At 44.1% G+C, this 138013-nt stretch overlaps 1 protein-coding gene across 1 annotated transcript; it reads right to left on the bottom strand.

The window, feature by feature from the left end:
• Positions 1 to 35203: 35203 nt before the first annotated feature.
• metrn (meteorin, glial cell differentiation regulator) lies at positions 35204 to 86399 on the bottom strand. The gene is made up of 4 exons (XM_041206544.1): positions 86062 to 86399; positions 83623 to 84080; positions 52094 to 52153; positions 35204 to 37299 (listed from the first exon to the last, which is right to left on the bottom strand). Exons 1-4 carry the CDS (start codon positions 86160 to 86162, stop codon positions 36983 to 36985), a joined length of 936 nt encoding a protein of 311 aa, XP_041062478.1. The 5' UTR covers positions 86163 to 86399; the 3' UTR covers positions 35204 to 36982.
• Between the last annotated feature and the right edge of the window lie 51614 nt (positions 86400 to 138013).

The raw sequence follows: 138013 nt of genomic DNA, 5'->3' as shown, positions 1-138013 counted from the left end.
CAGGTGCATGCCCGACCCGATCGGGTGTAGAATTGCACGAGAAAATCTGGGGCGAGCATCCCGACATCATAGCGCTCTCGTGCAGTATTTCACTCGCCGCGCACGCACAGAAGTTGGAATCATGCCCGCCGACAATTCAGAGGGCAATGAGGCCCGTTAACATCGCAATTGTTTCCGATTATTTGTAGCCCGTCCAACCTTACAGTCGGCGAACCAGCCAGGCAGAATTCGCATTTTTCATCAAACTTCATCCAAGGGCGGGATGAAACCTCCGGTATGGAATAAAGTAAAAATAAATATCTGTGGACAGCATTTTGTTTGTCGGCTATAGTTTCAGGCGGTTGATTATGATGCGTGGGATATTTCTGTTTCAGTTTCTGAAACATTTATTTTCGCACTGTCTGCCTTCAGGGATCCCCCTCGCAGCGCTCACCCACGCCCGCGGGAATGTCAGCGTGGCATCATTGCCGGGGACCCATTGTGCTCAAAGGGGCCCCTTTGCCGGCCGCTCCCAGGCCCACCGATCGCGCCGAAGGTGAAGTTCAGGCTGAGGGTGGGTCAGGTTTCCCGCTGACCCGGTGTCGGGAACGCCATTTGTCTGCAACACCATGTCAGGAACGCTTGTTAAAAACACTCACCGGAATCGCATTCCTCCCCCCCCACCCCCCCACCCCCCCCCAACCCCCCCACCGGTCTTGCGCTGCGCCGGTGGGAAATGAGTCGGGTCTGAACCACGCTGGGAAATGTGTAGCGTGCAGCCGTCCGCTCTCACTTTGCTCCTGACTTTGAGAGAAGGGCAACGTTCAGAGCCGACCCGCAACAGAGCCTGCTCCGGCCTCTCACCAATACCTGTCAGACACCTCGCTGGTGGGGTTGTTCTGCTCACTGGCTTCCTCCGTACTCCGGGAGGGTGTGTTCTGTGCTTCTCAGGCAAGGGTGCACTCTGAAACAGGGACCGACATTGCAACTGGGTTGGGGGGAGGGGGAAGGAGGACGGAGAGGCAGGAGACAATAGGCTATGGTGGGTTTGGAGTGCAGGGAACGACGGCAGGCGGACAGGCAGAGGAGAGGCCTGAGGGTGGGGAGGCCGGAGCCCAACATGGAAGACTAGAACGCAGACACAGAAGTGAGTGAATGAATGGGAAGAGGCAGATGCAGATTCTGGAATATGAGGTTGGTGGGGTGGGTTTATATTAGTGTGGCACAAGAAGGATGGGTTGCACAGAAACTCATGGGGGTACAAGGAAGAGGGACTGTGTTGTCATCAGTAGAGAAGGAATGGGAGAGTTCACTGAAAGACAGTCATGATCCCTGGTCTGGGGCCAAGAGGCCAGGGTGAGGGATTAAAGACAGTCCTGGGGCTTTATGAGCCATGCTACAGGCCAAGCACATTAAAGTCCTCTGGGGAGGTTCAAGGCCTGTGTGCTCAAATGGGATAAGGTACATCTTGGTGTGGGGGGCATGTTCATTATTTTACAGTCGATGGCCACAGGGTTGTCTGGCTCGGTACTGGGCTGTGGACGGGATGATCACAGCTAGGGGAGCAAATGCAGCCTATAAATGGGGAAATTGTAAGAAAGAGGCAGGTAGTCGAAGCTCTCCCGGGGGGGGGTGGTGGGGGTGTGCTGTGGGGTCTCCTCTGTAGGTGACCATGCACACAGCCTTGAGATGGGAAGGGGTGGGGTCCACATGGGGCATGGGGACATCAGCAGTGGTGGGTTCAGGGGAGAGGGCTGGAATCTCTGCCATATTTACAATGGGACCAAGGGTTGCTAGGGAGGCTGGAGAATAAACCGAGGGAGCTTTACCTGTGCATCGTGAGGCTTCAGGGAGATTGGGGGCACCCAAGCACTTGCAGCGGCAGGGTCGAAGCTGGTCTCAAAATAAAAATGCTGCACCACCATCTTGAAAGCCGGAAGTTGTTGCGTGGTTTAAAATCAAAACTGGAAAAGAATCTGCCCGGGAGGGGTCAGAGGCAGTGTGGGGGTCAGAGGCAGTGCGAGGGGTCAGAGGCAGTGTGGGGGTCAGAGGTAGTGTGTGGGGGTCAGAGGCAGTGGGGGAGTCAGAGGCAGTGCGAGGGGTCAGAGGTAGTGTGTGGGGGTCAGAGGCAGTGGGGGAGTCAGAGGCAGTGCGAGGGGTCAGAGGTAGTGCGTGGGGGTCAGAGGCAGTGTGTGTGTGTCTGAGGCAGTGTGGGGGGGGGTCTGAGGCAGTGTGGGGGGGTCTGAGGCAGTGTGGGGGGGTCAGAGGCAGTGTGTGTGTGTCTGAGGCAGTGTGGGGGGGGGGTCTGAGGCAGTGTGGGGGGGTCAGAGGCAGTGTGGGGGGGGTCAGAGGCAGTGTGGGGGGGTGTCTGAGGCAGTGTGGGGGTGTCTGAGGCAGTGTGGGGGGGTCAGAGGTAGTGTGGGGGGGGTCTGAGGCAGTGTTGGGGGGGGGTCTGAGGCAGTGTGGGGGTGTCTGAGGCAGTGTGGGGGGGTCAGAGGTAGTGTGGGGGGGTCAGAGGTAGTGTGGGGGGGGTCAGAGGCAGTGTGGGGGTGTCTGAGGCAGTGTGGGGGGGGTGTCAGGCAGTGTGGGGGGGGGGTCTGAGGCAGTGTGTGTGTGTGTGTCTGAGGCAGTGTGGGGGGGTCAGAGGTAGTGTGGGGGGGTCAGAGGTAGTGTGGGGGGGGTCAGAGGCAGTGTGGGGGTGTCTGAGGCAGTGTGGGGGGGGGTCTGAGGCAGTGTGGGGGGGGTGTCAGGCAGTGTGGTGGGGGGTCTGAGGCAGTGTGTGTGTGTGTGTCTGAGGCAGTGTGGGGGGGTCAGAGGTAGTGTGGGGGGGTCTGAGGTAGTGTGGGGGGGGTCTGAGGCAGTGTGGGGGGGTCAGAGGCAGTGTGGGGGGGGGTCTGAGGCAGTGTGGGGGGGGGGGTCTGAGGCAGTGTGGGGGGGGTCTGAGGTAGTGTGGGGGGGGGTCTGAGGCAGTGTGGGGGGGGGTCTGAGGCAGTGTGGGGGGGGTCTGAGGCAGTGTGGGGGGGTCTGAGGCAGTGTGGGGGGGTCAGAGGTAGTGTGGGGGGGGTCTGAGGCAGTGTGGGGGGGTCAGAGGCAGTGTGGGGGGGGTCAGAGGCAGTGTGGGGGGGGGTCTGAGGCAGTGTGGGGGGGTCAGAGGCAGTGTGGGGGGGGGGTCTGAGGCAGTGTGGGGGGGGTGTCTGAGGCAGTGTGGGGGGGGTCTGAGGCAGTGTGGGGGGGTCTGAGGCAGTGTGGGGGGGTCAGAGGCAGTGTGGGGGGGGTCAGAGGCAGTGTGGGGGGGGTCAGAGGCAGTGTGGGAGGGGTCAGAGGCAGAGTGGGAGCGGTCAGAGGCAGTGTGGGAGGAGAGCTATGGACATTTCTTTAATGCAGCAACTCACACGCACTAACACAGTAACTCACACATTAACCCAGCAACTCACCAAGACTCCTTCGACTGCAGCTTGCCATCTCACCACCACCACCATCTAGAAGGACAAGGGCAGCAGATAGCTGGGAACACCACCACGTGGAAGATCCTCCCCAAGTCACTCACTATCCTGACTTGGAAATATATCGCCAATCCTTCACTGTCGCTGGGACAAAATCCTGGAACTCCCTCCCTAACAGCACTGTGGGTGTACCTATGCCACATGGACTGCAGCGAGTCAAGAAGGCAGCTCACCACCACCTTCTCAAGGGCAACTAGGGATGAGCAATAAATGCTGGCCTAACCAGCAGCAGCCCCATTCCGTGAACAAATAAAAATAAAATCCAGCTGCTTTTGAAAGGAAATTGGATGAGTATATGAGAGAAAAGGGAATAGAAAGATAAACTGAAAGGCAGTGATGAGTTGGATGGAATGGGAAGAGACTCATCTGGAGGATAAACACTAGCACAAGCTCGTGGGCTGAATGGCCCCTTTCTGTGCTGTATTCTGTGCTGTGTAATTCTATGTCATTTTACATAACTTCCTTTCACATGAAGGCTGGATTTGCAGGGAGCCGAACACTGAGCAGCAATTTGTGAGTCAAATTTTAAGCTTGGGGAACACGTTCCCCTCCAAATCACTCACCATCCTGACTGGGAACTATATCGCCGTTCCTTCACTGTCGCTGGGTCAAAATCCTGGAACTCCCTCCCCCACAGCACTGTGGGTGTACCTACACCACATGAACTGCAGTGGTTCAAGAAGGCAGCTCACCACCACCTTCTCAAGGGCATTTAGGGATAGGCAATAAATGCTGGCCTAGCCAGCGAAGCCCAGATCCCATGAATAAATTATAAAAAACAAACTCACACAAATTGTTGGTCCAAACATGGACAAAAGAGCTGAACTCCAGAGATGAGACCAGAGTGATTGCCCCGACCTCAAGGCAGCATTTGACCTAGTGTGGAATCAAGGGGCCCTCACAAAACTGGAGTCAATGGGAATCAGAGGAAAACTCTGCTGGTTGGAGTCATACCTAGCACAAAGGAAGATAATTGTGGTTGTTGGAAGTCAGTCATCTCAGCTCCAGGACATCACTGCAGGAGTTCCTCAGGACAGTGTCCTCAGCCCAACCATCTTCAGCTGCTTCATCAATGACCTTCCCTCCATCATAAGGTCAGAAGTAGAGATGTTCGCTGATGATTGCACAATGTTCAGCACCATTCACAACTCCTTAGATACTGAAGCAGTCCATGTCCATGTGCAACAAGACCTGGACAATATCATGGTTTAGGCTGACAAGTGGCAAGTAACATTCCACACAAGTGCCAGGCAATGACCATCTCCAACAAGTGAGAATCTAACCATCTCCCCTTGACATTCAATGGCATTACCATCACTGAAACCCCCATGATCAACATCCTGGGGTTACCATTGACCAGAAACTGAACTGACCAGCCATATAAAAACTATGGCTATAAGATCAGGTCAGAGGCTGGGAATTCTGCATAGAGTAACTCACTTCTTGACATCCCAAAGCCTGTCCACCATCTACAAGACACAAGTCAGGAGTGTGATGGAATTCTCTCCACTTGCCTGGATGAGTGCAGCTCCAGCAACACTCAAGAAGCTTGACACTATCCAGGACAAAGCAGCCCACTTGACTGGCACCACATCCACAAACCTTCACTCCCTCCACCACCGACGCATAGTAGCAGCACTGTGTACCATTTACAAGATGCACTGCAGCAACTCACTAAGACTCCGTCAATAGCACCTTCCAAACCCACAACCATGACCATCTAGAAAAGCAAAGGCAGCAGATACTTGGGAACATCACCATCTGCAAATTCCCCTCCAAGTCACACACCATCCTGACTTGGAAATATATCGCCGTTCCTTCACTGGATCAAAATCCTGGAACTCCCCCCCTAATAGCACTATGAGTGTACCTACACCACATGGACTGCAGCGGTTCAAGAAGGCAGCTCACCACCACCTTCTCAATGTCAATTAGGGATAGGCAGTAAATAGTGCCCTAGCCAGCAACATCCACATTCCATGAATGAATTTAAAAAAACACACATACACACGGTCATGCATAAACACATATACACACACATAAACACATACAAACCCACACACATAAACACATACATACACATGCACGCAAAACACATTCACACACACACCCACTCACACACACCCACACACATACACACCCACACACATACAACACACATACACACTCATAAACACAGATTACCCCCAATAACTGGAGAATCTCACTACCCAAGAGAGAGGATGGGAGGGAGGTGAGGAGTGGCAGAGTGGAGGAGGAGAAGAATGGTGAGAGGAGAATCAGGAGGATAAGGGAATAGGCAAGGTAGCTGCATGGTGAAAAGAAAGAGGATAGGAAGAGGGAAAAGAGGGAGGGGAAGAGGAAAGGGAATGCATAATGAGGCATGGCTGACAGACCAAACATCTATTAGACTGTTGGAACAGGTGCACCTCAGGAAAAACATTGTTTGGTTGACAGCTCCTGCTTTCTGATCTCTCATGTCAATTTTACAATGTTTATTTACACAAGATAAAGAGGTTTCTACTATTAATACTTTAAAAGGTCTGGATGATTGACACTTTTATTGGTCTATAATAAAAGCAACTTGACTGAATGAATGATATTTTTAAAAAGCTTTTTTAACACATCCTATTGTCACTATAGGGATGTTTCTATAGAGAGTGTGTATAGTGGGTGAATTGGCATGGAAATGCAAAAGCTTGTCATGGAACATATGAGGGCCCATGGAGGTGGATAGAGAGGCATAGCTTGGCATGGGGACATGGGGAAGACCTTTTGCACTTACTTTTCAAAAGTATCCCTCATGCAGACTATGGTTCATGACACATCTGAGGTGCCAAGAGCTGTGACTCTTTGAAAAGCTGGCCCGACTCAGTGGAGGGCAGGAATGTCCAAATACAGGGGGTTAAAATTCAACAGAGTTAGGGGGACAAAATGGGCAGAAATGATTGGCACTCATGTAATTGTGCATATTGTCCCATGAGAAATGATTTGTGTCAGGAGCACTGATTCATGCCTGACTATATTTAATGGTCCAGGCAACGAGACCATTGTACTGAACCATCTACTGGTGCAGTACTGATGTTATACAGTGATTTTCCTTTCCCTTTTAGATGTTTGAATTACTTTACAGGAATCCAGGTTCTCTGCCTAATACGTGGTTTGTGATTCACCGGGTCGGTGTTTACTTCTGAATATATCTCACAACCAGAGGTGAATAATGTTCCAAAACAATATAGATTACTTGTTTAAAACCAGGCCAGCTCATTTCCAGGCTTGGAGAGATGGATGGAAACAAGTGCATGTCAAATTCAAACCCTTTCCAATTTTGTACTCAAGTCACTTTATAATTTGGGACATCCTGTTGACAGGACTCTAGACTCAGCCTTTGACTCAGCCATGTACCTGCTGTGCAGTGTGTTTATTTTAGATGCAAGGTATTTAAAGATGCAGAAGATTAAGCCCCCACATTTGAAATGCAAAGTGTAACATGTTCATCCGACAGCTCAGCAAATAATTTAGTTTTTTATATTTGTTCATGGCAAGGCCAGCGTTTGTTGCCCATTCCTAATTGCCCTTTAACTGAGGCCAGATTGCTCGGTCATTTCAGAGGGCTGTTAAGAGTCAACCACCTTGCTGTGGATCTGGAGTCATATGTAGGCCAGACCAGGTAAGGATGGCAGATTTCCTTTCCTAAATGACATTAATGAACCAGATGGGTTTTTTTATGATTGTTGTCATGGTCACCATTACTGAGACTGCTTTTACATTCCAGATTTTTTATTCATTGAATTTAAATTCCACTAGCTGCCGTGGTGGGATTTGAACCTGTGTCCCCAGATCATTAAGATAAAAGCAAAATAGTGCAGATGCTGGAAATCTGAAATAAAAACAGAAAATGCTTGAAAAACTCAGCAGGTCTGGCAGCATCTGTGAAGAGAGGAACAGAGTTAACGTTTCAAGCCCATATGACCTTTCTCCAGAGCTAAAGAGAAGTAGAAATGTGATAATGTTATACTGTTTAAGAAGGAGGTGGAGCAATGGAAACTCAGAATCATGTCATGCAAGGTCAGCTCATGTAAACTCAGACGGCATTCCACGGCTACAGATACCAGTGTTTAAGGGGCTTGAGGAAACAGACTGTCATGAGGTGCAGCCACAGGGGAGTAGCAGTGGCTCCATGGTGTATGAAGTGATTTGGTGGCTCATTTGTGCTATTGTCTTGGAGAACCTTTCACTGGTTATCAAAAGTGATTGAATGATGAGAGAAATCTGCTCTTTTAATAATTATTCTTCGTTACCCAAACCATAATTTTTACTGGAAGATGTTGCATAGACTATTGAGGCCCATACCAAGTCAACCGGGCTTAGAAATTATTTTGAGTGGTTCTGGGTTTCTTTTTCATGCCCAATTGTAACCATTCTCATTTTCAGTACATTTTGCTTTAGCTTGGGACAATAAAGAGAAACTCACACTCCTGATTAGACATCATCCTCGACCTGAGGGACAGCCAAAGACGAATGAGGTCTGCCCCAAAAATTTAGATTCGTAGTTTATTGCTTTCTAATTTGTGCTCGTGGATTGTACAGAAAGTTTGCAGAATGCAACATTAAGTATATACTAAACTACAAAACTAGCAAAAGATTGCTGTTGCAAGTTTTAGGTCTGCGTTACTTTGGGGTACAGCAGTCCTGGCCACTCCTTTAAACAGTCTTGAGTGTCTTACATTTAGAAGTGCACCTGTTCTATCCAAAATAAAATTATATGATAGCATAACCCAGGGATATAACAATAGGACTCTCTCATGATCTGAAATGGGTTTTGTGTCTCCCACAAGTATCCTCATGGGCAGATCCGCAGACATTTTTAAGGAATACCTGGGAAAGGCTTGCTGAAGTGAATCCTAATATTAATAATTAGCTACTAATTTCACAGACGGCAATTGGTATACTGAGTACCAGCAAAGCAAATTCCTCTTACTTAACTCAATCTCACTTCTAAAGAACGATAAAAATAACAACCCATACTATGAGACAATTTGACAAACCAAACATTGTTGCAATGTTATCCTTTTATTATGTTCAAGCAAGTCTAGACACAGCAATATCTTTAAGCACTAGCTACACAGAAAAATAAATCTAATTACACCATTTTTTCCTGGGTGGAAACATAATCTTCATTGATCCTTTCGATCTAGCCTCTGTTTACAAATTGTTAAGGGAAAACTCAAAATCTTTATGGGCCACGGATGGTGTACACCATCCTTGATGATTCATTATGGCACGACATGTGTTTTGGGAACAAGACACACACAAATTACAGAGTTCCTACAAAATACCAGATGCCAAGGTGTTTACCATCCTGACCTATTATCCTATTTTCTACCTTAAAAGTATCTCAGTTACCTTGTTTCATAATGTGACAACAAAAAGAGGCCAACTGATGAAAATCGTGCACCCTGCGCTTTCAGCAGAAGCTAAACAATACACTCGGCTAAATCATATATTGACACATTAAACCTAAAGTGTTCAGGGAATGAAAAATTGTAACCATTTCATCCAAGGGCAGAATTTTTCCCTTGTTGGGTGGGCGCGCGTCTGACTGAACGGTAATAAAATAGTACATGATGACATCGGGCAAGTGTCCTGAAGTCATTGCATACTCTCGTGATATTTCACTCGGCAGGTACGCACAAGAGGTGGCAACACGACCCCCAACAATTAAGAGGCCTATTAAGGCCCTTAATCAATTAATTAAATGGAATTTTTCATTGCCCATCCTACCATTCGGTTGGTGGACGGGTGAATAGGCCAAGTGGCCTTTGCATTTTTTGCGAAGCTTCATTATTGGGCGGGCTGAGGTTTCGACCAGTGATTAAAAAACTCATTTTTAACCTGTCCCTGCTCATGTGACTCTGTCAACTGAGGGGACGTGTTTCCCTTATTTTTCCATTCTTTATTTTTGATGTTAAAAATCTTCAGCTCCCTGAGACAGCTCTGTGCTTTCAGGGAGCTTTCACTGAGCGCACCCACATGCATGCGCTGACCTCCGCCCCCCCCCACCCTGGCAGCGCTGAGTGTTTCAGTGGCCCATTAATTGGCCAGTCGGTGTGAAATCGCGGTCAGGGCCTGATCACGGGCAGGGGACCGTTCCGCAGCCGCTCCCGGGTTTGCCCGCTGCACCAACCAACGAGGGGAAAATCCTCCCCCGAGCCATGTATGCGCAAAAAGAAAGTAAAAGCCATAATCTTATGAGATAAAAGAAACTGCTATCCCTAAATGTATATGTCATGACTGGAGTATTTTACAGAACCCTCTTCTTATTGTGGGTTAACTTACCTTTGTTAGGATCTCCTCTCTACTAGGTTACTCATAATTGCTAAAGCCTCAAGCCTCAGGTCTACACCTCAGTGTCTTGTTTAAAACTCTTCTGCCCATGTGTCCCTAAGCTTTCTTCTCTCTCTGTTCCCAGCCAGCTGAAGGGCTGTAATGAGGGTCTGGATTCCCTGCTCCCGGTCACAGCGGGCATCATGGTGGGCGGGAGCAGAAAACATTGCGAGAAGGCCAAAAATCTGTTTTACGACGTCATAAAACCAGTTCAGGATTGTGGGCTGCAGCCTTCAACGGCAGGCCCTGTTTGCTGCCGTGACACGTCAAGAACAGAATTTCAATACGTTTACATCTCGTTACAGGAACCGCACTCCGGGAGTATCCCTCCACGCTGGATCGCCCGGGCATGTCGGTGTGCAATTAGAACGACGTGCTTCACAACAACAAGCGACCTGCACCCGGCGACCTGCACTTCGCTTGTGACTTCGAGGTTCATTAGCCTATCTTTCATCGCACAGCGCTCACAGAAATCAGCACCAGGCTTCGCAGGCAGCACCACATCGCCTTTAAGGGGGGTGCCAGAGGCAAGTCTCTACCCACCAGACCAGCAGTAAGGAAGGCTTTTAATGGGCTGCAGGGTCAGGGCTGCACTGGGGAAGGGGGAAACTGGCCTGAGGTATGGGAAGGGGCTGCCGGGTTAGGGCTGCACTGGAGGAGGTAAGAGTGGGGACGTTTGCACTCAGACACATGACTGGGAGGGGCAGTGCAGAGGGTTAATGCCCTTGGCGCCAAGGTGGGAAGAGAGTGTGTTACCCAATGACTTAAGCCACTTGGGGCCAGAATGGAAGGATCGCTAAGTGAAGAAGTGCTTCAATGTTGAGCTTACAAAGTCTGTCCTTGTCCTAGTCCAGGGAGGGGGAGGGAATGTCAGTCCAGTCTCAATCATGCCCATCATGTTGTGCGCAGGGTATTTTTGTCACATATGGGTCTCAGTCGGTGGGGTTTCTTGTATCACACTGGGCCACAGATGGCACACTCAGTCAGGGGAGGCATCTGCAGCCTACAGATGGGGAAAAGGCATCGTGGGAGTATCCGAGGGTGGTGGGCGGTGGGGCGGTATATGTTTAACTGTGCAAGTGGCCTTAAGATGGGGAGGGGTGAGGTCCACAAGGGACAAAGACACATCCACCTCAAAATGTTTATGGGCTAACAAACGGATATCCACCACAATCAAGGTGGGATCAAGGAATACAGCGGGAGGATTGAGACGCCCTGGAGAGAGGGAAACCTGAGCATGGAGCTGCTCTGGGATGATGGGAGTGGTTCCTACACTCACACAGGGAGGGTCCAAGCTGGTCTGGCAGTGAGAGCTCAGCACCACCATCTTCCAACCTGCAGCGATGGCGCAGTGCAAAGTTAAAATGAGGAGAAGCTCTCCCAGTGAGGGCTCTGAGGGCCGATTGGAGTGCAGGGCCTTGCACTTGGGGGCCAATAAAGGGGCACCCAACTGAACTGGGCATTCCCGAGCGAGGGGAGGGGCAGAGCTGAGACACATTAGGAGCCTTTCAATGACAATGCAGGGAATCAGGAAAGTGAAGCAATGATGTGTGTTCATGTGAGACTAATCCCCCAGAATGGCACTAATTGATCTCCTTGTATTAACCCCTTGTTTGTTGTGTGGAAATTCCCCAGAATGATAACAAAACCCAGAGCAATTGGGTGACTGGACGAGTTTCAAACACGTGTTGGAATTCTGGTGCTGGCAGCTTCACTGAAAAGAAGCCTCAGGCCCCCCTCAAATAATCTCAGTTCCTTTCATGTTTATTCCAAAGAGTGCAGCATTAGCGGGCAGTGAGTGAGGCTACCAGCATCCGGGATAAAGCAGCACATCCAAGCACCTGGCCAAAGCAATGTCGTAGCATTCAGTCATGAAAAGGGGGGTGTTGGGGGTGTGTGGGGAGATGCACCTTGAAATGCAACCCACGCTGGCCAGGATTTCAGGAGCGAGTAGTTGCCAACGCTGGAACAAAGTCCTTGGGCCCACACTCACTGATAAGTCATTGACAGAAAAAGGACCTTTGGAGGCTGATGCTGACTCATGTCTGTTTCTCACTGATCCGCAGAGAGGAGACCATCAGGAAGATGGAGGCTGGATTTATCGCTGCTGCATAATTGCTTACAGGCAGGGGAGAAGAAGGATAAGATTGCAGCAGAGATGCCAGGCTCGTCCAAGGAAGGAGCAAGGCCAAGGACTGGCAGGACCCCCTCTGGACACAAGAATGAGGCTCACAGAAATGTCATATGTAGGTGGTTCACAAAGCCAAGGGTGTACACAACTCGTATGTCTTATCTGCAGATGAGCGAGAATCAGTATCGCTGACGTCTCTGCATGTCCGGGGATCTGATCACTCACATTCACCACATTCTCCAGAAATTGGCATTATGAGGACTACAGGTGGGGGCATCCATTGCCAGTGGCTCTGAAAGTAACAGCCACACTCAACTTCTACGCTAGTGGCTCCTCCCGGAGCCCCACTGGGGATCTCTGCGGATCTCCCAAGAGTCCACGCACAAACGCATTCAAGAGGTCACAGACACCCTTTTTGCCAAGGCCCACAATTACACAACCCGACAGTGATCAAGAGAGCCGGGACGCCAGAGCACTGGGCTTTGCTGAGATTTCCAGATTCCCGCAGCTGCAGGGAGCCATCGACTGCACTCATGTGACTATAAAAGCTCCAAAGCTCCCTGGAAACAGGCACTGCAAAAATGTCCAGGAAAGGCTACCACTCGCTCAATGTACAGCTGGTCTGTGACCACAAGAAACTGATCATGCAGGTTTGTGCCAGTTACCCAGGAAGCTGATGATGCCCATGCAGCAGCCTCAAACTCCTGCAGAGACAAGGTACAATGAGGCTCATGGTGCTACCCGAGCATTGGTGAAGCACACCATAGGGATCCTAAAGATGCAATTTCGATGCTTGGGCAGATCTGGGAAGTGCTCCAGAGAATTTCACAGATCGGTGTGTTTTGCTACGCGCTGCACAACCTGGTGCTGCAGAGGGGGGAGGACCTGCCAGATGCCAACATGAGGGAGCTGCACATCTCCTCCATTGAGGAGAACATCAAAGGGGATGAAGGCGTTGAGTTGGAGGAACCTGAGACTGCAGGGGGAGAGGCGATAGCTTGGACAGGATAATGCAGGCATTGCGAGGACATCATAGCCACCAGATTCCACCAGGAGGATGAGGTGCAGTGAGTACCCTCTTGGACAAGTGCCCTCCATCATGGGCCCACATGAACACCAGTGTTACTATTCCTCTCATTTCACTCAGGCACTTCAATGTAAGAGTGAATAGTTACATCAGGCTCACATTGTCCTGATCCTTTGAAGGATGAGGAAGCCTCGGGGGCCTGTGTCCTCACCGAGATGAGGTCTTAACTGGAGGAGGGAGACCCGGCATCAGATGTCAGAAGGTGCTGCCTCCTCAAGCATCTCTCCAGCATCCCAGTCACAGCTGCAGCCAAGAGCCAGGAGCTGTTCCACTATCCTCAGGGGGAGGGAGCGGCATAGTGGTATTGCTGCCTGTCTAGTAATCCAGAGCTCCAGGGTAATGCTTTGGGGATGCGGGTTTGAATCCCTCCAGGGCAGATGGTGAAATATGAATTCAATAAAATTCTGGAATTGAAAGTCTGATGATGACCATGAAACCATTGTCATAAAAACCCATCTGGTTCACTAAAGCCCTTTAGGGAAGGAAATCTGCCATCCTGGCTTACATGTGACACTAGACTCACAGTTGCGTGGTTGACTTTTAACTGCTCTCTGAAATGACCTAACAAACCGATGTGTCAAACCAGTAGAAAGCATATAAGGAATGAAACCGGGCTGACCTAGCATCAACCTAGACACTGGAAACAACAATGGCAAACACAGCCTTGTCGACCCTGCAAAATCCTCCTTACTAACATCTGGAGGCTAGTTCCAAAATTGGGAGAGCTGTCTCACAGACTAGTCAAGCAACAGCCTGACAGAGTCATCCTCACAGAATCATACCTTACAGATAATATCCCAGACACCACCATCACCATCCTTGGCATGTCCTATCCCACTGACAGGACAGACCCAGCAGCGGTGGTGGCACAGTGGTATACAATCAGGAGAGATTTGCCCTGGGAGTCCTCAACTTCAACTCTGAACCCCATGAAGTCTCATGGCATCAGGTCAAAGATGGGCAACTATCACATACCACACCCCACCCCTCAGCTGATGAATCAGTGCTCCTCCATGTTGAACACCACTTGGAGGAAGCACTGAGGGTGGCCAGGGCACAGAATGTACACTGGGTGGGGGACTTCAATGTCCATCACCAAGAATGGCTCAGTAGCACCTGTACAGACCGAGCTGGCCGAGTCCTAAAGGACATAGCTGCTAGACAGGGTCTGCGGCAGGTGGTGAAGGAACCAACAAGAGGGAAAAATATACTTGACCTCATCCTCACCAACCTGCCTGCTGCAGATGCATCTGTCCATGACAGCATTGGTAGGAGTGACCACCGCACAGTAGTTGTAGAGGTAAAGTCGCACCTTCACGTTGAGGATACACTCCATCATATCGTGTGGCACTACCACCATGCCAAATGGGACAGATTTCGAACACATCTAGCAACTCAAGACTGGGCACCCATGAGGCGCTGTGGCCATCAGCAGCAGCAGAATTGTATTCCAACACAATCTGTAACCTCATGGCCCAGCATATCCCCCACTCCACCATTACCATCAAGCCAGAGGATCAACCTTGGTTCAATGAAGAGTGCAGGAGGGGATGCCAGCAGCAGCACCAGGCATACCTAAGAATGAGGTGTCACCTGGTGAAGCTACATCACAGGACTACCTGTGTGCCAAACAGTATAAGCAACAAGTGACAGACAGCTAAGCGATCCCACAACCAACGGATCAGATCTAAGCCCTCTGCAGTCCTGCCTCATCCAGTTGTGAATGGTGGTAGACAATTAAAGAACTCACTGGAGGAGGAGTCTCCACAAATATCCACAAACTCAATGATGGAGGAGCCCAGCACATCAGTGCAAAAGATAAGGCTGAAGCATTCACATAATTTTTAGCCAGAAGTACCAAGTGAATAATCCACCTTGGCTTCCTCCAGAGGTCCCCAGCATCACAGATGCCAGTCTTCAGCCAATTCAATTCACTCCATGTGATATCAAGAAACGGCTAAAGGCACTGGATACTGCAAAGCCTATGGGCCCTGACAATATTCTGGCAATGGTACTGAAGACTTGTGCTTTAGAACTTGCCACACCCCTAGCCAAGCTGTTCCAGTACAGCTACAACACTGGCATCCACCTGGCTATGTGGAAAATTGCCCAGGTATGTCCTATACACAAAAAGCAGGACAAATCCAATCCAGCCAATTACTGCTCCGAGAGTCTACTCTCGAATCTGTAAAGTAATGGAAGGGGTCATCAACAGTGCTATCAAATGGCAATTGCTTAGCACTAACCTGCTCACTGATGCCCAGTTTGGGTTCCACCTGGGCCACTCAGCTCCTGACCTCAGTACAGCCTTGGTTCAAACATGGACAAAAGAGCTGAACTCCCGAGGTAAGGTGAGAGTGACTGCCCTTGACATGAAGGCCGCATTTGACCGAATGTGGCATCAAGGAGGCCTCGCAAAACTGGAGTCCATGGGAATCGGGGGAGAACTCTCCGCTGGTTGGAGTCAAACCTAGCACAAAGGAAGATGGTTGTGGTTGTTGGAGGCCAATCATCTCAGTCCCAGGACATCATGGTAGGAGTTCCTCAGGGTAGGAATCCTGCAGCGAGTAACTCACCGCGTAACACCCCAAAGCCTGTCCACCATCTCCAAGACACAAGTCAAGCGTGTATAGGAATGCTCGCCACTTGCCTGGATGAGTGCAACTCCAGCAACACTCAAGAAGCTTAACACCAACTAGGTCAAGGCAGCTCGTTTGATTGGCACCTAATCCACAAATATTCACTCCCTCCACCATCGACAGTAGCAGCAGTGTGTTCCACCTACAAGATGCACTGCAGGAACTCACCAAGCCTCCATAAACAGCAGCCCCCAAACCTATGACCACCACCATCTAGAAGGATAAGGGCAGTCGGTCAATGGAAACATCACCATCTGAAAGTTCCCCTCTGAGCCAGTCACCATCCTGACTTGGAAATACATTGCCGTTCCTTCGCTGTTGTGGGTCAAAATCCTGGAACTCCCTCCCTAACAGCACTGTGGGTATACCTACACCACAGGGACGACAGCAGTTCAAGAAGGCAGCTCACCACCACCTTCTCAAGGGCAATTAGGGATGGGCAATAAATGCTGTTCTAGCCAGCGACGCCCACATCCCATGAATGAATTGAAAAAAAAATCCTCAGTGGGCTCATAGCTGTATGCCTTCAATCTGGCAAAGCTCCTCAAGAGATCCATCTCCAGCAATGGGACAATGCAATCTGTGTAACATTGATGGTGAAACTGATTGTACCTAAGAACATAAGAAATAGGAGCAGGAGTAGACCACTCGGCCCCTCGAGCCTGCTCCACCATTCAATAAGATCATGGCTGATCCTCTTGTGTTTCGATTTCCACATTCCTATCTAAACCCAATAACCTGTGATTCCCTTGCCTAACAAGAATCTATCTCCCTGTGCCTTAAAAATATTTAATGACACCTCTTCCACCACCTACTGAAGCAGAGAATTCCAAAGTCGCACAACCCTCTGAGGAAAAAAGTTCTCATCTCTGTCCTAAAAGGGCGACACTTAATTTTAAAATAGTGCCCCTTAGTTCTGGACTCACCCACAAGAGGAAATATCCTTTCGATGTCCACCTTGTCAAGGCCGATCAGGATCTTGTATACTTCAATCAAATCACCCCTCACTCTTCTAAACTCCAGTGGAAACAAGCCCAGTCTGTCCAACCTTTCCTCATAAGACAACCCACTCATTCCAGGTATCAATCTACTAAACCTCCTCTGAATCACCTCCAATGCATTTACATCCTTCCTTAAATAAGGAAACCAAAACTGCACACAGTATTCGAGATGCGGTCTCACCAATGCCCTGTATAACTGAAGCATAGCATCCTTACTTTTCATTATTTCCACTTTTTAAAAATGTATTTCCATCCATTGTTTTATCTCTATTTTTTAGCCTATTTCGATCCCTTCCTCCCTACTAGGGCTATCTGTCCCTTGCTTGTCCTGCTTTCTACCCTTAATGTCACCATTAGCACATTCCTCAGCTAATATCACCACCGTCAACACCCCTTTGTCCTTTTGTCTATGACATCTTTGGCAATCTCTTCTTTGCCTCCACCTATCACTGGCCCTCTATCCAGCTCTACCTGTCCCACCCCCCTCAACCAGCTTATATTCCACCTCATTTCTATATTTCTTCGTTTTGATGAAGAGTCATGCAGACTCGAAACGTTAACTGTGTTCCTCTCCACAGATGCTGTCAGACCTGCTGAGTTTTTCCAGCTACTTTTGTTTTTGTTTCAGATCTCCAGCATCCGCAGTATTTTGCTTTTATCTTAGTGTCTAATTGACTGCCACTTCTCTTCCAGGACTGCCTACCTTGAAGACATACTGTTCTTCTTTCTGACAGGATTTCTGCTTGTCTCTTTTGCCCTGTTCACCTTCATTGCTTTCCATTTCTCTCCTGGTGTTTGACAAGGTGTTTACTAAAACCCACTTTCACAGCCATATTTCCTTCCTCAGTGACTGTCTCCGTCTCCGACTTACCCCATGTGGATTCCAACTGAAGTTCCATCCCTCATGTTTCAAACCCACCCAGGATTACAGGTATCTCCGGGACATACAACACTCCTCGGACTGCTGTTCTCGTCACATCCCGAGTTCCACACTCAGTGCCATGTACCGCCAAATGAACATACTCGACTTCTCCCTCCAGCAGCACCAACTCACCCTATCTCTAAGCTGTCCTTGCCCCAGTTTCATTTTATTCTTTGTCTCATCCGATGCCTCAACAAAAAACTTTGTCTCTTTCTTTCAGGTGCAAAGGAACGCAAGCTCCAACAACTCATCAACATCAACGCCCATCCAGGACCCTCCACCCCTTACCATCCCTTTGTCCCCATCCCGTCTTCCAATCCCAGCCCCGGCCATGTATTCACCATACCCCCTAACCTTTCCCTCTCTGATGGTAAACATTCAGTGCTCAGCAAAGGACACAGTTTCATACCATCACGCCCTCATCTCAATGAATTTCAGGCTCGGCATGATGCTGAACTCTTCTTCCGCCAACTTTGTCTCCATGCTCACTTCTTTGGGCAGGAGTCCTCTCCCTGTTCAACAGATCCTTCTACCCGCCTCCAATATTCTCCCTCCACCTGGAGCCCTCCCTCTGGATTCTTAACTTCTCTTGATCTTTTCATTGAGAACTGTCGGCATGACATTAGTCGTCTCAATTTCTCTGCTCCTCTCACCCTCTCTAACCTGTCTCTTTCTGAACTTGCTGCACTCCATTCTCTCAGGTCCAACCCTGGCTTTGTCAAAAAACCTGCTGACAAGGGTGGTGCTGTTGTTGTCTGGCGCACTGACCTCTACCTCACAGAGGCTGACCGTCAACTCGCAGACACTTCCTCCTATCTCCCCCTGGACCATGACCCCACCACTGAACATCAAGCCATTGTTTCCAGGACTGTCACTGACATCATCTCCTCTGGAGATCTTCCCTCCACAGCTTCCAACCTCATAGTCTCCCAACCTCGGACGGCCCGCTTCTACCTCCTACCCAAAATCCACAAACAGGATTGTCCCGGCAGACTGATCGCGTCAGCCTGTTCCTGCCCCATGGAACTCATTTCTTGCTACCTTGACTCCATTCTTTCTCCCCTTGTCCAGTCTCTTCCCACCTTCATCCGCGATTCCTCTGACACCCTACATCATATCAACAATTTCCAGTTCCCTGGCCTCAACTGCCTCCTCTTCACCATGGACGTCCAATCCCTCTACACCTCCATCCCCCACCGGGATGGTCTGGTGGCTCTCCGCTTCTTCCTCGAACAGAGGCCTGAACAATCCCCATCCACCACCACTCTCCTTCCTCTGGCTGAACTTGTTCTCACACTGAACAATTTCTCCTTAAACTCGTCTCACTTCCTCCAAGTTAAAGGTGTGGCTATGGGTACCCGCATGGGCCCCAGATATGCCTGTCTCTTTATGGGGTATGTGGAACATTCCTTGTTCCAGTCCTACTCAGGCCCCCTCCCACAACTCTTTCTCCGGTACATCGATGATTACTTCGGTGCTGCTTCATGCTCTCATCTGGACCTGGAAAAATTTATTAAGTTTGCTTCCAATTTCCAACCCTCCATCATTTTCACATGGTCCATCACTGACACTTCTCTTCCCTTCCTTGACCTCTCTGTCTCCATTTCTGATGATAGACTGTCCACCAATATTCATTCCAAGCCTACCAACTCCCACAGCTACCTCGACTACAGTTCCTCACACCCCACTTTCTGTAAGGACACCATCCCATTCTCTCAGTTCCTTTGCCTCCGTCGCATCTGTTCTGATGATGCCACTTTCAAAAACAGTTCCTCTGACATGTCTTCCTTCTTCCTTAACCGGGGTTTTCCACCCACGGTGGTTAACAGGGCCCTCAACTGTGTTCGGCCCATCTCCTGCACATCCGCCCTCACACCTTCCTCTCCCTCCCAGAACCATGATAGGAACCCCTTGTCCTCACTTATCATCCCACCAGCCTCCGCATTCAAAGGATCATCCTCCGCCATTTCCAGCATGATGCCACCACCAAACACATCGTCCCTTAACCCCCCAGTGGCATTTCACAGGGATCGTTCCCTCCAGGACACCCTGGTCCACTCCTCCATCACCTCAACCCACTCCCACAGCACCTTCCCATGGAACCGCAGAAGGTGCAACACCTGTCCCTTTACTTCCCCCCTCTTCACTGTCCAAGGGTCCAAACACTCCTTTCAAGTGAAGAAGAATTTCACTGGCACTTCCCTCAATTCAGTCTACTGCATTCGTTGCTCCCAATGCCGTCTCCTCTACAATGGAGAGACCAAACGCAGACTGGGTGACCACTTTGCGGAACACCTTCGGTCTGTCCGCAAGCATGACCCAGACCTCCCTGTCGCTTGCCATTTCAACACACCACCCTGCTCTCATGCCCACATGTCTGTCCTTGGCCTGCTGCAATGTTCCAGTGAAGCTCAACACAAACTGGAGGAGCTGCACCTCATCTTCCAACTATGCACTTTACAGCCTTCTGGACTTAATATTGAGTTCAACAATTTTAGATCATGAACTCTCTCCTCCATCCCCAACCCCTTTCCGATCCCCACTTTTCCAATAATTTATAATTTTTTATTTTATATATATTTTTCTTTTCCCACCTATTTCCATTATTTTTAAATGTATTTCCATCCATTGTTTTATCTCTACCTTTTAGCCTATTTCGATCCCTTCCTCCCACCCCCACTAGGGCTATCTGTCCCTTGTTTGTCCTGCTTTCTACCCTTAATGTCACCAGTAGCACATTCCTTAGCTAATATCACCACCGTCAACACCCCTTTGTCCTTTTGTCTATGACATCTTTGGCAATCTCTTCTTTGCCTCCACCTATCACTGACCCTTTATCCAGCTCTACCTGTCCCACCCTCCTCAACCAGCTTATAGTCCACCTCATTTCTATATTTCTTAGTTCTGATGAAGAGTCTTACGGACTCGAAATATTAACTGTGTTCCTCTCCTCAGATGCTGTCAGATCTGCTGTGTTTCTCCAGCTACTTTTGTTTTTGTTTCAGATTTCCAGCATCCGCAGTATTTTGCTTTTATCCTTACTTTTATGTTCAATCCCTACTCATAATAAAGAATAATATTTCATTAGCAGCCTTAATTACTTGCTGTACCTGCATGCTAATTTTTTGTGACTCATGTTCCAGACACCTAGATCCCTCTGCACTTCAGAATTATGCAGCCATTCTCCATTTAAGTAATACGCTGCTTTTCTGTTCTTCCTGCCAAAGTGAACAACTTCTCATTTACCCACATTAAACTCCATTTGCCAGATCTTTACCCACTCAACCTGTCTATATCCATCTGCAAGCTCCTCATGTCCTCTTTACAACATACTTTCCTACTTAGCTTTGTGTTATCTGCAAATTTAGCTACCATGTCTTCACTCCCCTCATCTAAGTCATTGATGTAAATCGTAAAAAGTTGAGGCTCCAGCACAGACCCCTGTGGGCCTCCACTCATCGCATCCTGCCAATCATAAAAAGTCCCATTTATGCATACTCTCTGCTTTCTGCCACCCAGCCAATCTTCTTTGCATACTAATATGTTACCCCCAACACCATGAGCTTTTATTTTTCGTAATAACCTTTGATGTGGCACCTTATCAAATGCCTTCTGGAAATCCAAGTACAGTATGTCTACAGACTCCCCTTTATCCATTGCGCATGTTACTCCTTCAAAAAACTCCAATAAATTGGTTAAACATGATTTTCCTTTCACAAAGCCATGCTGATTCTTTCCGATTGCCTTGCGCTCTTCTAAGTGCCCAGCTATAACCTTCTTAATGATTGATTCTAACAACTTCCCCATGGCAGACGTCAAGCTAATTGGTCTATAGTTACCTGTTTTCTGCCTCCCTCCCTTCTTGAATAGAGGGGTTATATTTGCTACTTTCCAACCTGATGGAACCTTTCCAGAATCTAGCAAATTTTGGAAAATTAACACCAGCGACTAGCTCATTGGCCATCTCTTTTAAGACCCTAGGGCATAGTCCATTGGGACCTGGAGATGTGCCAGCCCACAGCTCCATCAATTTGCTCAGTACTGTTTCCCTAGTGACTTCAATTTCACCAAGTTCCTCTCTCCCTTTACCTCCTGATTTGCAACTATTACTTTTTGTTTTTTGTACCCTCTTTCGTGAACACAGAAGCAAAACATTTGTTCATTTCTTCCACCATTTCCTTATTAACTCCCCACTGTCACTCTATAGAAGACCAACACTCACTTTACTAAATTTTTTCCTTTTTAAATACCTGTAGAAACTCTTGCTCTCCATTTTAACATTTCTGGCTCCCTTCCTCCCGTACTCTAATTTCTTGCTCCTGATTAACCTTTTCTCTGCCGTTCTTTATATTCTGTCCAATCATCTGCCCTGCCACTCATCTGTGCAGATTCGTATGCTTTTTCCTTAAGTTTGACGCTTTCCTTAACTTCTTTAGTTAACCACAGATGGCGGGTCCTCCCTTTAGAATTTTTCTTTATAATAAGAATGTACTTATTCTGAATACTTTGAAATATACTCTTAAATGTCTGCCACTGCTTCTCTATTGATCTATCCCCTAGCCTAGTTTCCCAGTTCACTTCAGCTAGCTCAGCTTTCATCCACACATAGTTGCCCTTATTTAAGTTTAAGACACTAGTCTTAGCCCAACTCTCGCCCCTTTTAAACTGGATGTAAAATTCACCAATGCCCTCTTTGATTAACAGTGCTGCACCATCCCCCACCCCACCCCCTCACCTTTACCTGGCTTCCTATTCTTCTTGAATGTCACGGACCCTTCAATATTAAGGACCCAATCATTGTTGTCCTGCAGCCACGTCTCCATAATTGCTATCGAATTGTATTTATTTATTTCAATGTGGGCCATCAATTTGCTTACTTTGTTATGAATGCTATGGGAATTCAGATAGAGAGCCTTCAGTTTTGCCTTTTTGTTACTTTTGTAATAATTAGTCTTGATTGTTGATGTATTCTTAGGTTTTTTTCTCTCTGTCTCTTTCTGCCATTCTCTGACCCTCATTTCTCATATTCCTATTTTGCTCTCCTGTCTTGACTCTACGCCTTGAATTGCTACCTCTACCCAAACTTGATCCCTCACCCCTCGTTTAGTTTTAGATTGCTGACACTTGGGCCAAGTCAGCCATGCGTGTGCATCTATTCTGAGATGACTCAATCCTCTGTGCCGCCTTCTTCTCTATCACATTAACGTCTGACACTCTCAGTTAGGGATGTTGGCCTGCTTTTATCCTCACCTTACAGTGCATGTGGACCACCTGTGGATGACGATGTTCAACCACTTGCGTGACATACATTAAACTGCCTCCTCTTTAAGACACACATTAGAACTATAGAACCATAGAACACTACAGCACAGAAACAGGCCATTCGGCCCTTCTAGTCTGTGCCGAAATATTATTCCGCTAATCCCATTGACCTGCACCCAGTCCATAACCCTCTAGACCTGTCCTACCCATGTATCTATCCAATTTATTCTTAAAACTTAAGAGTGAGCCCACACTTACCATGTCAGATGGCAGCTCATTCCACACTCTCACCACTCTCTGAGTGAAGACGTTCCCCCTAATGTTCCCCCTAAACCTTTCCCCTTTCACCCTAAAGCCATGTCCTCTCATGTTTATCTCTCCTAATCTAAGTGGAAAGAGCCTACTCGCATTTACTCTGTCTATACCCCTCATAATTTTGTAAACTTCTATCAAATCTCCCCTCATCCTTCCATGCTCCAAGGAATAAAGTCCTAACCTGTTTAATCTTTCCCTGTAACTCAACTCCTTAAGACCCGGCAACATCCTAGTAAATCTTTTCTGCACTCTTTCAATCTTACTGATATCCTTCCTGTAGTTAGGTGACCAGAACTGCACACAATATTCCAAATTTGGCCTTACCAATGTCTTATACAACCTCACCATAACATCCCAACTCCTATACTCAATACTTTGATTTATAAGGCCAGTATGCCAAAAGCTTTCTTTACAACCCTGTCTACCTGTGACGCCACTTTCAGGGAATTATGTATCTGAACTCCCAGATCCCTTTGTTCCTCCGCACTCCTTAGTGCCCTACCATTTACTGTGTATGTCCTACCTTGATTTGTCCTTCCAAAATGCAACACTTCACACTTTTCTGCATTAAATTCCATCTGCCATTTTCTGGCCCATTTTTCCAGTTGGTCCAGATCCCTCTGCAAGCTTTGAAAGCCTTCCTCGCTGTCCACAACGCCTCCAATCTTAGTGTCATCAGCAAACTTGCTGATCCAATTTACCACATTATCATCCAAATCATTGACAAAGACAACAAACAACAATGGTCCCAGCACAGATCCCTGAGGCACAACACTAGTCACAGACCTCCAGTCTGAGAAGCAATCATCCACTACCACTCTCTGTCTTCTCCCACAAAGCAAATTTCGAATCCAGTTTACAACCTCTCCATGGATACCAAGTGTCTGAACCTTCTGAACTAACCTCCCATGTGGGACCTTGTCAAAGGCCTTACTAAAGTCCATGTAGACAACATCCACAGCCTTTCCTTCATCTACTTTCTTGGTAACCTCCTCGAAAAACTCTACAAGGTTCATTAAACACAACCTACCATGCACAAAGCCATGCTGACTATCCTTAAATAGCCCTTGGCTGTTCAAATAATTGTATATCCGATCTCTCAGAACACCTTCCAATAATTTACCCACTACTGACGTCAGGCTCACTGGCCTGTAATTACCTGGTTTATTTTTGGAGCCTTTTTTAAACAACGGAACAACATGAGCTACCCTCCAATCCTCCGGCACCTCATCCGTGGCTAAGGACATTTTAAATATTTCTGCCAGGACCCCTGCAATTTCTACACTAGTCTCCTCCCACATTGTTCCCTCATGGCCAGACCCGGTCCTTGCAAACTCCAAAATTCGTAAATACCATGAAGCCCTCAAGGTCACGAGTCATTGCTAATAAAGAGCAGTCTTCAGTGTCAGTACATCTACACTCTTATCCCATTATTCCCATCGCCATTGCTTAACGCTACGATGTGCACTTCCGGAGAATGCTCAAAGGCTCTTCTGTATGCCAAAAATCACCATTTGCGACGAGCATCACTCATCTCAGCGAGTGTTTAGGTGATGGGACGGACAGCACTGCATCCCAACATTGTGACGAGAGCCTTGTGGCTGCAACCCAGACAATTACAGGTTGAGAAACACTCACAGTTGTAGGTTTGTAGGGAAATGATGTGGCTGAGGGGACAGAGCTTCAGCACCTTGAGGTGGCAAATTTCTCCCACTTATTGGGAGCTTAGCAGATGTACACTCGGAAAGTCAGAAACGTGGTTGGCTGACAGGAGCGTACACGAGCTCTGAGCATGGGTCATAGCATGAAAGCCTTGCAGCTTGCTGGAAGCACATGGAGTTGCATGACTTATGACCCTTCCCCATGCATTAACACATCTCTCCTTGTACAATACACATTCACCTTTCAAGAGTGCAGACAAGACAGGGGAACACCTCTGCCTCAATCTTACACAGCCAAGAATAAAGATGACATGACCCTGCAACGCAAATGAACAAGGTTCATTCCACAAGCACACTTAACATTAAGGTCGAGACATCACTGATGTTGAGAATAATGTGCAAAAGGGACACACACTGTGGTGATATGGAAGCACACAACATAGACAAGAGGCCCATGATAGTGACACCTGCGATAAGTGGGGAGGGACCATGGTATCTCACCTGATAGGCAGCAAAACAGCTCATCATAAGAAGGAGGCTTACACAAGAGGGAGTGTGAAATGGGTGCGATTCTATTTATATTTGTGTACATTATGTACATGTTGTGAACACCCATGCCACCAAAACTTTTTTAACTTTCCTAACCCTGCTGCTACATCTTGGTGATTCCCTGACATCCACAGTGGAGGTGGAGGCAGCCAGCTGACTGTGACACCCTAGTATCTGTGATGACTTTGGTGGGTGTCCTCTGGAGTGCTGAGACCTGGAGGGCCCCAGCCTGCTTTGAGTGTCCTGCTGTGGGACAGGTGCACCCTCCTCGGTGGAGCTGGAGGTGATGGGGTCACAGGAAGAGGAGATTGGGATCAGCCGAGCAGTCCCGGAGTCACCTAGGTGAATGGCCCCAGGGTATCCAGCTGCTGGTCTCCTCCCTATGGGTACCTGAGGGCCCTTGGCTGACTCCTTGAGGAGGAGGGGCAGCTGGAGTGAGATCAAGATGCCACCAATGACTACAGCAATGAAGTGTCACAGCAGGCCGATGTCCTGAACCAAGGTATCGATGGCGGCCACCATCCTACCAGTGTTGCCCTCAGTGCGTTGGCATGCCGACACTGTTATGAACACAGACCGACACCTCCATCATCCATCACAATCTGAGGGATGCAGCTGACATCCCTTCCTGATGTTTCTGTGATTGTCGCTGCAGCTCCACCAACTGATTTAGGACCAAGTCCAAAGGCTCGTCACCTGACTCGGACTCACAGAAGCCTGGCCTCCAGCAGTCCTCCGAGTGCTGGTGACCTCGGATGTCCCTGCCTCCACCTGCTGTGCTCACCAGGTTGTGACCCCGAAGCTGCTCTAGAACTAGGTCCCACCGAGGTGTGTGTTTCTGTGTTGGTGGAGGGTGTGAGTGAGCACTGTGATGGGTCTTCAGTGGTGCTCTCCTCTGGTTCCTCATTCGAGGTGTCCTTGGGGCTGGAGCTGAGGCTTGTGGATGCCATCGGGCGCTTCCCAGAGGTGGCTATGAAAGAAAGGAGAGATAATTAGTGTATGGCAGGTGACTCTAAAACAGAGCAATGCACTCACAGCATGGTACTCTGAGGGATGAGCTGGTGCAGAATCCTCACTTGGGTGTGTACTGCCCACTTCACCTCACCTCAGGCATGGCCCACATCTTCTCCAACCAGCTTGATTGCTCGATGTTCCTCAATTTCCTGTTCATGCATGATTACTGATGTGGGTAGCGGACAAAATGGCATGAAAACCGCCAATGCAACCGGCAGGTAAAACACAAATTTTCACGCCCGCCACCACACTTAGTGTACTGAGGGGAAAATCCCACCCATTGACTCACTCCCTAGTCAATGATTTTCCAGATGGCCTAAAGCTAGCTGCTGTTCCTTCTCCTTTGGAATGTGGGTTATCTCAAACTGAGTGGGAGCTATCCAAGCTAACAGACCCAAGATGAGCCAATGAATCCGTCCTGTTCGTTTGGGTACACACTTTGACATTCCATAAACTCACCTATCTGACTTCAATACACATTGTCAATGCTTTCAGTCAGTGGCTTTTTTAAACTAATCTGAATTCACCTTGCTTTGTTCCGGATTTAAACAGGGCGCAATCGCCAAATCTTTTGTATGACGTATTCACTGATTGTGAAATGTGGCATTGAGCAACAGCTGCAGAAAAGATGATGCAGTCACTCAACATGTTGATTTCTCGAGAATAATTCTGATTAATCATGTGATGGGTGAAATTTGCTTTGTAACTTAAGGCTCTAAGTTAACACAATTTTCTAAAGGAAGAAATCCAACTAGTGAAGACATGAAATGGCTGCTCTGTTTTGAGGGGGATCAAGGATCTCACGTCATCTCTGCATGCTCTCTGTTGGTTGATGTTGGCATTCTCCTTCTTCCCCCAACCTAAAGTGCTGCCTCCAACTCCTGTCCTTTTCCGCGTTACCTTCGTTTAAACTTTCCCTCTCTGCTTTATCACCATCCATTTCTCCCATCAACTCATCCACTTTACCCCCTTATTGCTATCCATTGTTCCCCATGCTGCTCTGAAATGGTTCTGGCTTCTAATGGGTTTGACCAAGGCCTGTCTCTCCACAGCACTATTCCTGCAGTGAGTCTGGCTGCTGCACACGCTAAGCTGGAGTTCCTGTTTTCAAAAGAGTTCCCTGCTAAGTATACAGTGGCCAGGATAACTCTGACCATAGCAGCTTTGAGGAGAGAAAGATTGTGAACTGGTCCATGAACAGCTGGATGTGTGTAGGAGTTGCAGAGAGGGGGATTGGGAGGGTCATCAGAGGAGGGGTAGTGCAGTTGAATGCTCTTGAATGTCTCAATTTAACCTGTCTCCACCACATTCTCAGACCCCAAGTCATCTGGCCTGTCATTTCAACTCTCTACCTTGCTCTCACACTGACATGTCTGACCTTCAATTAGGCTTGTTACAGCCTTCTGGACTAAACATGGAGTTCAACAGTTTAGATCAAGGAAGTAAGAGTTACCTTCTGTAAGATGTGCTGAATAGTTCCCAAGAATAGTGACTTATCAAAGTACAGCACTAACAATTAGTATGTAAGTAACTATAATATTATTAGATAAAAAGAACCTCTAGATGAAAGGATGTAATATGCTAAATGTGTGTGGGTCAGTAGTGAATTTTTAAATTACGAAATAAGCTAAGCATCTGAAAATTTTGCATTTCTAGAAAGTGTACCATAAGTTTAGCAATTGAGTAGATGCGTATGTATTATATATATATTATATACATTATGGGTTAGTTTTGTTCAGTTCGAGTTGGTGATTGTCCTCAAAGTCTGTGCTTCCAGCTGTCGCATTGTTTTAGTTATTGTAGTTTTCTAATCCCAGATAAAAGGCTCAGCTGAACAAGTATTAGACTGACTTGGGCAGGGAGGAACTCACCAAGATTTTGCAGTGTTATATGTGGTGCCTCTATCTGTGGCTGGATTGTACTTGGCTAGATTTCTGCCATTTGGTCTCTAGTTTCTATTTTTGGGCTATTCTTTGTCAATCTCAAGGGCAATTAGGGACGGGCAATAAATGTTGGCCTTGCCAGTGATGCCCACATCCCGTGAACAAATAAACAAAAATGTTCAGATACACAGAAACTTGCAAAAAGGAGGAAGCAAATGAGAAACTAAATTTCAATGCATTTGGTAAGTAAGTTGCATATCACTGAGACAGAACCTAGAGAGCCAACTCGTCACAGTTCAGAGAATTAACCATGAAATAAAAATAAGCTGTTACAAGCTGACAAACTACCATGGAACTAAAAGCAAATGTATTACAATATAAGAACCACAAGCTATTGTCAATCCATAATTTAGAAGAGGTAATCACAGCATCGCAGAATAGTTACAGCGCAGACAGAGGCCATTTGGCCCATTATGTCTGTGCTGGCTCTCCGAAAAAGCAATTTACCTGATGCCACTCCCCCACCTTCTCCGCATAGTGCTGCACATTCTTCCTTTGCAGTTAATAATTATTTCCCTCTTGAATGTCTCAATTTAACCTGTCTCCACCACATTCTCAGACCCCAAGTCATCTGGCCTGTCATTTCAACTCTCTACCTTGCTCTCACACTGACATGTCTGACCTTCAGTTAGGCTTGTTACAGCCTTCTGGACTAAACATGGAGTTCAACAGTTTAGATCAAGGAAGTAAGAGTTACCTTCTGTAAGATGTGTATAAAATAACCAGGGCAAGTAAAAGACCAGGTGGAAAGGAATTCACTGCAGCACATATTGTGCAGTAGGGTAAAGAGGAGACTGACTTGCCTGAGGAGGGATTGAAATGGCTATGGCATTTTGGCTAACACCTCAGCTTGAGGGGATATATAGACTGAACAATGTAGGAGACAAAAGAAATTCCTGCTCCAGTGGTCGTTACGTGTAGTGAAAAAGCCAGGGGCTGTGTATAAGGGACTATAAAAAGGGCACCACTGCTGACTAATTGCTTTCTGCAAATTGGCTGTTGTGTTTCCAACATTACAATACCCCAAAAATATTTCATTGGCTGTGAAGTACTTTATATTCCCTCTCCTGCTTCACAGTTATTGATGTCGGAAAGAACTGAAAATGTTGAACCGAAGAGAAGGCTTCAGGGAAGACATTTGGGACTGGATTCAGTGGAAAGAAGTAAAATTAATGGTGAAAGGGGCTTTTGTCAATGCTGATATTTTCTCAGTGTTTGAGTAAACACTGCTGTCAGTGTCATGACTATTACTAAGTCACTTCCTTTGAAGCCTTGTGTTTGATGGAAATTTCACAGAACAATGTCATGTCATGGATGATGCAAAACAGATACTTTGACAGAGTGAAATGTTTGGCCATGACTTCTGGGAGATCTTTCCCCTGGTGTCTAATGTAACTGGGATGCTGTATTACATCAGGCAGCTACTGAGTAACATGAGTCAAAAGGCTAAATGGACTTTTGGCTGCTTCAAAAATGGTGTTTTCTTCATGTAACAATGATATACTGTGTCTGTATTTCCATAATGATCAAGCTTTATGTTTATTGTCACATCCTTGCCTTTGGAGATGAGAGGTATAAAGCTGGCGTATTGCTGATTTGGATGTAGAAGGTTAAATACCATCATCTCGGTGTATGAGCTTGAGGAAGGAGAAAGATTTGCACTTATATAGCATCGTTCAACACCTCAGGACATCATAAGGTAATTCACAGCCAATGAAATACTTTTGGGGTGTTGTAATGTCAGAAACACAACAGCCAATTTGCAGAAAGCAAAGTCCAACAAATAACAATGAGATAATGGCCACATTTTTTTTTTAGCAATGTTGGCTGAGAACACACATATGAACATACAAATTAGGAGCTGGAGCAGGCCATTTGGCCCCTCAAGCCTGCTCCGCTATTCCGCTAGATCATGGTTGATCTGATTGTGGCCTCAACTCAACATTCCGCCAATAACTCCCGATAACCTTTGACTCCCTTGTTAGTCAAGAATCTATCTACCTCTGTCTTAAAAATATTCATTGACCCTGCCCCCTCTGCTCTCTAGTGAAGAGAATTCCAAAGGTTCACGACCCCCTGAGAGGATAAAATTTCTCCTCATCTCCATCTTAAATGGAGAACATCTTATCTTTAAACTGTGCCCCCTAGTTCTAGTCTCTCCCACAAGCAGGGGTGTAGTGCGAAATTTTGAGATGCCGGAGCTCACGAAAATGAGTTGGCCATATCATTTCTAAATCTACTATTACATTGTTTTCTTATGTTTAATCATTGGAGTCCCCAAAAGTCAGTAAAACTGCTTTTTAAGTGAAAAATATTAGTGCCCCAACTGCCACCAGCCTCTTTCTCACTCCCCACTGACAACCTGCCCCACCTCCAATCCCCCACCCTCCCAAAACCCTCTGATCAAGAGTCATACAGACTCGAAACGTTAACTCCGTTTCTGTCTCCACAGATGCTGCCAGACCTATGGAGCTTTTCCAGCATTTTCTGTTTTTACTCCCCAACGCCTCACTCCCCTCCCCCAGCACCCCCTCCCTCTCCCCACCCTGCAACCTTTCCCTCCAACCTGACCCCCTCCACTCTCCTCCCAACCCTCCCCTCAACCTGCCCAACACCCCCTTCCCCAGCCCAACGTCCCCTCTCCACCCCCCTCCACAACCCCATCCCTTTGAATCCCCCTTTCTACCCCAGCCCCCCACCCCCTCCCCTCTCCACCCCCCTCCACAACCCCAACCCTTTGAATCCCCCTTTCTACCCCAGCCCCCCCACCCCCTCCCCAGACCCCCGGCCCAGTCACTCCCCAAACCCCAACCTCCCCAGCAGCAGTGCAGCACTGAGTGACTTTGACCTGACCCCAGCTTCAAAACACCAGGATTCTTGGCCTGAAAGCTCTGATTTTTTTAAGCCGGTCTGTCAGGTCTGAAGCTCTGGCTGTTCAGCGTGGATTATGAGAACTCAGTTTAAAACAGGCTTGTCCAACCTTTTTGCTTGGGTTGGGGGGTGGACACGTGTCCATTTTTTTTTCTCCCTAAAGTGTCCAATGAGCAAATATCAGGAAGATAAGTTCGGCACAACATTAAACTGAATTTCAAAATAAAAAATTGAGATATTAAGAAATTAAATAATTGTTGAGCAAAAATAAAGCGATGTCACAGTAATAAGTTGTTAAGTTAAAAAACGAATAGCTAATAAAAAATGCCCAGAGGGTGAGAGGGTCAGTGTGTGTCAGGCTCACTCCCAGTCTCAGGGTGCTTACTCACTCACCCTCACTCACTGGGTGTGTCAATGTGTTGGTGTGTGGTGATGAGGGTAAGTGGAAACCTGAGACTGGGAGTAAGGCAGACACACAATCAACTCTCACTCTCTTTCATTCCCCCCTTCCTCCTCCTCCACACACACACACACACACAAACACACACACACTCTCTCACTCACCCTCTTACACACACACACACACACACACACACACACAGATTCCCTCTCTCACTCACACATTCGCACACACACATACTCTCTCACTCACATGAACACTCACTTTCTCTAACTCCCCATGCAAACTCACTCTCTCACTCACACACACACACCTTCTTGCTCACACACAAACGCACACACTCCCTCACTCGTTCTCTCAAATTCGCAAACCCACGCTCTCATTCACACAGGCACACACTGACTCTCACTCACACACACACTCACACACTCTCTCACTTCCACACAGATGCACTCTCTCAAACACACACAAACTCATTCACTCACACATACTCTCATTCACACACACACTCTCACACACACATAAACTCACTCTCTCACTCACACATGCGCATTCTCTCTCACTCCCACAAACACACACTCACTCTCTCATTCCCACATATAATCTTACACACACACACACACACACACACACACTAATTCTCCCATCTCTCTTTTACGCAGCTGTCAGCTTCTTTCCCTCCCCACCCCACTTCCTGACCTGGGGCTCTGCAGTGTCTCATTCCCAGACCTCAGACCCAGCCTCTCCTCCCTGGGATCCTGGCGCTCCGCACCCTGAGCCCTGGTTGGAGGTGCCAGAGTGGCATTCTGGTGTACTCTGGCAGCACTATATCTCTGCCCACAAGTGAAAACATCCTTTCAGCATTTACCCTGTCAAGTCCCCTCAGGGTCTTTTATGTTTCAATAAGATCGCTTCTCAGTCTTCTAAACTCCAATGGATACAGGTCAAGCCCATGTCCAACCTTTTCTCATAAGATAACCCCGCTCCCCCCATCCCAGTTATCAGTCAAGTAAACATTCTGTGAACTGCTTCTAATGCATTTATATCCTTTCTTAAATAAGGAGGCCAAAACTGTACACAGCACTCTAGTTGTGGTCTCACCAACTGTAGCAAAACATCCCAACTTTTATATTCCATTGCCCGTTCAATAAGCAACAACATTCCATTCGCCTTCCTAACCACTTGCTATACCTGCATACTAACCTTTTCCTGATTCATGTCCCAGGACACAGAGATCCCTCTGTACCTCAGGGTTCTGCAATCTCTCCATTTAAATAATATACTGCTTTCCTGTTCTGGACAAGTTCACATTTTCCACATTATACTCCACCTGCCAAATCTTTGCCCACTCACCTAACCTATCCACGTCCCTTAGCAGACTCCTTAAGTCCTCTTCACAACTTACTTTCCAACCTATCTTTGTGTCAGAGGGATAAATGTTGGCCAGGACACCAGGGGGCACTCCCTTCCTCTTCCTCAAAACAGTGTCATGGGATCTCTTACATTCACCTGATGGCAGAGGAGTTTTAAATACTCATCTGAAAACAGCATCTCCAACAATGCAGCACACCCTCAGTACTGCACTGGAGTGTCAACCTAGACTGGAAACTGTGTAAAACCCCTGGGGCTGTGTGTTTGCATGAAGTGAATAATGTAAATATAACCTGTAGCTGTAAGTGCAGTAAGGCACCTCAGAGTGCCACATACTGTATTGAACTGTTTTGCACTTTATGTAATGCCCAATTTGAACTGTTTTGTAATGGAATTTTACAAATCTTATGAATAAAGCTTTTTTTTGGAAAATTAAGTCAGCCTAGATCTTGTGCTTTGTGCATCAAGTCTGTGACCACCTCATGCATATATGTATTTCTATTTTATTGAGATTCTATCCTCCATAAATTTGAGGTCATCCAAAATTCTGTTTCCCAAGTTGCAAATCACAGCAAGTCCCATTCCCCTATACCCCTGTGCTCGCTGACCTACACTGGCTTCTGGTCAAGCAACCTGATTTTAAAATTTTCATCCTTGTTTTCAAATCTCTCCATGGCCTCGCCCCCTCCCTATTTCTGAAATCCTCTCCAGTCCCATAAATCTCCAGGATATCTGTGCTCCACTAATTCTGGTCTCTTGCGCATTCCCGGATTCCAATTGCTTCGCCATTGGTGACGTTGGAATTGAAAAGTGACAGGACTCCAGAATCTCCTTTCCCTAATGAGCAGACTGGAGTCTCATACCAATATCAGGGTAAAAACTGAAAGTAACAAGATCTAAGTTGCTACTTTTAACATATTGACATCTGGAGTGAAAGTTAAGAGACGTTTCTATAATATTTGTACTGATATCAATATTACTACTTCTTCATCACAAGGGCACATACAGGTGAATCCCATGACCCATCGAGGTGATACTCCGTAGCAACCACAGTTCCCTATCACAGTGTTGTCCAGCAGAAATGATTGACTAGACACACTGGCCGGAATTTTCCGGTCCCGCCGATGTGAATGGAGATTTCAAAGGCTTCCCGGCTTTGCCGCGGGACAACCCGCTGTGGGTGAAATTCTGGCCACTGTGTTAGCCACATACACTAATTTTAATCGAAAATTTTTCACACACAGTACCAGCAAATGTACTTCGCATGCATCTTCACTTAATTAACCACGGTAGCTCAGTGCAACTCTTTCACCAAGCATGCACTTATCAAACAAAAGACATCTTATTTCAGCAATGAGGCGGTATTTGACCTCAGACTGATTGCTGAGAATGTTGACTCACACAAGATGAGTCAGTCCACACCCTGCTCTCCATCCAGATAGAACATGGTTCAATGCTGTTTGCCTTTTACCATGACATACTCTGTTCGAAGTGCTCATTATCAGCTTGTTGTCCTCCACTGGCCTGCAGCGGTTATTCTGATTGATTGAGGTGAGCAGGATGACAGTTCCCCTTTCCGTTTCCATGGTGCTGAAATCCACCCGCGTGATGCATCACTTTAAAAGTCCCACCTCACGACTCCCCCACTGCCCTTTCAGAAGAATAACTGCAAGAGTCAGAGGCACAAAAAGATGGGGCCAGGCAAGAGAACGTACGTGAGAGACCTTAAGCGGAGGCATAAGAGGGGCCAAAGCAGATGGCGGGAAATCGATAGAATCAGAATGTGGAACAAATAGGCAGGCAGTTACAAGAGAGACACAATTTATTTTTTGTCCGCGAACTCCTCAAGCAATCAACTACCCCATGTAGTCCAGTTTAATATTTAGCATGTGTCCCACAATATTCCTTTCATATGTTATCTTAAAAATGGTGTAATTTTTCTAATGATGTTTCACACGTTAACCGTGAATCTATTAATATCCTCTATACAATGTGGTTAAAAACATTGGCATTTACATGAACTACTTGATAAGGATTAATGTCTTTTATACCAAAATGTCCTCTTATTTGAGTCACCATCATTTTTTATTCCCAGCCAGAATCTTAGAACAGAAAGTGGCCATTCTGTCCGCCGTAGTGTGACACAAATAATTCAAATGACACTATTGCAAATGACAATTTGTTGCAGATTTTAATAAACTTTTCAGATGTAAAATCAAAACAATTTTTTTTAAACAGATACATTCTTAAGAACAAAACTACAGCCCATATTTATACATAGAGACACAGAAAGTCTCAATTTTTCCAGCCATTGAATTTAGGAGTTTCTTTTAGCATAAATATTTACACTATGTACACTCAAGCTAGCTGCAGACACACAAACATAACTAAGACCACTGAGAATGGCAATATAGTAAATATTTTACATGAGTAGAGTTGGCAGCACCATGTTTCTACAATACAATGGTATGGTAAGCCAAGGAAAGTACTAAGAAATAACAAAAGCACAGTAAAGATATTGGTCCATTTTCATCACTCTTTCCATGTTTAGTTCATAATAGTGTTTTGACAAATATGACACCTTAAATCCCTTTCAAATTAAATAGTCAGATTTTAAGTATTGTGGCATTTGTATTTTAATATTACAGGTTGGTTGTGGTGGCCATTTTGTAAACTCCAGAAATTTACACAATCCCCTAGTCTGTTCATATTTTTCACTTCAAATACTGAATACAGAGCTCAGTCTTTCCCTGTTTCCACGATAAAGAAGTGCATTCCCCCCTTCCCTCCATTGCCAAACACTCTTCATTTTGCACAAGAAGTGCCCTGGTATCCGGTTTACTAAGAACATATTTTTATCAATGTTGAAAGTGGCTGATGCTACAATTACTATTCTGATCACAAAGAGAATGTGCAGACAAGAGTACAGCTTTCTGATCATAAAGAAGGCAATAAACTCCAGAGCCTTGAATGGGATGAATGGTGAACCTATGGTTCAAGAGTTGAGGTTACATGGTGCTAAGGGAGCATGTGAATAGATTTCTGGGGTTAACGGGAACATTAAATGGAAAGAGATAAAACTACCAATGCTACACATTGTTATTTTTATTATCAATACTGATGCTTTCAGTATTTAAACTGATATATTTAACTGACTGAGACTCCAATTTTGTAGACTGTGGTCCCCTCTTTCTAAAGTTGCACCGAATAAAATTATAAATATAACAAAAATATACAAAGTAAACATTCTCTTCTTGAAACAGGGAACATTTATCTAGTTTTGAGTTTCACCTCAGCCGGATGATCAGAAATATTCGTTTGCACTGGTCAAGTGCTAAAACTTCAGTCATTAATCCTGCAGGTCAATAATCTCTGTTACCAGTTGTTAGTTTTGATTAAAGATCTTCATAAGCACCTATGTAATCATGCAGCCTGTACACTTTACATTATGTGTGGAATGTTCCATCAGGATGCTGAATCAGTCGCACAATTTGTTTTTAAAACTAATTTTACTCTGGAGTACTCCATTGTCCCCTTGTTAAAAGGGAATTGTTCAGGTATGACATTTTTTACAAATTTATTCATCAACTAAAATGGTCCTTCACAAAGTGTAACTGAGTGCACGTTCTCAATTGTTCATGTTGTACAATAAATCAGTCCCCATCCTCTCTAAGGGGCCTTCACATATGAGGCTGCCTGTGCAATAACAATTGTTCTCATTGGGCAATAAATCAATCCCACAGTTCCTTTCTCAATGTCCTTTGCACAGTGAGGTTACCAGCACAGCCACAGTTGTTCCCACTGGATAAAGAATCAACCCTGCCCAAAACCTTTTCTTCAGGGATTCTTTCACAATGTGATTCCGAATGTACCGTGGCAGCGTAGCGGCATATGTTTTACAGTCCTTTTCTGCCAATTAAAAAAGCAGCAAAGTTTGTTAAGCAGCATCAGTCTGACTCAATCTCGCACTGATTCTCATGTGCTTCTTTGGCCACTTCATAGATCCTCTTAAAGTCTTTGTAGCGAGGCGCGCACCCGAGCCATGCCTCTCCAAAGTGGACATGGCCAGTGAAAATGAAGCTCCCGACTCCTTGTTTCACGCCACACTTTAAGAATGTCCTGACTTCCCCGAAAGATTTTCCATATTTTCCTATCGGGTGAAAGAGGGTGTACTTCTGTCTATAAATTTTGGTGGTGCTCACACTAACAATGGACTCCTGCCGCTCTGCATCATGGACCACGGTTCGAATGTGACCTCGCACCACTGGAAAAGCAAAGAGAAAAACAATTAGCATCTTGTGAGCAACAATGAATAGCGAGACAGACCTGCAAACCATTCCTTTAAAGGGAGACTGAACGGGGTAGATCTTAGGCTTTGTGGGAGTGTAAAATAGTCAAGTGAGTCAGCAGTCTGTTTAACAGCTCTTCCAATTGATTCCAAGGGAAATAAAAACCGCTTGAATCTATTGCACAAAGTCAAGATCTACCCCGATCATTTTTGGTTACAAAAGGACGCCATTTTGAAAAAATATCCCTCTTAAAAATGAAGAACACCAATGTGTTTATGATCTCAACTTTTTTGTACCATGTCATTCTAAAACACCTAAATGCTGAAGCCAGCATCTGACTTGCAAAATGAGTGTAAAAATCTTGTGTATGTTTTAAGATACGATATTTTGACGTGAATCAGTACTTTAGACAGTGAATCCAGGAAAATTTGACAGAACCATAAGCTCCCAGATATCTCATATCACCTGGCTGTGAACACAATAGTTAAACTGATTTGAAATAAGCCAGAGTGCCATTAGTATATTTAAGGACTGAGCCTTCAGGAGATGCTTTGAAAGAATGTATTTCCTCCTCCCTTTTCACATCCATTTTATCATTCTCTTCCCCAGCTCCTGGAGCACTTTTGCTGACACATGAAGGTTATATCCCAAATCTGGCACTCCCAGCAGGGACCAAGACTCATAGGGTTTTGTCCCTGAATCCTTGGCTATCAATCTCTCTCTCTCTGGTACCTAATCTAAGTGGCCATTACTCAAATCTCAATTTGGACCGAGATGGGGAGACAGCAGTTGAACTCAATCCTGTCGTCCTATTCCAACAGAAGTCAAAGAAAAGCAGGATCCCATCTGGCGGCTTGATGGCTACATGTGTGCAGTCAATTGCACTCTGGACATGGGGGAACCCAGCAATGGTTGCAAAGCCTCTGGCTTGCTCAGCCTGGCTGGCCTCGTCTGTGTGGTAGTGAATGAAAGTTAATACCCACCTGAACAGAGCTTCTGTCACCAACTAGATGCAACTATGGACAGCTGATTGGGAGACTCCATAGAGTCCCCCACTAAGCCCTGGAAAGAACCGGAGGCATAGAAGTTGAGGGCCGCTACGACCTTCAGAGCCACTGGCATGGGGTGTCCATCCACACTGTCGGAGCTGATCACAGGGCCGATCCTCTGACAAATGGAGGTCACTGTCCCCCTGGAGAGGCGTAAACTCCTTTGGCATTACACCTCGGACATAGAGGTAGCTGCATTGCCACCTGTAAACACTGCCAGCAGCATAGTGGCATCTTCTGCGGCCCCTTCCACCTTGGACTTCCTGTTGGCCCTGTGCCTCTCCTCCCAAAGGTCCCTCCCCTGGAGGCTGAATAGGGACACCTGGACTCCTCTCCCTTCAGCCCCTCTCTTCCTCCTCAGAGGTGCCTCCATTGGAGACCACAATCCCCATAACCAGGGTAAGGAAAGGTTACCTGATACCTGGAAGGCCTGTATGAATCCTCCGGAGGTCTGGAAAACAACACTGAGTCCTGAACTGAAGCCTCTTATTTCTGTCAATGCAGCTCCGAATTGAGATAAAGATGTCCTGTTCACACAAGCAACCAGCAGCAAGTTATATCCTACAAACTACTGGCATTTACAAGCCCCTTGACCCCTCTTATCCCACCTGTAGATAAGGTCTTTGAAATTGTGGCCTGCCTGTCTGTCCACTTAGCCCGTAAAGTCAGAGATAATTGGTGTCTCAAGGGCCTTAACTGGCCTCTTAATTAATGGCGGGCGCGCCTCCATCTTCATCGCATGCCCACCGACCAAAATATCACAAGAGTGCGCGCTGACATTGGCATGCTCGGCCAACATCAATGCATTTTATTTCACACTCAGGCATGCTGGGTGCGTGACTGCACGCCAAGCTAAAAATTCTGGCCAAGATGTACAATCAGGCTTCAGATGGTGTAATTGCCATTGGTAAATGCGATTTTATCTGGTGAGGGTCCTATTCTGTATGGTATAGTGGAGAAACGTCATTCCTTTCAGTTTCCAAACACTAAAAAGTCAACTGTACAATATAGAAAGGATCAGTGGGTGCCATCCCTACCAATGACAGGAAGATACCCCCAAAACGTGCATGTTTCAGTGGGTCCCTGCTGTAACTGCAGGCGAAAACTGCGAGAATAGTCAAAATCAGAATCAATTACATGGGAGTCTCCAGTGGCCTCATTATTTGGGGGAAAACGACTTTGTCCACCACAAACAAGGCCACCAATGTAGAGGGGATGCTTCCTCAACTCAATGGAACTCGCTATATGGTTAGAGGCCAGTATATCAACAGACAACATACCAAGAGGTCCAGGATACCAACGAGGCTGGCAATCAAGAGAAAGATTATTTTAATTTTTCCTAGTCCAATCCCTGACAAAAGAAGCAGCTTCAGCCATGATCTATTACTTTCTGAAAGGAAACATGACATGCATTCCCATCCAGTCAGGTGCACACCTAGTCTCCTCCCCATGACTCAGTTGGTAAATGAATCTTACATTAGCGATTGCAGCCAGATTATGAAATTATGCAACAGCTCAGAGCATTATCATGAGGCATCATATATCTTGTTGACATTTAATTCTTGGAATGGGAAATGTTTTAACATGTACGCTTGTGAACCAAGACATTTGGAAACTGAGTTCAATTCTATCAATTGGGGTAGCAACCAAGTCCTTAAAAACATTAGAAGAGTCATACGGACTCGAAACATTAACTCTGTTTTTCTCTCTCTCTCCACAGATGCTGCCAGATCTGCTGAGTTTTTCCGGCATTTTCTGTTTTTATTTCAGATTCCCGGCCTCCGCAGTATTTTGCTTTTATCTTGGAAAACAGGAGTTCCTGCCATTTAGTCACTTAGTAAATGCCTGACTGGTTTAGGTAATTAGCCATCAACTTTTTTTGCTTCGAGAGAATGTACCGTTAAATAAAAGCAATAAGAAAAATGGTAGGAAATGCCATTAAACTCTGGTAAAAGCTGTCTCGAGGAGTTTATTCTGTTTATGGGGAGTTTATGGGGCGAGATAGTTATTATGGTCTGTACCAAATCTTCTACTCGAACTGAACACTTTTATCAGTCAGGTTGACACTGGACCACACAGCCTCAGATTAATGATAATCTTCTGCACTGCTAATATATTTAAACAGGATATTTATTCTAGATAAAGATGGATTTGCACTATGTGCATGTCTACTATGAAAACTGAAGAAATCATTACTCATTATGCAAGCTACAATACTCTATACTTAAAAACTAACATTAAAATGAATGAAAAATCATTCACTTAAATGGTACAGCAACAATTCCTTGCAATTCTCCACAGCAGTCTTCCCTAGAGATTTAATGGCTTCCCCCACTGCCCAATTTTTCTTCCCTCTTTGTTCACCCCTTTTTCAATGAAACAGCTGCCATCATGCTGGTCCCATTGGCACTAATGGCCTTTCTGTACATCTCTATAAAGTGTGAACCTGGCCAATGAACATCAGTTGCCTATGCGATCATTTGGGTATCACAGCATAACCCATGCCTGACCTTGTTCAATGCACAGACACATGCATTATAATCATTAGCAGGAAGACTGATTAATTTCTTTCTTTGCTCTCTAGCCTGGAATATTGAGGCCAACTGTACAACCTCCGCACTGTCACCATCCAAAGTGAAAGCATTCTAGCACAGAGCAGGAATCAAACATGGGACTTTGCTGATCTGTGCAGCTCAGTTAGACAATTTCATTGAGTTCATGAACTCACTGAATAAGTAGGAGAACCCAAATCGCTTTAATAATTTCAAATAAAAACACTAACAGAATTTGGCAAAGCACTTGGCAAAGCCTACGACAATCAGATTTATAATATTGGGATAGTAGCTGTTAGTTATGGATATACATCACAAAGTTATGATCAACAAATGGAGCAGGACGCGTATAATTGGGAGGTAAAGGCTAGAGATGCCTTTTCATCAGCATACCTATGTTTTATTTTCAACAAATCTAACATAGATTTGTGCATCTTCCAGCAAATTTGTAAACACATCCCAATCTTTGGATGTATAATTATGTAATTATGATAATGAAATAGCTCAACTTATGAATCTGATAAAATAAAATGGCTGCCAGTTAGCACAACATAACAGCCATTGCTTTCATCAACTTATTTTAGAATATGACGCTGTAATCATGCCAACATAATCTTGATTTTTGATGCCTTTAAGATTCATAACAAAGAGGGTTTGCAGATTTGATCTTTGTACACCATTGTGTTGCCATGGTAATCAATCTGAATCCTATCAAAATCCAAACTGGCAAAAGGTCAGGAAAATTAGCTAACCAATCCAAATGTTATCCCACTAAACCCTACAGTAGCATTTTTCCATTAAATCCATATTATGACTAAGTGATATTGGATATAACCTCTATTTCTCCTCATAGGTCACATAGGATTAATTATGTTTCCAAATCACAAACTCCACAACAGACTGTCATGGCTTAAGCTAGTGTGCAGAAACCATGGTGACAAGCCCCTTCATTTTCTTTTACAAAATTGCTTAAGGCATGGTGCAATTGAGGAGCAGGCGTGTCAGCTTTTTTAAAAAAAATACATAGCTCTGCAAAGAATTGACTTGTATTTTCTATCATGCTTTTTAAAATTACAATTAAATTACTGTCAAAATGATGTAATATGCTTTTGTTTCTTCTCTTATTGGCACATAACACCAGTGAACTACCACATGCATTGCTACTGCAGAACAAAAGTAGAGTGGGACGGGGGGGTGGTGGTGGAATGGCAACCATATGCCCTTTAACCTGACATTCATTTAAAGCCTGCAAATCATGGTATTATCCAACCGTGCAAGGATAAATTGCTCACTGGCCATTTACTCTCAGTAGACCATGAGTGCTTAAAGCAGAGCAGCAGAAGTTTGAGCTCACTAATTACACTTAGTGCTGAATGTTTAGGCCACTAATTTACTAGAGTGTAGCTCACAGTGCAAGCTATCATTAACCCATCCACAGCCAGCAGCTGACTTTTCACTAATACACCAGTGCTGTATACAGTTTTTAAGTATTTAGTATTAATAATGCAAGTATTTCTGTTGCATTTAACAACTTTCGATCTTAACCACTGCTCTCACTTTCTTGGACAACAGATGCTGTCAATGGAGGCTGGCTGCACCAGAGCCACTGGTAGTGGAGATGTTGTGGGATGGGATCCCCTATCCATACAGAGCTTTCCATCATCCCTACACACTCTGTCCATCATATTCCAAGGCCACTGGAGCCTTATGTTTTTTGCCAGATTTTCAATGCTTTGCTGTCCCTCTGCTTGAACCTTTTACAGCTCCTCCAAGTCCATCTTTGTTCCTTTGCTTGTCCCATTGCCACCATCTGCTTGTTCTCAAATAGCACCTTGGGATCTTTTACTTCCACCCAAGAGGGCAGACGGGGGCCTTGATTTGCCTTCACATCAGATTGACGGCACCTCCAACAGTGCAGCACTCCCTCAGCACTGCACGGGGATGTCAGCCTAGCTTTGTGCTCAAGTCTTTGGAATGCAATTTGAATCCACAGCCGTCTGACTCAGGAGAGGGAGTACTATCAACAGAACCACTAAGAGCTGGCATTGCAACAAATGCCTACAGCTTAAAACTTGAACAATACATTTTATTGTAATGTTACTTTAGACTTGAACTTTTAAAATTTGTAACAGGAAACAAGATTAGTGACACAATTATGTAATTGTGCCACATGATCATGTCATTTTACACTCCTGTTTGTAAACCCAGGTGTCAATGACCCCTCTTAAAGATTGGCATTGTGCTGCCCCAGTGATTTGTTCATAATACAATTGTACTCTTCATAAAAATAATCCGACAAAGTTTTTGTTGTTTTTATTCATTCTTGGGATGCAAGCATCACTGGCTGGGCCAGCATTTATTGTCCATCCCTAATTGCCCTTGAGAAGGCGGTGGTGAGCTGCCTTTTTGAACCACTGCAGTCCATGCGGCATAGGTACACCCACAGTGCTATTAGGGAGGCCATCAAGTTTGATGCAACTGAATGGCTTGCTAGGCCATTTCAGAGGGCATTTCAGAGTCAATCACATTGCTGTGGGTCTGGAGTCACATGTAGGCCAGGCCAGGTAAGGATGGTAGATTTCCTTCCCTAAAGAGCATGAGTGAACCAGATGGGTTTTTATGGCAATTGACTCATGGTCACCATTAGACTTTTAATTCCAGGTTTTTTATTCAAGAATAATGTCACCATCTGCTGTGGTGCGATTTGAACCTGGGTTCCCAGAGCATTACGCTGGATCTCTGGTCCAGTGAAAAATGTCACTAAGCCACCCCCTCCCCCTGAAGAACAATCTAACTCAACCAAACAATCTATGGCAGTCATACAACGTAAAATGGCATTAGCTGGCTGGCAAATATCCATGAGGTGCTCTTCCTGTCAGCTCCTTCAGTAGGAAGATTTCCACATGAAAGATAAGCAATGAAGCTGTGCCAGTGAAAACAATGGCCTGCTCAGAGACAAACACTGTTTTATTAATAAATGGAGTTGTCAGCACAAGGATGCAGTATGAAAGAGAATTTTAAGTGGAACAGACAGACCAGAAATGGCCCAGTGTTTTTAAGGGAATGCACCAATGTGAATAAAAGTGGCTATGCTAGGATCCAGATGGATCAAACTACAATTCTAAAGGTCCTGAAAATATACTGTGGGGTGCTGGCAGCAAAAGCTTAATGCCTTCTCAAATTCCTCTCAAGTTTACAGAGGGTGCAAAATTAGTTATCCCATGGAATAACTTCAAGCCATATAACTTTTCCTTTAAAATATTAATCATAGGGAATTTATGTAACACATTCAGAAAGCTAGTCAGAAGTAATTATTCATACAACATGATTGTCAAATCTTCTGCAAAACTGTGTCGAGGTTCAAAGTTCCAAAGATGCCGTCTGGAGGATAGTTTGCTTTGAAACTTTTTTTTTAAATCTCCTCTTCTTCCCTCTCAACCATCAGTTCCTCCATGGGATATACTTGCAGGGGTCACCAAAAAGCCTCTGGGCTTCATCCAAATTTTTCTACATGAGCCTCGGCAGGAAGTGCCAACAAGTTATTCTACCATGTTGGGCATCGCAACAGAGTCGAGTCCTGTCCTCAGCCAAATTTCCAGGCACAGTCACTCAAGGACAATCAAAAATGGGAACCTTGTCTGATTTTCTCCTCTGTAATCCAGAGTCAATAAGACCAATTTTATAATTATTGATCAGAGATCAGCCAAGCAGAGACACAAAAATCAGAGCTAGGAACAACTGAACCTTCAGGTTGGAGTCAGGTCTCTCAAGGTACAAAATGATTTAAAAACAGTTTATTTGCAAACACAGGCACAGAAACAGGCAATGCAACCCAACTAATCTATGCCAATGTTCATGTCCCACACAAGCCTCCTTCCACCTTACTTCATAGGTAGTAGTGATCATAATATGAAGAATTTTACATTCAGTTTGAGGGAGAGAAGAGTGGGTGGGTCCAGGGCTACTATTTTAAACTTAAGGGGGCAATTATAGGGGCATGAAAGTAAAGCTAGCTAGAGTGAACTGGAAAATAAGGTTAAGGGATAGGTCCATAGTGATGCAGTGGCAGGCTTTTAAAGGGATATTTCCGGATACACAGAATAGATATATTCCAATGAGAAAGAAAACTTCCAAGGGGAGAATCCATGTTTAACCACATGTGGTTAACTAAAAAAGTTAAAGACAGTTTGAAACTTAAAGAAAAAGCATATAATTGTGCAAATACAGGTGGCAGGTCAAAAGATTGGACAGAATATAAAGAACAGAAAAAAATGACAAAAAGATTCATAAGTAGGGAAATATTCCCTAGCTGAAATATAAAGACAGATAGGAAGAGTTTCTATAGATATTTGAATAAGAAGAGTTAACAAAGTGAGCGTTGGTCCTATAGAAAGTGAGTCAGGGGAGTTAATAATGGAAAGTAAAGAGAATGCAGATGAATTGAACATGTATTTTGCATCACTCTTCAGTATAGAGAACACAAGTAACACCCCAGAAATAGCTGTAAATCAGAAAATAGAAGGGAGTGATGAACTCAGGAAAATTACAATCACCAGAGAAGTGGTATTGAGTAAACTGTTGAAGCTGCGGGCTGACAAGTACCCAGGTCCTGATGAACTTCATCCGAGGGTCTTGAAAGAAGTGGCTAGTGAGATAGTTAATGGACTGGTTTTAATTTTCCAAAATTCCCTAGATTCAGGGAAGGTTCCATTTGATTGAAAAATAGCTAATATAACCCCTTTATTCAAAAAGGGAGGGAGACAGAAAGCAGGATACTACAGGCCAGTTAGTTTAACATCTAGTCATAGGAAAAATGTTAGAAGCTATTATTAAAGATGTTGAATATTTAACCAATTTATTGGAGTTCTTTGAAGGAGTCACATGTATTGTGAATAAAGGGGAACTGGTGGATGTACTGTAATTAGATGGTTGGCAGCAGTATGCCACAGGGATCATTGCTGGGATCTCAACATTTTACAATTTATATAAATGACTTGGATGAAGGGCCAGGTGGTATGCTTGCTAAATTTGCTGACAAGACAAATATAGGTAGGAAATAAGTTGTGAAGAGGACACAAGGAGGCTACAAAGTGACATAGATAGATTAAGTGAGTGGGCAAAGATCTGGCAAATGGAGAATAATGTGGGCAAATGTGAAATTGTCCATTTTCGCAGGAAGAATAAAAAAGAAGCTTATCATCTAAATGATGAGAGATTGCAGAGCTCTGAGATGCAGGGGAATCTGGGTGAATCACAAAAGGCTAGTATGCAGGGACAGCAGATAATTAGGAAAGCTAATAGAATGCTATCATTTATTGCAAGGGGAATTGAATACAAAAGTAAGGAGGTTATGCTTCAGTTGTACTGGTCAAATCACATCTGGGGCAAAACTTTCCTCCCGTCGGGGCTGGGAAGTTGATGGGTGGGCGCGCTTCGGATCGGCGCTCCTGATCAGAGACGCAGCGCAGTTTTACGTGGGTGGGCCAATTAAGGCCTGCTCAGCGTGATGTCTGGATGGAAGGGCTATGCACTTCCTATGTGGGTGGGTGCGGGGGATGCCTAAAATCGAGAGTGCGCTCTTTCACGCTAAATGCTGCCTCAGGGAGATCGCCTCTATTTTCAGAAATATTAAAAATAGAATGAAAAAAATTCCCTTACATGACCCCTCATGTGACTGTCACATGAGTTGGGACATGTTCATAACTTCTAATAAAACTTTATTAAAATTTTTAAAACCCTACCTGAAACCTCATCCCACTGGTGGATGAGGTTTCATGTTTTTTCCCACCGGGGCTCTTGGCCTGCTCACCAACCTTAAGGTTGGCTGGGCAGGTCCACTAATTACTTTAATTGACTCTGTCAATGACCTCAATTGGCCATTGACAGGTTGGCGGGCCTGCAGCTGATTTTGCTGCGCCCCCGTCTTCCTGAAATTTTTAATGGGGTGCGGTGACATCTGGAGTTCTGCCCGACATCACCGCACATCATTTTAGGCACCCGCTCACCGACAGTAAAATCCTGCCCCTGGAGTATTGTGTACAATACTGGTCTCCTTATTTAAGGAAAGATATATATGCATTAGAAGCGGTTCAGAAAAGGTTTACTGGCTAATACAGGAATGGGCGGGTTGTCTTATGAGGAAAGGTTGGACAGGTTAGGCTTGTATCCACTTGAGTTTAGAAGAGTAAGAGGTGACTTGATTGAAACCTTTAAGATCCTGAGGGGTCTTGACAGAGTAGATGTGAAGAGGATGTTTCCTGTTGTGGAGGAATCTGGAACTAGGGGGTCATGGTTTAAAAATAAGGGGCTGCTTATTTAAGACAGAGGTGAGGAGAATTTTTTTTCTCTGAGGGTTGTGAGTCTTTGGAACTCTCTTCCTCAAAAGGCAACAGGAAACTGGATCTTTGAATATTTTTAAGGCAGAGTTAGATAGATTTTTGATTAATAAGGGGGTGAAAGGTTATTGGGGGTGGCGGGAGGTTACAATCAGATCAGCCACGGTCTTTTTGTATGGTGGAACAGGCTTGAAGGGCAAGTAGCCGACCCCTGCTCCATGTTCACATGTTTGTATGTTCATCGCACCCGATCAATACATTCTTCCATTCCTTTCTACCTAATGCATTTATCTAGCCTCCCCTTGAGCACATCTCATGCCATTCGCCTCAACTACTTCATGTGGCAACCCGTTCCACATTCCTCCCACTGAGTAAACCTGAGTTCGCCTTGTGGCGTTCACATGCTTATCAACCTGGAGCACAAACCATGGGCAATTTTTTCCTTCCTAACCTGTAAGCAAAGGTCAATCGCAGTGCCCCTATCACAGCCCCACAATTGACTCATCACAGGCTGGGTGTCAAATATAGGGACTTTCTGAACAAGTACTGTACGCCCTCTGGCCTCCCTCTCTGCTGCAACATTCTATGATTGCCTGGCGCAGCTACTCAGTTGCAGAATTAAATTTGTAATAGTGATTAAATTTAAAAGCTGTTTGAACCAAGTGTGATTAATTAGTGAAATTTGCCTTGACCTAAATCAACATCTTACTGAAATCTAGAATCAAAATATTGTAGATTATACTCAAAATACAACATTGCAGGACATCTGCCCAAGAGTCCTGGACTACTCCTACTGCACATACAACTTACTCGGGAATGTTTGCATTCATAGGTTCAGAATGCTTCCAAAAGAACAACAACAACAATGCGCATTTATAAAGCATCTTTAAAATTGTACAACATATATACAGCATTTGATGCAGGTCAATACCTGGTATCCTAAGCAGCAGCGGTCATGGCGCCTTCAATTTGCAGCAGTCGCTGTGCCAGCTGCATCTGATCCACTATTTTACCACCACATGACAAACCAAAGAGTGACTACTGGAGTCGGGTATTCTTTGCTAGCATGGCTCATGACTCTGCACATTCATACAATGAAAGCCATGCTAACATAAGAAATTTGAAAACAAACTATTGAATGCTAAAACACTTTTGCTGCCTGGACCAGTCTGAAGGAACCCTGCAGTGATCTGCAGCACAGGTCTCAAGGTTCATGGTGGCCTGCTATAAACTGTACAACCTCACCATCATGAAGCCATTGCCCTTGCCACCACCCAATGGCATTCCGCTGAGGAGCAGAAGGAGGAGAAAGGTGAAGGCAATAGAGTCAGTGAAAGTTTAATTAATTTTGTGGTTGTGGTTTTATTTTTGCATTGTTGACAAGTAGACACTTCCATGCCTAGTGGAAGGCAAGATGTTGAACTGTTGGTCAATGGGGAATTGGCATCGTGTGAATTCCTGAGGGTGTGTCCTGGGGAGTGGCAGTGGCTCCACGGAGCACAAACCTGTTTCTCTCAGGATGACAGCATTCGACCCCCATTACCACTCTGTCAGTGCCTTTACTATTGTTGGTCAGCCAACCAACCCAGACAGCTGCAGCCCATGCTGAGATGGTGCAAAGGCATTCCCCTTGGAATGCAGCATTACAGGAAGAATGTGTAGAGGCGACATAGAGCAGGACAAACTGCTGGAAGAGGGAGGAGGAGGAGGGAGTGCCAATTAGGAGCTCTCAGCGGGAAGCCATTAACGTTCAGAGTGATAAAATAAGCATTTCAAACCAAATTTGTCTTGCAAAGCATGCCAACTGCATACAAGTATAAACATTTCCTTATTGCTTGTTTACGGTGTGCTTTTGCTTGTCCCAATGCTGCTACACAAGTAGCTGCAGCATGGTTGTAGGAAGGGTGCTGAATTTCATTGGAGAAGACTGAAGGTAGTCTTGGAGGACACCTTAGAATAACTCAGAGGCTAAGATGCCCAGCCTCAGCATGGGCTGCAACAGTCTGAGGTGGCTGGCTGACTAGCAACAGCAAGGACACTGGCAGAGTGACAATGGGAAGTGGGGGTGGCGGGGGGGGGGGGGGGGGGGTGCGCGGAGAGGGCAAATGTCCTCATCCTGAGAGAGGACAGCAGGTTCATGCTCCCCACTGCCACTGCCACTTCCCAGGCCAAACCTTCAGCAGTCCTAGCAATCTGCTGGAGGACGCATCTGCGGCGGATCCCTGCAAGCCCCTTTCAACACTGGTATTCACAGCCATGACAGCAGAAGTGTGAGCTTGTGTGGCAGCAAGTGGGGCTTGTATTTCAGAAGTCTGAGTTTCCACTGCAGCCCTCAGACATTGGGTGTTTTCTGCCTGTGCTGCCATGGAAACTGAGACATCAGCCATCAGACAGCAGGTCATGTTCAGGTCTGCAAGTGTTCGCGTGGAGTCGGCCACCACTTCTACACTGTAAAGCATGGGCTCCAAGCTCTACGCAAAGTCCTGTGTCAAGTTGGTGCTGGTCTCCTCTGTGCTCCTTGACGTTCTGTCAGGCCTGCCAACGCACCAAGCATTTTGAAATGCTGAAAAATTAGTCTTCTTCTGTAGCTTTTTGGAATCCTCAGGAGCAGAACTCGTGTGGAACCTCATCCACCGACAATCTGACCCTTGTGCAACCGGGTCTCCTGCCCTGGCTGCAGATCCTTCATGCCCAATGTTAATCATACGCAAACTCCTTTTCTGAATTATCCTTTTAAGGTACACACAGGGTGATATTTAATGGAGAGGACGAGTATCGTGCCCATCAGTTGGAGGGCCAGTGAGAGCTCTGTGTCGCCAATTTTAGGGAAGAAACTTCACAGGCCAGCTGCAGACCCTCCTCCAGGATCCAGGACCCCAGGGGAGTGGGGTGGGGGGGGGGGTGGCGGTGAGAGGAGAGAGAGAGAGAGAAGTCTTGTCCGCCAAGAGCTGCCAACCAGAGGCCAGCAGCTCTATTGAATACAGTGCCATTGGGGGAAGACAGTGGCTGTTGCTGGTAGGATATCCACCAAGGCCTAGGGTTGTGGACAGACCTAGGCCTCAGGTAAGTGATGGCTCTCAGCGGGTCCCCCAAATTTCTGACGTCAGGATCAAGCCTTTGAACAAGAGACCTGCCTTTGCTCTCCCCAGATGCCCGCAAGCAGCCCACATGGGTTAGCTTGCCGTGCTCCCCGCATGGCAAACGCCTGCCTACAGCTGGTTTAATATAACCTGTGGTGGGATAAAGCCCTTAAGTGGGCATCAAAGGCCTCAATTGGCGGCGGGGCAAGAAAGCCGTCCATGGACCTTCCTGCCACAGACTTAATCGGGGTGGAGGCGGGAAGGTAGCAGGGTTCCCACACACCGCCAAACTCCTCACTGAGGAGGGCATTAAATTCCATCCATAATGTCAAGTGTTTGAGCTGGTGGCTTGTGAAAGCAAAAGACAGTGGCCAGGATTTCCTGACCCTCTCGTGGTTGGGCCCGACACGGGAGATTCAGTGGACCATCCAAAAGTCCACTGACTTTCGGCGGGACCAGACCATCCTGGCGATGGGCAGGGCTGGAAAATCCTGCCCCGCTTTTCTTGTTCATAGCGTCTTTATGTTCTTCCACCTCTTGTTCTTCCATTACTGCCTGGCCAGATGGTAATTCTCGAGTATTTAGAAGCGGAAAGATGCAAGGAAAGGGTTGGCGCTCAGGGACAGTGGAGGTTGGTGGGGTGGTGGGGGGGGTGCGGAGAAATTGAGAGGTGCAACTTTACCCCGTCTGCAGCTTTAAAATCAGGAGAGGTTGTGTGATGAGGGGGAAGTTGGATTTGAGAAGCATGATTTGGTATGTCATCACCATTGATTTTTTTCAGCTCCACTGCTGGCCACTGCTTCAGTCATGCACACTCCAATGGTGGCAAGAACCATCTCCATGATGAAAAGGATACACCTGTCCCCCTGCAGCAGTTAGCTCCTGGTGCCTGTGGTTATATTCCAACTTGTTCGACAAGAGAGAGGGAAGTGTGTCAATGAGTGTGGTGCAATGTGTTTGACTGTCATGGTCAAATAGCTGGCAACGTGTGTCAGCTGCAATATGTGAGTGTGAGGCTTGCAGCAGAAGCTATGAATTTTCAGGACAGCTTGTTGGCTGATGAGTGAAACGTGGAGTGGGTAGTGGTGCAATTGGTAGAATATGACAGTTGCAGATGTATTCGCAGACTTTGATCATTGTCATGGGATCTTTTACGTCCACCTAAGAGCAGATGGAGTCTCGATTTAACCCACCTGAAAGATAGCACGTCTGACATTTCAGCACTTCCTCAGTACTGCACCAAAGTGTCAACCTGGGTATGTGCTCCAGTCTCTGCACTGGGACTTCAACATTTTAATATTTAATAGTACCATCTCTTTCTCGCTGATTGTTAAATACAAAGATTTTCAGAATCAATATACAAATAAAGTTATGGAAAATGTCAAATAAACTATGTTGAGACATTAATAAATAATTCACACCGTCTTAGGTGCCTTTTAATATGTATCAATACGTGTTTTAACAGTAAAATAATGAATCTATTTACCATCCTATAAATAGCATCAGAAGCCAAATTCTCTCTCATTCCTGATGGAGATTCAATGATTATTCATGGAAAGCATAATTCATCAGTTAATTTCATTCCTCTTCCATACATCCATTCAGAACTCCCAACTCCACAGTCAGGTACTCTACCCTTTTAATATGTACCCAATGATCTACAGTATTATCAGTTACATGTGAAGAAAAATAGAAGAATGAAAGGAAAGGGGAACAATACAGAATCATTGTGAAAATGTTTCAAAGTACTTACCAAAATCACTTGTGCACACAGCCATAAGGACTTCTGTGTCGTTGCATGGTCTACACGCTCCTACAGTCAACACAAACAAGCATATTTAGTCTTTCTGTAGGTTTTTGGTAATCATGCAAAAAAAAACATGCCTACTGAGTAGGTGGTCAGATTATTTTAAACTTAACAGAAATCAATTGACTGCCATGAAAATTGCAAACATTCTTTAATGTGGTCGCAAAAGTGCAAAATTAGAATACTTTAGAAATCACTTGTTCATTAGTTCTGGTGTGAAATAATTTCTAGCTGCCATCTGTTTTCTTTTGCTTCCTTGAAGGTGCTGATTCTTGCTGGGGTGTGGATCCATTAGTGCCTTGTCCGATTGGCCTATCTTAATTTTAAACCTCGGAAAGCTGACGTGATACAAACGCACAGACACAAACATTTTACTGTTCGATACGAGAGCCCTGAGTTGACATATGGACCTAGAGCAATTATACTTGTGAACTTCTGAAGCATAGAAATTGTTGGTTTTCAGAAATTCCAGAGTCAGCTAACTTAAGCAGTCCCACCAGCAAAGGGTGGGGAGGTAGGGGCTGCGTTCAATGTATTGAGCGTAGGGAAGCACACTGAAAAAGCTGATAAGGGGTAAGGCAAGGTAATAACTTACTTACCTAATGGCGGGTGTAAGAGAGTGAGGTCCTTAGGTTGGAAGACTTTAATGTGTCAGCATACAGTTCAGAATGTGAGGTACTTTATACTTATGGCCATTGCGGGGATCTTAAAGCTTTCACCCTTATCAGCATATTTCCCTGGGCCAGCAAGCGATGTGTTGATATAATTGTGGAACTAGTGACATAATTACACGCTTGCCAGGCCAGTAAGAAAGGTTAAGACATTGAACCAGCTGATAATGCTACTTTTTTTCACCAAGGCAACATATATATTCTACACCTGTACTGTAGATTTTGGTAGGAAGATAATTTGTTTCTGAAATCAAAAATAAATTATGGGCTGAATTTTTAAGCTCGGCAGGTGGGTTTGCGCCTGACCCCATCAGATGCAAAATCGCACGAGATGACATTGGGCGCACATCCCAATGTCATCCCATGCTCGCATCATATTTTGGTCAGCGGGCATGCGCAAAAGTCGGAAGCGTACCCGCCGACAATTAAGAGGCTCATTAAGGTTATTAAATTTTTCCTGATGCGTCCAACCTTATAGTTAGCAGATGGGTGATTCGGCCATCATTTTTCATCGAACCTCATCGAAGGGCAGGATGAGATTTCCGTTATTAAACAAAAGAAAAAGAAAAATTTATGGACAGCATTTTTATCATGCATGTGTTCAGGTGACTGATTGTGATGCTTGCACGTTTTTCTCCTGATTTTACACATTTTATTTAATGATTTTCATGCCTTCAGCTCCCTGAGGCAGTTCTCTGCTTTCAGGGAGCTTTCTGTCAGCTCTTGCCCACGCCCGAGCAGATGCCCTCCTCCCGCACCACCCCCCCACCCCAGCAGCATTGAGCTTCTTAGCACATTACTCACTGACTGGCCGTTAATTGACCAGTCAGCGTGAAATTGTGGTTGGGGGCCAATTGCAGTTGGCAGTCCGTTCCCCGGCTGATCCCAGACCCACCGATCCCGCCCGCCCACCAACCTAAAAATTCTGCCCTGTATCTTTCTTGAAGCTTATTGAGGTTATCCTGCAATGAACACTAATGTAATAACAAATCTCAGTTAATACAGAAATTACAAGTTACTACAAGCTCCTAGCAACCACAATTAAAGAAATGATTTTTTTTCCAGTTTTACAAATAAATCAGGGATTGCTTGGAAGCAGAATCTCCCTGATGAAGACTTGTCAACATTTAGAAGCTTTTTTAAAGCATTAGTTGGAGCTTGGAGGTTAAATACAATTTTTTTTCTTAAATCACTGGCTGTAAAACAGGAGAGGTTGGACCATTGACCAGTTTTGGACCAGCTTTTTTTGACAAAAAGAGAAAAAAAATAATCAGGCGCCAATCATCTATTTTTCACCCAACGATAAAGTTAAATTATCTGCAAAGGCTTCAATTCAGTTTTGTGAAGCTGAAATAACCAAAGCTTTAATTTGTCAAGTTTTTGGTTTCTGGAAAGTATTTTATTGAAAACATGTAATCTAGTTGTCAACTGGTGGGTTTTCTTTAATCATCTTTGGGAACAAAACATCCCAGGCCCACAAAGGCCTATTCAAAACCACCGTAATTTCAACATTCGTGTTTAGCCTAAATGGTACTTCTGGTCAATAAAGCCTCTCTTATTCTCAAATCAGTAAACCACAGCCAGAAGCTGTTCAATAACAGGAGTTTCTGTGTGACGCTTGATGTAAAAATAATTCAAACCCTGTTCGATTACACTAAGCTACATTGTTGCATGTCCACCGGTGAAGGCAATCCCACTGGGACAATAACTAGGGAATACTTTCTGGGTAAACCCAAAATGTTGAAATACACTATAATGAGCAAACCACATAACCCTCAAATGACTGGTAATGTCAAATCTAGGTCATACTGGAATATTTTCTGTGAACACTCAGTGTGTATTCTCAATCGATAATATTACGTCCCTGAGAAACTGGGAACGCATTCAGGTTTTTTTTGATATATATATAGCGATGGCCTTCGGGTACTCATTTCCATCAAGATGGAGCACAGCTCAACACTGGGTGGGATGGCTACACATGTCCAATTGCTGTGGAGCAATATTTCGTCCTCAAGTAAACTTACCCCATATACCACTGCATTTAGGTGATAAAGTTATCATTTTTAACACATGCACAAGTGGAAAGATGCTCCCCAGTAGTAACAGCATGTTAAATTACTGTTGTAGGTATGTTATTGTCTACCATATGTACAAGAACTCCCAAATCTCCCTGAATACCAACACTTACTAATCTATCATCTAAAAAAAATGCTTTACTATTCATCGTACAAAAGCAGACAGTTTCACATTCCCCCTCATTATACCGCATCAGCCATGATCTTTCCCAATCATTTCACCTGTCGATATCCCTTTTCAACCCCTTTGTATCCTCCTCACAGCTCACTTTCCCAATTAGCTTTATATTGTCAACAAACCTGGATATATTGCACTCTGTCCTTCAACTAAGTCATTAATATAGATTTAAGTAGCTGAGGCCGAAGCACTAATCCTTATTTGCCCCATTAGTTACCCCCTGCCACCTCGAAAATGATCAATTCATTCCTACTCTCTTTTCTCACCATTAACCAATCCTAAATCCTCCCTAATACATTACTGCCCATCCCACGAGCCATAATCTTGTGTAACAACCTCTTGCGTGACCAATGCCCTCTGAAAATCCAAATATGCTGTATCCGCTGGCTTCTCCCTTATCCGCCTGACTGATTAAAAACTCAAAAAAAAATCTTGCCTTTAATGTCTCCTTTCTTTGGCCTATAGTGACACAAGAGTCTTCAAGCTTGCAACAGGTCTTTGACTGAGAGTAATAATCATTATTGTGCACCTGGGTAATATGGAATGATTATTGTAAGCAGTTCTGTTGAAATTGCCTACCATATGTGCTCTTAAATAATCACAAAACAGGCCAGGTCACACTCAACAACACCTAAAGTTTTTGTCTGTTTTATAAGGCAGAGGTGTATTGTCATTCTGGTCAAGATTGAAACCTTATGATGCTTGAAACTCCAATTTTTTGCTCTTGGTTTAGCATACCCGCCTTGGGGGAAAGTGCCCCGAAAGGCACGATTTATGCACTGGGGCAAGGGGGTTGGGTCCACCACCAGATGCAGATCAGAGGCGGCCAGAGGGTCTGTTAAGTGCTGAGGCGGACTGTTTAAACATCCCATCTCAGTTTTCTGGGACTTTATCTCAGTTATTTTGTTAAATATTAGGCACTATAGCCCTCACCTTCACACCATACCACCCCCACCCACTCTCCAGGCCCCATCCATGCCAACTCATGCCCATTCACTTCCATGGCCCTTTATAGCTTCCATGCCAACTTAATTCCAACTCATGCTGACCCATAGGCCCTACCAACCACCCTTCGCCCTTACACCATCCATGCCTATTCACCCAGTATCCACAATGGGCAGACCTCAGGAGCCATGTTGAGATGAAATAAAGATTTAAATATCTATTACAGTTTTCACTAAAAATAAAAACACTCCCATTCAAAACTTCAAAAAGCCCCTCAAGTACTTAATACCTTATCAAAACAAACAGACATGTACTCATAACCCCACAACTAATTATTTAATAACTTCTTTGAGCTGTCAGTCAAACTGTCAAATTACAATTCCCCCTGCTGGGATAATTGTTGGTTGTGGAAAGCAGCCAAACATTAATAATGATACAATGATAGCCGTTGGGGTAACATCAACAAACAGCTATTGTAACTACCAGGACGGATAGTTTTCAACGCTCACTGATGCAGGCAGGCTGTTTTTTCAAAATTTTAAAAGACTGGGGTTTAAATAACTTGATAGCTTGACAGTTCTGTATACCTTACCCACCATTCATGAGCATTTACCATAAATTCTGAACACCCACACTGTGGATTAACGTCTATGCTACAGCAAAAATTGGGTCCTTTTGAACTCATGTTATGGAAGTAAGTGTGTTGATGTTCAATATTAAACTTAATTTTCATCTGCTGAACTCATACCGAACTTCTTTAAAAAGGCAGTCTCGACCGTTAAAACAAAGACACTGGCTGCCACAGGTCATCTGACATTTTGGGACTGCAAGCTGGCTAAGCATCTAGAAGCTTCTAAAAGTGGACTACATTGAATATGCTTGAACATATCCTTGTGGAATGTTGCATCTGACCTTGTCAGGACTAATCCAAAACAGCAAGGGCAATAAGGCCTCAGACTTTCTACCTCCAGGCCCACCAAATAACAAAGGAGAGCTCAAGAAAATGATTATGCACAAGGGAAGCGCTAAGGACCTCTATCAGCCTCGATTGTATGTCATTGGTTTTTGACTATGAGGGCAAACTACTTCATTAACATGAATACACAATTGTTTTCCTTGCATATCAATGCCTGAAACCCTCTGATTTGTGAGTCTTTTATTGTAAAATCCTGTTGATTTTGAGACAGTAAGAGAAGGAACATCTGAAAGTAGCAACAAAGCTGCTTGCCTCGCTCTCTTTCCACTCAGCTGGACCCTGCCTGCTTATATCGTCCGGTGGACAGCAGAGAAATCCTAAAGAGGACTTCAAATTCCTAAACTATTTCCAGGAAAAAACCAAGGACTATCACTTAAAGAATGGACTGGGACACAAACAACAGCAAAGGATTCAGTGAACTTTTTATATCTGATCTCTGAAGAAGTCAAAAGGGCTCAAAACTCTCCACAGATGCTAATATCTTTACCTGGATGGGTTTTCAACACAATAAAAACTAACCCCTTATGTGTTTAAACTCAAGAAAGCCTACCTAGGAGTACTTTGCAATCTGCAGATAAGCAAGTAAATGCTTACACTGAATTGACACATTCGCCCTTATAAATTTCAAAAAATGCTGTTATGTTTAACCGAGGAGAAAAGAGGAGAGTCCTTGCACCCTTCCTCATCTGCTTCTAAAACTCAGCACTGAGTTCAAATGGTCCCATTGTGTTTGGGTTTCCCACCTGAGAGATTCATGCCCCACCCGATTTCTCCTATTGAAGAAAATAGGATCTATTGAAAATGGGGGTGGGACTTCTGGATCCAGGTCCCGTCCACCATTTTTAAAGGTCTGCAGAGTCTCCATGACTTCGTGAAAATCCAGTCCTTAGTCCCTGAGCCAGGTGTTGGTTATAACTGTCAATTTAACTGACTAGTAACATTGCTATCTGTAAGGCATACATTCAAAACGCTTCAGACTTCACCTCCAGTGAACAAGAACCTTGACCTTGAATACATCTGTAATACATCAGACAGCTGATTGATTATGCCAATCTAAAACTGTTAATTAAACTGGGTGTTCAGTGCTCAGGTCATATCCCTAATGCACTAAATGGTATCCTGTAAAATATAATCCATCTTGGATGATCCATGCACACTCAACCGGTGTCAGCACAAACAACATCCACCTAGGAGTGGGTTTTGAGTTAGTTACAATTCACCTACTTACCAATATGATGTGGCGGGGGGTGGGGGGGTGGTATTGCAACAGAATCATCCATTTTGTCTTTCATATTCCATCATACCATGTGTCACATAACTCTTTCCCTTCTAACCATTGTTTAATTCTGCCTTCCTATGTTTCCAAATGGAGTATCCATGGAAAAGCCCACAAAGATGCCTGCCATGCAGCAATAAAAGGTCACGCAGGACAAGTGAACTAATTACGTTCAATCCATCATCATTGGGTTTGAATGTGGAGTTCAAATTATGCCATTGCGTTGCAATACAGCCTTATAGCTATTTGAAATGTCAAAAAGTAACTGCTTGTACTATTTCAAAGAGACAGGTGTTTATTCAGAAAAAGGTTTATTTTTTATATCTCGAACAGGGTGTCCTTGCCTATGCTGAAAGGAACAGTAATTTTAACCTGTTTAATTGTACACTCGATTTCTCAATAACCTGAACCAAGAGGGCTTCGTTTCCACCACATGAAGGGAATTTTAAGCTTCTTGCTGCAGCATGACACCCACGTTTAGTTCCAGCAGTGCAAGATTTAAGAGAATCCGCAGGTGATTTTTCCAAGTTCCTTTAGACACTAAAGAGCCTCCAACGAAGCCAAGATGGGAGCCCAAGCTGAAACATTGTTTTAGCCCATGATTCACACTAAATGGCAAGTGGGTAAAATGGGTATGTGCGCTAGGAATGGCCGCCAAAAGGATTATTAATTGGGTTGCCAGTCCTCCAGGATTGGCCTGGAGTCTCCAGGAATTAGAGATCAATCTCCACAATGCTGATATGTGCAAGTCTGGAGAAAAATCATTGGGGCATTAAAATGATTGGCTTTTATATTGTCTTTTTCTTTGAACATTTTTCTTTACGAGATATAAAAATATTGAAATGGAGGAAAAAGCCTGTTTGACTGACAGTCAAGCACCATCCAACTGGGCAATGAGTCATTTTGCTTTCCAATTGGAGTAGGAAGGCAATGTGTCACAAGGATGGATGTGTTGGCTGACTAATGGCGGGAGTGTGGGGGCAAGTCATGTGATAAAACCTCCAGGAACACAGTTAATCATAGTTGGCAGCCCTAATTATTAAGGATCCGAATTGCCTGCTAGCACTTATTAAAGAGATGGCATGACATTTTGGTAGTTAACACTCAGCCCTCTTTTAAAACAGAACAGTTGAACAGGAGTAAACAAGTCATTGTTGAGGATTGTGAAAGCTATTACTTTTTTGGGGGGGGGAGTTTTCTCCCCGTCGGGATAACTGAGTGGGTGCGGGTGCGTGCTACCAATTTAAGTGGGTGGGCCAGTTAAGGCCTGCCCAGTGTGATGCACACCCGGAAGCATTGATCACTCCCTATGCAGGCGGGGGAGGAGGGAGAGTCGGGGCCTGCATTCTTTCGCGAAAGAGCGCAGATATCTCCCTGAGGCACGGAGCTGCCTCAGAGAGATCCCTTTGGGTATGAAAAATTGAAATAAAAGGAAAACAAAATTATTCAGACATGCCCCCTCACGTGACAGTGTCCCACTCACGGGTAAGGTTTCAATGATCAATGTGAAGGCCGCCTGGGCTCTTCGCCTGCCCATCAACCTTAAGGTTAGACGAGCAGCTCTGTTCATTCTTTTAATTGGTTGTTAAATGGCCTTAATAGGCCTTTGACAGTTCGGCGGGCATGCAGCTGGCTCCAGTGCGCACTCACCGAACTGAAGATCGGAATGACGCATGGTGATGTCAGGACGCACGCCCAACGCCACTGCATGTCATTTTATGCATCAGCGAGCAGGGCCCACCCTCGCACACTGACCAGAAGATTCAGGCCATTGTTTACTTACCACTGGAGGTCTAAAGAGAACTTTTGAAACACATGGGGGAACTTTGTCAAGTCTTCATTAACACTCAGTGGCATTTTGTTTCCTGGAAATTCACCGAGGACTTCACCTTAAAAGAGTAAGTGCTGTGATATTCCACCTTAAAGGAGTAACCAGAAGAAAGGCAGCGCTTGGATCACTGGCATCTTGCTAAGGGTCCTCTTTGGCCTAGAGAACAAAAGGGAGGGGGGCACGGGAACATAGGACTTAGGAGCAGGAGGTGGCCATTTGGTCCTCCTGTCTGCTCCGTCATTCAATAAGATCATGGCTGATCTAATTGTGGTCTCAGGGCCATTTCCCTGTCTGCACCTAACCTGCGCCCCTCCCCCCAAATAACCCTTGACTCCCATGTTTAAAGGGCATTTAAGAATCAACCACATTGCTGTGGATCTGGAGTCACATGTATGCCAGACCAGGTAAGGAAGGCAGATTTCCTTCCCTAAAGGTCTTTAGTGAACCAGATGGGTTTTTACGACAATTGGCAATGGTTTCATGGTCATCATCAGCCTTTTAATTCCAGAATTTTTTAAAAATTGAATTCAAACTCCACCATCTGCAATGGTGGGATTCGAACAGTCCCAAGAGCATTACCCTGGGTCTCTGCATTACTAATCCAGTGACAAAACCACGGTGCCCCTAGTTCCAGTGTCCCCAGCAAGTGGAAACATCCTCTCGGTATCCGCCCTATCAAGTCCCCTCAGGATCTTATATGTTTCAATAAGATCACCTCTCATTCTTCTAAACTCCAATGGGTACAGGCCCAACCTGTTCAACCTTTCTTCATAAGATAAACTCCTCATCCCTGGAATGAGTCGCGTGAACCTTCTCTGAACTGCTTCTAACAAAATTACATCTTTTTTCAAATAAGGAGACCAAAACCGTACACCATATTCCAGATGTGATCTCACCAAGGCTCCATACAACTGCAGTAAAATTTCCCTACATTTATGTTCCATTCCCCTTGCAATAAACACCAACATTCAACTTGCCTTTCTAACCACTGGCTGCACCTGCATACTAACATATTGTGATTCATGTAGCAGGACACCCAGATCCCTCTGTATCACAAAGGGCATGAAGCCAGGCAGAACAGCACCAGTTACCTCACTAGACGGGAATGGGAGAGCGAGGTGTATTCCTTGTCCCCCAACTCACCCGTGGGTACAAAACATCTCTCTTTCTCTGGCACTCATCCACCAGCACCTCCATGTGCCACATCAGGGAACCTCTCACTCGGTCCCTGAGCCATCCTGAGTGTCAGCCAGCATGCTTCATGCCTTTTAGTGGAATTAGGTGCTTGAGGCCCACATATACTGCCCCACAAAAATTGCTTCTATCAGCACTTGGTATGTTAAACCTGAAGGTGTCTATTTTAGCATTTCCACACAAGATTAAATTACTGTAATCAATAATTAGGTTCAAAATTGCATGCCAGAACCAGACTTCCAAACAGGCATGTCTTATTAGCACAGCACCTACTTTCGCCAAAATAACCCCCAGTGTGTTTAAAGAAGCAAAGTCTTAGTTAATGGATATTAACTGCTTGTTCCAAATCCTATCCTTTGACCACTGGGAGTAGGTATCTTTGACATTTAAGAGAATTTTCAACTTAGCTGAACACTGTCAGTGCCAAATACAATCAAGAACTGGCTGCACTCCACTGCAAGGCACAAAACTAAGCATCATTGTCTCATATGGTACCTCAGACAAACCAAACATCCACATAATGGAAAAATATACATGCACTGATGTGAAACAAATAGGCCCACACTTAATCTCCAATGGACCAGTCCTACACAGGCAGTCTGATTTTGGTGACAATGCTGTAAGGAAAATAAGGTGTAGTTATTGCCTCCATGGACAGCAAGACTTACCTCGTCTACTTCTTTTAAATTCCCAGAGGCCACAATGCCACTTCAGTCTTTTAGACTCTGAATTCATCCAAGCCCAACAGTGGCCAGGATTTTCAGCTTGGCATGTGCCTGACCTGCACGAGCATGAAATAGCGTGCGATGACATCAAGCGAGCGCTCACTGTCATCGCGCACTCACACGATATTTTGATCGGCAGGCGCATGCGGGATTTGGCAGTGCACCCACCAACAATTAAGAGGGCTGCTACGGTTAGCAGGCGGGCGAATAGGCCAAGCAGCCGTTGCATTTTTTGCAAAACCTCATCCACGGGCAGGATGAGGTTTCAACCAGTGATTTAAAAAATTAAAACTCATTTTTAACTTGTCCCTGCTCATGTGACAGAGTCACCTGAGGGGACATGTTTTCCTTATTTTTCCATTCTTTATTTGTAACGTTGAAAACCTTCAGCACCCTGAGGCAGCTCTGTGCCTTCAGGGAGCTTTCACTAAGCGCACCCTCGCACATGCGCACACTTCAGCGCACGCCCTCTTCTTGCCCCCACCCCTGCAGCGCTGAGGCTCTGAGCGTGCCTTTCATGCTGGCTGGCTGTTAATTGGTCATTTTTGCAACCGCTCCTGGGCCTGTTTGCCGCGCCCTCGCCGAGAGGTAAAAATCCTGCCCAATATGTATTTCCCCACCCCCATCATGTCCAGTGCAGTCTTTGCAGGCTCAAAGAACATTTTCCAATTAATAACAGCTCTGCAATGATGCATCACAGTCTAGATAAAGATAGAATGGGGTATGGTGCCACAATCTTCCAACTCAGAGGCCAGAACGATAGTATGAAAGCACATTGACGCTTCAGTACAGTGGTGAGAGAGTACTGTCTCAGTTGGAGGTGCTAAATCAACAAAACAGATGTACACAGGGGTAGAATTTATTTTTACTCCTGATGATAATTATAGAAAAGCCTTTTGATTAATACTTCAGTCTCAGAAAATACAGAAGAAAATTTGGGTATGTGAAGAGCAAATAGCCTTTAAAAATAAAACACATTTTTGGGATATCTACTTTACATTTAGAATTTTCCAGAAAATCCAGTTAAAACTGGACTGTCCAGTCCAAAACCAGGTGAGTAACAACACTTAGGTGCAGCTATACTTCAAAGATAAGTCACACAATGAGAAAAGCAAAAGAAATCAATGACAAGCACATTCTTTTAGTTCAGTGAGTTTTGCCATCTTTTTATCCCAATTGACTGCCAGAAATCTGATCAAAGCACTTTTACACTGGCTGTGGGGCAAAGACATTTGGTACCAACTCACTGTACTTGCTCAGAACATCCTCTTTCTCTCTAGGGCAGAATTGTATATCAATAAAAAACATTGAGGCACTGGCTGCTGTCAAGAAATGGAAAGCTGTTGTAGGGGTGTAAAGGCAGGGACATCATTCTGCCCAAATCCAACATAACAAATGCCAGCATAAAACATGACTTCAGAAGCTTACTAAATGAGTGTAATTAGTTCAAGGGCCTTCTTCAAATAAACAATCTTTGGTATGTTTGTTAACATTTAGAAAATGTAACGTTGGGTGTGGGGGTAGGGGGAGAAATTCCAGCTGCAAAAAAATTTGCTCCATCACTGTATTAATGGTTAAATACTTTTGGAATTAAACAACGACTCACGGCCTAATAGCCTCAAACACTTTGTTGGAATTAGAGAAGTGTAAACAGTTTCAGGCTGGAGCCCATCAGACACCTCCAGCTGTACTTTATGACCCCACTTTAACTCCTTTAGGCTAGTTTGATGGATGGCTTAAGTCAGGCTATGTAGCCCCTATTGAATCTGAGTGAACTTTCAGGAGTCACTTGATCTTCAGTCTGGGTGCGTGTTTTCAGTATTATTCCTTCATAGGTTCCAACACATGAACATATTCACCTTACAAAAACTGTTGTATGGCATCAGGTAAACTTTCAAAAAAAATAGACACCTCTATCAGACTGGAACTTCTCATTAATCAGATTGAAGCCACTCAGATAATTCCTACCACAAAGTTAAAGGGAACAAGTTAAATTAAATTCCTAGCCTTTAAATGCAGCCGCCAAGGGGGCAACTTTACTGGCAGGAACGCCCGTTAAAAGAATTCTAAATGTCATCATTTACTGAACAACTTCAAATTTACAATTAAAATTGAATGTAATAACTCCTTAAACGTCCAAGTTTTTTGAATGTTTTCATCCTTACTTAATTTATTTAAACTTTTAACTTAGCTTTTTACGATCTCACCACAAATTCCCCCCGAGTATTTTTATTTCAGCAAGTTATTGTCGTGGGTGTTTTAAAATATATGTTATACACATTTCAAGAAACATTAACAGGACACATTCTTTAACATAAAAATATAGTACAGCAGCATTACATTGAGCTGCAGTCAAAAGCGCTGCAGAACAATGCCTGCAATTTGTCACCCTGCTGCATTCCCCATTTCAGCCATGCTACTACAGGGAAAAGTCAAGCAAAGTCACAGGGAGGGCTCAGCATTTACAAGTACCCATGTCTCTCACACAGCTCTAAATACATTGGAAGCATTGAGTACCACAATTCACCCACGCAATCTCTTGCCACAATTTGTGCTGGGGAGACGGGATAAGGGGGTGTGGATCAGGCAGTGGGAGGTAAGAGGGAAATGCATTTACTCAGCTTTAAAAATTAACATTTTGAGAATCAAAAGTACAATGGTGGTGTTCTGAAAGTATGTGCTTAAGTACAAACCTAGAGTTGGATTTTCTTATGAGCTTTTGCCTATAGGATGCAGTCCTTCTTGCCTTCTAAAAAATTGTCAGTCAGTTTGTAACAAATTGTAAGCCCTCATATTTATAGGAAAGAATGTACCATGCCCCATTTCTAAGAGCTATACAATTAAATGTTGCGATATGTTTTGTCTGATTATTGCATAGATTATTAAATACCTGATTGTCGAGTATTATTAGTCCAGTAAGGTCCATATTAGTCAATATAGGATAATTGTGCAAGTGATTTGATTTTGGGCAAGTTAAAATCTCACCCACACTCTTTAAAGACATGGATTAAAAGCATTGCGACCGCCTATAACGCATTTACAACAGGTTAGATTTGGGCTCCTTAAATGGGTTTGAGTATAACACCTGCATTGGCCAAATCAACAGGTCAGTGAGCAATTAACAGATTAGTACAATGAGGTGAATTGGGAGGTGGTCAATAAAACCTTACACTGCAAAGAAAATTAATCATATTACTAATAACAGGCTTCTGCAGAAATAAATAGAGACTATGGCCCGAATCTTCAGAGGAGTGGCAATCACCATCAAACTACCGCCCCGCCCCTACTTTTCCGTCCCTTGCTGGAGCTCCGCATTTCTGGCCGGTTCTTCTAATACTGGCTTCTTCAAAAATGCGGAGCAGGCTTCCATCCAACTACTTCCGTGTAGCACTGGACTGTCAGGGGGAGAGAAGCCACGCCCCATTTTTACAGCATTAGCTGCCGTATTCTGCTAAGTGTTCAGGCATTTAAACAGCTTTTCTGTGTGTTCATGAATGAGTAGTTGTGTAAGTCGTTAGGGTGGGTGAGGCAAGTGGGTAAATGGGTGGGGTGGCAGCTGAGTAGGTGGTGGGGGCTGATCAGTTCAGGTTGGAGGTACCAGTTGTATAGTTACACAGGAGTTAGACTAGGATTTTTCTGCCTAGCATTTCCTGGGTAACATTTCCTGTCCAGGTAAGTAAGTCCGAACGTTCTGAAGTCTCCGACTCCAACTCAAAGGCGGAGACTTTTTTCCAGAGGGTTCCAGGGAGCAGGGGATGGAATTCAAACTTCCCAGGCAATTCCGAAGGAGTCATTATGGCAGGATTTCCGCAGAGTCCCGAATTGCATCTTAGGCCGTACATCTGATCTCTTGACGATCTGGAGACCGGATGATCAGGGCCAATAATTTCCTATTAATTTAACAGAAGCTCACAGTGCAAAAGGTATGCAGTGTTAACAAGAGGAGAACGCAAGAATCCAAAACAGTTCCTGTAATGTCAAATATTTTATTGAACTAACCTTTACGATCTCTAGTTATAGAAGGGTTTCAATAAACCAAGATGTTAATTCAGCACTGAGGAGAAGCTCGCCTTATATTCCAGTAATACCTTGGCCTGAAATGACCTCAGTCCCATTTATGTCAATATTTGCACTGGTTTCTAGGCTAATCTTGCTGATGGGAAATTAAGCACAAATGCAAGCTCATTTGCCTACACCAGAATGTAAAAGCCAGTGTAAAACAAATGCAAGAGTTGCATTATTAAGTTAATAACACAAGTGTAAAAAGGTGTTCGCTGTCTTTGGCCACGTGCCTCAAATGTTTACCTCTGCTAATCCTCCAGCAGTGCTATACAGAACAGAGGCATACCCAACGGGAAGCTGGAATACATTCCAGCGATGTATTCATTCCGAACACGTGAAGGGGATGGCTTAAAACATTTGGGTACATTGCGATGGATTGCACTTTGGTGAAGCATAGTGGAGGTCTGCAGCGCAAGATACATTTAAAAACTCTTAATGAAGATTGCTATCAAAATCCACAATTCTTAGCTCTGCAGCTAAATCTCGGCTTAAATTTATATAAAGAAACTGTGATGGAGAGTAGGGCTCCCGTGTAAAATCAGTCTTTGGAACTTAGTGAAAATTTTCTTGGGGCTTAAAAACGCGCAACGTAGCTCTCTCACTGTTGTTGCAGCAAACGTTAAGAAATTGCAAGCATTCCGATTTAATGCTGCTCTTTGCACTACACCAAAACCAACCTTTGTACTTTTTGACTGTTAACTTTTCAGAAGAGCTAGTCTCACACCACTAGTTGGCTATAGTTTTATTATTATTGATTTGAGCCAATATGTTGAACTATATTGTTCCTAGTAACCATGCTGTTGCCTTTTCCCTAATATGAATATTAGTACTGATCATACACCAGTAAGCAGAACTCCAATGTGAGAATGTATGGATGCCAGCTAAGCATTGACTGTTCTCCGAAAAGATTCTGATATTGAGGACAATATTTCTGGTACACTTTATTCCACTATATAAGTGAAAAATGAGACATGCATGAAGAAATGAAATCATGTGTTTAAATGTTGTCCTCCATGCCACTTTTTTGATACCTTGAATACGCTCAAGTCAGCAAACCTCGCCCACTACTTGGATTACTATCACCTCTCGGGACAACCTGGTACTTTTAGCCAGACAAGTTAGCTAAAAGAAACATTTGTGCTGAATTTCAACAATTCCAAAATCACTTATCTCCTGACCAATCTACACACTCCATGTGTTGTTAATTGTTGCAGTGTTCCACATACTCTGCATGTGACATGGGTCACATGTTAAAGGATGGTTTCCAGCTGTACTGAAACTCAACTCCGCCAAGTAACACAATACACAGGTGGTTTAAATTTAACTCTTTTGTCCTGTGCTTCAATAACACTTCTTTCAAAGTGTGCACCTCAGCCTTATAAATCCAGTGTAGGATTGTTTTTACAAAGACCTACAGTGAGTGCCCTTTCCTCTCTGAATACAACACACTTAACCAACATGAAAGATACAAAGAACAGTTTGTTAATCTTAAGGGTTTTTGTGAATGTTAATAAATGAACTTTGCTTAAAAAAAGTTAGAGATCATGCTCTTCCAAAATTATGTCTGAATAAAAGATTACGGATCAACTGTTCCAAAAATTCTGGTTTCACTCATCTCCTAAACACGACATGGCTTAAGTTAAAACGAGTGTTGGCTGTGTTTGACTTTTTTTTTCCTCCAATGTCTTAAAACCAGACTGCACCATATGGACTGCAAAAGGTCTATTCTTGTGATAACAATAGTGGCAAAACGAAAACTTATATCCAAAAAGGGGTTTGCTTCCCTTCTTAAAGAAAATGACATCTGTAAATCTGCATAACAGATTGTTCAGAAACAAACAACAAATTGTTTTTTTTTTGCAGCCCTATTATTTATGCCAATTTACTGAAAACGACACAAATGTCCTTAGAAATTGTTATTTCTCCTTTTCACATTTAACAAGAATTTGCAACATGAATAGCATTAATGCAGCTCAGCTGTTTGGTTTTTTTTGAACAAGAGGAATTTGACTGGGGGAGCACATGCTCAGTATTGTTAAAGATAAATGAACCATGCACTAAAGGTTAACCTTTTCCCCCACTACTTGAGTGAAATGGAGACTTTTTTTTCCATACAAAAAAAACTGAGGTGAAAAAAGAACCTATTGAAGAGCTGGGCTGAAGGATTCGGAGTTTTGCATATGAAAACACAAAAAGAACCTTTCACTATTTGATAAATGCGGAGATTGGTTATACAACTTAAATATAGAGGATATAGCAGTGGTGCATCATTTGAGTTTATTTTCACAATTCAGATAGGACTATAAATATATGAATTATGAAGCTTTTATTACTGGAATCAACTCAATCCATTCCATAGATATCAGCAGTCCAAAGCAGCAAGAGCTAACATTTCTGTAAATTATTTTGTTACATCTTATTAGGAGATATAGCAATAATTTCCACGGATCTTGGTCTGGGAACCTGTGCTTCTGATCAGGAATAGCTAATAACTACAGGCAGAATGGGGAGTTGAGGCCACAATCAGATCACCCATGATCTTACTGAATGGCGGAGCAAGCTCAAGGGGCTGATTGGCCTACTCCTAATTTTATTTTCATATGGGTGGGTGTGTTCCTTTCACATATATAATGGTCATTTTTATTGGTGAGAGACACGAATATGAAAGTGAAATAAATGCTTCATTAACTTTGTTTATCCATAAATATAACCCAGTTAGCAACTTGATGAAATGCATCATGTCAAGTGTGACTTACATGTCAGAGCTTTCTTTTCAAGTGCAGGCAGAAAAACAAAAGATTTGTCAAACAATTTTTAAAAAAATACATACACAGACCTTTTAGACCTTGAACATATGCTGTTAAAACATCATATATTCAAACTGGGGTCCTCGGTCTATGAGGAGATCCTGGACTTCCATCCAATTCCTACCCACCTATCATCAGATGATTAAATTTGTTCATAGTTGTTGACTAACCAGCATATCATTTATATTGCTCTTTGAAAATTGAGCAAAAAACCCCCCCAATATTTTCTGTAACGTTAACACCATTTTTCTCTGGGGAGTTGACATTGGGCAGAATTTTATGGCCCCTCCCATCGGCGGGATTTTCTGGTCCCGCTGAAATCAGTAGATTTTCGAACGGCTTGGCGCATTTTACAGTTTCGTCCCCACCGTCACTCATTGTCTTTTTCCCCATGTGTGTCAATAGCTATAGGGGATTCCCAAATATGAGAAAGATTAAAAAACACCATGTTAATGCAAAGATTTCTCAGGTACTGCCTATGAATATACCAAAAAGTGACATATCATTGCAAAACCCTCATTAGAAAAGACTACAAATCTGTCTGGTATCAATGACAGTACACTATGTTTTCTTTTATTAAATTGTGACTCGTGAAAATTAGTTAAAATAATTGAGTTTATGCATTAAAGACATTAAAATAACTACTGTAGTTTTAGGATTGTTGGTCATGCTTTCTCGTAGCTATTCCTTGTTTTTTTCCACGAAGTATAACTCATTGAACATGCTCTCTTCTGCTGTAATAAAACAGTCAGATGATAATATGCTTCATGATGCATGAAGCCAGCCTTCTAGTTTTACCACAAAATGATTTGGGGAAAAAAACGAGCTGAAGTATGATAATGAAGGGAGTTATATTGCCTCTGACGACAGGTCTCTTTTGTTGAGTTAATTGACCGAATTTGACCTGAAAATGTGAACCGATGTGTAACACTTAGTCAAGTCAAATAAATTCATCCTTAATCCAGACAAATATCCAATTGGAGCATAGCATTTACTCATTATGTAGAAGACTGAAATCAAATCAGAAATGTTTGACAAACAGTTACAGATAGATCTCTATTCAAATGTCGTTCAGGTGCAGTGGATTATCACACTGTCCTTTAACTTCTGGATCCTGGTTTAATGTTAGTTCAAATCAATAGAATAAAAAAATCTCCTTTCTTTGCTGCCTGGATAGCAGAATTACACAAAATGCGGCATTTACAGGAAGTATGCAGGATGCAACATTACATTTATCTGTGTGCATTCTATTTTATGCATATACATGTATGTGTGTGGTCATAGTCATACCAACACAGAAGGAAGCCATTCAGCCCAGCAAGTCCACTAGTTGTGTTTTACCCTCTTCCTTCTCGCCCACATCATTATTCTTTAAAGTTTCTGTGCTGGTTAAGCGAAAGCTGTCAGTGCTGGGAAAGAGCAATTTTTAAAATATTTTCTACTCAGCCTTAACATTAAAACACAAGACTGACTAGAATAAAGCTCTCCCTATTCTTCCTTAAGAAGGAATCCTAAATATCAGAAAAGAATGGCTACAGCGTCAATGTGACATTTGTTTCCAAATACCAGCCAAGCAACTGCAACCACAAATTTTATTTATATAGTGCCTTTTTCCCCCAAGGTGCTTCACAGGAGAGTTATGGAACAAAATCTGTTATCGATATACATAAGGAGATATTAGCCCAGGTGACCAAAGAGGTAGGATTTAAGAAGACCCTTAAAAGAGGAAAGAGAGGCAGAGAAACATAGGGCAGAATTTTACATTCCCATGCTGGCAGCTTTGCAGGCAGGCAGGCGGAGCAGGTGGAGTGGGGTGGGGAGGATCCATGAAATTTCTCGTAGGTCTTCCCATCACCTTTGTCCCAATTGAGGCCCTCAAGTGGCCAATTAATGGCCATTTCTCAGCCAACCTCAATTTTCAGGGAGGCGGGAGGAGTTTGGGGCGGAAAATGATTGTTCAAAAGCCTCAAAAGTGACCCGGCTCGGCGCAGGGAGGGGGCCCTCCACCAATGGCCTCCTTTCAACATAAGCCACACCCCTTCCCCCTTCCTCACAAGGTGGTGGATGCTCCTCACCAGTAGCATCCCCCCCTCCCCACCACCACAGCCTCTTCACCAAAACCCTGAGTACCCCTCTGCCCAGTCCCCTGGGCCTCACCTCCCCTGGCCTTACCCTGGACTCAATGATTTAGACTCCGGGGAATGCTTGCAGTCCCAGTCCTGTCCGCTGCAGCTTCTGGCACTGCTGGGACTAGAGCACCACCGGGCAATCTGGTTGGTCGGCAGATCTGCGGCAGGACTTCCGGGTGAGGGCACAATTCCCATCTCCAGCCAATTAATGCCCCTTTGGGCATTAAATCATGGCAGTGCAGCCAGCATCAGCAGCAATGCATTCTCCACTGAGAACTGAGACCCCCTGCTACCCAAGGAATCCTGGCCATAGGGCAGAAATTCTAGAGCTTAGGGCCTATAAAAGCGAAGGCACGGCCACCAATGATCAAATGCTCAAGAGGGCAGAATTGGCAGAGTGCGGAGGTCTTAGGAGGGTTATGGGGCTGAAGGAGATTAGAGACTGAGAGGGGTGAGGCCACAGAGGGATATAAAAACAAGGCCTGAGAATTACAAAATAAAAATAGATTGCTCTACTGGGAAACAATGTAGATCAGTGAGCCCAAATGGGTGTGGGTGAGCAGGACTAGATGCAAGTTAGAACGTGGGCAGCAGAGTTTTCAATGGGATCGGGTTTGTAGCAGGTAGAATAGTTGGTCAACAGTATGTTTGAATAATCAAGTCCAGAGGTGACAAAGGCATGAATGAGGCTTTCAGTAGCTGATGAGCAGAGTCAGGTAATGTTAGAGGTGGAAATAGTGCCTTTGTGATAGTGCAGGTGTGTGGTAGGAAACTCATCTCGGGATCAAGTATAACACCAAGTTTGCAGTCTGGTTCTGCCTCGAATAGTTTCCAATGAAAGGAATGGAGTCGGTGGCAAGGAAATGGTGGTTGTTATGGGAACTAAAGATGGCAGCTTCTGTCTTTCCAATATTTAACTGGAGGAAATTTCTTCTCATCTAATACCAGATGTCGAATATGCAGTCAATCTGGAGACAGTGGCGGGATCAAGAAAGATGGAGATGCACATCGTCAGCATACATGTGAAATCTAACATTGTGCTTTGGGACGATGTTGCCAATGGGGTAGCTTGTGGTTGAGAAAAAGGAAGGGAAGGGGTCAAGTACAGATCCTTGCAGGGGACACCAGAGTTAATGGTGCAGCTGTGAGAAGTGATTGTTTGCTATGGCAATGGCAAGAAGAATGAAACCCAGCAAGTGCAGTCCCACCCAGTGGAGAGGCACTGGGGCAGAACTTTGTGCTCAACTGCGTCAAAGAGTTCAGACTGGGATAGCTTACCTCTGTCACCATCAACTAGGATGCCATTTGTGTCTTTGGCGGAGCTGAAACCTGATTGGAGGGATTCAAACAAGAAGTTCCAAGAAAGAAGGGCAGGATTTGGGAGGTAACAACACATTCAAGGGCTAGGCAAGAAAGGGAGATTAGAGATGGGATGGCAGTTTGAAAGGACAGGGGGACGAGGTTGTCCAAGGAATTTTGGGCGGCCTAGACGGGGAATTGGTTGGGGGGCCGGGTGGGGGGGGGGTGTTGTTGTTGTAGGAGAGTGGTGATGGCATACTTAAAGGAGTGGAGTAACCTCTGGGTGAAAGAACAAATTCTTGGTAGTTTTTATGTTCTGGCCTCATGTCCATTCAGAAATGGATTTACAGTGATCAAACTTAGAATTATAAAAACAAAAAAACTGCGGATGCTGGAAATCCAAAACAAAAACAGAATTACCTGGAAAAACTCAGCAGGTCTGGCAGCATCGGCGGAGAAGAAAAGAGTTGACGTTTCGAGTCCTCATGACCCTTCGACAGAACTGTCGAAGGGTCATGAGGACTCGAAACGTCAACTCTTTTCTTCTCCGCCGATGCTGCCAGACCTGCTGAGTTTTTCCAGGTAAACTTAGAATTATGTCTGTCTTAAGCATTAAGGATGGCATCTGACATGCAGTTTGAGCCTTGATCTCAGGCGATTGGAAGATGCTTTGACCCCCTGCAACACCCAATCTCTGGCTTGTTCTTTCTGATCAGAAACATTGCTATAATCCTTCTTCAATTTACTTAACATTTTCTACTCAGTGTTAAATATCTAGAGAAACGATTGTTCAAAATCACTGTCCATCAATGTCTTCTTAAAAGTTCTAAGTATTCCTGTACACTTTTATAGTTTTGATATGGTTAACTTCATTTCCAATAGGCTACATTTGCATTCTATTGTCATGTGAATGCACTTTGCTATTTATTTTCATCAGGTTGAATGAATAATTTATATCATAAAAACAAATGCACACAATGTACAATTTAACTTACTTTTAAAAGAAAGTTTACTCTCCTAAATACCTGACAACAGCATTTGCAAACAATATATTAATGATACAATCATCCAGTTGTTACACCACAGAAGTAGGCCATTTGGCCCATCATGTCTGTGCTGGCCCTCTAAAGGAACAATTCACCTAGCACTACTCCCCTTTTCCCTGCAGTCTTGCAAATCTTTTTTCCGAGAACAATCCAATTCCCTTTTGAAACTGCCTCCACCACACGCATGCAGCACATTTCAGATCCTAACCACTCGCTGCGAGAAAAAGCTTTTCCTCATGTCGCCATTGCTTCTTCTGTCAGTTACCTTAAATCGGTGCCTTCTGGTTCTCAATCCTTCCACTACTACTGTCTGGACCGCTTATGATTTTGAATCCCTCTATTGAATCTCCTCTCAACCTTTTCTTCAAGGAAAAGAGTCCCAGCTTCTCCAATCTTTCTATGTAATTGAAGCTCCTCATCCCTGGGACCATTCTTGTAAATCTTTCCTGCACTCTCTCCAATGCCTTCACATCATTCCTAAGGTGTGGTCCTAAAGCATGGTGCCCAAAGCTGGGGGCAATGCTCCAGTTACGGCCGAATCAGTGTTGTATACAGGTTAGACATAACATCCTTGCTTTTGTGCTCCATCCCTTATTGACAAAGCCCAGGATGCCGTATGCTATAGTAACTGCTCTTCCGACCAGCCCTGCCACCTTCAATGACTTATGCACATTTACACCCAGGTCCATCTGCACCTGCACCCCTTTTAGAATTGTGCCCTTTGTTTTATACTTTCTCTCAGTGTTCTCCCACCAAAATGAATCACTTCACACTTCTCCGCATTAAATTTCATTGCCACCTGTCCACCCATTCCACCAGCCTGTCCATGTTCTTTTGAAGCTCTCTACGCCATCCTCATGATTCACAACACATCCAAGCTTCAAATCACTCAAATTTTGAAATTGTTTTCTGCACACCAAGGTCCAGGTCATTAATACATATCAGGAAGAGCAGGGATCCAAATATTGGTCCCTGGGGAGCTGCACTGTAAACCTTCCTGCAGTCTGAAAAAGTTTACCTCGTTTCCTCTCACTCAGCCAATTTCATATCCTTGTTGCTTCTGCCCCCTTTATTCCATGAGCTCTAACCTTGTTCATAAATCTGTTGTATGGCACTTTATCATATGCCTTTTGGAAGTCCATTATTCTCATCAACTCTCTGCTATCAACAAAAAACTCAAGCAAATTAGTTAGTTAAACAGGATTTTCCTTCAACAAATCCATGCTGACTTTCCTTAATTAACCCTCATTTGCCCAAGTGACTATTATTGCTTCAAAAAGCTTGCCCACTACCAAAACTAAGCTGACTGGCTTGCAGTTATTGGGCTTATCTTTACTCCCTTTTTTGATCAAGGGTGTAAAATATGCATTTGTCCAGTCTTCTGGCACCACACCTGAGTATAAGAAAGACTGAAAAATTATGGCCAGTACCTCTGCAATTTCCACTCTCACTGCCCTCAGTATCCTTGGATGCATCTCATCCGGTCCTGGTGCCTTAGCAACTTTAAGTACAGTCAGCCTATTCAATACCTCCTCACCGTCAATTTTAAACCAGCCAAGTGTCTGAACTACTTCCTCTTTCTCTATGACCTGGGCAACATCTTCTTCCTTGAAAAAGGCAGATGCAAAGTATCATTTAACACCACAACCAAGCCCCCTGCCTCCATGCATAAACTCCCTTTTTGGTTCTTCATTGGTCCCACTCCTCCTCTGACCACCCTTTTACTATTTATATATCTTTGGAAGACTTTTGGATTCCCTTATGTTGGCTGCCAGTCTCTTCTCATGCTCGCCCTTTGCTTCTCTTATTTGCTTTTTCAATTTCCCTCTGAACCTTCTATATTGGTCTTGGTTCTCATTGTATTAGCTACCAGATATTCATCACGAGCACACTTTCTGCTTCATATTAAATCTACCTCATTTGTCATCCAGGAAGCGCTGGATTTATTTGCCCTACCTATCCCCTTCCTGGAAATATACCTCTCTTCTTTAAAGGCATCCCATATCTTTGGCTGCTAATCTCTGATTCCAGTTTTTCTGAGCCAGATCCATTCTTACTGCATTAAAGGTGGCTTTGCCCCAGTTAATTATTCTTACTCTGGTTTCTTCTTGTCCTTTTCCATAACCAACCTAAACCTTATGATGCAAAGATCACCATCCCCAAAATGTTCTCCTACTGACACTTGATCCAACTGACCCAACTTACTCCCAAGAACGAGGTCCAACAGAGCCTTGTTTCTTGCTGGACGTGAAACATGTTGTAGAAAATTTTCCTGATCCCATTCTAGGAACTCTTGCCCATCTGTGCCCTTTTACACTACTACTATCCCAGTCTATATCTGAATAATTAAAATCCCCCTCCCATTACAACTGCTCTACAATCCTTGCACCTCTGTAGTTTCCTTGCAAATTTGTTCCTCTACATCTTTCCCGCTCTTTGGTGGCCTATAGACTACACTGAAGAATGAAACTGCACCTTTTTTTGTTCCTTAGCTATAGCCAAATCGACTCTGTCCTTGCCCCTAATAAGACAACCTCTCTCTCGAGCACTGATATGCTCTCCTTAATCAATACTGCCTTCCCTCCGTCTTTCCTATCTTTCCTGAACACCTGGTACGTATGAATACCTACTACCCAGTCCTGCCCTTCTTTAAGTCAGGTGTTTGTTACTGCCACAACATCACATTTCCACAGGCAATCTCTGCCTGTAACTCGCCAGTCTTATTTACCACATTCCACACATTCACATACATGCACAGTAACTCTAACGTGGAACAGGCAGAAGTTTGTGGCTGCAGATGTGAATCCAGGATGACCTGTTGCCTCCCTAGTACCAGGGTCAAGGATGTCACTGGATGGCTGCAGAGCACCTCAATGGGGAAGGGTGAACAGCCAGCAGCCATGGGCCACACTGGTACCAACAACATAACCAGAAAGAGGATGTGGTCCTGCAGTCAGAATTTAGGGAGCTAGGTAAGAAATTAGGAAAGTGGTAATCTCTGGATTGCTCCCGTTACCCTGCGCAAGTGAATATAGAAATAGGATTGAACAGATGAATGCGTGGCTGACAAGATGGTCCGGGGGGAAGATTTATATTCGTGGGACATTGAGATCAGTTCTAGGAGGGATGGGATCTGCACAGGCTGGATGGGTTGCACCTAACTAGAGCTGGGACCAAAGGTCCTACTAGGGCAATTTGCCACTGCTATTGGGGAGGGTTTAAACTTAACTTGCCAGGTGGTACTGCAAGAGAGAGATACCAACATGAAAAGAATTTTGGGAAAGGCAGATAGCACTAAAGTAGAAAATAGAAAATATTATGTGAGTTCAGTAAGAGTGAGAGTAATAAAGCCTAAATTAGGTTTATAATGCATGTATGTGAATGATTTACAGCTTGCTTCGAAAGTCTATTAGCATCTTAATAAACCAAAAGTACTTGGCAGTAGCTGAACTTCAAAACGAATGGAGGAGCACATGTCAAACCACAATCCTAGTCCAGGAAAAGTCAGATCAGTTTTCTATTAATGGTTTGTCCCTCGCTAAGGCCTTGGCTTCCTCAATGGTAGTTACTGAATCAAAGCAAAACTTGTCTCTTAACAAGTCAAAATGGTATAACTTGATATGCAGTTTAAGCAATCTATTATATTTTTATACCAGGCAGTACCAAATTACTCAAGTAACGATGTCAGTTGAAAGATTAAATACAGTATTTTCCATACCCGATTCAATCTTATTTAATTCCATCTACTTCCAAAACATGATTTCAGAAATTAAGGATTTTATTTTTGGGAGGTCGGAAGGCTCACTGGCCTTGTGCTCTTTGGCTTTATGCTGGTAACTTTTCAATACATCAGAAAAAAACAAACCTAAATTTGGCCAATATCCTGCAGTGTAACCAACTAAGTTAACTCCAGGGCTCTGGAGAGAAGATTAAATTAAGCCTGAAGAATGAGTTTCAGGCACACAACAATCATTTAGGTTAGTCCCTTTTTGTGTGTCCCAGATTGAAGTGGATGTCAAGTGATATCAGGAAATCTAGGTAAAATGTTAATTTGTTTAATTGAATACATTCTAAAGTCTATAGAACTGTCCCAGGCTTCCAAAATCTCTTGGTGGATCCCAGATATCAGAATCAAAGTATAAGGATCATTTCATACTCAGGTTCTTCTGTAATGGAAATAGCTTGGCCTTTTTGAGCACAAAAAGGCCTTGCCTAGTGTTTTTCCATCAGAACTTTTTCCCAAGTATTGCACTATTATCTTATGTGACTGCTTTATTAGACTTTGGCACCAGTGGCATGCCAGGGTTTTTAGCCTGTTGATGCCAAAATGCAGCAGAAAGCTGCCAGTGTGGGCTAATGTTTGGCAAAAGAGAGCTTCTAAGAGGTGGTCTCATATTGTTTTCATTTTATAAACTGCCTAGTAAGCTTAATTTAAACAAAAATTTACTTAGATAGCCTGTCTCACTGCAATTGACTTCTTACCAACTGAACAGAGCTGCTGGAACAAATCAGTGAAATCTGCTTAAAGTTGGAGTCCAGCAATGTCTGATAGGCTTTACCACTGCAGCTGATTGAGCAACATAACTGTAGGTGTTAGATCACATCTGGAGTACTGTGGGCAGTTCTGAGCATACATCTTAAGAAGGGTATATTGGTGTTGGACAGGAGAGTGCAGATTGATTTACTAGAATGATACCGGGACTCTCAAGAATTAAGCTACAAGGAGGGGTTACACAAACTAGGGTTGAATTCCCTGGAACTTAGAAGGTTAAGGAGTGATTTAATTGAAGCATTCAAGATATTAAGGAGAATGTATAGTGTAGATACGGTATTTTGCTGGTTCGGGAGTCTAGGATGAGAGGGCACAGTGTAAGAATTGGAGCCAGATTATTCAGGAATGAAATTAGGAAACACTTCTACACACAAATGATAGTAGAAGTTTGGGACTCTTGTCAACAAATTCCGATTGATACCAGATAAAGTGTTAATTTTAAAACTGAGATTGGCAGGTTTTTGTTAGCCAAAGATATTAAGGAATATGGAGCAAAGATGGGTATATGAAGTTAAGTTGCAGATGAGCCCTAATCTCACTAAATGGCAGATCAGGCTTAAGAAGCAAAAGGACCTTCTGTTCCATGTTCCCCATTCATCTCCCAAATGCAGTTGGGTTCCGAACATACAATCGCAGGATTAAAGAAATGCTGTTAAACAAGAAGCAAATGATGCTCCTGAATGTAATGGATTAAAATGAGACATATGCGCTCACATTAAGTTTTTATTCCATTGAAATTAGTTCTAGTTCTGAAAGCTTTCCCAACCATTTTCTGCAAGTATTTTAAGCCTGAAGTGCTTGGCTGCTGTAGGTAGAATGGGACAACGGGAAGGTCAAGGATAGAGAATGTGCCCAAGTTAGAATTTCCCAGTTGGTTTATAAAGAATTAATAATAATTGATTTCAACATGTTGCTATTTAGTAGCAAAGAAGGTTGATAAAAGCTTAAAATTGATCCTCTGTACATGCTGCGAGTAGAGTACCCTGTTTGGGTAACCAGGAGAATGGAGTTTTCAATTTTCAGAATTTTACTTGTGCAATGTTAGCAGTTTGAAGAATCAGAAGTGTAAACTGATTTTTCAAGTTCTTTGACTATTACTATTCTTTGTAGTTCTAATATGCTGGGAGATCATCAAGATGTTAACATCGCTACATAAATAAAACTTCTTTTGCAAAATTGTCAGATTCAGCATTGTATCATGCATTGAATTAGTAATAGTAATGAATGATTTCCTTAGTGCATTATGTATAATAAATTCATAAATACAATTAGAAAGGAGGAGTTTGCAATTTTGAAATAAATCTTTACCTATAATGGAATGAAAGGGAACAGAATAAATCCTTTCTGTATATTCTGCTGGCACTGCAGAAAAATCATTTCACATTTATTTTTAAAATTTCTCAACTGATCTTGCTGTGCCTTTAAAAAGGATAATTCAGTTTTGTTAATACTGTTCATTTTAAATACAATTATAGTGTCACACAGAAGTAAAGTTGATCTCACATTTCTGGTGTTGCTTCAAGTTTCTCAAACAAATTTGAGTTGCTGTTACATAGAAAGGAAATGCCTGTGGGCTATTTTGCACTTTAAACTACGTTGAGAAAGGTTTTGCTGTGGCATGTTCCATAAATCTTATTTCTACCTACGTCCTCCAAAACAAACTAAAAAATCCCAAAACGTATGGGTTGCACATAAAACTAAACAAAACAACACGATGAAATATTTTTGCAATCACCATGACAACTGTACTAATCCTTAATCTTTCATGCATCTGAATAAAAGGCAAAGTTTTGTCTTGGGTCCAACACACTGGGCTTTTGTCTGTTCCACCAGAAGGGTGCTATTGGGGTTACAAAGACAAGAGCATTCTTGACCCTCATAATGCACTTGTTCTTAGGAAAGTTCTGTCTATGTGTCATGGGAAGGGAAACTGGGGTGGGATTAAAGCTTTGGAACTACCCATTTTCAAGTTGATGTGCAGACACACCTGGCTGGACCATGCATGTTCCAGTGAATGAACTGCGCAAGACTTTCACTGCATTTCTGAATTGTACATAACACAAAGTGGAAAATGGAAGAATTGCTGACTGTGCAAAAACCTCAGACCACACAGCCACTAGTGTTTCAAGTCTCAGTCAGTACAGAAAATCATTACACCCAAAATTGGATCAAAAGTCCCACACTTGAAAACTAAAAGTATCTTTCAGTGCTGTCACGTATAACCACAGTTCAAAACCTAAGTCGCAAAACTGTAAAACCTTCACTTCAAACATTCTCCTTTTATCTTCTGCAATAACTGGTGGAAGTAGACTAATTTCTGAAGAGCTCCTAATGATGACTGTTTGGCAACCAGTTCCAGAAATCACTGACCAAATGAGGTTTGAAGTTTATTTTCCTAATAACGAAGCCTCAAACTAATAAGAAAAATGAAGGATTACCAACATTATCTTGGCATCATCAATTGTGTATACACAAGAACTTTGTAAAGTTCTCAAGCAGCAGGTAATGAAAATCTTTAGTTTTCAATCAAAAGTTGTGAACAGGATGCCCTGGATCTGGATTGTGGTTTAGAAGGACTTGGAACGACTCAAGAGCAAAACTTTAGAACATTGTAGTAGTGAAAGCCTTATTAAAGTCTCAGTTTTAAAATGCTCTGCTGAGGTCATTTGTGGTCTGTTCCTACAAAGAACAAATAGTTAGAATTTAAACTGCTGATATTTCCTCAGAGACTGACAAGATCATAACCCAGAGATGCACTGGTACTCCTCTAACATTTGACCCTAATCAATTTTAATTCTATATGAAAATGTAGCTTCAGAAAATCAGATTAAGCCAATTGGAAGTTTTGCTCTTTTGGATTTTAGCTTGCAAAGTCTCTCACAGGAAAAGAGAACCAGATGAATTTCCCTTTTCCACCTGGAAAAAATTGTTTTCTTTATTATTTTTTCTCTTGCCTTTGTAATACTTTGCCCTTATCCTTAGTAGTACCTGCTGTTAGGGAAGGAACATTTCTATTTACTTTTTTAAAAGATCTGGTGAAATTTCATAACCACTCCCTTTTGGATGCTGGTAGGCATATTGAACATTGTTTTTACTTGAGATGGTTTGCGTCACAAAATGTATTTTTATTCTTTCATGAGATATGGGCCTCACTGACAAGGCCAGCATTTGTTGCCCATCCCTAACTACCCTTGAGAGCACTTAACAGTCATCCACATTGCTGTCAGTCTGGATTTACACATAGACCAGACTGAGTAAGGATGGCAGGTTTCCTTCTCTGAAGGACATTAGTGAACCATGTGGGTTTTTATGATATTTGATGATGGTCACCATTACTGGGCCTGGACATTCACCGAGACGAGTTGACTTGGGAGCACTTTAGAAATGGCAGGCGGGTCCCGATACTAGTTTTCCCCAACCCCATTTCAGTCTGTCTGATTTTTGGGAGTGCCTCTAAAGGGTGTGGCCTGATTCCTGTCAAAAGCCTGCAACCAGCACACCCATCCTGGCTGGCTCCATTGCAGAGATAGGCATCTCTACTCCACTGTAATTTTTGTGGAGTCAGGCAGGGTTTTTAAAGAATCATAGTTCATGGCCCATCATGGAGATATGAACCCTAATCTGCATGAGGGGACCTTTCAAAAGGTAAGTTCAAAAGGTCCTCCTCATGACCCCTATGTCAAGTTCCACACCCCATCCACCCCCAAAGTCCCCTCATGTCCCCTATGCCAAACTCTGCCTTACACCAAACCCCTATGGACCCTCAGGTCCCCTACGCCAAGCTATGGCACTTCCATGCCCATTCATTCTAGAAAGTGGACAGTAGCTCAATGAACCCTGTAATAGCGTGTGTAAAATAAAACTTCGAGAAAAATAACTGATTGAAAAAAAACGTCTGCACTACAACCTAATACAAACATCAATTATTCAGGCCCTTTAAGTCTCAAAAACCTGGAAACACAAACCCTTGAAACCACTTAACTTGTGTAAACAAACATTGTGCAATTGACAGCAGAGATCAGAGATCTGAGCTGTCAATCAAACAATGTTTCCTCCGGGAAGCAGGTGCTCTAGTATTCTATTAGCTGCCTGGACTCTTATCAATGTAATGAAAGTGTACAGTGGGTAAATGGGCATGTAAGTGCAATAGCTTGGCATAGGGGACACAAGGGACCATATGGGGCTGGTGGAAAGGCAGCGCTTGGCCTAAAGTACATAGGAGAACATGGGGTGGATAAAGGGGCATGGGGGCATGAGATGGCATAGATGGGCATGCAGAGTGTTTGGGAGGTGAAGGGGTGGAGGACCTTTGTGCTTTTATTTCAACTGGAACAAATTCCCACAGCACTGAGGGAGGCCTTTTAAACAGCACCCCCTCCACACCCAGCAGCCCCTGTGGCTGCCTTCACACTCCTTCCTGGGTCTGCTAGCTCAACTCTGGCCCTCAGCAATGAAGATCCCACCTTTGCAGGAAGTTTCTCCTGAGGCAAGCTGGGTATTTTCCTGACTGCCCCTACCTGCCTTGAGGATGAAAATGCAGGCCTAGCCTTCAATTCAATTGAATTTAAAGCCTACCATGGCAGCTGGTGAAATTTGAACCCATGTCCTGGCACGAGCCTGGATCTCTGGATTTTTAGTCCAGTGACACCACTATCTCCCCGAGATGAACAGAACAGTAATTAACATAGCAACTTTCTTACTTCCAACCATTGAGCTCTTGACAACAAAACCAACTTGGTTATTTTAATTCTCCTAGGTTGTTTCCATTACAACCAGGACCATATTTGAAAAGTGCTTAACTAGCTGTAAATTGTCTTGGGATGTCCTGAGGTCATGAAAGGTGCTTTCTAAATAAAAGTATTTCTGATCCTCATTATGTTAAAACTTATTGAAGTCAGATAGGTACCTCAAAATGAAAATGAATTGAACTGCTACAACTACTTTTCAAGGGATAATGCAGATATTTTTCCTTTCCCTATCTTTTCTACAAGTATTATCTCTTAGCGGCAAAGCCATGTGATGAAACTTCCAGAAATACATTTATTCACAGTTGGCAAACCCCAGGCACATTGCAAAGATATGAACATACAAATTAGGAGTAGGAGGCCATTCGACCCTTCACATATGCTCTGCCATTCCACAAGATCATGGCTGATCTGACTGTGGCCTCAACTCTACATTTCGCCTACACCCGATAACCTTTGGCTCCCTTGTTAGTCAAGAATCTGTCTACCTGTCTTTAAAAAAATTAATTGATCCTGTCTCCACCACTCTCTGGGGAAGAGAGTTCCACAGACCCACAACCCTCTGAGGGGAAAAAAATTCTCATCTGTCTTAAATGGAGGACCCCTTATTTTTAACCTGTGTCCCCTAGTTCTAATCTCTCCCACAGGAGGAAACATCCTTTCAGCATCCACCCTGTCAAGTCCCCTCAGGATCTTACATGTTTCAATAAGATCCCCTCTCATACTGCTAAACTCCAATGGATACCGACCCAACCTTTCCCCATAAGGTAAACCACCACCCCCCCCCCCCCCCCCCGCCCCCCGCCTCCAACATCCCATCCCAGGTATTAGTCGAGAGACCCTTCTCTGATCTGCTTCTGAGGCAGTTGTAACGTAGCAGCACTGGCACAACCTGTAACGGGAGGGGGGTGGGGGGGTGGTGGTGGTCAATCCAATATCTATACTTCAAAGTGTGGCTGCTTACTTTCAATTTGCTGAGGGAGCAGCAGTCCCGAGCTCCAGTCCCCGCGGAGCTCATACTTAAAGGCAGCAATGCGGCGGCTGATGTCCCTGTGCAGTGTTGACTGGATAAAGAGCGCCACCTTCTCGCCGGCCAAGCGGCTGAAACAATGCACTTTGGGCTCGACTCCCTCCTCCTCCTCCACCACTTCTTCCTCCTGCTGGTGTTGGTCCCGGACCAGCAGCTGCAGCTCCCCGTCCCTCTCCAGGTAGATCTGCGCCCCCCGGAAGCTCTCTGACGGTTTGATACACGCCGTGATGCGGCCCCCGGAGCTCCCCCGGCTGGATGGGACGGCTGGCCCCGAGGGGAGCCGGGGAGAGAGGCTGAGGCGCAGCGCTCCCACCGGGTACAGCCACTCCACATCCCCTTCAGCACAGTGTAGGAAGATCTGCTCCACGCTGCCGGGTTCCTGGGATAAACCACTGCAAGGGAACACAAGTGCGTTAAACACACAAAATAAAAGCCCCTGCACACATCACATCGAGTCACCTTTTAGCAGTGAGTAATAGCGCTGTGTGGGTAATGCTCCCCGCTGGACAGCTATGGGGCATATTGGACCATCAGGAGATCAATTATAATAATACAATACACTTCATTGAATGATACAGCGCAGATAGAGGCCTTTAGGCCCATCGTGCCTGTACTAGAAACTACCCCAAAATCTTCTTTCCCTCATAGCCCGTTTTTTTCTCTCAAATGTAGAGTATATCCAATTCACTTTTATTATTAACTCTGCATGTACCAGCCTTTCAGGTACTGTATTCCACATAATCACCAACTCGTGCATATATATATATATATATATTCAGCATCTCTCCCCCTCTATTGCCAATTATCTAAAATCTGTGCTATTTAGTTATCTACAGCCCCCTCTGCCCCCTCTCCCCAAGCCAGTGGAAACTGTCAAAATCCTTGATAGTGGCGAACTCATCGATTATATCTCCCCTTAACCTTCTCTGCATTAAAGTGGATCTTCCTCCAAGTTATCGAAACTTCTATTCCTCATGAGTTTAAACGCATCTGACCAAATATGGATTGAAACGCTTCATTTTAGCGAATGAGGCAGAGGCAAATGCGAAAATTCCGCAAATCCACCTGCTTTGGGCTGTTCAGAATGAATAAAACGCAAAAGCTAATTTTAAAAAGATGGTCACATACCTATTGAGGACAATAAATGGGACACGAGATATGTTCCATAGTCTGTGTGAATTATGTGAACTTTAAATCTTTAGATACATTTATTAAATTAATAAATCTGTTAATAGACACTGGCTATAAAACAGCTTTCTCATCTCTGTACATCTTATAGCCAACAAACTCACGGGCAACATCCATTATACTAGTTCAGTGGAATAATTAACAACAAAGTGATGATTAAATTGGCCTCCCCACCCCCATGGGTTTTAATCTCCACCACCAGCACCCCCAAACCCCATAGCCATCCCAGAGAACCCAATGTACAAATTACTACCACCACCCCACCCCCCACCCCCCTTCACCCCTATCGCCATTCCCCTCATGAAAAAGTTACTTTCTCACAAAACAAGCATGTATAAAGCGGATAAAGTGCGGACTGCGTCCCACGCTCTGGAGATGCGACAGATTGCAATGGGATTCCGTCACTGTCAAGCGCATCGCTGCACTTCAGGGAAAGACAATTGTAACAATAAAAGTGCGCGCCAAATATAACAAAGGGCTCGCATTTTAATAAAATGCTGAATGCAAAGTCACACTTATGGAAACACAACATGCAAACAGAAAGTAGAGACCTGAAGGCGAAAACAGAGCCTGACGGGGCTACAATTGCCCAGCGGTAAGAGTTGAAAAGAGTTTAACGCGGACGAAGAGCAAGTGTTCAGACACGGAGAGGTGAGAATGTCAGGCAGTCAGATCTAATAGAATCGTTTAATTGGAGCGAAGATGTCTTTCGCAACAAATATCATCAGTGCAAGAAACCCAGATGTGACTTTGTTCCTGATATAATACTATTCCTAGGATTCATCAGGTTAGTCTTAACGGGCAATATCTTACCAGATAAATACATGTTAAGGTCTGGTATGTAGGGACGGCAGGGTGCACAGTTGTTTTTTTCGAAGACAACTGACTTAGGACAGTCTAGAGTGAGTCGAATGCAAATCCTTTTGTCGCCAGGTAAACTCCCAAAAATTGCAAATGTAGGACTTTTAAATCATTTATACTATCGAAAAAAAAAGTTTCCGTGAGCTTTCAGGGGGAATTATTCCACAGCAGCGGGAGCGTAAGGCAGCGGTGGGCAGGAGGCGCTATTAGCAGGGAACTTGAATGTAACTTTGCTCCGTTTCTGACTATTAGCGAAACATCACAATAAAGTCGAGGGTTTTAACTGACGCATGTGCTAGTAACTTAAACAAGGTAGCCTCATACCTTCCTTTCCAATTGCACTGATCTACCGAGTAATTAGAATACGCCGTTTTCAGCAGGAAGAGCAGGAAAGTCCAAAGTGCAAATGGAGTCAGCAAAAGCATCTTCAAAGCCCACAGACGTAATCCTGATTTAATCAAGTGGAGGTCCCATTAAAACTGACATCCACGGAGAGACGTGGGACAAACGCGGGCATACTGGTTACTCCGGAGGGCAGGTCTGCTACTTTCTGCCCGCCTCGACCCCTTTACCACTGTCCTTTCATTGCTCAGAGTGACATACTGACAGAGCAAAGAGCGCCTCCTCTTCACATTTGTTGCATAGTCCGGACCTTTCTGACCAATCAGACCAGCAAGTGCGGCATTTTCACTTCAGCGAAAGCCAATCACCGGGAGAAGCTCGTATTGCCGGAGGCACACCCCTAAACATGACGTCCAGCAGCAACAACTACACACACAACACACACACACACACACTTTAAAAGGGCAACGATAAGGCATAATTCGACATTTCAGTCTGGTTCTTTACATTGTCTCCTCCCCATTTTAAAATAGCAGCGATAATATTTTCCTGGATTTGGAAATCCGAAACATTCGGTATGGGATGTTATGTGACCAAGTGTACAATGACGAACCAAAGTTGATTCATATATTTCCAAAATATCAGTTTCTGAGGGAGACTCCCTGGACCCCAAATGTTTCCATCAGAAAAGGAGCTCTCAGACGATTGTCATTCTATCTGCATATTTACCCGCTAAACATTAACAAGAATGCATCAAGTGCAGTTTTTGCTTGGTGCAATGGCGGATAAATCTCTAGGGGAAAAAAGATGATGTGATTGCCAATCTGTCAACAGAATGTCACCCCCAGCCACTGAAAGATTTTATTCCCCCCAAAAAATACTTTATTCATAAAATTTACAAAAGTACATTACAAAACATTTCGACTCGAAAATTACAAAAAGTGCCATAAAATTCAACATGTCTCCAGACAGAATGTTCCACTTCGGGCTCCCTCAATACAATTATAATACTCTTAACATACATAATATACATTCAGTCTGTGGGCTAAAAGTTTCAAATTTAAAATGAGACAAAATGCAATAAAACTGACCTTGTCTCCCTACAGCATGTTTCACTCTGTTCCGCCCTGGAACACCCTGCCTAACGGCACTGCGGGTGTACCTACACTACATGGGCTGCAGTGGTTCAAGAAGGCAGCTCACCATCACCTTCACAATTAGGGATGGGCAATAAATGCTGGCCTGGCCTGCGACGCCCACATCCCGTAAATGAATTTTTAAAGCTCTGGGCTGCCGCATTACAATTGGCATACACTTAATATTGTCAATATACATTCCATGTCAGGCATACAGTCTGCGGGCAAAATGTTTCAAATTGACGATTACAGAAAGCGCAATAACATTCAAATCGTCTCCTTACGGCATATTCCACTCTGAGGCGTCTCAATACAATTGTGATATTCTTAATATTACCAAGATAATTCCATGTCAGGCATACAACTTGAGGGATAAAAACAAAAAAACTGCGGATGCTGGAAATCCAAAACAAAAACAGAATTACCTGGAAAAACTCAGCAGGTCTGGCAGCATCGGCGGAGAAGAGTTGACGTTTCGAGTCCTCAAGACCCTTCAACAGAACTAGGAACTTGAAGGTTTCAACACAGCTTCTAGCCCGTCGGTGTACTATGGCTGAAAGGCCTTCCCCCATTTTGCCTCTGTAGCGGCTGCCCCGCGCTTTAGTTGGTCCCTCAATGCCTAGCCCAGAACCTTCATGTGCCAGTCTGCAACACTCGGTGGAGGGCACAGGGAGATACCATGGCATTCTGGCGCATGAAGCGATTTTAAACGCTTAGGTCCAAAAGCTCTTCTACATGCAGCACCCCCGCCCCAAGTAAATTAGACACCTCATTTTAACAGTACAGTAGCTGCACATTATGATCCTGTGTGACTGACCCGTTTCTAAGTGTAGCAGTGGGAATTTAACATGGCACTTTTACAAGCAGTAGTTCCACATTTTCAAATTAGATTCCCCACCCCCGGGTTACCGGGGTTCTTTATAGTTCAGCAGGTCTGGCAGCATCGGCGGAGAAGAAAAGAGTTGACGTTTCGAGTCCTCATGACCCTTCGACAGTTCTGTCGAAGGGTCATGAGGACTCGAAACGTCAACTCTTTTCTTCTCCGCCGATGCTGCCAGACCTGCTGAGTTTTTCCAGGTAATTCTGTTTTTGTTTTGGATTTCCAGCATCCGCAGTTTTTTTGTTTTTAGTTCTTTATAGTTTGTGTTTATGCAAGACTTTCTTTCACATTGAAGTTTTTGAGAAATCAGTTTTGTGCCTATTTGCACTAATTCAGAAATCACAGATACCGAAAGATCACCAGCAAGTCCCATATTCAAACGCATGACACGCTTTCATTCTATTTTGGAATATGATTCACATGGTAAAATACGGAATGTTTTAATTCAGTACAAAAGAATCGTTGAATTGATGATTGAAATTATGCAGAACAATATCATAATCTCGCCAGTGAGAAAAACTTAGATGTAAGTTTCTCTTTTATATATTCCGACTTTAATCTTAAAAGTGATTTGTAAATCTAGCTGTAGAGTTAGTGTCTATCACAGATGTTCTTAACCAGCCCAACATGGAAATGAGAGATAATTAAACTCCCACATTAAACTAAGATGCCCAATTGAATCTTAACCCTCCTTGAAGTGCTTCGGTTTAACTAGTACTGATTTAAACTGATTATTAAAGCTATTTCTGCAATAGTAACTATCTCGCCCCACATTCTACAACATCCAGTCAGTTCTGAATCCGCATTGCAATTTCCCACCTTCTCTTCAAATAAAGATGGAACGACCTTTCTATCGACATGTAGAACAAAACTAAGATTGCGTCAGGTTGTACAATAATTCCACCTTGGTTAGTGTTGTTGGATAAATTGGGAATTCTCTTTTTTTTGCTTGGCCTTTTAAAGTTACATTCGTTTTCTTCAAGGACATCTAGAGACTGTCATGCCCATCAACTAATCTCGACAGTGTTATTATAAATTTATGTATACATTATGGTTTGAAAGGAAACGCTTTTGAAAGGACTATAGATTTTTTATTCACTAAATAGTCGTATCGCCCGCCAAAATTTCAAATAAAGAGCAGCAACCCGTTGACAATGGTGGGGAGACAGACGGGCGGAGTTCTATGCAAATTGCTGGCTGTGCTTGAGGACAGAAGATGACCAGAGGCACGCCTGACATCCTAGGCAGTGCATTGTAACCCCAGCAACCCCCTCTGCGATTGTTCCACTTCAATCTATTGAGACTAGCGGATTCTGCCGTCATTTCTAGTCCACTGGCTACAGGCAAAGAACTGAAATGTCCTGGGTAAACCCGCTGCTCCAGGCATCCTACCTCCACGAGGTTCACTTACCACAGCTTTTCACACAACACGCATACATATATATTTGCCTAATGAATCTCACTTTTTGCCCACTCTTTAAGCGATGATTAGAATATGATAGGTATTTTAACCAATCTGCTCTTTAGACTGGCTGTGGCGTAACGCTCCTAACAGCGCCAAGGGACATTACAAGACGACTCCTGTAGACTGGGAGAAAAACAATGGGTGTTTTACGTCAGATTTGCGGTACCTGTTTACACTGTTTACAGATAGAGGGGTTCTGGCCGTTGGCTGTGTTTCTCGTTTTCCGCGTTCACTGCATGAAAGGCTTTTTATTTGCATTCTGGACCCCATCCGTATTAATAGGTGCACAAGACAGATCAGCACTAAAGATGCACATTCTCTGGCTAAACATAAGCTGATGATGTTTGGCGACTAAAATGTGGCTTATTCTGCGTGGCGGGGACGATTGGGTTGAATTCTTGTCGTCAGGGTACCAAGGGAGGTGGTCGATGTTAGTTAGACTCAGAGAACTGACCCGAGAAAATTGATGTTTATCGGGAGGGGGTGTGGAGGAGGGGGGGAGGGGCGTCTCAGCTACCGCCTACAGCTTTAGTCAGGCGCCAGAAGGCGAGCCCTGACCATTCTTCACGTATCCCGCCAAAATAAGCGCTATTCGGAGAATTGAATAGTCAACACATTATGATTGGTTCAGCCTTTGTCTGAAACCATATCGGGCATTTTAGTTTTAAAAATTCTTTATGGAAACATTTCCGGATATAAGGAGGGGCATTATTTACCTGATTGGAATTACAGTGATTCAGCAATGTTTGGGTTTCTTTATCCAGTCCCTGTCCCCGACGCGTGGTTTGGGATACAGATGCCACGTTGGGTTCCTGCACCAACCCATTGCTTTGTACTTATGCTGAAAGTACAGAAAGTGAATCAAGGCAAACGCATCGAAATGAAGCTCTTGCCCTGTTGCGAACACCCGTCCCTGTCATCCTCATTCACAGGGTCACAAACTAAATGGATGATCATTTCTAGCTCTTCGTTTGACACATAACGTGGGAAGTAAATACACTGCACAGTCAGATAAAGTCAACATAAATTAAAACAGCTTCTCAGCAAGCTAGACTGTTAAATGACCTTTGTAGTTTGAGCACCCTAGACCCACTGATGTGTATCCTGGTCATCCTGTGGGAGGTGAAACTGGTTTGAATGAGGATCAAGACAAAAGTGCCACTGAGGCAGAGGAATCCTGTTCGAGTCCGATTCCCAAACTGGGTAAAAGCGAAAGGGTTTGAGATCCCCTCTGGGAGGCCACCTCATAATTGGTCTGGGTTCACAAGGAATGCAGTGTAACTCCAGTGCAGTGTAAGGCTGCAATTTAAAAGTGCCCAGGCAGTTTGATGGGCCTCATAGGGGCTTATTAAACTCGCCTTTGAATGTTTGCATTGTTAGTAGATAGCAGATGTTTCGGCCCTTCCATTAACATTAAAAATCTAACCATCCAGTGATTGGTTACCAGGGTTAATGAGGGAGGGAAGGATGATAGTGCAAGTACTAGCTCTAACTGGAAATGGGGCCATGGACTGGATCTGACAAATGCTCTTGTTTAAGAGAAAGGGGATAAGCCAGTGACATACCAGCCAAATAACATTAACTTTCAAACTTCTCCAATTCTTTATTTGGAATGGCATTAGTGACAGCAGATAACCAAGGGTAGTCAGTGTGCATTTGTGAAGGACAAGCCCCGGTTGCCTTATTTATTGGGATTTTTTTTGAAGAAACCACAGCATGTACAGAGAAAATGATCGTGATAAACATACATGTGACAAAAATGAAGCTTGTCCATAGTATATCTTAAACTTTTTTTTCTGTCATGGATATGCAAAGTTAAAACCAGATTCGCTCAAAGAAAATAATTTGTTTTAATGTCAGAGTTTTCAAATGTAGACATTACTTTGCCATGCGCCAAGCCACTCAATGAAGTGCAAGCTTGTTGTGCGTTATATGGACGTATATGTTTCACTTTTTAATTTTAAGAGTCACAAAGTTACGAAATAAGTGCAGCTGAGGAACTTAGCACATACCTAAGAGCTTGGTGAATGGGGGAGTTCAGTTTTCTATCTTTCTCACCCTGTAGGAATTGGTTCTTACTCTACTGCAGGGAAAGGAGCTAGCTGTTTGGTGAGTATCTGGTAAGTGCTTAAGGTCTGTTCCAGTCCTAAGGTTTAAAATAGTATACAAACTGGTGGTAAAGTTAATACAATATATACACAAAACAACATATATAAGTGAATAATATAGTTAAGTAACTAATTAAAGCACATTAAGGATGACGGGATGGGTGATGTGTCATGGCTGCAGCATGTGGGAGCTCCTGGATAACACTGTGATCCAGGGCAAACACGTCTGCAGTAAGTGTTTGCGGCCTGAGGAACTTCAGCTCAGAGTCATTGAGCTGGAGGTTGAGCTGCAGACTCTGCGACACATCAGGGAGGGAGAAAGTTACCTGGATGCTTTATAGCAGGAGGCAGTCACACCAGTTGGGATAGGGTCTTCTGATTTGGTCAGTGACCAGGGATAGGCGGGTGTGACTGTGAGTGAGGCAGGTAAGGGGATCCAGAGGGCAGGAATGCAGGAGTGAGTGTCTCTGCAATTGTCTAACAGGTTTGAGATTCTCTCAGCTTGTTTGGATCAGAGTGGGGGCTGTAGGGGGTGAGCAAACTGACCATGGCAACGTGGTACAGGAAGCCTTTCAAGTGTGGGGAGCAAAAAGGAATGTAGTGGTAGTAGAGGACAGTATAGTGAGGGGGATTGACACTGTTCTCTGCAGCAAATAGCGAGAGTCCAGACAGCTTTGTTGCCTGCCCGGTGCCAGGGATTGGGACATATGCTCAGGGCTGGAGAGGAACTTGCAGCGAAGTGGGGGGGAGGATCCAATTGTCATGGCCCATGTGGGTACCAATGACATAAGTAAAACTAGGAAAGAGGTTCTCTAGAAAGAGTATGAGGAACTAGGCACTAAATTAAAAAGCAGAACCTCAAAGGTTATAATCTCTGGATTATTACCTGAGCCGCATGCAAATTGGCATAGGGTACATAAAATTAGAGAGATAAATACATGGCAAAAAGACTGGTGTGAGAGAAGGGGGTTCTGGTTCGTGGAGCACTGGCACCAGTACTGGGGTAAGTGGGATCTCTACCATTAAGACAGTCTACACCCAAACCGTGCTGGGACCAGTATTCTTGTGAACCGCATAACTAGGGAAGTAGAGAGGGTTTAAAACTAAATAGTAGGGGTAAGGGATCAAATGTGGGCAGATGTGGTGTATCAAAGAGTAGAGACAATGGAAAAGAGGAAGGTATTAATATGGAAAATGATAAACAGAACAGGACTGTGGACAGAGAGTGCAAGTCTAAGAGTAAATCAACAGATAAGGCTAAAGGTTACAAAAATAAAAAAAGGACAAAATTTAAGGCTCTGTATCTAAATGCATGTGGCATTCAAAACAAAATAGATGAACTGATAGTGCAAATAGAGATTAATAAGTACAATTTAATAGCCATTACAGAGACATGGCTGCAGGATAGCATAGATTGGGGCCTGAACATTGAAAGATATGTGACTTTTAGGAAGGATAGGAAGTTAGGAAAGGCAGAGGCATGGTTCTGTTAATTAAAGGTGACATTAACACAATAGAGAGGGATAACTTAAGCTCAGGAAACCAGGGTAGAGAAGCAGTTTGAGTAGAGATGAGGAATGATAAGGCAAGAATTTAATTCTCCAGGACACTGGCCCCAGCATTGTTCAAGTGAAGCCCATCCCAGCGGAACAGCTCCCTTCTACCCCAGTACTGATGCCAGTGCCCCATGAACTGAAATCCATTCCTCCCATACCAGTCTTTGAGCCATGCATTTAACTCCTTAACTTTATTTAACCTATGCCAGTTTTCCTGTGGTTCAGGTAGTAATCCTGAGATTATTACCTTGGAGGTTCTGCTTTTTAATTTAGTTCCTAACTGTTCAAATTCTTTCAGCAGAGCCTCCTTTCCAGTCCTATCAACATCATTGGTACCAACGTGGGTGACGACAACTGGATCCCTCCCCTCCCACTTCAAATTCCTCTTCAGCCCTGAGGAGATGTCCTTAACCCTGGCACCGGGCAGGCAATACACCCTTCAGGACTCACTCTCTGTTTTAAATTAAATCCATATGCTCACCCCACTCTCTGTTTTAAATAAAGTCCACACGCTCATCCATTCTCTGTTTTAAATAAAGTCCACACACTCACCTGCGCTCTGTTTTAAATGGAGTCCACACGCTCACCCACTCTCTGTTTTAAATAAAGTCCACACATTCACCCACTCTGTTTTAAATAAATTCCACACGTTCACCCACTCGCTGTTTTAAATCAAGTCCACACGCTCACCCACTCTCTGTTTTAAATAAAGACCACACGCTCACCCACTCGCTGTTTTAAATAAAGTCCAGACGTTCACCCACTCTCTGTTTTAAATAAAGTCCACACGCTCACCTGCTCTGTTTTAAATAAAGTCCACACATTCACCCACTCTCTGTTTTAAATAAAGACCACATGCTCACCCACTCTCTGTTTTAAATAAAGTCCACACACTCACCCACTCTCTGTTTTAAATAAAGTTCACACGCTCACCCACTCGCTGTTTTAAATAAAGTCCAGACGTTCACCCACTCTCTGTTTTAAATAAAGTCCACACACTCACCCGCTCTCTGTTTTAAATCAAGTCCACATGCTCATCCACTCTCTGTTTTAAATAAAGTCCACACATTCACCCACTCTCTGTTTTAAATAAAGTCCACACATTCACCCACTCGCTGTTTTAAATGGAGTCCACATGCTCACCCTGCTCTCTGTTTTAAACAAAGTCCAAATGCTCACCCCATTCTCTGTTTTAAATAAAGTCCACATGCTCACCCGCTCTCTGTTTTAAGTCAAGTCCACACGCTCACCCACTCGCTGTTTTAAATGGAGTCCACATGCTCACCCTGCTCTCTGTTTTAAACAAAGTCCAAATGCTCACCCCATTCTCTGTTTTAAATAAAGTCCACATGCTCACCCACTCTCTGTTTTAAATAAAGTCCACATGCTCACCCACTCTCTGTTTTAAATGGAGTCCACATGCTCACCCTGCTCTCTGTTTTAAACAAAGTCCACATGCTCACCCCATTCTCTGTTTTAAATAAAGTCCACATGCTCACCCACTCTCTGTTTTAAATAAAGTCCACATGCTCATCCACTCTCTGTTTTAAATGGAGTCCACATGCTCACCCTGCTCTCTGTTTTAACAAAGTCCACATGCTCACCCACTCTTTGTTTTAAATGAAGTCCATGCTCACCCACTCTTTGTTTTAAGTGAAGATAAAGCCAAACTTCTCATTAACCATTCTGATTACTGTTTGTACCTCTGCAGCACCCTTTAGTGATCTCTGCATAGGGACACTCAAATCTTTTTGCTCATCCACAGCTCCTTGTCTTTTACCATTAGGAAAATAGTCCCATGTGTCTTTCTCAGATCCAAAGTGAATGACTCACTTAGTCCATCTATGTCTCCCTGTAACTTCCTACTTCCACCTATGCAACATGTTCTACCTTCCAACTTAGTGTCATCTGCAAACATTGACATAGATTGGTATATATTCCTTCACCCAAGTCATCAATTTATATGGTGAGAAGCTGAGGCACCTGTGCAGATCCTGGAGCAAAACATTTGTTGTGTCCCAGCAATCAGAAAAGATTGCCCTTCTCCTTTCTGTTTCCTACCCCATCCCACCCCCCAAATACCACCAACTCAAATCAAAAGGTTTCCTCCAATTTGAAACACTTTATTTGTTACTAATAACCTCTTGTGCAGAACGTTTCCTGAAAGTCCACGGAAGCAACATCTGGGTACAGGGTTTCAAACAGATGATGAATTTGAACAGGACAGGCTGAGAAATACTTTTCAAAGATCAGCCCAAAATGAAGGACATATGAACATATGCATTAGGAGCAGGATAGGCCACTCAACACCTTGTACCTACTCCACTATTCAATAAGATCATAGCTGATCTAATTTAACCTCAACTTCACATTCCTGCCTACCCACAGTAATTCTTCATCATCTTGCTTATCAAGAATCTATCTGCTTCTGCCTAAAAGATATTCAAAGACTCTAGCTGCCTTAACCACCTTTTGAGAGGTAAGAGGTTATGGTGGCATTGCAGGGCAGCTACTTATGTAATGGTATCCAGAGTGTGACAGGAAGGGACAAGAGTGTACAAACATAAAGAAAAAGCAGCAAATAGGGTCAAGGGGGGAAAAAATTGTAAAAAGGCAAAATTAATGGCTTTTTACTTCAATGCACGTAGTGTTCAGAACAAAATTAATGAATTAATGGCACAAATAGACGTTAATGGGTATGATCTTATAGCCATTAGGGGGACATGATTACAAGGAGATCAAAGCTGGGAACTAAATATTCAGGGGTATGTGACTTTTCAAAAGGACAGGCAGGAAGGAAAGAGTGGTGGGATAGCTTTGTTAGTATGAGATGGAATAAGTAAGATAGCAAGAAATGATCTTGGATCGGAAGATGTGGAATCCATATGGGTAGAAATAAGAAAAAACAAGGTGGAGAAGACACTGGAAGGGGTAGTTTATAGGCCCTTTAACAGTAGTTATGCTGTCGGACAAAAAATAAATCAGGAGATAATGAGGACGTGTAAAGAAGGCAGTATATTAATCATAAGTGACTTTAAACTTCATGTAGATTTGGAAAATCAAATTGGCAGAGGTAGCCATGAGCAAGGATTCATAGACTGTATCCGGGACTGTTTCCTAGAACAATATGTTGTGGATCCAACCAGGGATCAGGCTATTTTGGATCTGGTAACGTGTAATGAGGCACGTTTAATAAATTATCTCAAAGTAAAAGATCCCCTAGGAAACAGTGACCATAACATGGTGGAATTTGGCATTCAGTTTGAGAGTGAGAAATTTAGTTCGGAAACAACTTTGTTAAACTTAAATAAGGGTAATTACAAAGGAATGAGGGCAGAGTTGGCTGGATTAGACCGAGAAAGGGGTTTAGCAGAAAAGATGGTTGATAAACAATGGCAGACATTTAAGAAAATAATTCATGACTCGCAACAAAGATATATCTCAGTGAGGAAGAAGGATTGTAGGAAAGGGATAAACCAACCATGATTAACCAAGGAAATTAAGGACAGTATCAAAGTGAAAGAAAAAACATACAATGGGCAAAGATTAGTGGTAAGCCAGAGGATTGGGAAAGTTTTAAAAACCAAAGAAGATGACCAAAAAATAATAAAGGGGGAGAAAATAAACTTTGAGGGTAAACTAGTAAGTAATATAAAAATGGACAGTAAAAGCTTCTTTAAATACATCAAAAGGAAGAGAGAGACCAAAGTCAATATAGGCCCCTTAGAGAATGAGGCTGGGGAAATAATAATGGGGAACCAAGAAATGGCAGAAGAGTTGAATAAATACCTTGCATCAGTCTTCACAGTAGAAGACACTAATAACATACCAAAAATACTAAATAATCAAGGGGCAAAAGTTGGAGGGAGGAAATAAACACAATAACTATCACTAGAGAAAAAGTACTAGGGAAACTAACAGGGCTAAAGGCAGTCCCCTGGGCCTGATGGGCTGCATCCTAGGATATTAAAGGAAATAGCTGCAGAGATAGTGGATGCTCTGGTAGCAATCTTCCAAGAATGCTTTGATCCTGGAAAAGTCCCAGAGGATTGGAAAACTACGAATGTAACATCCTTATTCAAAAAACAGGCAACTATAGGCAAGTTAGCTTATCATCTGTCATTGGGAAAATGTTAGAGTCTATTATAAAGGATGTAATAGTAGAGCATTTAGAAATGCATAATATAATCAAGCAGAGTCAGCATGGCTTCATGAAGTGGAAATCATGCCTGACAAATTCATTAGAATTCTTTGAGGAGGTAACAAGCAAAATAGATAAAGGAAAACCAGTAGATGTAACATATTTGGATTTCCAAAAGGCATTCAATAAAGTACCACACATGAGGCTACTTAATAAGATAAGAGCCCATGGTGTTGAGGGTAGTATATTAGCACGGATAGAGGACTGGCTAATGAATAGAAGACAGAGGGTTGGGATATGGCAGGCATTTTCAGGATGGCAACCTGTAACTAATGGAGTGCCACAGGGGTCAGTGCTGGGGCCACAATTATTTACAATATATACTAATGACTTGGATGAGAGAAATTAATGTACTATTGCTAAGTTTGCAGATGACACAAAAATAGGTGGGAAGGCAAGTGATAAGGATAACACAAAGGATCTACAGAGGGATATAGACAGGTTAAGTGAGTGGGCAAAAACATGGCAGATGGAATATAATGTGGGAAAATGTGAGGCTATGCATTTTGGCAAGAAGAATAGAGGAACTGAATATTACTTAAATGGAGAAAGACTGAAGAAAGCTGCAGCACAGAGGGATCTGGGGGTCCTCGTGCATGAATCACAAAAAGCTAACATGCAAGTTCAGCAGGTAATAGGGAAGGCAAATGGAATGTTGGCCTTTATTTCAAAGAGAATGGACTATAAAAATAGGGAAGTCTTACTAAAACTATACAAGGGCATTAGTTAGACCACACCTGGAATACTGTGAACAGTTTTGGTCCCCTTGTCTAAGGAAAGTTATACTGGCATTGGAGGCAGTCCAGAGAAGGTTCACTAGGTTGATCCCGGGTATGGAGGGATTTTCTTATGAGGAGAGGTTGAATAGGTTGGGCCTGCACTCATTGGAGTTTAGAAGAATGAGAGGTGACCTTATTGAAACATATAAGATTCTTGGGGGGCTTGACGGGGTAGATGCTGAGAGATTGTTTCCCCTGTGAAAGAGTCTAGAGCCAGAGGGCTAATCTCAGAGTAAGGGACGCCCATTTAAAACAGAGATGAGGAGGAATTTCTTCTCTCAGAGGGTAGTCAATCAGTGGAATTCTTTACCAGAGGCTGGGTCATTAAGTATATTTAAGGCTAAGATAGACAGATTTTTAGGGAAAAAGCAGGAAAGTGGAGTTGAGGATTATCAGATCAGCCATGATCTCATTGAATGGCAGAGCAGACAGGATGGGCTGAATGGCCTACTTCTGCTTCTATGTCTTATGGTCTTATGGTCTAGGAAGTTGGAACACAAAAGTGACGGAGTGATGTTTTAGTTGTATAAAGGCTTGTTCAGACCCCAGCTGGAGTATTGCATTCAGTTGTGGACACTGAACCTCAGGATGGATATATTGACTTTGGAGGGGACACAGTACAGATTAATCAGTGGGTTCCAAAGCTAAAGGATTACATTTTGAAGTCAGGTTATGTAAATTTGGTTTATATTCCCGTGCGTTTTGAAGTTTTAGGAATGATCTAATCAAGGTATTGCCTCAACAGGGTGCATATAGAAACACTGGACTGGCTGGGAGCAGGATGAAGTGGGGCCACTGATTGTGCATCTGTCAGTGGCTTTTTAGCCCAACCATTTTACTTCTGGGTTCTCTATCCAATTAGCATCAGCGGCAATAATGATGACACACATGATGCCATTTCAGCTCCAGTTTTTGAAGGGACACTCCAATATATAAGTTGAAGGAGTTTGGAGTTGACATGACCAATTGCAATGAATGGGCAAAGCTTGTGTCCCACTTCAGCATCGCCTTCCTGGATGTGATCTTGGAGACTGAAAGAACACTGGGTGATGTACTCTTCTCTAATGATATGAGGGAGAAGCCTGCAGGTAATGCAAAGAAGACATGGTTAAAGGCTGACCAGGAAGTCAGCAGTAAGTTTATGGTGTCAACCTCTGGATGGAATTCAGGAAGTAATGCAATGAGCATTAGCCATTAGCATGGCTAGCAAAATGAGGTTTGCAGGTCACAATTACCCCCGCAGATGCTGTGCCTAGTATGGCCTCCTGTAAGCTGCACCTCTTTGCTGATTCCTTCACCTGTGGAGCTACAAATGAGAGGGCAGCAGGCTACTGTTGCTTCTCCTCCTGTTCATCTTGGTTCTCACTTGAGACCCAATCTAACACAGCAAAATGGCACTTCTGCTAATCTGATGGGTCAGAACTTCAAGCTTCCAAGGTGTATGCAACACCTCAAAAATGTAGGTGAGACCTCCAAAGCGTATAAAGTAACCTCTCAGTACAATTACTATGAACAAACCCTTTCAGGCAAGCAAGTAAGAAAGCAGCTGTGAGTACTGAGGACTTGTTGTCATTTTTTTTCAAGATTACTTCAACCCCCCACAATTGCTACTGTGTGCTCGCCTTGGTTTCATTGACAAATCCCAGGAGGGCTGGAAAATCCATGGATACAAAGTTAATGTGCAAAATCCATGACAATAGCACTCTAATTCAGTGACTAACATATGTCAATTGACAATCCGCCTCTCCTGACGGGGTTGCATGCTCACAGTCTAATCCCCTGGAGTTGCAATGTGGAAGTCAGCAGTTTGGAGCTGGTTTCCTAGCACACTCGCCTTTTTGTCAGACTTAAACCACCCGCAGCCTCGCCCCCCTCAATCCCACCCCCACCAGTCGCCTCCGACCCCGCCACATGCACCCAATCCCACACAGTCCTGCAAGTTAAGGTTCCCCCCTCTCCCTCACCACCCAGAAATCTGGAAAAATCCAGAACAAGGAGGCATACACAGGGACCTAGGTCGTCTGGAGTGCAATATAAGTAAAGCTTTTTCACACAATGGGACGGTGGAAATTTGTATTTTTTTTCTCTCAAATGACAGTGAATGTTGGATCAACTGGAGCTTTCAAAACTGAGATCAAGACAGCTTGTTAGGTATTGCCATCAAGGGATATGGAGCAAAGGTGGGTAAATGGGGTCGAGGTGCAAATCAATCATGATTAGGCTCGTGGGGCTGAATGCCTTATTCCACTTCTATACCTGTCAGAGAGAGTGAGATACAAGAAGTGCTGACAGCAATTTAATTGTAAGCTGGTTTCATAACACACATATAGTGCACTCGGAGTCCTTGTTCAAAGAAGACATTCATGACCAGGACGCCTCTGGATACATACTGAAAATATTTTATAATAAAAACACGAATGCTGGAAATATATAACATCTAGAAAGATAGGAGGTAGGCCATGATGCTTCAGAAGTGCAGTCCTTATCAGATCGTTTGTGAACCATGTGCGCAAGTGAGCGCTTCATAATCTCCCTGAGGCACAGAGCTGCCTCAGGGAGATGAAGCGTTGTTAAAAAAAAGGAAAATAAAGAATATAAAAATGTAATAAAACATGTCACCTCATGTCAATCTGTCATATGAACAGGTACATATCATTAATTCAATTGTGAAACTTTTATTTTGTTTTTATTTGCTTTTGGAAACTTCATCCTACCTGTGGATGAGGTTTCCAAACAAATGCAAAGGCCGTTTGGCCTTTTTGCCTGCCCGCCAACCGTTAGGTTGGACAGCAGCGAAAAATTTAAGTTAATTGATTATTTAATGGCCTTTTAATTGTCAGCGGGTGCGCTGCTGACTCTGGCACACACCTGCTGACCAAACTATCGTGCGACTGCATGTTGGCACTGGCACACTCGGCCGACATCAACACGCATCATTTCACGCTCAAGCAAGTCGGGTACGTGCCCTCCTGCTGAGCGAAAATTTCTGCCCATTTGGGAAAGTCCGCTCTGCCCGCCGATGGTGGACTGCGATTCCCGCCATTGGACGTTAGGAACCTCGTTGTGATACATCGGCAGATCATTAAAAGGCCAGTCAGCTGGACTCATCCTCCTCAGCTGGATTGTCTTCCCACATCGGCAAGAAAACACAACGTGTTTCGCAACAGCATATATAAGCAACATGCACCTGGTGGGCTGCACTTCGCTCGGGACTTCAAGGTTTGTTTGCCTACCTTGCTTCATCAGCACTCGCGGTCATCAGCACCAGGCTTCATAGACAGCACCACATCACTTTTAGGGGGGCTCATGGCAGGTCTCTACCTACCAGATCAGCCATATGTGGCTGGGCTTTTCAATGGCTGCAGGGCAAGGTGGCAAAGGGGGAGAAGTGGCCTCACACAATGGAAGATGCTGCAGGACGAGAGCTGCACTGGGGAAGGAGGGTATCCCAGGGTATGTGTGGGGGCACATGTTGGCTTGTACAAGTGGCCTCAAGATGGAGAGTGCTGAGGAGGCAATCTCCAGAGGAGATGAGGCCAGATGGGCATGAGAAGGTATGTGTGTGAGAATGGGTAGTGATGTTCCTTGAGCTGGCAGTGAGTGAGATGCCAGTGAATGTGTGATGGGTTTGAGTGTGTGAGTTTAGAGTGATGAGATGGTTGCCATACCCTGGATGCATGGATGAGATCATTCATCCTCTTTCTGCATTGAATGGCCAACCCCTTCTTGCAACATTGGCACTGATCACCACTGCCAACGTCTACCAAGCTGGACTGGTAATGTAGCTGCCCCTCCTTCAACCAGAGCGGTGTTAGAGGACATCACAGCGGCCTCCATGTCGTTCAAAAGCACTCAAGGGCTGCAGTCTTCTTGCCTTCTTCGCTGCAGTCCTGGGCTGAAAGCTCTGAACGAGGCTGTACTTTAAATAAGCTGCCTGGTGTGAAGGCATGACGTGTATCCCAGGAATGCATAATTAGTGTGGCGGGTTTGGGATGATACAACGTGAAAAGCCGCCATTGAGACCAGCAGGTAAAGTGTCATTTTACGCTCCTGTTACCGCACCTAGTGCTAATCTGGGACAATTCCAGCCTAAGAGTCAATTACATTGCTGTGCATCTGGAATCACATATTGGCTAGAATGGGCAAGGATAGCAGATATATTTCCCTGATGAGTGAACCAGATGAGTTTTTCTGACAATCTGGTAGATTTGACGCCACCATTACTGATACAAGTTTTTTATTCCAGATTTATTTAATTAACTGAATTAATTCTTTGGCAGCTGTTTCTGGATTATTAGTTCAGACCCTCTAGACTTTAATACAGTAACATTACCGTTACGCTATCGCATTTATCATCAATCATTTTAATAATAAACACTAGCATTTGTACAATAGCTTTCTGGAAAATAGTCACCAGTTTAATTTTCAGTTTCGGCAATATGACTAATGTTTCAGTTCCTTTCACTTTATGAAGCACTTTATGCCAAAGCACTCATCTTTGAATGCACATGACATTGGCATTGATGCCACAATATTTGTGCTCCATTGGATGCCAGAGTTGGCATTCAGTTTTACCACCTGCCCTCTTAAAGCAAAATCATGGCCATCCATTTATCATTTGTTGATGTGTGCTACTCTGTTTAAACATTGTAGAAGTTATTCAGTTATGATTGATAAAAATGTGCTCAGACAAGTTTAACTCCTTTACATGCTTGAATTAAAAAATGTTTAAGCAAAGCCTCATTGATTTCAAGATCCTTACCAGCACACTGTTTTAATCTTTATTAGTCCTGCTGACTAATTCTTCATAAGTGCCAGTAGGTACCTGGATCTATCTACAGGTTAGCGATAAAGAAATACTGAACTTTCAGCTAAGCTAGCAACATATTTCATCATTATTTTCAGAGGGCGACTTGCTGCTGATATTCTCAGCTTTTAAAGAAAAAACTATTTTTAATCATAGTCTCTATGTTAAAATGGTACTGCTTGGGCATATGTTTATATTGGTTTACTCGAGATTACACATTTTCACATGCAAACAAAAAGCGATTAAAGAATGTTAAATAGTTTGAAGTGTAAGCTGGCATGGTTTTCACTTTCAATGTTATACCACAGCATCAATACCTGTATAAAGATGAGAGTGTAAATAAAGTGCAATGCCCTTATTATAGCAAGAATGCCAGCATAAGTGATACATTGAGCAGTGGTGGGTCAACAGGGTCAAACTTTTCTTGTAGCACTGGGTGCTATAAGCAGCCTCAGGAGCCCAATGATGCCAGTATTTTGTTCCCAGGAGGGATTTCTTCTCCCTGAGGGTTGATAGTCTTTGGAATTCTTTTCCCCTATCGAGCAGTGGAGGCGAGATCATTTTTTTTCTTTATTCTTTCATGGGGCGTCCCTAATTGCCCTTGAAGTGAGTGGCTTACTAGGCCATTTCAGAGGGCATTTAAGAGTCAACCACATTGCTGTGGGTCTGTAGTTACATGTAGGTCAAACCAGGGAAGGACGGCAGATTTCCTTCCCAAAGGGCATTAGTGAACCTGATGGGTTTTCATGACAATCGATGACAGCTTCATGGTCACCAGTACTGAGAGTAGATTTCAATTCCAGATTTTATTAATTGAATTTAATTTCCATCAGCTGCCATGGTGGGATTTGAATCCTTGTCCCTAGAGCAATCGCCTGGGCATCTGGATTATTGACCACTGACATTATCAGCACACCACCGTCTGCCCCATTGAATGTATTCAAGGCTGGGTTAGACAGATTTTTGAGTGACAAGAGAATCAATGATTTTGGAATTAGGAGGCAGACAGGAAAATGGAGTTAAGGTCACAGTCAGAACAGCCATGATCTTATTGAATGGGGGAACAGGCTCGTGGGGCCGAATGGCCTACTCATGCACCTATTTCTAATGTTCTTAGGATCTTATATTCAGTTCCTATCTAGCAAGCCCTCTATTTCAAACAAAAATAACAACCTGTATTTATATAGCACCTTTAGCATAGTAAAATATCCCAAGATGCTTCATAAGAGAGTTATCAGGCAATATTTGACAGTAAAGCACATAAAGAGAAGTTAAGACATGTGACCAAAAGCTTGCTCAAAGAGTTGGGTGTTCTGGAGCATTTAAAAGGAGGAAAGAGAGGTCGAGAGGCAGGGAGGTGTAGGGATGGAATTTCGGAGTTGGGGCCTAGCCAGCATGAAGCATGGCTGTCATTGCTGGGGTGAATGAACTTGGAGATGCATGGGAGGCCAGAATTGGAGAAATGCAGTGTTCTTGAAAGGTTATAGGACTGGCGGAGGTTACAGAGACTGGGGGGTAATTTTCTACAGATATATTAGCTGCTAAAGTGCCTCTGAGGTGGCTGAGATGGGGGCTGGGGGTGGTGGTGGTGGTGGGGGGGGGGTGGGGGGGGTGGTGGGGGGTTGGGGGGGGTGCGTTAATTTGAATGGACAGGATTGCCTCCGTGTTCCCACCCGCCCCGACCTGGTAGCGATTTTACGGTTCAGCAGGCAGGGCCTCAGATGCCAAGCCCACCCTTGCCCCAATTAAGGCCCTTAAACTGGGTTGGATCTCGGGTGGGAAGGCAGGGTTTGGGGGCACCTCCATCAGAAGGCCCCTTAAGGGAGGGCCTGTGATCTCTGGCCCTTCCTCCTCCCACCCCCTCCCTGGCCTATCCCCCGAGACCCCGACTGCCCCCTTCACTACTCCCCAGGCCTTAGCTACCCTCTCCACCCTGGGACCCCTGCCACTTACCTGTCCTCCAGGTCCTGGAACTTAGTGGCAGGCAGTTCCCTGCAGTGCCTCTTCCGGCCACTGCAGCATTGTGCCTGGAGGGACTGGAGAGATGCCGGCCAGTCTGATGGCCAGCAGCACTCCAAGGTGGGACTTCCTCCCAAGTGAGGCTGGAAGTCCCACCTTATGCCAATCAATGCTTGTTGGAGTGTAAAATGGCATCGGGTCTGCTGGAGTCCCCCGCTGGCTCCACATTTAGTGCAAGACAACATCTTTAATTAATTTATTCTTTTGTGGGATGTGGGTTTCTTTGGCAAGGCCAACATTTGTTGCCCCTCCCTAACTGCCCTTGAACTGAGTGGTTTGCTAGGCCATTTCAGAGGGCAATTAAGAGTCAGCCACGACACTGTGGGTCTAGAGCCACATGTAGGCCAGACCGAGTAAGGATGGCAGAATTCCTTCCCTAAAGGGCACTAGGGAACTAGGTGACTTTTTACAATAATCAGTAACAATTTCAGGTCACCATTACTGTGAATAGCTTTCAATTCCAGACTTTATTCATTGATTTCAGCTACCATGGTGGGATTTGAACCCATGCACCCAGATGATTAGCCTGAATCCCTGGATATTACCAGTGTGCAGTAAGCATGGCCACCAGAATAACATTGAGACCAACTGCCACTTTAATTGCCAGTTGGCCCTTACCAACAAGTTTGCATGATATTTTGGTGACTAGACTTGACCTAATGCCTTCTCCTAATAATGACAAGCTGATTGAGAGCAAACAGGTCATAGCTGAGGATTTCAAATCATACTTAAAGACAGATCTCCGTTTACTGTTCTCTTGCTGCTGGAGATTTGAAGAGTTTTGTAACACATTGGGACATTTTCTGGGATACTTTGTTAAGACTTTGCTCACACTCTAGCAACATATTCTTTGCTGGAAATTCGTCGAGGACTTCACCATAAGTTGTGCGCTATTTCACTTTACTGGACACCTTATAGGAGTAACCAGGTAAAAGGGAGGTGCTTGATATCAATATCTTGCCCCTTTGGCCTACAGAAAGAATAGGAGGAGGCCAGGCAGAGCAGCAACAGCTGCTGCAGGGGAGATGGACAGGAAGATGAGGTGTATTTCTTGCAACCCCCCTCCCCCACCATCACCTGTGGGTACAAGACATACCTCCTCCTCTAGATCTTGCCCACCTGGACCTCTGGTGCCATGTTAGAAAAACTCCTTCTCCTTCAGTCCCTGAACCATCCTGAAACATGCCACTGAGTGTCAGACAGCACACTTCATGGTTTTCAGTGGAAGTGGGTGTGTGAGGCTCACATATACCCATACTGCCCCAAAGCAAATTGTTTCTAATCAATGCTTGAGTGGTAAACTTGCAGATATCACTTTTAGCACCTGCAGGCATGCTTAAATCATGGTAATCATAAATTAGCCCCCAAAACAGCGTGCTAAAAACAGGCTTTCAAACAGGTATATCCTCTTAGCACAACACCCATTTCACATCTCTTTCCACCATGACTGATCTGTGACCTAAGTTTACCTCCTGCCCCTTAATCACTTTCTGTTTCATGAGTGCTCTGTCCAAAGGCAAGCCCTTGGCTCATTGTTTGCTGACGCTTCATCCTGAAGCTGTTTTCCTCAGCAGTTTTTGTTGCTGCTGGTTTGCCATTGCCTTCCGCTCTTAGGGCCAGGGCAAGTCTACCTCAGCCAGAAGGGGAATTGAACCCATGCTGTTGGTATTATTCTGAATGATATGACAGCCAACTGAGCTAACTGCACTCCTCCACCCCTTGAGCTCTTACTCTGTTCCAAAGACTTTATAGCACTTCAATAGCTCCCTAAACACTTTCTTTTGGGAGGTCAGGCAGTGACCGTCAGCAGACTATTGGACTGTGGCAGGGATTACAGACTAATCAAATCCTACTCCCACCTGACACCCACAAACACATGTACCCCCAGCAAGGATCATAGAACCTTGGCTGATACTTCTCCCAGTACCCCCTCATCCCCACATCTTTAGCCCAGTGTGGGATCAACCCATTCGGCACAACACAGAAATTGTATCTTGAAATTGATGCTACGCCAGGAGTATGATAATTTTACCCACTTGGCAACGAGTGGAGCAGAGCCAACTTCTGAAAATTTAAAATTAGGAAAGCTCCTCCATCAAGTAAATCATGTGGTTCTTTCTTCAGTTTCACTGGCAGTTGAACTGGACAAATATAGGCCTGCTTGAGCATCAGTGGGCTAATAGGAGCATGGTGTTTTGTATGTGTTCAACTTGTACTGGCGTTTCTACCATTAGATGCCTTATCAGGTAATACCTGGTGTCTTTTCTAAATAAATCTATAAGGGGATACTGGGTTGCAATGATTTATGGTGTGTGTTTTCCAAATTTCTCTCCCCTCCAGAAGGTGTAGACCGTTGCTCGGATACATTCCCATGTGTATCAACTGCTCCATGAAAACTTGGCCACATGGCCATGTTATACACGAGAGAATGAGTATTTACCAGCTCCTGAGCCAGTGAGCACGTCACACTTGAGACCATTCTCCTCTGATGTCCACACGCATGCTATTTCCTGGCAGACATCACATGCTCCTTCTCCAGGGCCACCTGGGCACAGACAAGACCACAGAAGAGAGGTGTGCAACCAGAACGACCACCTTCATGGGCTGAGACCAACCTCAGCCAGTAGAAGGCTATTTGTAATCCAGACTAAGTAATGAAGGAACATGGGGCAAATGTAGGCATGATGAGTTAGATCACAGAACAGCTACTGGGTTATCAAGCATAATCTAAAGCAAAGAATCTTTTCTTAAAGGGCGCAACTAACAAATTACTAAACTACATAAAAAGGAAACTTAGAACTGTGCTCAGTCCGCAAGCATGACCCCGATCTTCCAGTTGCTTGCCAGTTTAATTCACCACTTTGCTCTCATGCTCACATTTCTGTCCTTGGCCTGCTGCAATGTTCCAGTGAAGCCCAGTGCAAGCTGGACGAACAGCACCTCATCTTCCAATTAGGTAATTTACAGCCTTCTGGACTCAACATTGAGTTCAACAACTTCAAACTGTGAACTCTGTCCTCCATTTTGATTCATTGTTTGTTTTCCAAGTGCCAGTCTGTATGTTGTTTTCATATTTCTGCTTTCACACATAGCTGACCTTTATTCTGCCATTAACACTTAATTCGGACCTATATTTTGTTTTTTTACCACAACCATTATCACTCCCTTTGCCTTTTGTTCCATGGCATCTTTATCATTTCATCTCTCCCGCCCTCTACGCTATCCCAGATTTTCCCTTTTGGTCTACCTGAACCTTTCACCATCAGTTTCAAGGAAGGGTCATACTGGACTCAAAGCATTAATTTTGTTTTCCTTTCCACAGATGTTGCCAGACCTGTTAAGATTTTCCAGCACTTTCTATTTTTAGTACCCTTATAACAAACCTCTTTAACTAGTGATTTGCTTAATTCCGGCCCTCAAGTAACAATCCACCATGCCTTTGCATCCAGCGATCTGCCCTCTCTGTGCATGGACCAACACTCATCAGTCATGAAATGAAGCTGCAATAGGTGGGATAAATCAAGAAAGTTGACTCCATGACTCACTACCTGGTGGGTTATTTATTAAGAAATGAGTATGATCAGCTACTGAACCTTTAGTAATAGCCATTTTTTCACGTTATTCCCTACTGACTGCCCCCACCCATGACAACACCCAGAATATTAATCTGTCTGGTGCTGTGTAATTTCAGCATTTTCTGGTTTTGGGTTCCACTTTTCCAGCATTTTGAGTTATTTTACTTGTACATATCCAGTTATTTTTGGCCTGTCTAACTTGACATTGTATAAAATGTTTTTAAATGAATCCAGAACATTACAGCTTCAGCTATCTGGACACTCACCTCCAGAATTCCCTCTCTAAACTTTTATGCCTCTTCACATCTCTCGCCTCCTTTAAGAGGCTGTTTAAAACCAACCTTGTTAACCATCTGTCCTAATATTTCCTCATGTCAGTGTCAAATTTTGTCTGATTAGTTCATGTGAAGCTCTTTTGGATATCTTACTCTGTGCAATATAAGTGCACATTGATTACATTGATTGCAGAGATTTCCAATGTCATTGGGATCCTTTCATCAATGTGAGATGATGGATATGCAACAAATCCAATGGCGATGGGATAATTTTATATGGTGCACCTTAGCTGATACCTGAAGAAACTAATCTGTGAGAGGCAGGTTCTGCCACAAGTACTGCACATGAAGTGGTTATCAAGTGCCATTGTGAGGTGCTGTTTTCAGCATCAGTGCCCATTGTCAAGCTGCTAGAGCCATTGGTCATCATGGTGGCCTGTTATTGTCTAGTGTCTGCCGCATGTGAAAATCAATGTTTAGAGCCTTAGTGTCACGCTTGCAAGCGTCCTTGAAGCAGAAGTTTGGGCGTCCTACTGCTCTTGTGGCTTCAGATACCTCACCATACAGAATATTCGTGGGAAGGGAGTGTGCTGGTCTTTGATCCGACTGATGCGCCTGGGCCAGTGAAGTCACCTCTGCTTAATGAGTGCCAACATACCTGGGAGGTTTGCCTTTGAGGGGACTGCTGCACTCATGGTTTTGTCCTTCCATGAGGTACTGAGAATGCTCTGCTGACAGCAAGAATAAAGATTGTTAAACTTCCTTTGTCGATGGCTGTAAGTCATTCGTGCTTGACAGCCATACAACAAGGAGCTGAGAGTACAGAGCTCATAAACCTGCATCTTGGTCCGAAGGGTCAGCTTGTTCTTCTGTGAGTTGGCCAAAGGTGGTAGCTGCTTTCCCTATGTAACTGTCAAGTTCTGCATCAAGAGGCTGATTGTCAGTGTGGACCCAAGATAGCAGAAGTTGCTTACCACTTCCAGTGAGGTATTATTTAGTGTGATCAAGGGTGGTGATGTGACATCCTGTCCCATAACCATGGTTTTCTTGACGCTTTTAGTAAGTGAGACCAGGTTATAGGAATGGGAGAGACAGTCCATGAGTCTTTGTAGTTGAGTCTCTATGAGAGTGTCCATCATAGCATCATCAGCAGAAAGAAGTTCTCTGATCGAAACACGTATTTTTTCTCTACACTTTCAGTCTGGACAGATCATGGAGCTTGCCGTCTGACTGAGTATGCAGGGAAACTCCTTCCATATCTGCAGGGAAGGCTGAGGTCAAGAGTGTGGAGAGGAAGTTACGAAAGTGGGGGTTAAGACACAGCCCTGTTTCACTCCATTCTTCACCCTGAAACTTAATTTTTCAATGTCAAGTGCCACTGTTTGAGAAACTAGGGGCGAGATTTTCCACACCCGCCTGTCGCCGGGATCTTCCGGTCCCACTGCAAGTAAATGGACTTCTGCCTGGGGCGCTGCCTTGCCTGCGATGGGGCCTGATAATCCCAGCCTAGAAGTGTGTCAGCTCGCTATAGGTTTCAGTGCCATTACTGTGTATAACACAGTGTGTTATCTCTTGTCTTTGGACTCCAAGCAGCTCACAAGGTTGGTCATGTGATTATCCAGTCGGAACGTTTCAATCACCGTGAACTGAGCTGCAATGGTTATGAAGGTGTCAAGAATAGTTTCACAGTTGGGAGATGATTTTTAAGGTGAGCAGGTTTTTAAGTTTCCCAGCAACAATTTCTGAGTGCGGAGATGGGTGAAGCTCAGAATTGAAAGCAGATTTGCCCTTAGAAAGAAAGATTTGCATTTATATAGCGCTTTTCACCCCCACTCAACATCTCAAAGTGCTTTACAGCCAATGAAAATACTTTTTTGAAGTGTAGTCAGGCATTTCTCCTCAGTAATCTCCCACAGACAGCAATATAGTTTTGTGATGTTGATTAAAGGAGAAATATTGGCAAGGACAGGGGAGGGGTAATTCTCCTGTGCTTTAATAGTGCCGTGGGATCTTTGACATCCACTCAAGCAGCCAGATGGGACCTCGGCTTAATGTCCCATCTGAAAGATGGACAGGACAGCACTCCCTCAGCACTGCACTGGAATGACAGCCTTGTTTTTTTGTGCTGAAGTGCTGGAGTAGGATTTGAACCCAGAACCATGTGATTCAGCGGTGAGATTGTTATACTCCTAATCAATAATGCAGCTCAATTTTGAGGCTAACCTGATCAAGATTCATATCTGAGCTGATAATTGGCATTAAATGCTTCCACCAGTTTAAGTATCTATCTTGCCATGGGTATTCAAGAACCCTTTTGGTTCATAGCTAGCTTCGATTAGGTGCAGCCTCTCAAGGGCAATTAGGGGTGAGCAATATAAATGCAGGCCAAGCCAGCAATGTCCATGTCCCTTTAAAGAATAAAAACAAATCTCAATACAGCAATAAAGTAAATTGGAATCAGTTCATATTCTGAAGAATAGAAAGGAAACTGGGATGACACTGGTGAATTAATTCATCATGAACATCTGTGAAAGAGCTTGAGAACATTGAAGAAGAAAAGCAACCTCTTATTTTCTTCAATGATTTTTGATACAGCATTTAATTAGATTATGGGGGTTTTTTCGGAAGAGATATAAATTGTTTTAATTGGAGTGGAGGTCGCTCTGAAGACCCGGGTAGAGAATAGCTCCACAGGGCATGGTAACCCAGCTGTGGAGGGCATCCTGCAGCTCCTCCACTGCACACTCAAATGGAGCATGACTGCCAAATTTGATTTTGTCAATTTATAGATATCTTGACAACGATTGTGGCCATTGTTTTGCAAGTTATGATAAGGCCAAAATTCAGAGACCTCTGTCAGGAGGAGGGGAGCATAAATTCTGGTCGCTTTGTGCACCAGTGTGACCGGAGGGCCAGGGCTCACTAGGAATGGTCACCCTGAGAAACAATGCAAAAAGAATCAGAAATGTTTGCGATTACCTCCACAATTTAAACATGCCTTTTAAAAAAATGGAGGGTGAAAACCACATGAAGCTGTTTCACATTGAAATGGGGCAGCTTTGACTTGCAGCTGCCTTGGTGGGGGTGGTGAAGGCAGGTGAGGGGGTGGGGGGGTGCGATGTCACCAACAGGTTTATAGTCACCTAGTCATTCTTCAGACTGGACACTCTACACATTAAACACACATCGGTTTCAATGTTCAACCTCCCAGTAACTTTCCCCTGTTGAATTCTAGCCAGCTTCTGCTGCAAAGTGTTTTTATTATCCCCCTCTGAAAATTATTGCACAACCGCTTGATTCCCTATTAGAAATAAAAACAAAAAAACTGCGGATGCTGGAAATCCAAAACAAAAACAAGTTCTGTCGAAGGGTCATGAGGACTCGAAACGTCAACTCTTTTCTTCTCCGCCGATGCTGCCAGACCTGCTGAGTTTTTCCAGGTAATTTGTTTTGTTTGTGTTTGTATTTGTTTTTGTTCCCTATTAGAAAGTTTGTTTTGTTCTTTATAATTTAAAGAGATATTCATTGTTGATGGGTTGGGAATAAACGACAGCACAGACTTGATTCCAAATCCCTCCACCCACACCCTCCTTTTGTGTTCACATCACCTTCTACAATAAAAGCAACATACTGCGGATGCTGGAAATCTGAAAGGACAATCTTTCCTTTGCCCCCACCTATTGCTGTCCTTCTATCCAGCTTCACCTGCTCCACCCCCTTAACCACCCCCTTAAAGTATAGATTAGAGTATAAATTTCGTCACATTTCCACTGCTCTTCAGCTCTGAAGAAGTCTTACAGACTCCAAACGTTAACTCTGTTTCTCTCTCCACAGATGTTGTCAGGCCTGCTGAGTTTTTCCAGCATTTTCTGTTTTATGTTTCACCTTCTGCAATGTTTTTCGACTGACCTCAAACTCGAGAAAGTTGAAAAACCGGTTTAATGTCTCCTCATTATCTACAATGTTGCTTAACCGTAATGTACCGTCAAACTGGACCTTATTTTGGTGCCTCTTCACGCATTATCTCAAACAACATTTAGGAGGAACTTTCGTCCGAGAGCAACACCTAACGAATTAATCTTCCCTAATCCCACCCTTTAACACGGGCAGTATAATAATACCCCTTTAACGCGCGACCATCATAATTATACTCAAAGCTCAGGGTACAGATTGACTTTCTAAGAGCTCTAGAGATCCTAGCCGGACAACGAGATATACACAGATTAGAACTGGGTTTGAATTCTTGAATGACGTGTTCCCATCTTTCAGGGTTGACCCACTCTGTTTGAAAGCAGTGCAGACCCCAGAAAGCAGCTGAGCCCGACTTGATAACGTCGACCAGACATTGGCAAGTTCCGCTAGCTGTTTCAACACAGTTTTACCTTTAAACTTCAGCTCCGGCGCTTTGAAGTTGTTGATGATTAGTCTGCAGCTGTTTATCAAATAAACAGGGATAAGCAGAGCTCTTAAACCTCCCGTGGTGTTTTATTTATTAGCTTTTAACCACGGGTGATCCATTTGCACTTTACTACCCTTCAGCTCCTAATGCCGATGAAGGCAGGGAGTGCTTCTTTTTCAAATGGTTTCTTAAGAGAGACATTTTATTGCCCATGGTGAGTATTTTTTTGTTTAGTTAGTGTCTCAGGGTGTGAATTTTTTCGCAGAATAATTACGAGCTAGCACCAGAAGCCTCCTTTTCCTCGCTTTCACCGGCATCCCTGCTGAGCTCAGATGGACAGGCAGCATCTGATGCCATCTTCAGAATGCCGACTACTACTCTCTATCCTACAGATGAACATATGAACAAGGAGCAGGAGGAGGCCATTCGGCCCTTCAAGCCTGCTCTGCTATTCAATAAGATCATGGCTGATCTGATTCCCTTAACTCCACATTCCTGCCTTCCCCGGATAACCCATCACCCCCTTGCTTATCAAGAATCTATCTACTCTGTCTTAAAAATATTCAAAAACTCTGATTCCACTGCCTTTTGAGGAAGAGAATTCCAAAGACTCACACCTTCTGAGAGAAAAAAATTCTCCTCATCTCTGTCTTAACTGGGAAGCCCCTTATTTTTAAACAGTGATCCCTAGTTCTAGATTCTCACACAAGAGGAAACATCCTCTCCACATCCACCCTGTCAAAACCCCTCAGGATCTTATATGTTTCAATCAAGTCACCTCTCACTCTTCTAAATTCCAGTGGATACAAGCCTATACTGTCTAACCTTTCCTCATAAGACAACCTGTCAACTTATGTTATTAGCCTCTGAACTGCTTCTAATGCATTTACATCCCTCCTTAACTAAGGAGACCAGTAATGCACACAATACTCCAAACATGGTATCACCAATGCCCTGTACAACTGAAACATAACCTCCTACTTTTGTAATCAATTCCCTCACAACAAACAATAACATTCTATTAGCTTTCCCAATTATTTGCTGTACCTGCATATGAACCGTTTATGATTCGTGCACTAGGACACCCAGGTCACTCTGAATCTCAGAGCTCTGCAATCTCTCACCATTTAAATAATATGCTTCTTTTTTATTCTTCCTGCCAAAATATACAATTTCACATTTGCCCACATTATACTCCATTTGCCAGATCTTTGCCCATTCACTTCACCTATCTATGTCACTTTGTCTTCCCCAGCATGTTCTCACACTCCTCCACCCCACTTAAGACTCCTCTCATTCTGACCTCTCCTGATGTCACTCCAGGTTCAAGAGTCTGGGTATGCTTATCCCACTCTCGGCATGTTCAAATACCTATATTCCTAACTTCCCCAACTCCTCCTTCACAGCCCTAGACTGCCCCCAGTCACCAGCCTACGCCATGTTACAGTCTGGGACGTTAGCTCCCTTATGAATAAGATATTATAATCCACACCTTCACTTAGAATCATTCAATCAATATTCAAGCTCATGGAGATAGCTCCTTCCCTCACACTGAAGCCATCCACCTGGCTGCACATCCCTCCTGCCCAAACTGTTGTGACAAGCAATGTCTGTTATCACATCTTGGCTTCCTTTTCCCTACGCCTGCTGCAACTTTTCCTCAGCCAATCCCCCTTGATCTCTTTCTACAATTCCAATATTCCTTTCATTATTTACAAACCCCTCAAGTTCTGGGATGAATTTATTTTCACCATGATTTTCACCTTTGCATCTTCAAGTCTCTTAACATTCACCATCATACAAACCATTCACCCTGTGCTCAATAACCTACATTGATTCCCAATTCACCATCACCTCAAATTTAAAAGTATCACCTTTGTGTTCAAATCCCTCCCTGGCCACTTTCCTCCCTGTCGGTAATCTTATCCGATCCTACAGCCCTTCGACAAGTCTGCATTCCACCAAGTCTGGCCTCTTCTGCGTCCCCGATTTCCTTTGATCCGAATCTGAAGAAGAGTCATACGGACTAAAAACATCAACTCTGTTTCCCTCTCCACAGATGCTGCCAGGCCTGCTGAGTTTTTCCAGCATTTTCTGCTCTTGTTCCTTTGATTCACCATTGACATTCCTGTCTTCAGCTTCCCAGGCCCTAAGCTTTGGCATTCCCTCTCTGGACCTCTCCACCTTTCCATCCCCCCACCTCACAACTTCTCCACTTCTCCATCTCCCAACTTCATGACCTCTCCATCTCCTCACCTCACAATCTCTCCACCTCTTCATCTCCCCACCTCATGACCTCTCCACCTCTCCGCTTTTAAGATGCATCTTGGAATTGACCGCTTTGATCTAGTTTTTGGTCACCCATCTAATGTTCCCCTCTTTGGGCTCTGTGAACACTTTGGCTCATAACACTCATGTGAAGTACCTTGGGATGTTTCCCTATGTTAAAGGTGTTATATAATTGCAAATTGTTGTTGTTCACTCTGTATTGATAATTCAACTTGGAGCATTGCTGCACTGCTCTGTTCCACAATTTCTTGGCATTATTTTTATTCATTCATGGAATGAGGGCATTGCTGCCCAGGCCAGCATTTATTGCTCATCCCTAATTGCCTTTGAGGAGGTGGTGGTGAGCCACCTTCTTTTACCATTGCACTCCATGTGCTGTAGGTACACCCACGGCACTGCTAAGGAGGAAGTTCCTGGATTTTGATCCATTCACAGTGAAGAAACGACAATATATTTCCAAGTCAGGCTGGTGAGTGACTTGGAGGGGGACTTGCAGGTTGTCATGTTCCCATGTGTCTGCTGCCGTTGTCCTTCTAGATGGTAGCAGTCGTGGGTTTCAAAAGTGCTGTCTAAGGGCCCTTAGTGAGTTCCTGCAGTGCATCTTGTAGATGGTACATGCTGCTGCTACTGTGCATCGGTATTGGAGGGAGTGAATGTTTGTGGAAGGAATCAGGTGGGCTGCTATGTCTTGGATGGTGTCAAGCTTCTTGAGTGTTGTTGGAGCTGCATTCATCCAGGCAAGTGGAAATATTCCATCACACTCCTGACTTGTGCCTTGTCGATGGCGGACAGGCTTTGGGCAGTCAGGAGATGAGTTACTCACCGCAGGAGCTCTGACCTGCTCTTGTAGCCATAGCATTTATATGGCTGGTCGAGTTCAATTTCAGGTCAATGGTAACCACCCAGGATGTTGATGGTGGGGGATTCGGGGATGGGAATGCCATTGAATGTCAAGGGGCGATGGTTAGATTCTTTTTTGTTGGACATGGTCATTGCCTGGCATTTGTGAGGCATGAATGTTACTTGCCACCTGTTAGCCCGAGTCTGGATATTGTTCAAGTTTTGCTGCATTTGGACATGGACTGCTTCAGTATTTGTGGAGTCGTGAATGGTGCTGAATATTGTGCAATCATTATTCTTCACACATCCTAAAAAGCCTGACTCCCAAAAGCCTGACCACCATCTCCAAGACACAAGTCAGCAGTGTGATGGATTACTCTCCCCTTGCCCGGGCGAATGCAGCTTCAACAACAATCAAGAAGCTTGACACCATCCAGGACAAAGCAGCCCGAGTGATTAGTACCCCATCTTAAACATTCACTCCCTCCATCCCCAATGCACAGTTGCATCTACAAGTTGCACTGCAGGAATTCACTAAGGCTCCTTCAACAGCACCTTCCAAACTCCCAAGCTCTATCACCTGGAAGGACAAGGGCAGCAGATGCATGGGAACACTACCACCTGGAAGATCCCCCTACCCCTACCCCCCCAACCTCCATGTTACACAACATCCTGATTTGGAAATATATCGTCGCTCCTCCACTGTCACTGGGTCAAAGTCCTGGAACTCCCACCCTAACAGCACTGTGGGTGGACCTACACCACATGGACTGCAGCTGTTCAAGAAGGCAGCTCATCACCATTTTCTCAAGGGCAATTGGGAGTGGGCAATAAATGCTGACCTAGTCAGCGACACCCACATCCCATGAACGAATATAGAAAAAAACATATCTGCTCTAAAAGTACCTTGTGATAAGTTGTATCCAAGTGGGGCTAAACAAATGTACCAGGTAAAAGAATTTCCCTCAATAGTATCCCCATTGTGCAATACACAAATATTTGCAGTGAAGGTAAATTCCAGGCCATTCAGCTTTTGTGCGCCTGCTGGCCTCTACCCTCCATTACGGGGGTCTTGTATTATTGCAAAACTAGAACTTGAGAGAAAGAACAAAACAGTAGTTCATGGCATGCATACACATACCATGCAATTCAGTAATTGACCTCTACTTTAGAGGCACGAATATCACACTGTACAGTTAGAATTTACAGTTTAAAAGCCAGGTATGCTGCCCTACCCCCTACTGATTTGTGGAATTTTTAATTAACTGCAAGGAGCTGTAACTTTAATGATAGTGGACTAATAGTTAATTACATATCCCTCCTGTAAGCAGTTCACTGGATTTTACAATGGTGCCACATGGAGATTTTTTAACAATAACTAAATTCTTATTCATTGTAAATAAAGAAATCCGCATTTTTGTAAATTTCTCAATTTCACATTCAACCAGCTTAATTGCTTTCAAGATTTGTATGATAGGATAAGAGATTGCAACAGGTCATCTTAAAGGGGCACTGTTACCCTTGATTTGTATATATAAGCTTTTCCCTTTTGTTTTGTAACATTCTCACAGAATGACATGATTTGCAATGAATCTTATTACTTATGTGTTTTACTGCACTGAATAATAGTGATTCTAGGCACTTATTTCCCCCAGTCAATGCAATTCCCATTTAACATTGTGGAATTAATAAGACGATATCCCAGCTTCAAATAGTGAGTGGAGTTGAATTTATCTCTTTCAAAACTGTGGATTTATAGATACAAATGAGGGAGGGTATTCAGCTCATTCTAACTGATTTGGTTAGCCAGAAACAACCCCCAGCCTCTTCATCACATCACACAGTCTAGTTTTGCCTCTACCAACCTACCTGACACCAGCCTTAAATTTGCCTTTCACCCAATACAGGCTGTGCCCCTTGTCTTTTTCCAAAGTTTAATTTGAAATTTTGTCACAGGATTACCTTTTCTATATTGTTTGTTATCTTATATATCTCTATAAAGTTGTTATAAAGTATAACTATAAAGTATAAACTCGGTTGTCTGCTTTCAAGTTAAAAAGGTTCCTCAGTTTATCTTCATCTTCCAATCTACTGGCATTTAGGATTTGTCTCATGCTGCCTTTGCACCATCCTTTCTCCTTTCTCATTATCTCCTTTCTGCATCAGTTTTCAACTTGGAGCAGTGGAGTGAATCCAAGAAGATACGACTGCTTAGCTTAAAAAGAAACATAAATTACACCAACCAAGATCAATAATAATAGCAACCCATGCTTATATAGTGCTGGCCACATTGGAAAGACCACTGAAGCCTGTCCAATGATAGAATGAAAGAGATACTGAGTCAAGGCGAAGAGGCTAAAACCATGGTCAAAGATAATATTTTTAATAGGCTTTTGAAGGGGGTTAATGCAAAGAGATTTTGGAGGGGGTTTTCAATGGTCAGGAGAATGATATCTGAAATGGTAGCTGCCAATGGTGAAAGATAGAGGAATACGGTGTAAACCAGCATAATTGGAGTGGTGGGTATTTATTTTTATTCTTTGATGGAACGTGGGCATTGTTGGCAAGGCCAGCATTTGTTGCCCATCCCTATTTGCCCTTGAAACTGAGTGGCTACGCCACTTTAGAGGACAGTTAAGAGCCAACCATATTGTGAGAAGTGACATAGGGCTGAAGGAGTCCAAGCTGTGTGATGGGTTGAATCAGTGGAGACCTTTGAATGTGAAGTTATGGACATGATCCATAGCTGTATGGGAAGAGTGAGAAACCTGAGAGGGATGAGCATAGTAGAAGTACAGGGCTTTGAATGGATAAGGACTGTGTGAGATGGGGGTAGAAGCTATGGAATAATATTGTGGTGTGGGCTGATTTGGAACAAGCAGAAGATGTTAGGGAGGGGAGAAGTGCTGCTGTAGATATCCTCAGTGTTGGGCACATGGAAACCCAGGTTTCTTGTAAGTGAGGGAGCAGAAAGTTTTTAAGAGAAGATGCCTGGAAGCAAAGAACAGGAGTTTGGAGTTGCTTCTGCTCTCCAAGATCATTTTGAAGGATTTAGCCTGGTCGAGCTGTAAACTACCAGGTGTAACAATCTCGAGATTGAACTGTGAGAGGCAGAATAATGGCTCTTCTCACCCATGAGGAAGAGGAAATTGAAGTTGGTATTATAGAGAGGTAGAAAGAGAAAGAGCAAGAGAGAGGTAGAGGTTGATGTTCGATTGCCAGTTTTGACTGGTTTCATGGTTACTGATTGTTGTTAAATATTCTATATTTATAATCATGTTTAAAGTCTTTTATCTAAAAAGATGGAGATTCAGTTATCTTCTGCTTACATGGATCTTCACACAGGCCAGTTACATGCCAGATATGTTTGAGCTTATGATCCATAGGTTTACGTTCAAACTCAAACTGGCAGAATGACCAGTGAGATGATGTAAATGTTGTATATTAGTTATGACTGGCTAAGGAATGATTGCAGAAACAGAGGTATGTCTGAACTATAACAGATTTATTGGATGAACATAACTATATACAAATATACATGACAAGGTGATGCTCAGTCAAAGCCATGAGCATTTCTCCTCTCAACTCTTGGTCAAGTATCTCTTACATCATCATGTGGGTGGTACTGTTTCTCCAGTCCCATATATTAACAATTTCAACCCTGAACACCCTAATACTATAGTAAATGGCTAAAAACAACTGTTTATGCCATTTCCTGGGAGTTTCTCCGGTGTCCCACTGAAGTACAGGATGAGACTTGAAGAAACTTGGTGAAGTTTCAAGATTTGTGTTTGGCAGCCTTTACTTCCTCTTATTGGTATAAGCTCTAAATATATAACTGTGAAGTTAAAACGCAATAACAGCTCAGTATGACCTAATAGCTTCATTAAATGTTTATCATGTTAGAATATTTGTAAAATCAAAGTTGAACATTATAGGGCATGATAGAAACTTTCTTGGACAAGAGCAGGGAGGTTATGCTGGAACTGTATAAAACGCTGGTTAAACCACAACTGGAGTACTGTGTGCAGTTCTGGTCACCACATTATAGGAAGGATGTGGTTGCACTGGAGAGGGTGCAGAGGAGATTTACCAGGATGCTGCTTGGGCTACAGGGTCTGAGCTATGAGGAAAGATTGGATTGGCTGGGGTTGATTTCCTTGGAACAGCGAAGGTTGAGAGGGGACCTGATATAGGTGTATAAGGTTATGAGGGACATAGATAGGGTGGATAGGAAGGCACTTTTTCCATTAGTAGAGTGGTCAATAACCGGGGGCATAGATTTAAGGTAAGAGGTAGAAGGCTAAGAGGGGAGTTGAAGAGAAATTTTTTCACCCGGAGGGTGATGGGAGTCTGGAATTCACTGCCTGAAAGGGTGGTTGAGTCAGAAACTCTCGTAACATGTAAGAAGTATTTAGATATTCATAGGCTCCAGGGCTATGGGCTAAGTGCTGGAAAATGGGATTAGTGTAGTCAGATCTTTGTTGACCGGCCTGGACACGATGGGCCAAATGGCCTCCTTCTGTGCTGTAAACATCTATGAGGCTATGAGTCTACTGACAATGTATTGTTCCATTCTATCAATGCAGATACACTGCTATATAAATGCAAGTCCTTTTGCATCAACATCAGAGGGGTCCAAACAGGTATCCTCCCCACACAAAGTATCCCATTAATATGTTCTGGGAATCTGGCTTTCTGTCATGTAGCATCAGCAAGATGCAGTCTGATCAGACAATCAGATAAAAAATGTAAGGGGAGGTTTTCTTACCCTGTGGCCCATGGCACAGGGTGTGTTAGGTGCAAGGGATGTGGCAAATTAGACACCAAGTCCCATCGCTGGAAGAGTACCGCCCGGATTTTTGAACCTGTAATATAGGCAATAAAGCTCAACACCCCCAAACTACATAGGTTTGGCATTCCTCAGAGAATTCCTCATGTCCTCAGGATGCTAAAGGACCTGGATTACTCCATGAAGGAAATGCAGGTGCATCTGCATCGGAGCTGGGCTGAGCGGACTGTTCCTATCCATGAAGAGTAGAGAGAACATCACAATTAAGGTGCCACATCACAGGTTATTGTGGAAAATAAAAGCGCATGGTGTAGACAGTAATGGATTAGCATGGATAGAAGATTTGCTGGCTGGCAGAAAACAGAGAGTATGCATAAATGGGTCATTTTCTGATTGGCAGGATGTATCAAATGGAGTCCTGCAGGAGTCTCTGCTGGGGCCTCAACTTTTTACAATTTATATCAATGATTTAGATGAGGGGAGCGAAGGCATGGTAGCTAAATTTTCAGACAACACAAAGATCGGTATGAAAATATGTTGTGAAAAGAACATAAGAAGGTTGCAGACAGATATAGATAGGTTGAGTGAGTGGCAAAAATGTGGCAGATGGAGTGTAATGTGGGAAAATGTGAAGTTGTTCACTTTGGCAGGAAGAATAAAAAAGCAGAGTATTACTTAAATGGAGAACGGCTGCATATTTCTGAGGTGCAGAAGGATCTAGGTGTTCTAGAGCACGGATCACAAAAAGTTAGAATGCAGGTAAAGCTAGTAATTAAGAAGGCTAATGGAATGCTATCCTTTATTACAAGAGGAATTGAGCATACGGATGTTATGTTTCAGTTACACAGGGCATTGTGTGCAATTTGGTCTCTTTATTTAAGAAAGGATGTAAATGCATTGGAAACAGTTACACAATTGCTACCTGGAATGAGTGGGTTGTCTTATGAGGAAAGGTTGGACAGGCTGGGCTTGTTTCCACTGGAGTTTAGAAGAATGAGGGGTGACTTGATTGAAGTGTACATCCTGCAATCAGACCTCTGACATTTTATTATTGTAACATAATACCTTGGGCTTAATTAGTGTACAAGGCACAAAGCAGCTCATAAGGGATTGGGTAAACTTGTCGTCTGTTCATTTATTAAGACTAGGCACATGAGAACATAACTATAAAGCTTGAAGGCAACAGAGTTGTGTATGTGTTCTGTTCAAAGCAAAAGTGAAACTAAAACTGGATCACATGACATATTTCCCTTCAAGTGATGTCATGTTGATATCCCTTAAAGGCATATTACAGATGTGGCCAAACTTACTAAACATAAGAGCTGCGCATGATAATCTTCAGATGTTTGAAAGCCTCAAGACATGAACAAACACAGAGCTCTGAAGAAGAGTCATATGGATTCGAAACGTTAACTTTGTTTTTCTCTCCACAGATGCTGTTAGACCTGCAGAGTTTTTCCAGCATTTTCTGTTTTTGTGGCACCAGACAAAAGTTCCCTACACAGCTCCATTCTATTTCTGCACTTACTCTTGCTGAGTGCAGCATATCATTGAACTTTTTGTGGCACTGAAGCCACATGCGGCGCACCATGTTGTGCCGACTAACCTGGGCAACAACCTCTGTCCAGGCCTTCTTGGTCAGGTGGCGCAGCCTCCTCTTGCCAACTCTGGGCATTAGGATATGCCACCTGGCACTGACATCCTCGACCAGCACTCCCAGGACTCATCTGAGAAAAGGGGGTAGAGTGCCCACCCAACTTCCCTTCCTGCCTTCCATGACCACTAGGTGCTGAAGCCATGACTGCACACCAGGACTCTTCTTGTCGCTTTAAAACAGCTCCCTCAGCCTCCCCTACAACTCCTGGCAGCCTTCAGGCAACTGTCTCTTCTGTTTTTTGAACATCCCGCCGAGTCCCCATTTCCTCTTTTCGCAATTGCATCCAACAAAACATAATGAACAAGTATCGCCAGTTGCGGGTTGCCTTGTATGTCTGTGGATTCATCAAGAGCTAAGCTGAATGCTAGAGAACACTTCAGATCGGTTTGTATCTTGCTTACAAACTCAGCACTGATCTGGGAGATACACCTCTCTGTAGTGTGGTGTGAAATTGGAATTAGTTGCTGAGGTTTTGTGTTATTTGAATCTAAAACTGCAAAAAACTTCAGTAATATTCTTCTTAACAAATTCTCCATCAGGGTATGGCCATTTAGCATGAGCAATATTCCATGACATATCAAAACTAGCTTTGGTCCTTGTGTCAGCTTCCTCACTGAACGTTGAAAGTAGTGTCTGCTGGCTACTTAGTGATGATTTTAACACGGTTAACTTGTTTTTGCATAATTCTGATTTAGGAGATACTCAAATGAAAAGTTTTCATGATTTTCCTCCCATTCTGGTTTAAAATTTCTGTCTTCATCCTCATGCTTTCGTTTCTTACAATTTGACCATGTCATTTTCATTCACAAAATTTATACAGGGTTAACACTTAAATTTAAAGCTATTTAAGTTCAACTTATGTTTATGAACTGTAAGCACAAACATACAAACAAGAAGCAGGAGTAAGCCATTCGGCCCCTTGAGCCTGCTTCGCTATTTAATAAGATCATGGCTGATCTGATAGTAACCTCAAGTCTGCATCCTACCTACCCCGATAACCCATCACCCTCTTGCTTACTAAGAATCTAGCCACCTCTGCCTTAACTTGCATCCTGAGCGTATCACAAGTGTTTCCAATCTTCACCTTCAGCTTCAAAAATGGCCCACCTCACAGGGTTTTAATCTCATCCTCCAGGATTCCTTTTTCTGGATTGCTGAGTATATTCAAGCATCAAATTACAAGCACAATTTCAGCTCTTCAGCTGTGCCAAGCAGAACACTATTGCTCCAAAGGGGTACCTTTGCCTGCAGTGGCCTGCAGCACGGAACCATCAACCTTCAGCTGCCTTCTTTGATCTTCAGGGTTTCTTCTTAGCCCTCTTCAATTACTAGGCCTTCTGCTGAGCCCTCTTCGATTACCAGGGCTTCTCCTTAGCCCACTCCACTTAAAGTCTGCTCCCCGCAGCACTTTTCTCTAATTGGAGACTGTTTCTACTATTGTATTGCTGAAAAATGACATTGTGTCAAAGCTTTTCATCTTGCACTCATCGGGACAAACACAAGAATACCAATGTCAGGGCAAGCAACAACTTTATACTGTATGTGAAGAGAGTGCTGATTGGTTGGCAAGTGGACTCTGATTGGTAGAGGCGTTGCCATGAAGAATGCACCAGTTAATAGTGACTGTTAGTTAATTGCCAAACATTGTTTAAAATTTTAAACCAGGCAGCTTGACTCTGATTGGTCCTGAGGAATGAACTAGTGAATAGCTATCACTTATTTTGTTTAGCTGAAACAGGCGCATTGTGTGTACATTATCTTTCTGCCTGCAAAGAACAGGGCCCTATGAGCGATAGTGTTGCTGGATAAGTAATCCAGAGCCCTAGGGTAATGCTCTGGGGACCCAGGTTCAAATCTCACCATGACAGAGGGTGGAAATTAAATTCAATAAAAATCTGGAATTAAAAGTCCAATGATGACTTTGTTCATTATCAATTGTCATAAAAACCCATCTGGTTCATGAATGTTTTTTTAGGGAAGGATATCTGCCTACATGTGACTCCAGACCCACAGCAATGTGGTTGACTCTAAAATGGCCTAGCAAGCCACTCAGCTGTATCAAACCACTACAAAGCTTCAGAAAATAAATGAAACTGAATGGATGGACCACTGGGCATCGACCTAGGCACCGGAAACAACAGTGAACTCACCCTGTCGAGCCTGCAAAGTCCTCCTTACTAACATCTGGGGGCTAGTGCAAAATATGGGAGAGCTGTCTCACAGACTGGTCAAGCAACAGCCTGATATACTCATCCTCACAGAATCATACCTTACAGCTAATGTCCTGGACATCACCATCACCATCCCTGGGTATGTCCTGTCCCACTGGCAGGACAGAACCAGCAGAGGCGGCAGCACAGTGCTAGTATACAGTCAGGAGGGGGGCACGCTGGGAGTCCTCAACATTGACTCCAGCCCCCATGAAGTTTCATTGCATTAGCTCAAACATGGGCAAGGAAACCTCCTGCTGATTACCACGTATCGCACCACCACCGCGCCCCCACCACCAGCCCCCCCCACCCCCACCCCCCCCACCCCCACCACCCCCAGCCAATGAATCAGTGCTCCTCCATGCTGAACATCACTTGGAAGAAACACTGAGAATGGCAAGGGTGCAGAATGTACTCTGAATAGGGGACTTCGATGTCCATTACAAAGAGTGGCTCAGTAGCACCACTACTGATCAAGCTGGCCAAGTCCTAAAGGACATTGCTGCTAGATTGGGCATGTGGAAGATGGTGAGATGGTGAGGGAACCAACAAGAGGGAAAAACAAACTTGACCTCATCCTCACCAACCTGCCTGCCACAGATGCATCTGTCCATGACAGTATCGGTAAGAGTGACCACCACACAGTCATTGTGTAGACGAAGACCCGCCTTCACATTGGGGATGCCATCCATCGTGTGGTGTGGCACTACCACTGTGCTAAATGTGGTAGATTTCAAATAGATCCAGTAACTCAAGACTGGGCATCCATAAGGCACTGTGGGCCATCAGCAGCAGCAGAATTGAACTCAACCACAATTTGTAACCTCATGGCCTGCCACATCCCCCACTCCACCATTACCACCAAGCCAGGGGATCAACCCTGGTTCAATAAAGAGTGCAGGAGGGCGTACTAGCAGCAGCACCAGGCATACTTAAAATGAGGTGTCAACCTGGTGAAGCTACAGCACAGGACTACTTTGCGAGCCAAACAGCATAAGCAACAAGTGATAGACAGAGCTAAGCAATCCCACATCTAACGGATCAGATCTAAGCTCTGCAGTCCAACCACATCCAGTCGTGAATGGCAGTGGACAATTAAACAATTCACTGGAGGTGAAGGCTCCACAAATATCCCCATCCTCAATGATGGAGGAGCCCAGCACATCAGTGCAAAAGACAAGGCTGAAGCATATGCTACAAACTTCAGCCAGAAGTGCTGAGTGGATGATCCACCTTGGCCTCCTCCGGAGGTCCCCAGCATCACAGATGCCAGTCTTCAGCGAAATCGATTCACTCCATGTGATGTCAAGAAATGACTGAAGGTACTGGATACTGCAAAAGCTATGGGCCCTGACAATATTCCAATAGCACTAGAGACTTGTGCTCCAGAAATTGCTGTGCCCCTAATCAAGCTGTTCCAGTACAGCTACAACACTGGCATCTGCCTGTCTATATGGAAAATTGTCCAGTTATGTCCTGTACACAAAAAGTAGGAGAAATCCAACCCAGCCAATTACCACCCATCAGTCTACTCTTGATCATCAGTAAAGTAATGGAAGGGTTCATCAACAGTGCTTTCAAGCGACACTTGCTTAGCAATAACCTGCTCATTGATGCCCAGTTTGGGTTCCAGCAGGGCCACTCAGCTCCTGACCTCTTACAGCCTTGGTTCAAACATGGACAAAAGAGCTGAACACCCAAGGTGAGATGAGAGTGACTGTCCTTGACATCAAGGCCACACTTGACCAAGTGTGGCATCAAGGAACCCTTGCAAGACTGGAGTCAATGGGAGTCAGGGGGAAAACTTTCCACTGGTTGAAGTCGTACCTAGCACAAAGGAAGATGGTTGTGGTTGTTGGAGGTCAGCCATCTTAGCTCCAGGACATCACTGCAGAAGTTCCTCAGGGTAGTGTCCTAGGCCCAACCATCTTCAGCTGCTTCGTCAATGACCTTTCTTCCATCATAAGGTCAGAAGTGGGGTTGATGTTTGTTGATGATTGCACAATGTTCAGCACCAATCGCAGCTCCTCAGATACTGAAGCAGTCCATGTCCAAATGGTTTGGGCTGACAAGTGGCAAGTAACATTCATGCCACACAAGTGCCAGGCAATGACCATCTCCAACAAGACAGAATCTAACTATTGCACCTTGATATTCAATGGCATTACCGTTGTGGAATAGACCACAAAAAACCTCCTAGGGTTACCATTGATCAGAACTGAACTGGGCTAGCCATATAAATACTAGGGCTACAAGAGCAGGTCAGAGGCTGTGATGATTAACCCACCTCCTGACTCCCCAAAGTCTGTCCACCTACAAGGCACAAGTCAGAAGTGCGATGGAATACTTTCCACTTGCTTGGATGAGTGCAGCTCTCACAACACTCAAGAAGTTTGACACCATCCAGGACAAAGTGATCCATTTGATTGGCACCACATCCACAAATATTCACTCCCTCCACCACCGATGCACAGTAGCAGCAGTGTGTACCATCTACAATATGCACTACAGGAATTCACCAAGGCTCCTTAGACAGCACCTTCCAAACCCATGACCACTACTATCTAGGACAAGGGCAGTGGATAAATGGGAACACCACCACCTGGAAGTTCCTCTCCAAGTCACTCACCATCCTGACTTGGAAATATATCGCCATTCCTTCATTGTCACTGGGTCAAAATCCTGGAACTCCCTTCCTAACAGCACTGTGTGTGTACCCACACCACATGGACTGCAGCAGTTCAAGAAGGCAGCTCACCACCACCTTCTCAAGGGCAACTAGGGATGGGTAGTAAATGCTGGCCCAGCCAGTGAAGCCTACATCCCATGAATTATTTTAAGAAGTACACGGTGTTCTTAAAGCTGAACTCAACTGTGCGAGGTCATAAGCTCAGTGAATACAGATTCATGCAGTGGTGGTGTGTCTAGATCACCTTGATATAGTGCTGCAACACAAACATCTATGGTTTCCTTAAGTGGAACATTGGTGAATAGGCTAGAAAGGTCATAGCATTGCTATCAATATACAAGTCCTGTATGGCCTTCGCAAATATGAAGAAGTTCTTCACCATGTCCCTCTTCTCATACATTACAAAAATGCTGTTTCCCCAATATTAGCATTTTCTTGTGAGTTGCCCTGATGAGTTCAAAGTGGGAAACTCAACAAGAAAGTCTCTTTTTTCAGCAATATTAATTTTTGTCTGGGTAAAAGCTAAAAGCGAGAGACCTCTTGATTTTTCCAATGTGGCAGACTTAAGAGGGCAGTGGCTCATGCGGTGAAACTCATGTGGCCATACAAGCTCCTTTCTAGTTTGCTTCATTTCCACCTAAACACTTAAAATCCCACAAAGCTGTTAATTCATATCAATTATATTACTAACCAAAAGCCCAACTTAAAAGGTGAAAATAAATAACAAATTTCGATTACAAATTATCCTTCATTAATTAGTTGCTTCAATAACTGATACAAAAGCAAAATACTGCAGCTGCGGGAAATCTGAAATAAAAAAACATGCTGGAAATGCCCAGCAGGCCGGGCAGCATCTGTGGAGAGAGAATCTCAGTTAACATTTCAGGTCGATGACCTTTCATCAGAACAGAATCAAGACTGAAATGTAAGTATTTTTAAACCAGTAGAAGTGGGGAGGGGGCAGGAAGAACAAAAGGAAAAGTGTGTGATTGGGTGGAGGATGGGAGAGATTAACGAACAGAAGATTCCATGATGTAAAAGGCATAACGAGAGTAGTTAAAAAAACAAGTTTGTGTCCAGATGAGGCGTGAATGGCTACGTGGCAGCCATCTGAATGCAACATGAAGGGGTAAAGAAAGGAACAAGCCAGCAAGATGGAGGCAGACATTATGGCCTGATGCTGTTGAGCTCAGGACGGAGTCCAGGAAGTTGAAGAGAGCTGCAATGAAAGGTGAAGTGCTGATCCTCGAGCTTGCATTGAGCTACACCTTGGCTCAATCACTGGTTCCCTTTCAGTTCAATCCCATCCACTCCAATCACGAGAATTAGATTGTGTGGCGCTTTTCTTAGGAAAGAGGAAATGAACATTGGAGCTCACCACCTGGTGAAGTGGGAATTGGGTGAAAACGTTCTCCTCAGGCTGGGGTTTCAAATCACCTTCTGAGAATTTAGATCCTCCAGCTATCCAACGCTATTAGCTGAATGTGTTTATAGTAATGGCACTGTCTGCTTATAGAAGGCATATATAAGCCATGGCCAGAATGGAGATGATTGGGTTAATCTCCTATCAATCATTCCTGAGCACTATGCTGCTTTAAGGGACAAAGATTAATTCCACACACATAATTTGTAATATGTAACAATCCGCCACTCGACTTCACTTTTCTTGAGATATAATCTGCTTTTATTGGAAGATTTTGGTCATGAGTTCTTGTAGCTTGTAGAGGCCCTGGGCAGAATCATCCATGCCCACTGGCATCGGGCATGCTCGGCAGCATGAGCAGATGATATGGCGAGAAGGCCAAAAATCGGCTTCACGACATCATGAAACCATTTTGCGATCGTCCACTCAGCCCATCAATGGCTGGAACCTCATTGTAATATATCTGCATATCATTATAAAGCCAGCCTGCCAGAAGCTTCCCCCCATCCCCCAATGGATCATCTGCTCATCACGCCGAGATGTTTCACAACTGCATATATAAGGCGTGCACTTGACGGGTTACACTTTGAGGGGAAATCGGAGGTGAGTGCACAGTAACGTTGTGCAGTGCTCGCCCAGGTCGCATGTTGGACTTCAAGGTTGAGGCACGTTAGAGGCGTGAGGGCAAGAGCTGCTCTGCGATTGAGGCAAATTGGGGATGGAGGCAAAGGCTGCCCTGTGGTTGAGGAGAGTTGCGGTGGGAGCAAGGGCTGCCCTGCCGTTGAAGGTAGTGCACAAGCACATGCAGGGTGGGGGGAGAGAAGTGCCTGTGCATTAGAGACACCTTGTATAAAGTGACCATTCCTCTGCAGCTGAGACAGTTCAGGTGTACCACATTGATATGATTGGAGTCAGGCTTCTAGCTTATCCGCCCACTCAAGCAACTCAGAGCATCAAAGTGCCACCAAATGTTTCAGAGCTTTTCACCCCTTGGACACAGACAGCAAAGCACTGAGCGTTTTAGTGGACTGCAGAACAGTTGGACGACTAGGCAAGTTGTACAATCTCCCTGCTAAAGGAGGCCATGGAGCAGGCACTGGTGGAGGTGCTCACAGCCCCTTGCAATGTCATCATCCTGGTTTGCAACAGCCTCCCCCATGGTTCAAGCTAACAGTGCAGCCTTGCAGTGCGGGTTAGGAGAATGCCTGTGCCTGAGTTGAGAGCACAGCATGCAGTCCAATGGGCAAAGCTGCTGCCAATCGGTCAGGTGGAATTGGATGGTGGAAGGTGGGGGTCTCGGGCAGCCATGCAGCGCATTAATATCTGGCCATCTAAATGGTGGCCAGCGCTCTCTGGGATGCATTAAGGGGCCTTCACACTTAAACATGACAGGTCCTTAGTACACCCATGCTAACCCATGCGTCTCTCTCCTTCATCCTGCAGGAGGAGTACATCAGGATCATGGAGCCTGGTGAACTAGTTATATGCCTCATGGGGTACAGAGAGTGGGGACAATGGAGAAGAGAGTGACTGAAGCTCCTGGCTGTGCAGAGGGAGGAGCAGCACCCTCAGGAAGAAGGGGCAGCTGGGGCTCCCACACACACCACTGAAGAGCCACAGTGAGCCATCGCTGGTTGGTGCCTAGCTAGACCCAGGATCTATAGACGCCGCCATTCACTCCTGCAGATGACCAAGAACCAGTGTTGCCAAAGCCTGCGCATATCTAGGGAACTGGGCGGTCACATCTGCCAGCTGTTGCAGGATTTGGCGCCACGGGGACATGGAGGGAATCCACTGCCCATGGCCGTGAAAGTGACTGCAGTGCTCAATTTCTATACCAGTGGCTCCTGCCAAGGCTCCACAGGTGACCTATGTGAGATATCACAAGCCTCCACCCACAAATGTATCCATAAGATTACAGATGCCATCTTCGGGAGGCCCACAATTTTGTGCATTGTCCCCTTCACTGTCAGGTCAGACTGCCTGAAGGTGCTGGGGGTATGGTTCGGAGGGACCAGGGCATACGTTAGAAACTGGAAGGGGCGAGTAAGTATGGCCAATCGAAAGCTGGACGTGTGGAGGCGATGCTCCCTCTCCATTGTGGGTAAGAACCTGGTTATCGGATGTATGTGTTGCTGCATGTGGTGCAGGTCTGACCCATTCCTCACTCAGCACAGGACTGGGGAATCAACATATATAGCAGTCACCTGAGCCATCTTTTGCATTATCTGGAGGTCAAAAATGGACCATGTTCGCAGGGGCACTATGCACAAACCTCCAGATAAAGGGGGGGAAAACATATCCAACATTGCCCTCATCCTGATGGCCACCATTGTGTAGACCCTCAGTACACAAACACCAAGGGCAGAATCATCCCATATAGAATCATCCCAGATTTACACTAAATGCAGTAGCAGGCGGGAAAAACGTTTTACCCATCGGCCGCAATGGCGGGTTTTCACGCCGTATCATCCCAAATCCGCCTCATTAATCATGCATTCCCAGGAAACACAATGCCGGGCAGCCTCCGTTTAGCCCACCATGCTGTCACCTCGCTGTTTCATCACGCTGGGTGGCATATTTAAAGTGCAGCCACGCGCACACCTCTCAGGCCTTCTAGCCCAGGACTGCTGCACAGAAGACATGGCCCTGAAAGGCAAGAAGACTGCAGCCCCCAGATTCAGTGACGCATCCCTGGACGCCTTCTGGACACCGCTGGAGCCCGCTGAGATATCCAATACCCCCGCTCAGGCCACAGGAGGCTCATCAGTCTCACCACTCCAGCTTGGGAGGGGGTGGCAGTGGTGGAAGATGAGGTGTTGTTCCTCCAGTTTGCGGTTTGCAGAACACCTGCGGTCTGTCTGCAAGAATGACCCAAACCTCCCTGTCGCTTGCCATTTTAACACTCCACCCTGCTCTCTTGCCCACATGTCTGTCCTTGGCTTGCTGCATTGTTCCAGTGAAGCCCAACGCAAACTGGAGGAACAACACCTCATCTTCTGACTAGGCACTTTACAGCCTTCCGGACTGAATATTGAATTCAACAACTTTAGGTCGTGAGCTCCCTCCCCCATCCCCACCCCCTTTCTGTTTCCCCCTTCCTTTTTTTTCCAATAAATTATATAGATTTTTCTTTTCTCGCCTATTTCCATTATTTTTAAATATCTTAAAATCTTTTATGCTTTCCCCACCCCCACTAGAGCTATACCTTGAGTGCCCTACCATCCATTCTTAATTAGCACATTCGTTTAGATAATATCACCAACTTTAACACCTATGTGTTCTTTTGTTCTATTGTTGTTGACATCTTTTGATGATCTGCTTCTATCACTGCTTGTTTGTCCCTAAAACCACAGCCCCCCCTCCACTTCTCTCTCTCTCTCTCCGCACCCCCCCCACCCCCCCACCCCCCACCTTAAACCAGCTTATATTTCAACTCTTTCTTGGACTCGAACTCAAGTTCTGTCGAAGGGTCATGAGGACTCGAAACGTCAACTCTTTTCTTCTCCGCCGATGCTGCCAGACCTGCTGAGTTTTTCCAGGTAATTCTGTTTTTGTTTTGGATTTCCAGCATCCGCAGTTTTTTTGTTTTTATCTCTGAAGTACTGGAACTTGAATTAAGCTATGTAGAATGTGTAATTTCACTCTTTCTAGCCCCACAATATAACCCAGCGCATGAGTCAGATGATGATTTACTAGCAGTGAGCAAACTGGAGTTGCATTGTATTTAGATGCCCCTCACATTGTGGGGAATCTACACAATAGCAATAGAATGATTTTCTCAGCCAATACCTGTTTGCTGTTCTTCAGCTGCCAGACTGCATTTGGCAAAGGACAGCTCTTGCTATATTTGGCAGTCATGATTTAGTGTGATAAGTGAAGAAAAGAGAAACGCTTTCCCTGTCGATTGCCCTGCCATAAGTAACCCTATTCCTTGTGCTAATGACTAGCATCCCCAGTGGGCTATCTGCTTGGGCAATCCTGAACTCTGACCTTTCTGTTTGACTTGCAGAAAATGTAATTATTCAGCTTTACATCTCTATGGTCCTCAGCTACATGCATCCAGCTCAACAATAATTTCATAGCGAGTATTGTAATTTCACTTTAAAGATGTGGAGGTTATACTGAAACACCCTATAATAGCCAGCTTGAATTAGGGCAAGGATTTTATATGTTGTAATGGAGTTTCATTTTGATGCCCATAATGTAATTTTTTAAATACAATGTTGAGCTAACTGTCCTTGATTTGGATCTCTAGTTTTGTTCATGGTCTACTCGCCCACACCAATCACATTTTATGTGAAAATCAGCAAGATCTTCTCACTAGTGCATCTGTTAGCTTATTGCATGGTGTCTAATGGGATCATGCTGTCATTGGTAGAAATGGGATAGACAGTATAGTTTGTTAAAATACTCACAGGTAAAGGGTACCCTGGGTGGGGTAGCAAGAGAACAATTCTTGTATCTGAAAGCAAGATTTGCATTTATACAGTACATCTCACAACCCAAAGTGTCTCAAGCAAATACTTTTGAAGTGTAGTAGCTGCTATATTTAGGAAATGCAGCAGGCAATTTGTGCACAGAAATGACCCATATTTAGCTATGTGATAATGGCCAGACAATCTGTGTTAGTGATGTTGGTTGAGGGATGAATATTGACCAGGACACCAGGGAGATCTCCCTCCCATGCTCTTATTTGAATCGTGCTGTGGAACCTTTTATGTCCACCCGAGAGGGCAGGGAGGGCTTTGGTTTAACTTCCCCAGTACTGCACTGGAGTGTCAACCTTAATTAAAGCAATGTGTCACTCTTTTGGCACATGTGATGACTGCAGACCAGAGGCATTCTCACTGGCTTCCTGGGGGAGTCCTATCTCACCTCCAGGCCAGGCAAGGCCCTGCGCATCCCCGGCTATCTCAGTGGTCTGCTCCTCAAAAGTGTCGAGTACTCAAATATCCAGAATGCCACCTCCAGTCTTGGCCCGCTCCCTCTTATTGTGGGCGTTTTTGCCCTGCAGACAGACAGGAGGATTGATTGTCATCCCTATGGCTGTATGAGCAGCTTAGCAGCATGCAAGTCTATGGCAGCTGCTGAGCCCTCCCCAGTAAGGGATTAGCAAGCAGAAGGTCCTGCAACTGATAGAAGGCTGAGAATATGAAATGGCTGGCGCACATTCAGAGCACATGTCTCATCTGTTGCTGAATCCTGCAAGCCAAGCTCCTGTCTGATATCCCTGGGCACTTTCATACTTACACTGATTTTGTGCTCAACTCTCTTGAGTGGGATTTGAACCCACAGTTTTCAGACTCAGAGGCAAGAGTGCTACCATTGGGGCATGCTAACACCTGAAGCAACACCTGAGTGAAGACTCCAGAAATGGCATTTCCAAGTCTTATATTTTGAAAGACAAAGTTTAAGCTTATTTCCTATTTCATTCTTAATCAATCAAGAGCATCCTCCAGAAGGGATAATTGCTGTCATTTTTCTCTCCCTTTGCTCATTTTTATCATGCCATAACTATCACTTAGAATGACATGGCAGTCCAGTACTTCCTGGGCTTTAGCACTTGAACCAAGTGCTGCCTGTAAGTGAGATCACGTTATATTTATAGACTGAAATATCACAATGGTGCAAATTGATGACACACTCCTGGAGTGGTGTGCTTTGTTGCTCTGTGTTTATGAACTGACTATTCTTTTACCATCTACAGTGAAGTGATTGGTATTGGGAAACTGTGGGCAGAATCTAGCCCTTGTCGGGCAGGCTTGGCAGGGGCAGGCGGAGGCAGTTGGGAAGCCAACCGCTGCCCGCGATCGGGGCCAGGCTGTGATTTCATGCTGCCAGGCCAATCAAGGCCTGCCCAGCGTAAAACATGAGCTGCAGCGCTCAACGCTACCTGTGTGGGCTGGGCGGGGGTGGGGGGGGGAATGCGAGTGCAAGCTCCACGCATGGGCACAAGTACACGCTTGCAAATCCCCCTGAGGCACAGAGCTGTCTCAGGCAGATGAACATTTTTCCAAATATAAAATAAAGATTTAAAAGATATAATAAAACATGTCCCCTTATGTGACTCTGTCACATGAGCAGGGGCATGTTAAAAATGAAATGTAATTTATTTTATTTTATTTTTATTTGTTGTTGGAAACTTCATCCTGCCTGTGGATGAGGATTCCTAAAAAGTGCAAAGGCTGCTTGGCCTTTTCGCCTGCCCACCAACTTCAGTGGGCCTCATAGACATGGCAGCTCCAGGTTATGAGGGCTTGCAGTGCAAGACCAATTTACAAATGCTTAATCTGTACATGGCATAAAGCTTTAATTTTCGAAAATGTTTCTCTGCAGCAGACATGAGTCTGGGTGAGAGAAGTTTGGTCAAAGAGGTCAGTTTTAAGGAGCATCTCAAAGGAGGTGGAGGTAGCGAGGCCTGGAGATTTCAGGAGGGAATTCCAGATTTTAGAGTATTGAAAGCTAACCCTAATGGAGTAAAGAGAGTGGGCGATTGACAAGAAGTCAGTATTCTTGGAGTAGTTGTTGGAATGTTTCAGAATTGCTGGCTGCAGAGCTTAGCCCTCAGAATGTTAATGGGTATGTCAGGTTTGTGTTAGAATGACTATGGACTGCACTTTCACTGTTAAAGTGCAAATACATGGAACAAGGAATACGCATAGAAGTGTAAAATATCGTGTGCTTACTAATTGATGTCTGTTGCCTCAAATGCAAAAACATCTCTTTGATGTCATTGATGACAACATATGAATGTAGTGTCCCTTCAAAATGAAGCACCATTTCTACATACATTTGTCCTGCTCCTGATCAGAGAGATTCAAGCCAATCTTTCCCACACAACTGTCACAGTTAGAAAGAGATCATAAGTTATCCAGCCTTTAAGGAGTGACAATTAATCATCAAAACCAGGCCACACAGATGCTAAAGAATGGCCTAATGTGTCATTTATAAGCAAATATCAACTGTTTAAACTCCTGGCAGCGATGTGCCTGTGAATGATTCTAGTATAATGAGGACAAGAGGAGGGGAGCAGGTCTGGCTATTTTATCACAGAGATACAATCTACACCTGTGTTCTGTTGGTCTCACCTGCAGCCCACACACCTAGAAATCCCACTGGATAGCAAGCAACCAGGAATGGGAACCACTTGTGATTCCCGCGCTCTCTATCCCCATCTCCAGTGTCACAAAGGTTTACTGTAATGCCTGTATGCTCGTTGATGCTGGCTAATCATCAGTGATCAAACCCAGGATTTTAATGATCTGTATAACCCAGTATTAGCCCACATGGTGAGGGGAGCACTGTCTTAAACCATCAGCATAGCCCCTGAGAGAAGCTATTCTGGTAAAACCCGAGCAATATATTTTCTTCAATTACAAAATGATCTACTTAATTAAGGTTAACAGCGGGAGATCCTGCAGTCCACAACATTATGCTCCTGTACTGGGAGCTCCAGCATTGCATTGTTTGACATCAATATTGTAAAAAAAATACTATGTACACTGAATCTTAGACAAATTCAGTTACTATTTGATCCATTAAACAACTCATAAGTGCAGTGGTGCAGTGGTCAAATCTTTCTGATCAAGCATGTCTGATAAAGATATTTTTATAATTGGGTTTGAACAGAAAGTCCTGTTCCGGAGAAGGCATTCCCCCTTTAAGTATTTTTAAGAATTCAGTGTGTTGCAGTACAATCTTCCCTGAAGCCAGCAGAATCTGCTGAGATAGCAGAGGCAAGTTTATAAGTTGGCGCTGTGAGCTCTAGCAATAGGGGACGTGGGGTGTTTCTTGACTTCAATATTACAATATAAAAATACTGCTTGCCAATTGTTGTAAAACCCAGCTGGTTCATTAATGTCCTTTTGGGAAGGAAATCTGCTGTCCTTACCTGGCCTGGCCTACATGTGACTCCAGATCCACAGAAATGTGGTGGACTCTTAAATGCCCTCTGATCAAGGGCAGTTAGGGATGGACAATAAATGCTGGCCCAGCCAGCGACACCCATATCCCGTGAGCGCATAAAAAATAAATAAATAAAATAAATACTTTGGTCATTGCAGAAAAGATAATGAAAGTGGATCCATTTTATTGCCAATGAAGGTGACAGAAGCTTGTTAAAGTTAAACTGTTCTTGGCGAGCCCCTGTTCTGCATGGAACTGTGACAGGGCAAATCTTTTTGACCAGAACTTACTAAAATCTAACAGATTTTTGTTTGGGTTGCATTCAGATGAAAAGAAACTTTACAGATCCACAGAGCTGCTGAATCTATCCTTCTGGTGTATGGTTCTTCCTGTATATTTTATGTTTTTTATGCTATAAATTGAATTGGTTGAAAAAAATCTAAATGTAAGCAACAGTTTTAAAAAAAGCTTAGCTTACAAGATGGAATATTGTTTGTGCTCACACTTCTTCAATGTGAAAAAATCCTACCCTGTGGGAAAGGGATCATTCCCCTGGACAGTTTTGGCTACATTGGACCACTCTATTTAAATAACACGTTAATGAAGAATATACATCATCAGGCTTACCACTGGGTGTCAGAAATGCTGTGGTGAGCCAAGCTCCCTAAACTCTGGAACTTCCCCCATAAACCACTTTGTCTCTATCTCCCTCCTCTTTGAAAATGCTTCTTAAAACTGACCTCTTCGGCCAAGCTTTTTGTCCCTTATCCCAATATCACCTTATGGTGTCTCAGTTTTCATAAAGCTCCTGTATGAGTTGCTTTATGATGTTAAAGACACTCTACTAATTCAAGTCATTATAACTGAAATGCTAGCCCGGCAATATAAATGTAACAAATAGTGCTTTGGATTAGTCACCCATGTTC

Source organism: Carcharodon carcharias, chromosome 15, assembly GCF_017639515.1.
Source record: "Carcharodon carcharias isolate sCarCar2 chromosome 15, sCarCar2.pri, whole genome shotgun sequence".
Classification (NCBI taxonomy): domain Eukaryota; kingdom Metazoa; phylum Chordata; class Chondrichthyes; order Lamniformes; family Lamnidae; genus Carcharodon; species Carcharodon carcharias.
Note: the sequence above shows the minus strand (reverse complement) of the source record. Positions and strands in the feature narration are given on the sequence as shown.

What these genes read in the sequence shown, in the direction of transcription:
- metrn (XM_041206544.1), bottom strand. Translation starts at nt 86,162, where the DNA reads ATGCTTTTGCTGACTCCATTTGCACTTTGGACTTTCCTGCTCTTCCTG. An exon ending in CAGTGCAATTGGAAAGGAAG is followed by an intron (nt 84,081 to 86,061) that starts GTATGAGGCTAC and finishes GTTCCCTTGCAG; the next exon opens with TGGTTTATCCCAGGAACCCG. An exon ending in TGTGTGCACAAGTGATTTTG is followed by an intron (nt 37,300 to 52,093) that starts GTAAGTACTTTG and finishes TTGCTTTTCCAG; the next exon opens with TGGTGCGAGGTCACATTCGA.